General features: G+C 35.6%; 12 protein-coding genes across 29 annotated transcripts in view; 6 read left to right on the plus strand and 6 right to left on the minus strand.

Annotated features, from left to right (window-relative positions):
• LOC110784427 (mannose/glucose-specific lectin-like) overlaps window positions 1-2,373 on the plus strand; it is a 2,957-nt gene extending 584 nt beyond the window's left edge. The window contains exons 3-6 of one of the 2 annotated variants that reach the window (XM_056843753.1): window positions 17-283; window positions 1,220-1,420; window positions 1,521-1,787; window positions 2,193-2,373. In XM_056843753.1, coding sequence (XP_056699731.1) covers window positions 17-283; window positions 1,220-1,420; window positions 1,521-1,787; window positions 2,193-2,219 — 762 coding nt within the window. In that variant the 3' untranslated portion in view covers window positions 2,220-2,373. The remainder of the gene's footprint in view (window positions 1-16; window positions 284-1,219; window positions 1,421-1,520; window positions 1,788-2,192) is intronic. The other variant, XM_056843755.1, reaches the window with a different exon arrangement.
• Window positions 2,374-11,040: 8,667 nt separating this feature from the next.
• Window positions 11,041-12,222, plus strand: LOC110784442 (MLP-like protein 34). The gene is made up of 2 exons (XM_021988897.2): window positions 11,041-11,275; window positions 11,716-12,222. The coding sequence occupies exons 1-2, from the start codon at window positions 11,092-11,094 to the stop codon at window positions 11,982-11,984; spliced, it is 453 nt and encodes a 150-aa protein (XP_021844589.1). The 5' UTR covers window positions 11,041-11,091; the 3' UTR covers window positions 11,985-12,222.
• Window positions 12,223-19,475: 7,253 nt separating this feature from the next.
• On the plus strand, window positions 19,476-21,197 carry LOC110784443 (MLP-like protein 34). The gene is made up of 2 exons (XM_021988898.2): window positions 19,476-19,855; window positions 20,609-21,197. The coding sequence occupies exons 1-2, from the start codon at window positions 19,609-19,611 to the stop codon at window positions 20,875-20,877; spliced, it is 516 nt and encodes a 171-aa protein (XP_021844590.1). The 5' UTR covers window positions 19,476-19,608; the 3' UTR covers window positions 20,878-21,197.
• A 6,109-nt stretch (window positions 21,198-27,306) lies between these two features.
• Window positions 27,307-27,891, minus strand: LOC110780475 (uncharacterized). Its single transcript, XM_021984861.1, has one exon. The coding sequence runs from the start codon at window positions 27,889-27,891 to the stop codon at window positions 27,307-27,309; it is 585 nt and encodes a 194-aa protein (XP_021840553.1).
• Window positions 27,892-31,199: 3,308 nt separating this feature from the next.
• LOC110784445 (MLP-like protein 28) lies at window positions 31,200-32,655 on the plus strand. Its single transcript, XM_056843768.1, has 2 exons — window positions 31,200-31,423; window positions 32,007-32,655. Exons 1-2 carry the CDS (start codon window positions 31,240-31,242, stop codon window positions 32,282-32,284), a joined length of 462 nt encoding a protein of 153 aa, XP_056699746.1. The 5' UTR covers window positions 31,200-31,239; the 3' UTR covers window positions 32,285-32,655.
• Window positions 32,656-33,770: 1,115 nt separating this feature from the next.
• LOC110784485 (uncharacterized) lies at window positions 33,771-37,920 on the plus strand. Of its 2 annotated transcripts, none has more exons than XM_021988943.2 (7): window positions 33,771-33,997; window positions 35,375-35,524; window positions 35,656-35,868; window positions 36,122-36,243; window positions 36,453-36,616; window positions 37,348-37,502; window positions 37,590-37,920. In XM_021988943.2, exons 1-7 carry the CDS (start codon window positions 33,812-33,814, stop codon window positions 37,686-37,688), a joined length of 1,089 nt encoding a protein of 362 aa, XP_021844635.2. In that variant the 5' UTR covers window positions 33,771-33,811; the 3' UTR covers window positions 37,689-37,920. The 2 variants fall into 2 exon arrangements, with proteins under 2 accessions (XP_021844635.2, XP_021844636.1); XM_021988944.2 differs by lacking the exon at window positions 33,771-33,997 and adding an exon at window positions 34,689-34,882.
• Window positions 37,921-38,697: 777 nt separating this feature from the next.
• LOC110784486 (serine/threonine-protein kinase PBL34) lies at window positions 38,698-46,162 on the minus strand. Its single transcript, XM_021988945.2, has 6 exons — window positions 45,430-46,162; window positions 42,875-43,212; window positions 42,640-42,775; window positions 40,535-40,671; window positions 40,331-40,454; window positions 38,698-39,927 (listed from the first exon to the last, which is right to left on the minus strand). Exons 1-6 carry the CDS (start codon window positions 45,620-45,622, stop codon window positions 39,407-39,409), a joined length of 1,449 nt encoding a protein of 482 aa, XP_021844637.1. The 5' UTR covers window positions 45,623-46,162; the 3' UTR covers window positions 38,698-39,406.
• Window positions 46,163-50,254: 4,092 nt separating this feature from the next.
• Window positions 50,255-70,630, minus strand: LOC110784487 (uncharacterized). 16 transcript variants are annotated; one of them, XR_008933043.1, is made up of 13 exons: window positions 70,379-70,621; window positions 69,958-70,291; window positions 66,704-66,781; window positions 66,069-66,601; window positions 64,559-65,176; window positions 64,264-64,421; window positions 61,092-61,303; window positions 60,875-61,008; window positions 60,490-60,797; window positions 60,291-60,394; window positions 55,104-55,188; window positions 54,878-54,985; window positions 50,255-50,558 (listed from the first exon to the last, which is right to left on the minus strand). XR_008933043.1 is itself a non-coding variant. In XM_056843781.1 (12 exons), the coding sequence occupies exons 2-11, from the start codon at window positions 70,271-70,273 to the stop codon at window positions 55,118-55,120; spliced, it is 2,532 nt and encodes an 843-aa protein (XP_056699759.1). In that variant the 5' UTR covers window positions 70,274-70,291; window positions 70,379-70,621; the 3' UTR covers window positions 54,757-54,985; window positions 55,104-55,117. The 16 variants fall into 16 exon arrangements, 4 of the variants coding, with proteins under 4 accessions (XP_056699759.1, XP_056699757.1, XP_021844638.2 ...); XR_008933042.1 differs by having other exon boundaries at window positions 50,255-50,568; XR_008933033.1 differs by having other exon boundaries at window positions 55,078-55,188.
• Window positions 70,631-74,259: 3,629 nt separating this feature from the next.
• Window positions 74,260-76,313, minus strand: LOC110784489 (aldehyde oxidase GLOX-like). The gene has a single exon (XM_021988948.2). It carries the CDS (start codon window positions 76,117-76,119, stop codon window positions 74,383-74,385), a length of 1,737 nt encoding a protein of 578 aa, XP_021844640.1. The 5' UTR covers window positions 76,120-76,313; the 3' UTR covers window positions 74,260-74,382.
• Window positions 76,314-78,426: 2,113 nt separating this feature from the next.
• LOC110784490 (protein TWIN LOV 1) lies at window positions 78,427-83,436 on the minus strand. Its single transcript, XM_021988949.2, has 8 exons — window positions 83,084-83,436; window positions 82,223-82,871; window positions 81,379-81,586; window positions 81,220-81,284; window positions 80,528-80,607; window positions 80,363-80,418; window positions 80,211-80,274; window positions 78,427-79,033 (listed from the first exon to the last, which is right to left on the minus strand). The coding sequence occupies exons 2-8, from the start codon at window positions 82,785-82,787 to the stop codon at window positions 78,878-78,880; spliced, it is 1,194 nt and encodes a 397-aa protein (XP_021844641.1). The 5' UTR covers window positions 82,788-82,871; window positions 83,084-83,436; the 3' UTR covers window positions 78,427-78,877.
• A 1,783-nt stretch (window positions 83,437-85,219) lies between these two features.
• LOC110784491 (protein NRT1/ PTR FAMILY 4.6) lies at window positions 85,220-96,430 on the minus strand. The gene is made up of 5 exons (XM_021988950.2): window positions 96,231-96,430; window positions 96,001-96,133; window positions 95,677-95,849; window positions 86,380-86,823; window positions 85,220-86,284 (listed from the first exon to the last, which is right to left on the minus strand). Exons 1-5 carry the CDS (start codon window positions 96,231-96,233, stop codon window positions 85,283-85,285), a joined length of 1,755 nt encoding a protein of 584 aa, XP_021844642.2. The 5' UTR covers window positions 96,234-96,430; the 3' UTR covers window positions 85,220-85,282.
• Window positions 96,431-111,978: 15,548 nt separating this feature from the next.
• LOC110784497 (chalcone synthase 2) lies at window positions 111,979-114,000 on the plus strand. The gene is made up of 2 exons (XM_021988956.2): window positions 111,979-112,270; window positions 112,653-114,000. The coding sequence occupies exons 1-2, from the start codon at window positions 112,093-112,095 to the stop codon at window positions 113,648-113,650; spliced, it is 1,176 nt and encodes a 391-aa protein (XP_021844648.1). The 5' UTR covers window positions 111,979-112,092; the 3' UTR covers window positions 113,651-114,000.
• The last annotated feature ends 21,468 nt before the right edge of the window (window positions 114,001-135,468 follow it).

A 135,468-nucleotide genomic window follows, 5' to 3' on the forward strand; every position in this document is an offset into this window, starting at 1 on the left:
CAATGTACATATAAAGGTGGTACTCAAGGATGGTGAATACTTAACAAGGATTAGTGGAACCTTTGGTAACTCACCTAAATACCTCCCTGATAATGGTGTGTTGATTGCTACAATGACCATACACACCAATTTGAATCCAAATGGATATGGACCATTTGGAAAAGGTATAGATGTCGAAAATGTTGAGAAATATTCATCACCAACCACAACTGATGGCCCTATTGTTGGATTTCTTGGAAGGAATGGCATGTATCTTGAGTCTGCAGGAGTCATGATCCGAAAGGTAAGATAATTACCAAATAATACTCCCTTCGTCCCTTAATACTCGCATCGGTTTGACCGGTGCGGAGTTTAATACATTTGAATTGACTTATTAATTTAATAGTGTTATTTGATAGTGAGGTATTTTTTTTTTAATATTGTTAGTGGCAAATGTGTAAGAGGTCGGGAGTGGTGAGTGGAGGATGTGAATTTTTAAATAATTTTTTGTAAAGAATAGGGGTGTAGGTAGGGTAGTAGGTAAGTGTAAGAAATAATATAATATTGTTAAAAATTTCCATTTATAGAAGCGGTGCAAGTATTAAGGGACGACCCGAAAAAAAAAGCGGTGCGAGTATTAAGGGACGGAGGGAGTACTCAACTTTAATCAAGGTTTAATATGCTAATGTTTTTTCTGTATGCCAAATAAAGGAATTCCCACCAAAGAATGCAATGTGAGGCCATGTAAGGATGTACTCCATATGTTCCATAATGTTCCTCATGTTTACTATTCATAAGGTTAAAGTTTAAAAACTTTGATCGTAATTAATAGTATGATTAACTGATTAAGAGTATAAATGTTAATTTGTGGGATGTCATTGGTTTCGTTTCAATATAAATTTCTAAATACCAATTTTTTATAATATTTACTAATACGAAATTAAAATTATTAACGGTCAAAGTAATGCATTGGAGACCGCGGATAATGGAAAAGTGAGGAAAATTATGGAACGGAGGGAATATGAATGAACAAGTTATTATAGTTATTATACATATACAAAAATTAACTTGAATTTTGACATGTGAAATTGAAAAAACATGAAAAGTAATCTGACATGACCAGTAGTATAAAATCTGAAGTAATTTATACGTATATACGTAGTAACATTTTATTACGGAGTAGTATACATCTTAAATGTGTCGTACTAATCATCACATATTATTTTGTCTTTTTTCGTAGCAGCAAGTGATTGAAATCTACGGGCCTTATGGTTCTCAGCTATCAGAAAACTACCGCATGCAACTTCAAGATGGAGAACGTTTCAAAGAAGTTATAGTAAGGTATGGGTCCATAGTGGACTCACTCGGACTCGTGGTAGCTAAGCGAGATGGGACTACCACCACTTACCAATTTGGTGGTCCCGGCTTCTATGAAGGCAAGGTTAGACGACTAACGTGTATATATATGTTTAAAATATCATTGTTTTTCGTCAACATTTAATTATTTCCTCGTTCTTATTTCTTACAATGTACATATAAAGGTGGTACTCAAGGATGGTGAATACTTAACAAGGATTAGTGGAACCTTTGGTAACTCACCTAAATACCTCCCTGATAATGGTGTGTTGATTGCTACAATGACCATACACACCAATTTGAATCCAAATGGATATGGACCATTTGGAAAAGGTATAGATGTCGAAAATGTTGAGAAATATTCATCACCAACCACAACTGATGGCCCTATTGTTGGATTTCTCGGAAGGAATGGCATGTATCTTGAGTCTACAGGAGTCATGATCCGAAAGGTAAGACAATTACCAAATACTCCCTCCGTCCCATAATATAGTGCCCGTTTGACCAAAATCACGGTTATTAAGGTAAAGTATAACATTGATAATAAAAACAATAATTATTTGTTCTTTCAAGATAAAGTACATGTTAGTTGGCTTTTATGGAGAGAGAAATTAGAGATTAAAGGTGTGTACATAATAAATAGGCCTAAAAAAGACAAAAATCAAGCACATGGGTTGAATAAAAGTCAAAAAATACAATTTTCAAAGTAAAAATTAATGGTTTAAAATAGAAATAGGCACATCATTTAGGGACACCATTTTAGGAAAACAGGCACTATATTATGGGACGGAGGGAGTAATACTTAAACTTTATCCAGATTTAATATGCTAATGTTTTTTTTTGTATGCCAAATACAGGAATTCCCACCAAAGAAAGCAACGTGAGGCCATATACGGATGTATGAATGAACAAGTTATTATGTGTATTCTCCAATAAGCCATATTAGTTTATATATAAACTACGAGTGAGTGTGGCCTCTCAAGAGTGATTGTAATCATAAACTTGAATGAATATTCTATTCCACGTTACTTTTCCTAATTTCCGTTATGTATGGGCCTATCTATCTATACTAATATATTAAAAGGCGTTTATAAGAACGTATATGTGCCATGTAGATCCCTCCTTATTACGCCACATCACCACTACTAAGTATCATGACATGTAGTTGATAACCAAAAAGCATATAGCAAGGATTGAACACTAGACCTCTTGAATTAAAAGTTACCATTTTTACCATCTTAGCTAGCCACAATGATGTTATAGCTTTCTATTTAAATAACAAATACAACCTTTTTAAAATGAACAATAATGAATTAACGGAAAAAACAAACAAAAGGGAATTAATTACTTAACTTATAAATGTACAATTCTTCTCTTCTTAACTTAAGCTTAAAAAACAAAAAACTTAGGGTAATGGAGTGTAATTATGAGTGTGGAAGAGGGAAACATTGACAAGAGTATAATAATCAACTAATCATGAAGAAGAGAACTCGACTTTGTTTTGATTTTCGGATGTGGGAAGGAAGTTTGTTGATCGACCACTGATCTTGCATGGAAATCAGATAATAGCACCACATACGCACATATTTAAAATAAGTTAATCCCACTAAAGTAAAACCCGGAGCAACGCCCGGGCCACAAACTAGTTATAATATTAAGTCTCGTTTTCCCTTTCCACTCCTCATTGAAATTATTTTTTACAGCTTTGATTTTAATCATATTATACCAAGTGATCGAGCTCAATCTTTTAAATTATGTTGAAAAGTACATTAAAACTAATTCAAAATTTAGCTCATAGTAACTAGCTAGATTAGGAGTCGTGAAATTTAGCTCAATGCAACAATTGGTTTTTTTGCATCGGTGACTTTACAAGGAAAAAGCTAGGTTAATTACAATAACAATTATAATTATTTACGCAAATCATATCGCACATGAATTAATTCATTGCATCAAATATGTTAGTAATATTATATACATGTAATTATTGAGATAATATCATAATAGGAAGGATATATATCCTTTATATTATTAGTGATTATGTAAATATACTTAACATATTAGTGGTAGATGTTATTTTATGAGAAACTCCTTGAATAGTGTATTTCCATTGATCAAATATATATGGATTACAATATGAGTCCTAATAGAATTAGAAACACTAATATGACTAGAAGTCTAATATACATCAAATATCATAAGAGATTAAATCCTATTATATTTCTATCTCTATCACACCCCGCAGTCTTAGTGGGATGAGGTTGTATGCTAAGAATGGATCTGAAATCAAAAAATAATTGTCGAGAAAGGCCTTTAGTGAAAATGTCTGCAAACTTCTATCACGAAGGAACATGCAACACCCGTACCTGACCCAATGCCACTTTCTCGCGAACAAAATGGATGTCCATCTCCACATGTTTGATGCGCTGGTGTTGGACGAGGTTTGACATTATCACAATAACCAATGGTGGTCTGGCGTAGAGGGCGATGTAACTCGAGAAGAAGGTTATGTAGCCAATACGCCTCTGCAACGACGTTTGCGACGCCTCAATACTCTGCATCTGGACTTGATCTAGAAAGAGTATAGTAGGCTGACGCTTAGAAGACCAAGAAATAAGATTGTCAACTAAGAAACAACAATATCCTGAAGTTGAATGGCGAAGCGCAAAGTAAATGTAGGATATAAGTGTAATCCGTGATTAATGGTGCCCCGAATATAACGTAGGATGCGCTTTAATGCATACAAATGAGGCTCCCGTGGATCATGCATAAAAAAACACACATGTTGCACCGCATAGGCAATGCCAGGGCGAGTAAATGTAAGGTATTGTACAGAACATGCCAGACTGCGGTACTGAGTTGGGTCCACCACAGGAGGACCAGAATCTGCACTAAGCTTTGCATTAGTGTCAACATGAGTGGCAGCAGACTTACAAGTCATCATGCCTAAACGTTCCAAAATTTTCTGTGCATACTTTTGCAGAGAGAGAAGCATATAAGGAGTACAAGAGATAGAAATTTCAAAAAGTGATTCCGATGCCCCAAATCAGACATCGGGAATTCTATTTTCATATGGGAGATCAATCGATCACGCAAAGCATCAGATGATGTGCACAAAATAATATCATCAACATAAAGTAATACATAAACCATATCATCACTATTCTTAAAGTAAACAAAGATGTGTCACTCTTTGCAATGAAAAAACCCATATATAATAAGTGACAAACCTTTGGTACCATGCACGGTGAGCCTGTTTTAGGCCATACAGTGCCTTACGGAGAAAGCATACATAATTGGGAGCTCGTCTGTCAACAAATCATGGAGGTTGACCTATAAATAGTCTCCTGAATATCACCATGTAAAAAATAATTGTTCACGTCAAGTTGATGAATAGACTATTTTTAGGCATAGCTAAACCCAGAACAATGCGCATGGTAGTTGGCTTGACAACTGGGCTGGCAATTTTCATCATAATCAACACCTTATACCTGTAACCTGCCATCACAAACGAGCCTAACTTTGTGCCTTAAAAGGTCACCTTTTTCATTTTCTTTATGATAATAAATCCACGTGCAATTTACAGTATTCACTCTCGTTGGTTTAGGCACCAACTACCATGTCCCAGTATTAACTAAAGCACCATATTTATCTTGCATCGCCGCATTCCAATTATGGTTCGTCAAGGCTTGTTTATGATTTTTTAGAATAGGTGAGCGATGTAAGATTGGTCCAAGTGGTTGTATAGTGAGACTATACTTATGATTTGGTTTTAAATTGCCATGTTGACTCTTAGTGATGCAGGTGATGGTAGGGTTGGTCTGGTGGGCTGGATGGGGCGTACGCAGCGAAGGGGAGACAAGGTGTAACAGAGCTGGGCCGAACAAGGGGTATGGTGGTCCACTGGGTGATGGACAAGGGAGGGGGTGCATTAGTCCAGACGGAATTGGCCGGACAAGGGGAAGGGAGGCGCGCTGGGCCGCTGGAAAATGAGATGACATCATCTGGGCCTGGGCAGGGGAGGGAGTTTGGTTGGGCGTGTGAGTTTGGGAAAGGGGGACAACATTGTGGGCTCCTGTTTGCCGCGGGTTGGGCGTGGAGGATTGCTCAAGCCCACGACTGAAACGCGAAGGAGGCTACTCAGTGAACCTTGGAGGGTTCAAAACTGGGCTGGCCCTTTGTGGCCCAGTAGTGCTGTTTTGGACATGGTGCAACCAAATAGGGGAGAGAAGTGGGCTGGGCTCTATGGATTCAAGGAAGGAATAGTCTGAATCTTTAAATTGGCCCAAGTTTCTGAATGGAAGGTATTTTCATCAAATGTGACATGCATGCCGAGAAATTAATATTTTCATGGAAGAAATATCTAATCATTTATAACCCCTAAGGTTGGTTTGGTACCCTAAAAATACACATGGTGTGGACTACAGAGCTAGCTTATATGATGTTGTAGCAGAAATATTAGAAAAACATAGACACCAAAAATTTCTAATATGCTCATAAGAGGGGATTCTGCAAAACAAGACTTCTGCAAGGGAAGTGTTAGCGAGTGTCTTTGTGGGAAGAATATTAATTAAATATGTGGCCTTTTCTAGGGAGTCTACCCAATAGGAAGGGGGGAATGGAAGCATGAAAAAGGAGAGTGCGGGACATGTTATTTAAAGTTTTAATCATGTGTTATGCTTTACAATTCTGTGAAGAGGTGTGAGGACACGAAAATCTAAAAACCATACCATTTTGGACACTAAACAATTTAAACAGGTATTGACAAGTTCCCTCCGTGGTCACGGTTAAAGGATTTAACAAGTCATTCAAATTGAGTAAGGACATATTGGCGGAAATTCAGAAAAGACTGAAACGCTTGTGATTTGTATTGAAGGAGGTATCGTCCACACAAAATGGGTAAAATTAGACCTGATCAAGATGAGCCCGGCCCGCCCGAATTTTTTGCGGATTTGGGCAGAATTTTCCGGCCCGGTTTCCGGGCCCGGCCCCGGCCCGAAATTTTTATTTTTTTGGGCGGGTTTGGGAAACACAAAAATACACTTTTTAGTTATAAATTTGGCCCGGCCCGAAAATGGCCCGAAAATCCCGGTAGGCCCGGCACGAAAATAACGGGCTTGGGCACAAAAATTTGGCCCGAATCTTGGCCCGGCCCGGCCCGACATAGCGGGCTGATTTTTTACGCTCAAGCCCGGCCCGCCATTTGATCACCTCTAGGTAAAATCATCTAAAAGTACTAAATAATATATATGACCTTATTACAACGAATAGGAGAAGTCCATAAGTCAACATTAATTATATCAAAGGCAAATGATGTAGTGCTTATGGAATTATGAAACGGAAAACGAGAATGTTTTCCTAATTGAGAAGAATTGCAAAAATTAGAATCATGACCCTTACAAGAAATAATATGTTTATTCCTAAAAAAGCTTAAAATATGCAGTCTTGGATGTCCAAGTCTATGATGCCAGGTGGTTGGTGACGTGGCTATGAGTGCGGTTGCAAGACATGTGGATGGAGTGTTGGTGGTGATAGGTTATAGGTCCCCCGAAGTATTATATCTCGTGATTATATTCCCCGTACGAATATCCCTCAATTCATAGAAAAACCATTAGGGTCAAATTCAATTGATACTTTATTATCAGTGGTGAATTTACGTACGAAAATTAAAATTTTAATTATTTGAGGTGCAAGAAGGACATCACGAAGATTTAAGGGTGGTTTGGGGTGGGGTAGAATTGTATGACCATAACCTGTAACCGGAATGCGATGACCAATACCAACTAAAATATGATTATTAATGCTTAAATTAAAAAGGGGCATGAGCGTACCTCAATAATTGGTCATATGAGATGAAGCACCGGAATTCATGTACCATGCTTGGTCTTATGGGAGAGACATAGTTGCAAAGGAGCTAGCCAATTCCGTTTGGGACATGGGCTCGGAAAAATATGTTTAGTGCGGTGGCGGAGGGCCCAGCTGCTGGGCGTAGTACACTGGGTGCGAAGTTGGGTAAGGATTGTGGCCTGCTGTTGTGGCCTATAGGTTGGCTGGGCCGTCTGAATTGGGCCATAAGTTTGTTGCAGTGATTGGCCATTATGTTGAGGATAAGGCAATGGGGTTGATGCCCATTGTTGCTGAACAGGACATGCATGTGGATGTGGATTGGCCCAACTCTACTCATGCAAATTCTGGGTAGCGGAAGAGTTCGGTGATGGGCATGTGTTGTTGTTGTGCCCCCTCTCGCGCCCTCTACCTCTCCCTCTGTCGCGGCCACGACCCCTCCCACATCCACCCCTGCCGCCACCGCCTGGGTTGCAAGAAGGTTGGGCTGGGCCGCCGCCAGCTGTGGTGGTTGAGCCAAAAAAATGGTGTTTGAACCACTAGTGTCATGGGAACGACTTTCTTCTTCACCAAGTAGGCGATTCGAGCATTCTCAAAGGTAGGGAGAGGATCTGTTTGTTGGATCAACTGAAAATAGCAATGAACCGTAAATCCCTCAGAAAACAGAATATCAATGGATTCGATTGAGAAAACATAACACATCCAATAAATACCTCAGAAATTTCAGCACACTATTGAGCCGTAAATCCCTTCGAAAATTCAGCACCTCTTGCGAGTTTCCACCACTGTGACTCGTTGAATTATGATAAGAAGAAGAAGAGAATCGAAAATTCAGATAAAGAAGAAGAATTAAGAAGACACAAAACAGAAGGAAGTATAAAATTAAAGACAAACCTTGATGAATATCAATGGCAAAGAGTTAACGGTTTTGAATTTGAAGAGAAGATACGACGCGGTTGTGTTTGGTGTTTTAGCTAATTAGGGTTAGAGAGAGATAGAGCTAGTGCGTAAAAGACGTGTTAACAGTTTTTAGTTTTAGCGTTATAGCAAAAAAAAATTATTTAGAGGCGGTAAAGTTTAATTTTCACCAATTTTTGAAGCGCGCAGGTCTGAATGTCGTTTATTGTAAACACGTGCAAGGAACATGTTTTCTCGACACCAAAATGCGTAGCCAAATATTTCGACGACCAAAGACGTCGTCAATAAGGCGTCGCCAAATTTCTCGGCGCCAAAAGTCGTCTTGAAAACATGGAAATATTTTTGCCCCCCCAACGCCACTTCCTTGGCGTCGAGGCACAAGCGTCTTCAAAGAGGCCATTTTGTAGTAGTGTAACATCTATTTCTAACACACAATCCCTTTCACAAATCCGTTTATGGAAATGATTTATGAATTTAAGAACTGCTTTATGATTTACAACCATGTTTATGATAAAATTCTTGATTGGATTGTGGGATGCCTTTTGATTTCAATAATGATTTTATGAAAGTATGAATGATTTCAATGAGCTTTGCGAAGCATGATTTATGAATGTGAAATGTTATTATGTCAACACATAAATAATAAACGAAACATGATAATGAAAAGTGAAAGACAATGTTCTGGCAGTATTTGATCTATTTTGTTTTGATTCTGATTCTGATTATGGTCGTGCACGTACCCTCGGACCCCGCTACCCCATGATGGGTAACGTCTATTTCTGTCTTATTTTGATGGTGCAACTGGTGGGAGACGTCCTACATTCTGTTCATACTTGCCAGTAACCATGAATGAATGTTTTAATAATATAATGGAAAACTATTATGTTATTTTTATTTGTTTATCTTGAATTGCAAAGGATTTTGTGAAATGATTTGCAAAAAGGTTTTTACGATATTCTACTCTCCTTCTATTTGCAAATAAAATGAATTGAAATGAATTTACATTGTTAGGGTAGTTGTTACTGAGCCTCGGCTCATGATGTTGCTTTTGGTTTTAGGTACTGAAGAAGGACAACGAGATGGATTAGTGCGAGGACGAATCAATTACAGCAAGGTTACTTAGTTTAATAAGTGAGCTTCACTAGTTAATTATTGTACTAAAACTCTAGCTTTAACTCGTTTCAACTCAATCTTTAAACGTAAATATCTCCAAATGCGTATGTTACATGAATATATTTTGAAGTACCTATTGAAAAGAAATTAGAAGATTCTCGAATAGTGTCAAGATTCCAAAAGGGACTAGGGAGTACTTATTATTTATTATTTATTATTTATCATTTATTATTTATTATTTACTATTCATTCAGTTCAATTCAGCTATATTAATCTTAGAAAAACAGGACAATAATCTTAGAGTCCGGATCCTCTAGAGTTTTAATAAAACTCTACAAGATAAGTTGTGTCTACACCACACATTTTAAAATCAATGGCTCATATTAGTGGGAAGGAAAAATCAGGGGGTGGATATTGAAGAAAAAAAATAGGGGGAATTTGGAAAGATAATATATGAGCCATTGATTTTTCATTCAATGGTTGATATTGCTCAAACTCTACCTTGTAGAGTTATTTTAGAAATCCAGAGGATCCAAAACTATAATCTTAACACATAAATGTATCAAAAAAAATTTGAGTTAAATTGGTAGAAATTATATGTGTGGTGCAACATGATTGCCAATTTGGCACTTGAAGAATCTCTTTTTAGAAAAATGTTTGGTGTTTCCAATACGCGTGGCGCAATGTGATTGAAGTATCTTAAAAAACAATGATATGTTTGCCACGATTTTTCTAAACAAAGATAAAAATATATGTATTTGAACCTTGAAGAATATATGATCATACTACATAAAGAAAGGTTCTTATATTTTTATTTTTGGACATAGGCGATAAAGAAAGGTTCTTTCCTCCACAACTTGCCAATAAATATCACTTGATCTTGGAAGAATTTCTGCTAAAAATAATAATGCGTTGCCTTTTTCTATAAATGATGTTCATAAAGAGATACTTCCTTCTTTTTTAAAAAAATAAAATAAAATTTCACAATTAAATATTTATGTTTTACAATGCACTACTGTGACCACTCATATTTTTTTATTATATTTAAGGAAAAATATAAACGGCCGACATTTAAAAAATAAATAAATATATATATCGAGATGAATCTAACGAGATTTCACGTAATTATATTTTTTATGCCTAAATCACAAAATATGGTTACAACTAAAAAGAGAATATGTGAATAGTGTAATGCTTTCCCTCTCTTCTTCTAGGGTTTGTGTTTTCTTGACCGTTCGGGACGAAAATAGTCTAATTTCCTCCGGCTCTTCTTCTTGTTTTTCATTTTTTTTCTTCATGTTCTGTCTTTTTTTTATGTTTGTTTCTTTTCCGTTGGTTTGTTTGTTTTCCATTGGTATGTTAACAATTTATCTTTGGTTTATTTACCAAGGTTCTTGATTCTCATCTATGGATGAGAATTTTATTTTTGAGGGTTTCAATAACTGGGAAAGTGATCTATATTCACATGGATTTAAGGTGTATCATCATCTCATTGATCGGAACAATTCGAGCGTAGATTACAAATGGCTCTATTTGAAAAGATGCGAAAATATCGAAAATCACTGCTCGCAACAAGTTAGAAGCGGTGCAGTACGAGCTATCCTGTAGGAGATTCAGAATTGTAACTGTTGCGATTGTAACTGTATTTTCTCTAAATATGTGGTACGCAAATCTATTTTATCATTGTATACATTTTATGGCTTATTATTAATAATAGTGTACTTCCCCGTCAAAAAAAATCTATGGAATAAATTAAATTTAAAAGAAAAATGGAGAAAGTATTAACTTTAGCTCGCATGCTCGTCTATAAAGAGCCCGCGCGGCCCCTATTCATTGTAACTCTAACACAGTAACACTATTCTATAACTTTAAAGGGAAAAAAACATGGCTCAATTGCAGAAGTTGGAGGTGCAAGTGGAGCTCAATTGTTGTGCAGACAAGCTCTTTGGAATGCTAATGGCAAAACAGCCAGACATCCACAACCTCTCCAGCCAGGTTCACACTTGTAAGGTCCTACAGGATAATTGCATCACTGTTGGTAGCTCAAGGAAATGGGACTTCGTCATGGGTACGTAATTAATATTCATTGTTTTTATTATGTAATACTACCTCATTTTCATTAAGTTCTTTACACTTACTATTTGCACGGATTTCAATGCAATATTTAACCGTTAATATATCCAATTCCGCATGACTAAAAAGATATTAAAAAATCGATAATTAGAAAATACATTTTGAGACGAATCTAACAATTTCTCACATAATAATATTTTGATACACATATATAATAGTGAGATTTTATTTTCAAAGTTTTTGACTTTTTGACCCATTTTTCCAAAGCGTAAAAAACTTAATGATAATGAAGGCAGTACGTGATTAATAATTTAAGAATGTCATTATTTTCGATTTAATCTATCGATCTTCACTTTCGTATATACATGTCAGTAATTTTCTATGTACAACCGGTTAATTAAATTAACCTTGATTGGCGACCTAATATGCGTGCAGATGGGAAGTCACAATTCTTGATAGAGAGAATTGAGGAAATTGATGAGAAGAACAGGAAGGTGAATCGCAAAGTGATTGAAGGGGAGTTAATGAAGCATTACAAAACTCTGTACAACACAATTGAGATCATTGAAACGGGGGATGCAACTTGTAAGGTTGTATTTTCTCTTGAATATGAAAAGATCAATGAAGATGCACCTGAACCTCACAACGTTCTTCAATTTTCAGCTGGTTTCTTCAAGGAAATTGCGTGTCACTTCACCAACTAATGTGCGTTCTAAGTATGAATTAACCACTAAAGATGTGTACTACCTTCATCCGGATTTACTCGTCACATTATTAGTTTACTATTTATGTGAGTATTACTACTTACGGATGATATATATATGGTAGTAAATATCACGTAGGGGGTCTAAGCACACTTTGTAAAACCCCATATAAATAAATGGTTTCTTTATGTACTACTGCCACCGTTTTATAATGATATTTACGTTTTCTGTTTTGGTATGTTTCATAATCTTTATCAAATTGTGTTTTATACTATTTTTGTATATGAAAGTTATGTTACTCCGTATTATGCTGTAAGGAGATACGTAGCAATTGTTATCAAGTAACTCTACAAAAAAGGACGGAGAAAGAATACAAACTCTCTTACAAAGAAGAATTTTTCCAGACCTAAGATACAAGTATTGAATCATCAATACCAAGTGTAGTCAGTGGCAGATCCAGGATTTGAGATATGGGGGTACGAATAAAAATTCTTATAATCTATCAACGGGAAAAAAAAAAATCGGGTCCAATTCCGCTATAAAAATGATCCCAAAAAAGGGTTCGGTATTAAAAAAAGGGGTCAAAATTACATTCATTGTAATATTTTAGTCTAAATAATTAAAATCTAAACCCACCGCTCACTTCATTTATATTATCAACGATTTACTAGTCTTTCAGTATATTCGATAAACAATAGAACAATTAGAAAAATAAAGGGAGTAGTGAATTGTGTATATAAAAACCATTAATGAAATTGAAATCATATTAAATTTCAATAGAATTGAAAATATTATTCTACACTATGTATTATATATGTATATGACATCTAACATTGTGTTTACAAATTTCATTTTTTAAAAATATATAACCCATGCAACTAGTTTTAGCAAGATACAAAAGTGAAATTCACAAAAAAATGATATATGTATGTAATTGAAATTAAACGAGTGAAAAAGAAACTCTCAAATGATATAGCTAAAATCATTAAAGAGATGAAAAAAGGGAAGACTAAAATCAATAAATAGTTAAACGGTGGAAAAACTATTAAGTGCTAAACAATGAGAAAGTAAAAAACATTATGGAGCTAAATAAATGGGGTAAAAAAATTGTGAAAAATAAGGGTGACAAGGACTCAAACCTTGCATCTCTTTCCTCCAACATAATGAAACTAAACACTCAACCAATTGAGACAAACTAATTTATATGATACATAATAGGGAATTTTATTTAACTATATACAAAAAACCTATTACTATTATATATTTTTTCGCGGATCTAGGGAATGGGGGGCAACGGTACCCCTTGTAACCCTAAATCCGCCACCGAGTGTAGTGTGGAATAAGCTCATAACAAGGAGATCGAACAATCCCCTATCTCTATCACTAACTTAATTAATTTACAAGGGAATAATATTTGTGCTATTCATCCAATCAAATCAACTTTAATGCATTGGGATGTTCCCTGTTAATTGCTCTATCCCGCATCCACTTGTTGTCCCAAATAAATAACCCTCGAATTGAACTAGCCAAGCATATATACTCATAGCATAACCTTTTGCACGACAAGCAAAAGAATTTTTAATTAGCAAGTTTTCCGATACCATATTCCCATGCATGCATAATTTTCACAACATGATAGACAATAATGAGGAGTTTAGTATGACATGTGACTAGCTATATGAATGATAGGGTCGGATTAGAGTGAATTTTTTAAACAAATCATGCAACTCCAAGGGTCGTTGCTAGGGGCATGGGTATTGATAACATCATTGTCCGAATACTAACTTTAGACAAAAGAATAAAAATGAATTTTAATTCAATACGCATTTTTATCAGCTAGTCGATCTCCGATCAGATTATCTAACACTTGCCTAGCTAACTGTGAAACCATATTCATATATACTTAGTATGTCAAGCTCGTAGCTAAATTAGTTATGGTTATGTACGAGGTGGGTGGGGTCATATGTGAGTTGTTACCCAATAATTTACTAATTTTCAAACAATCTTTTACAAGAATTTATAGTTAAACTTCTATTAATTATGTTTTCCTTTACCTTGAAACAAACTAAAGAGTAATCCTTTTTAAAGAGTACTATAGTGTGTACTACTTGTAAATTGTAATATACGAAGTATAAAGCTAATAATTCAGAAAACGTCTCTAAATGTTACATCAAAAATTTCTTTGAATTCGTACGGTAGACTATGGTAATTAGGGATGTCAGTGGGGGGTTTTGCGGGAGACTCGCCCCACATCCGCCCCAAGTAGGCGGGGATGGAGGTAGGTTTGGCGGGTGATGGGGCGGGGATGGGTATAAAAATCGTACCCGCCATGGGTGATGGGGCGGGTGTGGATTTTGTGTTGAGCCCGCCCCGCCCCATCCCATCCCCACTCGCCCTGCCTCATCCCCACTCGCCCCGCTTCATACCCGCCATGAGTGATGGGGTGAGTTTGGATTTATTCATCTTTAGGTGATAATATAAATTTAGGTGAGATTTTTATGTTTTTTGTTTGGATTTTTTTTGTTATGACGAGTATTTTTTTCGATTATATAGGTTACTTTAGTCATTAGGTATTTTTTTTCTATAGTTAACTTTGATTACTCCGTATATATGGAAAATGTTTGCTAAATAAGAAAAATTAGGCGGGTATTAGCGCGGGTATGAAGCGGGGATAAGACGGGGATGGATACCCAGTTAGGTGGCGGGACGGGGATAGATTTTAGCTTACACCCGTTGGGGCAGGGATGGGGATGAATTTTGTACCCGCCATGGGTGATGGGGCGGGGATGGAAATGAAAATTTTAGGTGGGGATGGGGATGGGGATGGAGGGACCTACTGGTAATAAGACTCATAAACATAATTACCAACAGAATATTTAGAAATTAAATATATGTGTGGCTCTATATGATTGGAGAATCTAGCTTTAAAAAATATGTTCCGTTTTCCACAAATTTTCCCTAAAGTTATATGCTCATGAACTTTGAAGAATTTATGATAAAACTATTACTATTTAAAGAAAGGTTCGTTCTTCCACAATTCACCAATAAAGAAAAACTACTACTATTTAAAGAAAGGTTCTTTCTTCCACAATTCACAAATAAAGAAATAAAGATAGAATTGATTTTTTTGTTCTACTACGAGGAGATTCCACCGCCTCTGATAAGTGGACTAATCTGTTTTCGTGAGTATTTTAATGGGCAACATCTCTTTTAGCTGAGGTTTTTTTCATACCCAATGGTAGAACCCGAGACCTTGGTTAAGGAGCAAGAGACCCTTAACCACTCGTGCCACCAAGGGGTATCGGACCGACCCAGACCGGACCGAAGACCGAAATTTAATAATTCAAGACCCGAAGACCGGACCGATTAAGTTCGGACCGGACCGGAAAAATCGGTCCAAAACCCGGACCGGACAGGTTTGGACCGGTTGTAGACCTATTTCTATATATTTTTTATTTTTTCTAAAAATTATTGTGAAAAAGAAAAAATATGTTTAAAAACCCAATTGTTTAAGACCTTTTTTGGAAGCTAAAATAAAATATATCACAATATAGTAATATTTACATCAAATTAAAGGAAATAATTAGATTTTTAAATAGTTTATATTATATTTTATTAAAGAAAAATTGGTCCGATCCAAAATCGGGTTTTTGACCGGACCGGACCGAAGACCGAAAATCGATATTTCTCGACCCAAAGACCGGACCGATTTCCTTCGGTCCCGTCCGGTCCGGTCCGGTCAGGGTCGGTCCTGTCCAGCCTATCATTTTGGTTCGGACCAATTTTTGCACACCCCTAGCGCCAATTCCAGTTGGTTATAAAGATAGAATTGATAGATTTTGGAAGAATTTATGCTAAAATAATGTGTTTTTTTTTTTCCCATAAATGTTCACTAAAGAGCTAGTGATAGGTAAAGCGTTTTTTTAACTTCAGACCACAAGTGTGGATGATAATTCTCATTACCATTTTAATCAACCACCAATTGTGGTTTATCTCTTCACATTAATTTACAAATGAATGTTAACATAAAGCCTAAAAAACTAGTAAGGGACCATGTGGGGGATGTGGTGATGACATGAGGGAGGGCTAGGGAGGGATCACAAACAGCATTACAAGCAGAGGCACGGGCTGCATTATTTGGCCTGCAGTACGCCTTCGATGCGGGGTATAGGAAAGTGGAAGTCGAAACAGATTGCAGCAATTTGGTGGAGCTCCTCAATGGCAGAAAGAAGGAAAGATCAGTAACTCAAATGGTGGTTAAGGATATTCTTGAGTTAGCTAATTTATTTGAAGCTTGTTCGTTTAATTTTGCAAAGAGACAATGTAATAAGGTGGCACACGCCATGGCTAAGGCATCCCTTCTATTTGAGGACGTCTTGGTGTGGTTGGATGAATGCCCCCCGACCTTGTTCAACTTGTCCTTGCGGACAAAGAATTAACTTGAATGAAAATCAATTATTTCCCGTCAAAAAAAAAAAACTAAATTTTTACTCCGTGTGTGACTTTTTATTTTCTATTGACTATTTTGGGAAAAAAATAATAATTAAATAACGAGAAGAACCATGAATAAACATGATGTTATAAGTCTCATAAGCATCAACTACAGAAATGCCTTGCATGCCTGGATATATCTAATTTGGTGTTTATTAATTTAAATCACTTAGTTCCACTAGAAAATAAATTATACAAATTGTAAGATGGTATAATTGAAAAATTATTACCCATGATAAACGATATAGTATGTTTGTGTAGTAGACGAATTTGATGGATGCTTTTCACTTTATAATATACATGTATTTTATCAAATATTGAGTTCAAGAAAATTTTAAAATTTTAAAAGTTTAACTATTTAATGTAGTAATTGGAGCATCACCCTGACCACACACTAGTATTAAATAAATAGAGTGTGAAATACGTAGTATATGACAGTTAGATAAAAAATGATACGTAGATATCATGAACAGTAAAAATGAACAGACCGACTGTTAAGTCCTCTTTCACAACAATGCTAAAATACCAACAAGGAAAAGTTGACTACTAATTATTGAGAGTCGACCAGTTAAAGTCTTAATCAACTTTTGAGCCAACATTGTGTGATTAAATTAGTCTAATAATAAGTCAAAAAAGTGAGGTTTCCTTCGAATGACATCTAAACTATCAAACGTTGTATTTTAGCTAGAGCCGTCCATTCTCAATCCGAACTGTTGAAGTCGTTGGATTAATTAATCCGATCATTAAGAATCCGAATTGTTAATATCCCGTGAGCTGAAAACCTAAACCCGGTCTGATCCAATAATATTCAACCCGAACGGTATCGAAAATGTTAACCCGATTAAAATCCGAATCCGATAACAAATTTATTATTTCGTATAACCTAAACTAAACTTACTTAAACCAAGCCCGAATCAAACAAACCCTAACTTAGCCTTAATTACGACTAAGTCGACACCTCATTCTTATAGATTTATGACTTATCAATGCTTGTGTAGTCATAAGTCATTGATATGACTCATATGTTGGGGTTTGTATGTATGTGGAGATGGGGTGCAAGGGAAACTAACAAGAGAAGGCATAACGGAGATCACGTAATGAAGAATTTGGGGAAGCAATGTAAGGAGCCGTTCCAAAGCACACGGATGCGGAGTCCCTAGCTGCCCTCACTACAAAAAAAAGCTCATATAGCAACGGACCAAATCCGTCTCTAAATTGGTCAAATCCGTCGCTATGTGTGATTAGGGACGGATTTAGGGACGGAATACTTCCGTTATTAAAAACTTTGTCGCTAATTCAATTTAGGGACCGATTCCATAAAATCCGTATCTAACGGATTCAAAAATTCGTCTCTAAATTTAGGGACGGATTCAAAAATCCGTCTCTAAAATTAGCAAGTAAAAATAATTGCTACCTATGGTTAGATGTTCGGTTCAACTCGGTCCCATTACCGATTCGAAATCTCGCTTAGGTCAACCCGGTCCAGCTTTGCAAGGGGAAGGGATAAGGGGAATCGAACTTGTGACCTCAAAGTCACGAGGAGAAACTCTAACCAACTACACCAAATACAACTTGTATACTTCTATGTGTGAAATTGATAATAAATTAAAAGAAGTATTAGAAACGGATCTAGAAAATCCGTCTCTAAACTAGGGACGGATTTAACATTCCGTCTCTAAATTAGGGACGAATTTAAAATTCTGTCTCTAATTTAGAGAAATTGCTAAAACACATTAGGGAGGGATTTTAAAATTCCGTCTCTAATTTAGATCTAACTTTCTACGAAGAATCTATGAGAAATTGCTAGTGGACTTTACGTTTTGGAATTGCTAAAACACATTAGAGACGGATTTTGGAATCCGTCCCTAAGTTAGAGATGGATATCAAAATCCGTCCCTAAGTTAGAGACGGATTTGAAATCCGTCCCTAACTTAGAGACGGATTTGAAATCCGTCCCTAACTTAGAGATGGATTTATAAATCCCTCGATAAAAGTATCGACGGATTTCCAATATCCGTCCCTAAATAAATTTAGAGATGCATGTTGAATATTCCGTCTCTAAATTAGAAACGGATATAAATCCGTCGCTATATATCCGTTGCTATACGAGATTTTTTTTGTAGTGCCTTACCCTGGCAGTTTCAAGTTAATTTGGGAGTTTCGCGGGTGCAAACTGCAAAGGCACCCGCGAAATTCCTGTTTTTTTTGTTCCTAGCGTTTTTGCACCCGCAAAACTCCTGTTTTTTTTGTTCCTAGCGTGTATTGAGATACGAAGCATGTTTCTATCCGATTAATTCTTCACCCGAAGTTGATCCAAATTGAACTAAGTTGAACCGAATCCAATGCAAGCATACCTTCAACCTTAACCACTAAGAAGTATAGATTTATGATTTATCAGATGCTTGTTTAGTGAGTCATGTGAATCATAAACATTAACGAAAGAAGATTCAGAAAATATGCGTGACGCGATATGGTTGGAGAATCATTTACAAAAAATGTTCTGCATGTTTTCCACGATCATTCCCTATAAGAGAAGATATATATATATGTTCTTGGATTTTCAAGAATACTATATGATAGTACTCCTCCGTCCCTTAATACTCGCACCGTTTTTCTTTTCAGGTCGTTCCTTAGTACTTGCACCGCTTCTATAAATGGAAATCTTTACCAATATTATATTATTTCTCACACTTACCTACTACCCCACCTACACCCCTACTCCCTCCAAAAAATCATTTAAAAATCCATACCCCCCACTCACCACTACCCAACCCTTTCGCATTTCCCACTAACTATATTAAAAAAATATCTCATTATCAACTAACAACCATTAAATTAACAAGTCAATTCAAATGTCTTAAACTACGCACCGGTCAAACCGGTGCGAGTATTAAGGGACGGATGGTGTATTATTTAAAGAAAGGTTCGTCGTTGTTCCACAACTCACCAAAACAAAGATCTTGGAAGAATTTATGCTATGCATTGTTCTTCTTTCGAAATGTTCAATAAAAAATGAAATAGATTTGATCTCGAATAATAATGCTCGTCTATATAAAGACCTGAGTCTAATGCAATTACCATAATAAACCATCTTTGTTTTTATAAGAAAGAAAGAAGGTAAGAAACAAAAAAAATGGCTCAATGTCAAAAGGTGGCTCAATGTCCAAAGGTGGCTCAATGTCCGAAGGTGGCTAAATGTCAAAAGACCAAAAAGATAGAGGGGCAAGTTGAGCTCCAGTGTTGCGCTAACAAGCTCTTTGGAATGTTGATGGCGAAAGAACCCAACTTTCACCACTTCTCCAACAAGGTTTGCAATATTCAGATCCACCAAGATAATTGCATCACTGTTGGTAGTTCAAGGAGATGGGATTGCATCATCGGTAACTATCAATATTTTTACTTCTATATATATTATTCATTTTTTTGATCGGTTTTAATGAATTATACATAAACTAAAACATAATCACGAGAGATCTTGTTAGTTTTATCTCGATTTATATTTTTAAAATTTTAATTTTTTCAAAAGTTTTAGAGATACTAATGAGCAAATATATGTGTTTAACATAAAAGTCAAAACATTGCAACTAAAAAAAGAACGGGAAAAATATGTAATTATAAGACCGTCACTACCATCTAGTAACCTATCTATCCTTCCTTTATGACCGCTAACAATTTTTTATGTAAAATCGTTTGTACCTTGTATAAGTTACAATCAGTAAAAATAAAAAAAAATGTATAAAGTATAACCGATTGTACGACATGCTGATTCTAATGATTGTTTGTTTATCAATACTCTCTACTTTCTCTAGCTAGTACCCGTTCTTAGGAACATGAGTACATGACTGTCGTCTATACGACTATACGTACATTAGTAAATATTCTTAATTAGCCTCTTAAGTTAAATGAAAAGGAGATAACTATACGTACTCCTCGTTGAACAATATCTTGATATATAGTAACAAGTCATGTATAAAAACTCTAATGCTCCTTTCGTTCTAAATTACTACGTAGTAACATAAATGTTACAACTGATTTAGGACAGATGAAGTATATATATACTAAGATATATATATATATACGTAAAGAGAAATTGTTTCAATTACATTTCTGATGATTAATATATACACATGCAGATGGAAAGTCACAATTCCTAATCGAGAGAATTGAGGCAATTGATGAGAAGAACAAGAAAATACGTCGCAAAGTGATTGAAGGAGAGATAATGAAGCATTACAAGAGTCTGGAAAACAAAATAGAGGTAATTCAAAAGAGGAATGGAACTTGCAAGGTTGTATACAGTCTTGAATATGAGAAGATGAATGAATGTGCACCTGAACCTCACAACCTGCTTCACTTTGCACTTCATCTCTTCAAGGAAGTTGCGTGTCGCCTCTCAAACTAATTAATACTTAAGTTAATCACTCTACTTAACTCTAATACTAATTAAGTTAAATTATATGATTGATATAGTTAATTATGTATATGTATGCGATGTACGTTCCTCGGTCTTATAGGATCATTGGCGTATGTTATGGTCGGCCTAGTGTGCACTATGTATCACTTAAAATGTACTACTTTTATCTGGATTTAGTTGTCGCATAATTTGTTCACTACTTATGTGGCTGTTAATTACTACTTATGGATAATGGTGGTATGTATTATGTAGGGGTCTAATTAAGCTTTGTAAAACCCCAGATAAATAAATGGCTGCTTTTTATACTACTAGTACTAGTATATTGTTTTGAAAATATCATAGGCATTCTGTTATGGTAAGTAAGGAGATAGAGATAAATAGATAATAGTGCTATGTCGAGTGGAGTTGGTGGAACAAGCTAGCTAATCAAGCCCATATCGTGCATACCCACTGGCCCATTACTCGTAGAATTACCATTCGGGTTAGCCATCAAAAAATTGTTTCCAGATCCTATACGGGTTAGCCATCAAAGGTTATTCTTGCACTTCAGAATCATAATACAACATCAATGCCTAATTACACAACCAAGATACAAAATAAAAAATTAACCAACCAAATAAGTATGTATTTATATTTTATCTACATATTTCATCATGTGGCGGTTTCTAATAGAATTATGAAAAAACTTAATCATATTAATGTTAATGTTGAAGTATGTATACAAGTCTAAGGATATTACAAAGTCAGCAATTTCTAAAATAAGATGGAGTGCACTATAATAATATCTATACAAAGAAAGAAAATTGTGGCACGTACTATCTTTTAAGACTACAATTAAGAAGATAATATATCATTGATATATTATCCTTAATACGCCCTCGTAAAATGGACGGACGAAGTGAAAGTCTGGTCTTGAAAATTCGAGTATCTGATGATCGTTTGAATGAATGTTTAGATATATGAGTCGGTCGAGTAGTGCATAATGATGCTGATGATGAACCTGTAAAATGACGCTGATGATGAACCTGCAAATTATTACTTATTTATTTGTTTCATTTGGAAGTATATAGAAATAAAATGGAGAAATTGGATTGGTGATTAGTTATCACGATTGTTGAACTGTAAATCACTGGTGCCCAAAAACAAACATTAAAAGCAACATATTTTGGGTTGGAGAACCCGAATTACAAAGCATATGAGATGACGAGGACAAAAAAAATAGGGGTTGGAGAAAAGATGCATGGTCGTCATGGTACGTGGTTTTAAAAGATATCAAGTGATTGATTAACACTATTTCTTTTTACGCGAATGAGCCACATGGATAATACTTCCTCTGTATTTATTTAAGGGATACGTTTGTCTTTTTCGGCTGTATTTATTTAAGAGATACACTTGTCATTTTTAGTAACTTATCAACTCCACTATCTAATTAAATAATATATCTACACCTTACCCTCACCCCCCACTCCCTAAAATGACATGTCCCCACTTATTTTTCTTATTAAAATATCTACTCAACCCCACTTGTTTTATTACTTTAGGATTTTTTGTCAGAAAGGACCTTTTAAATTCAAAAAATTGTGATAAAGAACCTTTTAAAAAAAAGTTGTAAGATAAGACCTAAAATCGATTTTTTGTTGTAAATTGGGACCTTCATCCATTTTCCGGTGATTGACCCAGTTTTCCGGCGTTGACTAGCGCGTGCGAGTCACGTGCGTAATAATAATAATAAAAATAATAAAAAAAAAATCCCTTTCAGATTCCCCTCCAATTCCACCCCCTTAACTACCTGATTAACCCTAAAAAAAACCTGCTCTCTCTCCTCGTTGCTCTGTTCACTTCATCTTCTTCAACAAGCTTCATCAATTCGTGAACGATTGCTTACAAAAAATCGTTGTTTGTCCCTTTTAATTCGTTGCTATTCGAACAATGTGAGGGCAAAAGCCCCAATTTATTTGCTTCAATTCAAACAATTTGATTATTATGGGTGTTAGGGTTTATCCAAAAAATTATTTTGCACGCTATATCAAGATTGGAATGTAACCCACTTTATACTTAAACAAAGAGCGAAAACTTAGATATACAGTACTCCAACTCAATGTAAGAAGTTCAGGGGCGGCAATCCCCTTTAAAAATCAATCAAGGAGGTGGTATATGTACTTGGGAGCTAAATCATCAAGGTATGTGGCTTCATAATTGACAAAGCCCAAAGCCAATACCCACGAATCCACGATAGATCTTTCACCACATAAAGAGAACACGAGTCATCATCTACGGAGAGGTATTCCAGATTGGGTGTATTGAAACAATCAAATGCTCCTTTTCAGATTGCTCTGTATTTACCAGTCGCAAACTCAAGCTCCTTTTCAGGGTTATCACAGAAACACTGGATAACAAGACAAGACAAGAGCCGATTCATAATTGAGCCAAGTTTTTTTTAAAGGTTAATTTGGCAGGTAAGGGGGAATGGGAGGGAATCTAACAAAAAAAAAATATTAGGCACGTGACCCGCACGCGTGGATCAACGCCGGAAAAATTGAGTCAATCACCGGAAGATGGGTGAAGGTCTCAATTCACAACAAAAATTCGATTTTAGGTCCTACTCCCTCCGTATTTATTTAAGAGATACACTTGGTCGGGCACGGTTATTAAGAAAAAGAATTGAATGAAATAAAGTAATAAAACAAGTGGAGTTGGGTAGATATTTTAATAAGTAAAACAAGTGGGGACCATGTCATTTTAGGGGATGCGGGGTGGGGATGGGGTATAGATAAATTATTTAATTTTATTTTATTTTTTTTGATAATTTGGGCTTTGGTTTTATTAACGGGCTTAATCCGAAAATTATAATTGCCAAGAGGCAGTACACATTTAATCAAAACAGATTACAGCCATGCCAAAAATTCATCATGCCTGGTAAGGCCTTGCTTTGCCATCGTATCAGCAACCATGTTCGATGCTCTCCCCTTGTGAGTTATCTTGACTTTTAGGCTTCCCTTACAGATGTTTCTTATGTAGTTTAGTTGAAAGTTCAGGTTCCACGGACCTCCCATATTCTCATTACACCATGTCACCGCGTTTGCCGAGTCGGATTCAATGATTATATGAGCATGCCGCATCTGTGAACTTGCTTGTGTTATCGAGATTGCTCTATAGATCGCAAGAACCTCAGCACTGTTGATCTCCATATAAGGGATGGGTGAGGAGAAGAGGCAAATAAAATTCCCTGTATGATTGCGGAGGACACCACCTATTGCTGATCGTGCCATATTCATTACCATGGAGGCGTCAACATTCCATTTTAGGCAATCTGTCTCCGGGGCGATCCATTCACACGACATGATGGGGGATGGCATTTTGGTGATACGGGTCGGCTTTCCATCCCATTGTAAACATGCAGGGTTTCTTTGGACATCAGTAGGTGAATAGGGGAAGGGGTCATTCCAGCCATTGATCCACCAACCTAACCGCAGAAGGACCATGTCGTGTAGGTGGGCGATGGAGCTTGCCACGTTGCTGAAGATACGAGCATTTCTCTCCTTCCATATAGTCCAAGTAATAATGAAAAAGGTAGCAGTCCATATCTTTTTGATGAAGTGATTTTTGCTAGGGGCCAACCATTGCTCATATGCATCTCTAAACCGAAGAGGGAGGGACCATTTGACGCTCCATGTATCTAGAAATAGGGACCATAGTTGGCTGGAAAATTTGCAATGCAACAGTAGGTGATCGTGGTTTTCAGGGGCATTGTAGCATAGAACACAAATGTTTTCCGAGGCTGGAATTACCCCCATTTTGACTAGTTTACTCTTGGTGTTAACTCTCCCTAAAAGAGCAGTCCATACGAAGATTTCGATCCGGTGGGGTACAAGTCCTTTCCATACACCTTTGATTGCGTCACAATGAATATTTGGGGTTGCTTTTGCAAGCTCCGGAGAAAAGGATTTTGATGAGAAACGACCCCTTTTATCGTGGACCCAAGTGAGAGAGTCGTTGCGGGAGAGTGAAAGGCATGCACGTTGAAGGAGTTGGAGAAGCTCCATCTTAGCCTCAGTATCTCTCGAGCGCAAGGCACGTGTCCAAGAGAATACCCAGACCCACTTGATCCCATCCCATATTGCATGAGACGCCACTGTTGCATTCGGTGCAGTAGCAAGAAGAAAGAGCCTAGGGAAACATGTTTTTAGAGGTGAACCTCCAATCCATAGATCGTGCCAGAATAGGGTATTATTGCCATTGCCAATGCTTTTTCGGACGCTGTTCATTAAGAGGTGATTAGCAGTAGGATGACGAAGAATAGAGGAGCATAAGTTCTTCCATGGTCCCCCCGTTCTAGGTATTGTGAGATCCTTTATTGTCAGGTGTTGAGGATAGTTGTATTTCTCCTGTATCAAGAGCCTCCACAGTGATGATGGGTTATTGAAATATTTCCATACCCATTTGAATAGTAGAGACAGGTTACGGTGGAGGATATTGCCCGTATTTAGGCCACCCATGCTCTTGGGTAGTTCCACTATTTTCCATGCTACCAGGGGTATTGATTTTTTGTCTGAATTGCCATTCCACAGGAAACTTCGTTGCAGCGAGACCATAGATTCGATGACTGCTTTTGGGATCGGAAAGATAGACATGTAATGGATAGGCAGGCTCGCAAGGGTGGATTTGATCAAAGTAAGCCGTCCCCCAATTGACAGGAGCTTACCCTTCCATGACTCGAGCCTTTGCTGCATAAATAATCGGCTTCCAACTTTTGATACGGGAAGTGTCCCCTCCAATCGGGAGACCTAGGTAAGTGAAGGGGAGAGTTCCAACCTCACATAACATGGCTTTTGCAGCCTCTTGTAGCCATGAGTCTCGGACATTTATACCGATTAGGGAGCTTTTGTGGAAATTCACTTGGAGCCCCGATGCGAGCTGGAAAACAATGAGGGCTTTTTTGATGTTTTGGAGGTATTTGATATCTGGAGGGCAAAAAATTAGGGTATCATCAGCATACTATAGATGTGTGAGTTGTGTTCCTCCTGGCCGAATTTCTACTCCTTCCCAATGACCGTCCGCGGTAGCCTTTTGAATCAGTAGGTTTAGACTTTCTACCACTAGAACGAACAAAAAGGGGGATAGGGGGTCCCCCTGTCGCAGGCCTCTCTGGAGGTTAAAAGGAGGTGATGGAGAACCATTGATGAGTATAGATGAGGCAGCCGACATAACACATGATTCGATCCATGCCAGCCATAAGGGGGGGAAATTCATCTTCTCGAGGGTCCATTGTAAAAAATTCCAGGAAAAACTATCGAACGCCTTGTGGAAATCAATTTTCAAGAGAGTGGATGGAGTCTTTTTTCGCTTGCACGAATCAATTAGTTCACCAGCAATGAGGGCACCGTCGAGGATGCGGCAGCCTTCAATAAAAGAGGACTGCAAAGGGCCAACGATGTCGTTCATAACTACCTGGAGGCGGGCAGTTAACAGTTTCGCAATGATCTTGTAGAGACACCCGATCATGCTGATTGGACGGTAGTCCTTGAAGCCTTCTGGGAATTCAATTTTTGGTATTAGAGTGATGTAGGCCATATTGCATCCATGAGGGATTTGGTCCGTGGCCCAGAACTCGTTCACTATGCCATAAATATCCTCTTTGATGATACTCCACGAATTTTTTATGAATTTGAAATTAAAGCCATCCGGTCCAGGCGCCTTATCTGGGTTACAAGACGCCATGGCTGCATCAATTTCCTCCGTGGAGAAGGGGGCTATTAGCCCGTCCGCCTGAGCAGGGGACAGACGTCTGAAAACAAGGCCTTCTAGGGTGGGACGGTTATCAAAGTCTTCTTTGAAAATGTTCTTGAAGAAATTAGAGGCCTCTTTTTTAATACAATTAGGATCATCAATATAGACGCCATTAACCTTAACCGATGATATTGTGTTTCTTCTTTTCCTGTTTGTGGCCATGATGTGAAAGAATTTTGTGTTTCGGTCACCCTCTTTGAGCCGCTGTATTCTGGAGTTTTGGGCCCAATAGATTTCTCTGCGTTTTGCCCATTCCCACAGCTCTGCTTGGGCCTCATTCTTTCTTTGGAGTTCATCGCTGTTCAGGCCTCGCTCATTGGCAATACCGTCAAAATGGTGTATCAGGGATTCGAATTTTTTGATGTTCTAGTCAATATTTCCGAACTCGCTAGAATTCCATTGGAGGAGGGCTTTTTTAACTGCTTTTAATTTAACCTCGACCGCTAGATCTTTGGCTTGTGTCCAGGTTTTTTTGATGAGTTTTAGGCAATTCGGGTCGGAGAGCCAACAGTTCTGAAATCGGAAAGGTTTGGGGCCCCAGTTACGGTTATTGGAGTGCAGGAGTAGAGGGCAGTGATCCGAAAGTCCACGGTGGAGGAGTGTTGTTTTCAGACCCGGGAAGAAGGAGAGTCATTCGGGGCTCACAAAGACTCTATCCAGTTTGCTTTTGGAGTTTCCCCGGAACCAAGTGTATCTGTTGTTTGATTGAATCTCGATCACCTGTAATTCATGAATGAAAGATTGGAACTCTGCCATTCCAGTTTGAGATGCAGTAAGGCTTCCGCGGTCAGTGAGAGTGAGGACTTCATTAAAATCCCCTATGAGAATATAAGGTGAGGCTTGATTCTTCAAGTATTCGGCCAAGTCACACCAGACTTCTGCCCTTCCTTCTATCGAACAAGGGTTATAAATGTTGATAATGGAGCATTTGTGATTCCCTGTGAGGAGCGTACCATGAATTGCAATCCAGTTTCTGGTGCTTGTGTTGGCAGACATTGTGAAGAAAGTTTTGGACCAGAGGGAGATAAGGCCACCAGAAAGGCCCACTGATGGGCTAGCGATCCAATCAATATCTTTGTTCTTCCAAAAGGATTGGATAATTTTATCCGAGAAAGACTCGAGTTTTGTTTCTTGAATGGCGATGAAGATGGGTTCATGGGCATTGATAAGCTTCCTGAGGGCACTTCTTTTGATTCTAGCACCCAGGCCTCTCATATTCCACGATAGACAAATCATCAAAAAATAGGGGTAGTGATTCATAGAGGTTGAGCATTACCTCTGGCTGGCGATCCAATTGGCCCATTGGCCAACGAGAATGTTGTCAATTCTTTTTTTCAGTTCGTCAAGTGGCCCATTGAAAGTGAGGCCCAGGGATTGGGCTAGTTCAATGATGTTGTCTGCATTCATGTTATTGGGCTCACTACTCGGGGTATGGCTTCTTTGGCGGTGAGCAGCCTTAGCCTTTCTCTTTTTCAGTTTCCGCAGCCTTTTTCTCTCATTGGCTTGCTTTATAGAGAATGGGATGCAGTCTTCAAAACCCGGTGGGTATAGCGGGCCAGAGTGGGAGGATGATGAGTTTGTGGACTTTGTTTGACGGGTCAAAGCCCCAAAACTATTGGATATTTCGATGGAGGGGGGGGGGGGGGGCTCAAAGGGTGCGGTTGTTATTGGGCTTTGGATTTGTAAGGGGGGAGGAATGTGGGTTGTCGGCTCGAGGTTTTCTGGTGTGGGAATTTGATGATTGATTTGGGGGGATGGGCTTCCAGCTTGGGACTTGGGGGAGTCAGAGAGGCAATCAATATTTTGAGAGTCCCGAGGGCATTCGTGATTCCTAGGTGGTGATCCAGAAAGGTTGGAAGGCGAACCGATGACACGCGTGGGTGAGTTGCACGCGCTATTGGGGATTTCATTACCGGAATTCTCCGTTTCTTTGGAGTTTATGGAAATTCCGGTGCCAAGGGTGGCTAGTGCTGGTTGCGACACTGAGGGGGGTTGCTCCCATATGAACAATCTTGACTTCTTTCCATCGACATCAACGCCCATCTTGCAGTTGATTTTGAAAAGACAGTCCGTCATGATAAGGATCTTGGTGCATTCGTATGAAATGTGGTTTATTGAGAGGACTTTCCCAAAGACACAACCTATTTTTAGGAAGTTCTCGTAGGACCATGCTGCGAGAGGAACACCGTATATCGAGATCCAGGTTTCTCTCCATATCGCACTGCACTCGTCATTGATATTTCTCAGTTCTATGAACCATTTAGAGAGCCATTGGCTCTCTCTCATTGCTGTTTTGTCCTCAATCGAGTCAAAGGTGATAAGGTGTAGAGGGCCACCCATTGGGACAATCTTTAGGAGGTTTACCCCTTCTGCAAGTATTTGGTCTAGGATATAGGATGACGAGGCTGATGATATTGCAACACCAATCAAACTTCTGTGGAGGAAGTCCACATTCTGGGGGCATTTATTAACTTTAAGTAGGCCTGCCTCTTCACTGTCAAGATCACCCACTTCCAGGGATCGTCTGGTTTCCTCTACTTCTTCACCGAGAACCCTGGAGCTCATGATCCTTTTTTTGCTCATTTCTGAGTTAATGAAGTCGGGTTGGGGTTCCATTTCCTGGAGAGTTATATACACCTGTGTGGGGGAGGTCTGTTGGGTTAGGATCGGGTTATGTGAGAGAATAGGGGTTGGGCGGGTTGGGGTTGATTTGGTATGGGGTTTGGCGGAGAGACTGGGGGGTGGGGAAGGGGTGGTAGCAGTGACGGCATCTTTGTAGGATCTGCAGTCACGGATTGATGCAATTGGCCTGTAGGTTTGTTGTGGGTGCTTTTGTGTGGTGTCATTCCGGCTGCGGGGTGGTATGGGTTTTGTGATTTTGGTGTCGAATTTAGCAGCTTCAACAAGGATCCTTTTCCGATGAATGAGGCGACCATTCTCTCTGGAAATTGCAAGATGGAGGGAGCGAGTGGAGTCAAAGTGGACGAAGGCGTATTGGAATCGTTGGTTTGCTCTGGCGTTTTTTGGGATGGTGGTTTGGAGGATGGTTCCATATTTGGTGAAGATGCGTTCTATCTCAACAATGTTAGTCTGGATAGGAAGAAATTTGATGAAGGTTGTTCTTGTGGCTATGTGTTGGAGGGGTGGTTGGCGGCGGTGTGTGGGCGGTGCTTTCTTGCGAGCAACCGTTTGCCATTCTTCATGGGCTCTCTCTCTCTCTCTCTCTCTAGACATGCTAGATAGATTATTTAATTAGATGGTGGGGTTGATAAGTTACTAAAAATGGCAAGTGTATCTCTTAAATAAATACGGCCGGAAAAGGCAAGTGTATCCCTTAAATAAATACAGAGGGAGTATTTCACAACTTTTTTTTTAAAAGGTCCTTTATCACAATTTTTTGATTTTAAAAGGTCCTTTCCGACAAAAAACCCATTACTTTATTTCATTCAATTCTTTTTCTTAATACCCGTGCCCGGCCAAGTGTATCTCTTAAATAAATACGGATGGAGTACAAATTACAAATAAAAGAGCAAAAATTCGTAAATTTAACTTATCGTATATATGCTCTCACTCTCTCAGTTTTAACCACTACACCCAGTGGCGTATCCAGGATTTTAAAACATGGTAGACACTTTTAAAAGAAATAAAAACTACAATTTTTTCTAAAAAAGATACAATGAAAATGACAATTTGCGGAGTACTAATTACAATGTTTACATAAATTTTACCAATTTCACCGTTTACCGTTATTTTATAAAGTCTAAAATTTTAAAGATTATACAAGAAAAATGTATATGGAGTACTCCGTGTTATATAATCAAATAACAACAAAACTTAAAAAATTTACGAAGTAGAAATTAAAAATCAAAGAAAAAAAAGAAAAAAAAAATTGAAATTTTAAATACTTGGCAACCTAATACAAACTTTATATACTTACAAAGAAACATAAAGACAGGATGTTGGAGTGGTTAGGGAGGAAATCTAGTTATATTACTGTCCCCTTTGGTCATGGGATTAAAACCTACGTTTAACAAATTTGTGTTTTTTTTTCTTTTTTAAAATACTCAGCCTATTAAAATGATTTTTCAATTAAAAAGTTGGGTAGACATTTAATGTCTACCCAACTTACACAGTAGATCCGCCCATGACTACACCAAGATATCTATCAATGGCAGTGATTGACTAATACACGAGTTTTATAACATTGATATTTTTTTTCAGGGAATTATTGTCTTGATAATGTATTTATGCAAATTACGGAAAAAAAATATATGGCTAATTAAATTAGGTAAATATAATTACAGATATGTACATAGTAATTATGGAGATAATAGACATAATAAAAAGATTATCCTAGTCCGTACAAATTAAAATAAAGTAAAGAATTAATAGTGGGAATAATTAATCTATTACTGCGTCCATTGCAAGCAATAACTTTGATACTCCATAGTAATGAGTGGAGAACAAAAAGTAGCATATCGTCAAATATTATTCTACACAATCCATGCCCATCTATATATTATCCATTATAATTAGAAGCATAGTCATCAAAAGCAAATAAAAATGGCACAATTAAGAAAATTGGAGGGACAAGTAGAGGTGAATTGCTCAGCAGAAAAGTTATTTAAGATGAACATGGCTAAACAACCCAACATTCCCAACATATGTTTTAACATGTGTAGGGTTGAAGCTCATCAAGGCGATTGGGAAAGGGTTGGTAGCACCAGAAGATGGGACTATAACATTGGTATTTTTTCAATTTTTATTATGTTTACTCATTGAATATTTAATATATTTACAACATACTCCCTCTCTGTTTCATAATGTTCTTCACTTTTCCATTATGCGCGGTTTTCAGTGCACTACTTAGACCATTAATAGTTTTAATTTCGCATTAGAAAAAATTATTAAAAAAATGATATTTAGAAAATTTATATTAAAACGAATCCAATGATATCCACAAGATAATATTTTTACTCTTAATTATATTATTAATTACGGTCAAAGTTTTTATGAGGAACATTATGAAACAGATGGAGTATGTTCCAACGGTGGCAGATCTTCTCTATGCCCTGACCCAATACGGTAAATTTCATAGTGTGCTTTTAATTCCTTCCCTTAAAATTAGAGTGTAATTATGTTTATCTCTTATTGTATTGTTTAGTTATTTGTTGGTCTATCCCCTTAGTTAAACCGTTTAAGATGGACCACTCCACACCAAAATACCACTATATAAAAATGAAAGACCATATGCCAACACTTAATTTGAACTTATGTCGTACGAATTGAATTAATTTGAAATCTAATTATGATTGATTGCAACTGAACAGATGGAAAGTCACAATATCTGATAGAGAGGATTGAAATAAATGATGAGAAGAACAAGATTATACATCGTAGAGCGATCGATGGAGATATAATGAAAAATCAATACAAAACATTTGCAAGCACATTGTGTGTAATCCCAAAGGGAAATTCATGTTGTGTGGTGAAAATTAGTCTAGAGTATGAGAAGATGAATGAAGATGCACCAGAACCTCATCAATTGCTGCAATTTGGACTTGTTATATTCAAGGATCTCGCTTCTCACCTATCGAATGTTAATTGAATTAACTATGTCTTGACGACTTAGCCTAATGATTAAGACTGGGAGCTTGGTTAGAATTATACAATAGATCAAGATTTAAATCTCCCTTAATTTTATATTTGCCCTTATAGCTCATTCGGCAAAAGAAAAGCATATTAAGGACAACAAATTAAAGCCACCATTATATTGTCCTAGTTATGTGAGCTTTTTACTCAATAATTAAGTTTATATACATGTACTCTCCATTTTTTTTAAAATAGAAACTTATATACAACGACATTATGTGTAACACCAAGGTTATATTCTTACCAAATAGTTACTCGTTGTAATCAAATAGTTATGTATTTTAATTAAATAGTTAAAATAATTTTTTAGAAGAAATTAAATAGTTACCCTTTGTCATCTTACTACTATATACGAAGTATTTATTTTTGACATCAATTGTATTACGCGTATGTCGGTGTCATATAAGATCTACAGCCCCTGTGTTTCTACTACGTAATTGATAGTCATATATACATTCCATTTGATCAAAGGAACTTTTATTTTTACCATTAAGACCTAATTTGTTATCATGGTCTTACTATCTAATTAATTGTAAGATTACAATTTAAATCATAGTTACATGATTGTTACTTGTGTGGAAAACTTATTTTCTCAAAAAAAAATACCGAATTTATTTTTAGTTGTAAAATAAACTAGCTTGGGGAAGTATTTCTTATTTATCTTGAAATTATTTTACCTGAACTTAACTTAAAAAACGGAGTATAGGGAATAAACTTTTTACTTTTCGGAAATAAGTGAAAACAAGGTGAATAAACTAAGAAATTATCTAATACTTAAAATAGAAAATATTGTCTATATACTTCGAATTCTCTTCATTACTTTTGCTAATGATTTGTAGTTTGATGCCAACGTGTTTATGATGATGTCAACGGAATTTGATATTTGTGCAACCATAAAAAATGGAATCTATTATGTTAAGTAATTGTCATTTGAGATGTAAGATGGTTGTTGTCCTTGTGGTCAATGTTTGTGTCAAATCCACCTGTCTTAGATTCAAGACAATTTAAATTAATCTCACTAATTGCATGTCATATTGTTGTAAATTTTTAAAGGGAGGCTCAAGTCCACATACCCTTGTGGCATGACTAATTTTTACGTACTTAAATTTCACTCAATTTAACTTATTTTATCGTGTCTTGTCATTATTTTTTCAAGAAAAATGCGGTCTCGAGCAAGCCCCACATCCCATAGGCCACAGGCACAGCCTAAGACTGTGTGTGCTTGTTGTGCCGTGTTTTATTCTTGCTGGACCAGGACAAGCCTCGGACCCATACCAAAATGTCATCTTTATTGCCAAGTGTCACCTTATAAGTTAATCCACATTGGATACAAGTCATAAACTTGACACAACGTATTAGAATTATAACACGTAACGCGACTTACCAAATTGTAGCAAAGAGTATATGTGTAACCTCAATCCATTCATTCATAATTCATAATAATAAAAAGTGGTTTGAAATTAGGATCAATTTCCAACAAAAAATGTCGTCTTCATCCATCATCAAATCCCCCCTTCATTCTCTCTCCTTCTCCCCTCTTCTTCATTCCAAAAACTCCATTTTTAACAAACATAATCTTCCTTTAAATCAACCCATGTCGTTGGCTAAACGAGGTTTCTCCGTAAGTAACGCCTCACCAAATGGGTCGAACGTTTCTTCTTCTATTCAGGTACTCTATCTTTCGTATCTAACTATAATATGGTCCAAAGACAGTGTTAAAAGTTAATATGGTACATCAATTAGAAAATGAAAGAAAGATGATTGAATAGTATTTTGGAAAATCTGTCGTTCTGATGTGTGGTTCTTCACCAATAAAAGAATATCAAACTGATCGATTTTTTTTTTTTATAAATTCTCAAACCCACTATTTTTAGTGGTACGTGAGAGGGCCGTAAATTCATGGGGCGCACCGCACAGCAGTGTATGTGTTAAGATCTGACCCATAAAACATCATGTGTGAGAGTCCCACATTGATTTGATTAAGAGAAGAGAGTTAATCACTTAATAAGGCCAACATATGAATTTTAGGTAGAACCTCCTTTAGACTTGTTAACTGTTAATTTTACTTTTTTCACTTTATTTAGAGAAAGAAAAATTAACATTATGCAAATAAGGAGATTGAAGATTCATAACCAAGATTGATTAAAAATTAATGGGGAGTATCTTATTTTGGTTAGGAATATCTAATTCTAATGTCCTGATTTACATATTTCTACACGTCAACACAAGAATAAATAATAATTAACGATGTTTAGCATTTCGCCTTGGCAAGTTGGCATGGATAATGTCACCTGATTAGCCAGCTCAGCATTGTGTCACCTTACCTTAAAACAGGAACAAGTACTAATGCACAAAAATAAATACTTCTAGCCTACCGTTACCCTTTGAAGACCTCTACTGATCTACTCCAAGTCTCCAACTATCTTCCCCAAATCAAATTTTTACACTTCTTTCTCGGTTGCATGTAATAACTATATCTTCCACCAAACGGGCCAAACCCCATCATCACCTTCGTCTTCCCTTGCTTTTTTCCATGAAGAATCAGATACTGAAGGTACTTAATCTCGGATTAATATTTCCGGTTTTAAAATTTTTGTACTTTATTTCTTGCTAGATTATAATTAAATTTAATTTCACAAAGTTATACTCCAATTTATTTTGGTCAGAAATATAGAATTCTTATAATTTCTGGAGTCTTTGCATAAATTTGTGAGTCTGCTAAACCAAAACGCTGTCTTCCCCAGCGTTTTCACAATTACGTGTTCGAAACAAATCATCTCTTCCAATTAGCTAGTACTCCGTAGTAGTCACCAAACACCCAATTTAGATGTTTAATTTGGTCTATCCACTAATATTGGGTCGAACGGCTCATTGTGGGGGCAAAACGCTCTTAGTCAAACACTCCCATTTGGGTTTTCTGTTACTGTTATAGTTTTGTTTTCAGGTTATTGCAGCAATTAATTAGATTTTTGTTGTTGTGTTGTATGTGTATGTATTTATTCAAGGTTTTAACTGAGGTACTTTGGGTTCTTGTATATATGTATAGGGATCAGAATCATTTTTCAGAAATGTGTTGCAAAATATGGAGACTGTCTACTTGAATAGGAACCCGACTGCGAAACGGGTCTTGGATCTTGTTCATTCAGCTGGAAATGATAGAATTTGTTATGATCATTTCGCCTTTCGGACTTTTGGGGTATGCCATATTTAACACTTCAATTGTAGCAATAGGGAAAAGCTTCATGTTCTTCATAATTTCAATATTATAGAACTAATTACTATAAGTTCAATTGCCTATTGAGTTGATTAAGGACCTTCCAATTACAGGTAAATAATCACGGCATTGATTCAATGGCCGCAATGTTTCTTGATTTTGGATACATCCAGAAGGATGAGCTGAGGTTCCCTGCAAAGAAATTGAAAGCGTATTGGTTCTCGCCTCCTGCTGTGTCCTTTGAAGAAGGCAGTGGGGTTAATGGACCTTTACCCAGAGTGTTTATTTCCGAGCTTCTTGTAGACCAGATGACTTCAGAAGCTCAGGTATAATCTCTACTCTCTAGGCTTGGTGTGTGTTTGTGTATGTGAAGCTCATGTTTAGAATGAAAAACATCCATACTGTATTGTATGATAAAGTTAGTTTCTGTTTAGGTGTATAGATTTTCTTTATATTTCTAATTCGTTATTTATCTAATCTCAACAAAATTTCTTGTTCAGAAATTATGATTTTATTTTCCTCAGCTAAAGATGTCCTATTTGAGACTTTATTCTTAAGGTTTGTCATTTGCAATCACAGGAAATAATCAGAAAGTACACTGGAATGTCAGGAAATGGGAGCAAATATGCAGCTCTTGCTAGTGCACAGGGGGCATTGACATGGGAGAAACCCTTGCATTCTGAATTTCAACAATTAGCTAGGTAAAATTTAAGTGGGTATCTTCTTGAGTTCAAACTTCAATGGATACATACATGGATGAGTTTATACCCGATTTATCACTGCGTGCCAATGCTGAGTGTATAACTGTTATAATGTCATTCTAGAATGTCCGTATTAACTTCAAGTCGTTTATTTCTTGAAGCACATTCTGTAATTCGAAAATCATGTGGTGTGGTTTTGAAAAATGCAGAGAAAGTGAATATGCTGCATGGACACTAGTTAATGGATATGCCTTGAATCATGTCACTATTTCTACCCACCAACTGAACTCTCACTTGAAAAACATCAACCGACTGAATCAGTTCATTGAGGACAATGGATTCAAGCTGAATTCAGATGGAGGGATTTTAAAAGGTTAGTTTTTTCTTAGTTTACTCAAAACCCTGCTGTATTCACATTAATATGAGTTATGATAAATTCATTGTGTGGTCATACAACCTAGTTTTTCACTCCTTAACCAAGAAAGAGAAATTTAAAATTGCATTGAGTGTTTAATACTTAATAGCTTGTGATGCCGTTGTATCAATGATCTTTTTATGTTTCATTGTCAATTATTTGCTAGAGGGTTGATCGAATGTCAACTGAAAGAACGCATAAATCTTTAAGTGTCCTCTAAGGACCGTTGTGCATTCTTGAGTGTACGATATGGCCTCAAATTGCATAATGTGCTGTAATAAAAGAAGAAATAAAAGATACGGACTATTACAGAGCACTAATTAGGAAATTACCTCTTTCAGGCTGCACACTCTCCATCTTGTAAATATTGGGGGTTTGTCCTTCAAAGAGTCTCATTTCAGTTAGAACACAACGAAGTTGATAATGATAGGCCACTCGAAAATCTACTAACATTTAAAAGATGATGAACTATGTCACCTAAAACTCTAAAAGTGGTTGCATGTGGTGCTGCATCTTATTCAAGCTGAGAGTCAGCTATGTCGTTTCTCTGTTTTTCTGCATATTTTGATTGCATGTGGTGCTGCATCTAATTCAAGCAAACAAAATTCCATTTAACTCATGGCAAAGAATCTGAGATGCATTTAGTTTCAACAATCTAATTGTGAGAAATAACATTGTTCCTGCAACAGTTAGTCCCGATGGTTTCCTGCTGCAAAGTTCGACTGTAGCAGATTCAGTACCATTCGAATTCTCTGATGGTATGACAAAATCTGTTCCATGTTCATACATAGAGTTTGCTGAAAGGCTCGTGCTTCCTCAGTACAAAGATTTACCTGATGAAGAGGTATTGATTGTGGTACATTCAAAGTGATGCAGGACATATTACAGTTTGTTTATTTATCTTGCTTAACCCCTGATTGAAATTTTATAGGTAAAGGAGTTCCATCGACGTGAGGGGTTTGAAGTAGGGAATGCTGATAAGATATTCGAGAGCACATCCATGGAACAACTAACGCGTAGAGCTACTTAAAAGTATGACTTAAGGGCACATTTGGGGAACAGGAACATAATCCTTAGCTGAGAAAGGTAGAATTTGTGTTAAGTAGACCTTTCTCATGTAATTAATTACCTTGAGTAAGTTAAAACATCCCATACATTTCTTTCTGGTGGTTGAATCCATCCAACTTATTTACTATGGAATTACAAACAGATTTAGCAGGACTTTGGCACTTTGCAATGCAATCTTAAATTTCTTCCATGAATCAAGCTTTTTAGACCAATCCTGGGGCTATTCTTTGGTACTTTTTGCCATATGTAATGGTATTCTGGAATTTTGCGGACGGGAGGAAGGCAGTCTCTTAGGCTCCGTTTGGTAGGGCGTAAAACGTTTTCATGGAAAACGATTTTTCTCTTTTCAATCATTTTACGTTGTTTGGTTGGGTAAGGGATGGAAAATAATTTTCCATGACTCCCTCAAAGTTGGAAAACCCTTTTTCCATTTGAAAGGGAGGGAAACCACTTTTCCTTCTTTCCTCCTTACCTCCCTCTCCTTTCTTCCCCTCAATCTTCACCATCTTCTCCAATTTTCCTTTAAGTTACCAAACAAAGGAAAAATAGTTTGGAATTGTGTTTTCCCTTGAAAAATCATTTTACAATGAAAACGTTTTACGCCCTACCAAACGGAGTCTTATACAGCACGGCTGAAACCGCCACAACACAAACCAACACGATACGGAGTACAACACAAAATCAATTCAAACACAGCTCATTTTGATCTAATTCGTATACTAACACGAAAACAAACAAGCACACAAGAAAAAATGTCTACTCAAATTACAAAACCACGTTGGGAGTTGGGAGTGAGCCATGGAAGTTCCACCAATGAGATTTTCCAAAACCAAAGCTTAAAGATTAAGGAATAAGAAGAAAATTTTATCTGAAACTTATGGTTTTTCAAGCATGAATGACTGAGACAATATGATTAAACAACAACGTATTTAAATGGCAAATTTCAGATGTAGGATGTAGTAGAATGAATATGATCAATGATGTACTGTGTTACTCATCAGCTTAATTTTCTTTCACAACATTTAATTCTTACAAAGGGGATATCCCTGGACAGTTACAGAACACTATGTAGTACCAAATGTAGCAAACACTATCTATTCTGCAAACCAATATTACCGGCTGACTAGCAATATTTCATCAATGACATGACAGTAAGCAAACTGGTTTTTTAAATCTCAGATCAGCCGGTAGCATCGGAGTTTGATCTGAGCCCCCAAACACAAGTTTGACCTAATTCATTCCTTCATTCTTTCTACACCAACCATAATCTATACACCAGTTTCAAAATGCAGCTTCAATAGGTGAAACTTCATGTTTTCGTATTTCCAAGCTTGACTAATGTAAAGTAACATTATGTGGTATGACATGAAATTTGTAGCTCACAAAGCTTCACCTCTTCTTACATTTAACTCCTTTACAGAGAGCCCTGACTGAAAGATAATAGTTTGCACAATTCATACATTGTCTTCTGTTTCTGTTACCTCTTTTCTTTTCTTTTCTTTTTCTTTTTCTTTTTTTCCTCCCCTATCCTTTTTCATTTTTTATCAAGGAGCAAAGGGCCTTGATGTAAAGATCATATACTTGTATTAGCTGATGATTGCACAAAAAAGATCAGAAACTGTGGGAGAAAAGAATGATGAAACAACTCGTAGAGCAAGAAATAGACAGACCAACCCAAGGCTAAGATTTCCCAGTTGGTTTGGGTGATGGATGATTCTGATGATGGTACGGTGAAGCATGCGAACCATGTGGGATGGAGAGGCTCCTTAGGCCTGGTTGCTGCTGCCCATTCCTTTGGTGAGGGCCAATGGGTTGACCATTTCGAGCATTTGGGCTGGCCCTAACCCGGTCTGCTTGCATGGTTTGGAAATAGTAGGACGAACTAGCCATGTCTTTCAGGCTAGGTAAAGGCTTCAGGGCTTCTACAACTTCACTCATTAAAGGGCGGGCTTTTGGATCCCGGCTAAGGCAATGAGCAGCCAACTGCACAGCCTTCTGAGCTCCTTTAATGGAGAAGTGACCTTCTAACCGAGGGTCTATCAGACGATAAAACCTTCTTCGGTCTCCAAGATGTGGTCTTGCCCATTCAACAAGGTTATGTTCCCCATTCGGTCGGTTTTTATCCATGGATCTCCTACCCGTGATCATTTCCAGCAGAACTACTCCAAAGCTGTAAACATCGCTTCTTGAAGTCAGATGGCCTGAGACAAAAAAATAGAAATCAGGTCAGAACGAAAGGAAACACGCGAGAGCAGAACAGTATAAACCAGTTTTCCACATTCACGGAAGAAAAAGAGAACAAAAGGAACAACGCGAGAGCAGAACAGTAAAAACCAGTTTCCGCATTCAAGATAAAAGCACAAATTGACGTAAAAGTGAAAACTATCCTTCTGCGTGAAACTGAAACTTTATCTTTCATGAAAAATGACCATGTTCCAGTCACAACAGTAAAATATCCATGATGTGGAAAATTAATATGAAGCATAGGATCCAGATTAGAAGATGCCAGAAAGTCCGATGAAGATGCAAATCAACAAGAGTAAAACTGTACCATAAGAAGAAACTTCGCGAATGTTAAAGTAACACCCAGCATTCAAAACTCACCTGTCATCACATACTCCGGGGCTGCATAACCATATGTTCCCATCACGCGGGTAGATACATGAGTTTTACCTTCCTCGGGACCATCTTTGGCGAGTCCAAAATCTGACAGCTTTGCATTGTATTCCTGAAACAACATGTTATTAGAGCTGACATAGAAGCTTGGCATTGTAAATACCGCAAAAATGTTTGATTCTAACAACATACCGCATCTAATAAGATATTTGAGGTCTTGAAATCACGATATATCACGGGCTTTTCAGCTTCTTCATGGAGAAAAGCAAGACCCTTGGCTGCACCAAGAGCAATTTTCATCCTAATGGACCATGGGAGAGGTAAAGATCCTACAACAAAATTATCTCCGAGTCAGCAACAATCAAAAGAAGCAATGTTGTGCACAAGAATTTGCTATTACTAAAAGGAATCAAGGGACTGGCATTCCCGTGTAGAAAGTGGAGCGCACACTCCTGGCAAAAAGAGAGGTAAGAATAAGCCACATAAAAACTAAAGAAACAGTTTATTGCCCTTTACTATAACATTTCAAAATTCCATCCCGAGCAAAGTTTGGAACTTTTCAAAATATGGTTGAAATTGCAACAGAAGCGTACATACAAAGGTTATAAAAGAGGAAAAGAATGCAATCAATGGTGTTAAACCTTTTTTCCACCACTAAAGTGTATTGAACATGTCGGGGCAAAAACAGCAATTGGACGTTATAAAAAGAAGGCTAATAATTGAAAAACGCATCTCAGCAGGAACAGAGTACTCTCGTATAAACACCCTGAGAGTATTGCTTGAACAAAAAACACCATTATTACTACAATTAATCTGTAGTGCCACACCATCTATATCAACACATAACTACATAAGCACTTTGTCAATTAACATGCAATTTCCATGTCTCAAACAATGCCTTGACTCTATGAACAGGCCCCTATACATTTTATTTCAACCACAAGCCATGCTTCAAATTTAAAATTGCCACCCCAGTTCACCAACACCTACGAAAATGAATAAAATAGAATGCTCTTGGTTCTTAGGTATTATAACTCCGACAAAGTTTCACGAACTTATGTATATGGTTTTAATTTAAACAAATCTCATCAAAGAAATTTCAGTTTTGACTATCGTGTTACCCACTCGGTTTCTTCTTTCCTCCCCCTTTTGCAAATTAATAGAATCACTCCAATAATCACATTTCCTAAGCAAATGGGAGGAAGGACATCTGTTATCATTTAGGGAGAAGATCGGCAATACCCTAAAGTTTTTATAGAGGACTCAGTATATACCTGATTTTGTCATCACATACGTTGCATCTTCCTTACAAATGCTATTGCCTCTTTTATTGATTCCTCAAAACCAATTCACCCTCAAGACAGATTGGGCACAATATTACAGGAAAATACGACAATCCCTTCCGCTTCCCCCCAACAAAAAAAAATTGAAATATAAGGTCTTGAACCCACGGGAATAACAACTAATAACTTTACTATATACCTAATAAAGAACTCGATTAGCTCAAATCAGTTGTAAGCGTAGGGCCTAAACTTAACAAGCATCAGCAGTCCGGAATCCATTTATCCATGTATTGGTTGCAGAATATAATACAATTCAAAAGATCCCTTCCCTTGACAGCATCAAGTAGAGAGAGACAATAGAATGACAAGAATGTAGAAAATTAATACTTGGTTGGCTTCTATCAACTGTTCAATTTAAGAAAACATCCTTATTTAAGGAAGTGGGTTTAAAGCAGCATCAAAATTAGACTTAAACGGATTAACTTCATCCACAAAGGGAACCCCTCATTGACATAGGATAATTCAAGCAAGGTAGTTAATTAGGCATGGCCAATAGGCGTTGCAGTGTTTTCCAATATGCACAGCATGTGATACCTATGAGGCTATGACTTGTCTAGGCAATTCGGTCCACATTTTTCTCCAGCCCAAATAGTGCCAAATCCATCAACTATAAACTACTGGCAGCAAACAGAAGTAGTCTTAACAAGAGTATTTGATGATTATGAATTTAAGACCCCCTGCTGCTATACTCAAACTACTCATCATCAAAAACAGTGTACCTAATACCAGGAAAGTTGCTGAAACATATGCACATAAACAGAAGGTTAACAAAAGAATTCCCAGGCAATCCAAGTAAAATTAGAAGATAGTTCATGTCTCAATCACATACTTCAATTATCCCATGTAATTGCTGCTTTCAGACTAATAAGTGCACTTTTTGTATAGCATTCCATAAATATGCAGACACCTACTCAAGAAGAATATGACTATGCATGCATAAAAGCAGTTACATACTTCTAAACAGATGATTCTCCAAGCTTCCTCTGGGCATAAATTCATAAACTAGAAGCCTTTGATCGTCTTCAATACAGTAGCCGATAAGTTTGACCAAATTTTGATGAATAAGATCGCCCAAATAATTCACCTCAGCCTGCCAGGTATAAGATCACATGCAAAAATAAGGGAAAACACAGCTCAAGATACTAAATCTAACGAAATATGGAAAAAAAGAAAAGTCAACATAACAAACCAGCCATTCTTTGTGACCCTGAAGTCCATCATGATTGAGTGTCTTTACTGCAACAGTAAGACCTGTACCAGGTTTCACTGGAGCGGTACCGTTTTCTTCAATCCAACCCTTAAACACACACCCGAAACCCCCTTCACCAAGTAGACTATCAGGTCTGAAGTTTCTAGTTGCAAACTTCAAGTCATTAAATGTGAATTTACGAAGCCGAGAGGACAATTTGAGTTCTTCTTCTAGTTTGGATGTTGAGGTGCTGCTTTCAGCATTACTTGTTGTAGTTGATGGGACAACTGCAGCAACCGGTTGATCTCTGCTTGCATCAGTTGGTGATTTGCTTTCATCTGACACACATTCAGTACAACATCTTTAAATGTTTTTCTCATTTACTTGGACAAAGAGTAAATGAAAATTTAATTTACCAGAAAAGGGAGAATTACACTATACCCTAGTCATAAAAGATTTAATGGTAAAAGTAATGCGCTAATCATGCTGTATTTTATATCAAAAGTAAATCAGATAAAGAGCCCTGAAGCATGAGCCTGAATTGACACTACAAACAGAACATTCTCCTAGAAAAGGGCTAGCCAGTCCTCTATCTCAGAAAGATAGAATCCCTACGCTCCTTAATCCCTCCCAGAAACCTGATATCTGGTCCACAAAATGTGCTAATTGACTAAGTGGGGAAGTTGATATCTCCTGATAATGCAAAATAGGACACTCCACAAAATCCTAGTACGGTCACAGATCAAGAACAGCAATCTGGATTCACCCCTAATATGGCAAAACATATGGGGGAAATCTCATAAGATAACCCGGCAGGTTTCAGAAAATGAAAAATAAAATGTCAGTTATATGACGTCTCTTATTTTGTCACTACCAATCAATCATAACTTAGATATACAACATCTTATATGTTCTATAAAGATATGAGAAACTTGTCAAAAAGTGTATTGGCAAACTAAGTGGATGGAGGGACTAAAGTGCAACAGCCAAGAAGCTACAAACTTGTTTTCTACTGTAACAAATTCTCTCACGTGTAAGGACCATTCGCCAAAAAAGCTAAGCTACATCAAAATTGTATTCACGTGTTTAGAAAGTACATAGGAGGAACCTGCAGTAGATTCCATAAACACACACACAAGTTTAGCATTCACAGTGGCTACTGGAGTTTATCATTACAGCATATAACTTGCTAACAGAGAATAGGGGAGAAAGACGTTTTGACAGCTTAAGGCTGTTTCAGTAGGGATCATGGGAACCAAACCAAGCAGAAAAAATTTGCAACCAAAAGAATTGAAACTGAGCCCCACATATCAACATTAGGTCAAGAATCACATTTTTTTCATGTAGGAGATAACCAGAGGCATGAAATATCCAGCAGCTCAAAGTGAGAATTCGAATGAACACCAGCACTAGTAAGTACTATTTTGAAGGATCTAAAATTCTCAGTCAATGTTTTGAAATTAGATTCTGCATTAGCAACTACTTTTTCAATGTACAGGGGAAGCATATCCACAGCCTCAACATAGTTTTCCTAGTATGTTGCTAGGGTACTGGATAGCAAACTCTCTGATCATATTAACTACAACAAGCCACAGAAATGCTACACAAAAATATCATTTGGAAGGCAATACACTTCAAATAATGAATCTACGCTTCAAAAAAATTGTTTCTAAGGCATTTATATAACAAAAGTTCTCTTTTGGAAAAACCTAATTTATAAGAGGCATACTAACAGAGTCACAGCTTTCATAAAATCGTTGAATTCAAAAGCTCGTCCTTCTCTGCCTAATAAATGGGTTATCTCCTACTCTTTGGATCTTCAAAAAGACAGAGAATCTAATTTTCTCTTCCAACTAATAATCAATACAACAATAACCTTCACAGAACAACGCTACTTGCATCAATGGCAATGCACGTTGTAGACATGATACAGTATCTCTTAAATGGATGGAACTACTAAACAAGCTCTAGACACAAGCTACTATGTCAATGTGAGATCCACAAGTTGATTGCAAATAACAATCTCTACAAAATATTTCCCTTTATGGGTATAATCCACTAACTTCACGCGGAGTACTTGGTATTCAACTACCAACGCTCTTAAGGAACCAACCACAGTATACATATCATGAATAAAGAAATTAAGCACTCAGCAGCTCACACCCATAATTACTACATTTTAAACCTTTAATCAAGCTATCAACCTAAGCTCAACCTAAAAGCAAGCTAACACATTTGACTAAATAACAAAAACTCCAAGAAACCGAGGACTCGAATGACCGTCTCTTCTGCGAAATCTCCATACTCATGAAAGTCTTTCAAGCAAATTTCAAAATTGAAACAGTTCCCTTTTCCCCAACCAAACATTCAACAGCATTTAATGCTTGCTCTACAACTAAAATCATAATTAAACATGCAACAATTTCCTGACCTACCTATAATCAAGCTACAGTAACAACTTAAATAACAAAATGCTTCAATTGGGCACAAGCAAACAGGATAAAGTATCCCAGAAATTATACGAAGTACAAATTTAGCAAAAATTGGGAAGTTACCATAGTTAGTACTTGTTCCACTGACAGAAGAATCAACTTTGGATCTTGAAGTAATGCAGCTACCAATGAACCTTAGCTTAATCCAACATCCAGTATCTTCACCAGAATCATCTTCATCTTTCTTCTTTTTTCCCCCTTTCGATTTTTCAACATCCCAAGTCTCTACTTTAGCTACATCACTACCAAATCCCATGACACCCAAAAAAACCCTAACTTTCCAAATTCATCAAAATCCCTAAAACCCCTTTTCCACCCACCACCCAGAAAAAAAGCTCAAATTACAAAGTACCCAATAACTTTATGCCCAAAAAATCCACACCCTTTTGATTTTTACCACAGAAAACCAAAATCTGATGAATTAACACAACCCCCAGATGAAATTTTTACAAGAAAATGGGTTGAAGAGGTAAAAGAAAAAGGGTATAAATGATTCAGATCAGAAGATAAGTCCTTGAAATGAAACAAAAGGTAAAAGAAATTGTGGGAATTTTTACTCTTTCTCTCACTTGAAAGGACAACACCCAGAAAAATGGCTGTACAACAACAAATCTCAGAAATTGTGAGAGTTCATAGGAAAAGGGGGTGACTAATTCAAATCAAACAAAACCCCAGAAAAATAATGTAATTAATAATTAAAAATAAAGATTGATTAAAAATGCGCAAAGAAAGAAAAAAACATACTCTGAATTATCAGTTCTTTCTCTCTCTCTACCAATCCTTTTCTCTCACTTCTTTATTTTAATGGTATCGAAGACTACAAAAGCAAAATCAAGTTGCCCGGAGAATACGGGCAGGTGGGAGGTTAGGCTGCCCTAAACTGCCCGTTAGACATCTACCCGTACTACTGTGTGACTGTGTTCACAACAATCACATTTGTGTTCAATGTGCACTTGCAAAAATGTTAACTAACCTAAAGATTGTGAATTATATCCTCATAATACTATATTTACGAATGCCGAATGTTTTGGAGTCTTTTTTAATCTTAAAGTAATAATTATTCTTTGTAATAATAAAATATGCGGGTAGTTTTCGAAAGAAAAAAAAAAAAAAAAGAGTTCTTCAACAAGGAAAGTGTGAGTATAAATTATAAGTTTAAAATAAATCACAACGGATTAAAGTAGTTGTCCTTGCGTTCTCCAACTCAAATCTTAGCGAACTTCCCAAATGAGAAGTTTATAAGGAAATATTAGTTTGTCCAATTATATAATAAGTGTGGTGAGGAAATCCATTCTATAAATTTTTATTGTTCAGAATAATACCCCGTAATAGTTTTTTTTTATACTCCGTATATATTTATGTTCGTCTTACAAGGAATGTGCAAACGTACTACACAAAGGTAGGTAGGAAATTGGGTAAAGCTTGTAAAAAATTTTGTATTTTTCTCGACAATTAAAACAAATAGAATTTCACTAACCAAGTAAGTAGGGATACATCTTGTCTTCATGCACTCACCACAACGCAATAATAAAGTCACTACTACGAGCCTTACCCGACCATCAAGCCCAAAACCATCATCAACCTATGGTTTTTCTCGCTCCCTCGTCTTCCGTACAACCATGTCCACTTTCATAGTCATTAAGGCTTCGAATATGGGACTTAGGTGGTTAAACTATATATTGATCCGCAATCTTGCAAAAATCCCCCAAAATCGAAAAATGTCAATTAGCTCCAACTTCTTCACTCTAATGTTTATGGGATAATGGAAGAGTTTTATGTACTCTCTCACCTGAATAAATTATTTTTTGTCTCTCTTTAAACAGCGTACGGTGAAGGGAGGTATATACTGAATGTGAATCTTTGTGAACCTCAAACGCACACGGTAAACGTCAAAAACACTTTTGCTAGAGTTACACTACAAGACATTGTACTATTAACGACGGAAAATCCCGTCGCTAAAGGCCAATAATTGTTGATTAACGACGGGATTTTCCGTCGTGAACCCGTCATAAAAGGGGGCCGTCGTTAGTGAAAAATCCCGTCGTTAACCCGTCGTAAAAAACATTTACGACGGTTGTTCCCGTCTTTGTTGGGTTGTTATCCCCGTCGCAAAAGCCCTTTTACGACTGAATTTTTACCCGTCGTTATTAGGTTGTCATAAAAGATACAAATTAATACCTTTTAGGAAAATTTAGCAAAAATGTAACTAAACAAAATTAAAGTTTATTGTCACCTCTGCTATGACTATGTTAGATTTTGGGGTGAGAAAATTTTCTCCAATGCATAAATTAGTATAGAATTAAATGTTTAGGGAGTATATGAAATTATGTATTCTTTATTGCATACCTCTTAATGTTGATAACATAAGGTACTTTTAAAGCCAAATCCCTAGCATGATAGTCTAGGCATCATGTAGTGGAGAAATTCCGAATTTATCTCCGAGATAAATAGAAACAAGTAAATCAAGGGGTATAATAGTAAATAACATTTTAAAAAACAAGATGACTGTATATTTTAAGATTATAGTTGTATCTTTTTATAATATGACTATCAATTAAGCTTACTTGACTATATATTAACTTTGTTTGACTGTATATTTATGTAAAAAAAAAGTTAGGAGAGGGATGGAAATCTCATATCTATTTAGAAAACAAGATTTCTGTATATTTCAAGATTATAGTTGTATACTTTTATAATATGACTATCAATTAAGTTTACTTGACTGTATATTAACTTTATTTGACTGTATATTTATGTAAAAAAAAAAGTTATGGGGAGGGATAAAAATCTCAGATCGGTAAGAGATGGAAAGAGCGACAGCGGAGAAAAGCAATCGGAGCCACCGCTATGACGATGAGGAAGACGACAACAAGCACCGTCGATGTAGGAAAGAGAAACTTCGCGACGACGAACACCATCACCACCATAAATCAATGGAGTACGTACTTTGTGGATGAGCAGGGGGGGAGCAAGATGTCGTGATTTAGGAGAGATGACGGAGGTTGCGAAGGGGGAGGAGGGGGAAGATGGTCGTGAAAACTGAAGAGATGACGAAGGTTGTGAAGGGGGAGGAGGACGAAGATGGTCGTGAAGAGCTGCCGAAGGTTGCGAAGAGGGAGGAGGACAGGAGGTCAGGAGGAGGGAGCTCGTATTATTTACATAAAATGCAGGCCACTTGATTTACGAATGCGTTTATCTCGGAGATAAACTCGGAAAAGCTCCATGTAGTGTACCATCAAAATGCTTCTAGTTTCCATAGGCATTGTTCGTGTTAGTCTGTTAGATTCTCGTGAAGAATACCTTTCAATCATCGTTAATATGAATTGTTAGCGTGCTGAATAATGTGTTATGAGAGTCCTGACTAGTTCATATACATTGCGGCTTGTTATTTCTAACTTCTTGGATAAGTATCAGGCCGGACAACATAAGTTATTGCATGTAGGTTGAATGTTTCAGTGTTTTTAGATACACTGTGTGCAACATTTGTGGCCTAGAGACAGCTTGGTTGCTAGTTATATTGTCGTTTGTGTTTTAAAACAAAATTATTTACGTTTTTTTTTTTTTGAATGGTTCATCAACCATTTTCTTTTTTGTGTAGGAAGAGTTTCAAAGAACAAATGATGAGTTCGATTTCATAACTTAAATACTAGATCCCGTTTTGTTCTTCATTTTCTTCATGAAATATTTATCTAATTTATTTAAACCATCTTAATTTGCCAAAAAAGGTTGATAAAAAATACAGTAGGCGAAAAAGTTGGTCCACTAGATGTGGGAAAATGTAGGCAATAATGGGGTGACGTGTCAAGCTTGGGTAGGCATTACGCCAGTTGGGCGTCATATTGTTCGGCCACACCACCGGCGCTGTGCATGCTTTTCTTAACCAAAACAATACCTTCTAAATTATACCATCAATCTTATAACCTATAGTTTAATCATGTATTATTATAACATAGTATTACAGATTACCTTCATTTTTAAATGTCGTTTTAAACTTTTAACACAAGCACAATAATTTAGAGGAAGAAAACTGATCCTATAACAAAAAACATATTTTTCCAATATTTTATACTTCAGCTGCGTTGTATTCACCCAAATTTAACTTATTTTGCTTAAACTCAACTTATGCAAAACATGTTTTAATTATAAGTTATACTTCCTCCATTTTTTTATTATTGCACCATTTTCCTTTTTCGGAAGTTGCATATTAATTGCACCATTTTCTTTTTTTAGTAAGTTTACCCCATGAAATGACATTTCTATCCTTATATGTGTGGTACATGGGTATTTTTGTCAATCTCTCACCTTTTACCTCATTTCTTAATTCTTGTGCCCAATGTAGATGGTGCGATAATAAAAAAAAATGGAGGAAGTACTTCGTATTTGGACATCCTTTATTTTTATTAAACTTATCTAATCTAAATTTAACTGAAATTGTATTTTCGCACGATAAACCGAAAATGCCTCGTTATGTTTTGTGAAAGGCTTAGCGGCTATTTTTTTTTTTTTGGTACAAATGAGCCACAAGAACGGGGATGAGAATCGATCCAAAAATCATCTGAAACCGAGATAGAAGCTCTAACCAACTGAGCTATCCATCACTCTCAAAGACATAGCGACTATGGCTGCCGTGTTAGTCGTTTTTGTTGAAAGTGGGCAGGTCATTTTCTGGGAATGCAGTCGAGGATGCGATGGTAATTAATGTAAAAATGACAAGTCTACTATTTTATGCATTTTTCTGTATTTTAGTCGTTATTGTAATTTAATAGGACTGCTCGAATGTACTTACTGTTGCTTCAGGATACACGATACTTATTACGACTAAGTATTTATGTGCGGCTCATGAATCATGTGATGCAAACCTTCTTCAATTTTTGCAATCAGTAGCCTATTTAATACGAAGTATATATATTTTTTTAAAAGGAAAATTAATTTATTACTCATGACAAAGAGTCATACGACATCTACAAGATAAATATAGATCTGACAAATACATGACAAATTAAATCAAATAAAAATTTCCTTCATCAAAACTACGGCCGTTGAATGAATCTTGCACTGTAGAACGTCTCTCGTGTATAACGCTTGAACATGAAGCCTGTTCAGAAAGAGGGTCTAATGATTTGTTGTAGCCACGAGGATGATTTCCTCTTGATTCATCTGAATATACTCGAAAAATTGAATTTGTGGTGAACCTGCATAAAACTTTACCAACGAATCAATTCTACATAAATCCACTGAACACCAAACCAAACATACTAATACTAACTCCACCATAGGGAGACTAACAAATAAGGTCAAACTCCGCCCATATGGTGAAAATTTATTGAACTTAGGAGACAATATCTGAATTAAATGAAGGAAAATGGTCGGAAATAGTCTAATTTCCGAAGAAATTAAACTATTTCCGGCCTACGACGACCAAGAAAATAAACCCTAGAAAATGAGAGAGAGAGGATGGGAGAGCGGCGAAGTTGGGACTTAATTTGGATAATATACGGAGTATATATAAATATAAATATAAATATAATACAGAGTATATATTACTATATGTCGTACTTATACTGCCTCCGTCCCTTAATACTCGCCCCGATTTGACCGGCACAGAGTTTTAGCCAATTTAATTGTTTTTTTAATATATAAGGTGGTAGTTGATAGTGTGTTATTTTTTTAATATAGTTAGTGGGGAAAATGTCAAATTTTTTTGAGTTGTGAGTAAGATGTTGAATTTCTTAATATTTTCTTAGACAATAGGAATATAAGTGGATCCTTGATGAAGTAAGAGAAATGATATAATATTAGTAAAAGTGTGTCATTTATAGAAATGAGACGAGTATTAAGGGACAACTTTATAAGGAAAGTGAGACGAGTATTAAGGGACGGAAAGAGTATATAATAATATACTATCTCCATTTCAAAATGATCTTTACCCTTTCCGTTTTAGTTTGTTTCATAATGTTCTTTACACTTTGTTTTATTTTATTTTTGGACATGAAAATTTACTATCTTACATTTCTTATCCCACAATATTTAAAAATGTTCACTCACTTTCTCTCACTTTATTCATTTTTTCTTACACTCACTTATCTTTTTACACATTTCTATTATTTTATCTATATTTTATTATATTCAACCAACTTTTCTGCTTTTGTCTTAATATTTGTGCAAATACTAACCGTAAAGAGATAAAGATCTTTATGAAACGGAGGTAGTATGTTTTATCTCTATTCTTTCAACTTATTCTTAGGGCTTATTATACGAGACCGAAAAAACAAAAAAACACTCACAAAAAACATTCAAACCAGACAAGAACATAAATTAGAAAAATCAGACCAGATCAAGTGAAGAGAACAAGCTCTCAATCACACAAAGGGCATCGCTTTGTTTTCAAAATGAAATTATTAAATAATAAAGATTAAATGTTTTTATTCCACCAAACCTCTGTTATGCTTCTATTGTAATGGTTCTAAGTTCTAACTCCTAATGGATGTAGGAAATATTGACGAAGAACAACAATCGAGAACATAACATGTACTGTATAAAAAGATTATTATTGATTTTGAGGAAAATCTATTAATATAACCTTATGCTTTATTGATGACCTTATATGTTACTCCAAAAATATATTATATTATAATATGCCCAAAAATAGCTAGGTTCAAATAAATAATTTAGCTAATAACAATAATAAAAAAATATTAATAATAATAAATACCCCGTACGTAGTAATAAATAAATAAACCTTCATTTTCTTAGAACTTTATAAACAAGGGTGCACATGTTTACTCATATGCACCTCAACTCGCCGACTAGGTAGCAAGATCTCGCGTTGGACCATTCGGAATGAGGACATATTCAACACATATCCAACAACACAACTTAAATAGTCATCGGTCTCTATTACGCGGATTATAAGCCAACATTTTAGGTGGCGTCAAAATACTACTCCGTACTACGTAATTTTCTCTTTACACAAATTCTTAAAAATGACCGTATGATAATTTCGCATGATACATTAACTATCTCCTATAGTCCTATAATATGAGTAACATACTATATTACTATTGATCCTTCATAGTTTGACAGTTAACTAGTTAAGTGTAAGGTCTGGTAGGAGACCAAATGTTTCCTTTTACCCCTTCTTAATAATTATTTTTATTAATAAAGAGCAATTAGAATAATGTGAATATTTGAGGTTGGATGCAAGTACAATTATAATTTTTTTAAGGCCTTAAGTAAGATGGAAGTATTAATTACGATTCTCCATCACTCTAATCATTTCCCCTTAACTGCATGAAATCAATCAAACAATCAACTATATAAGGGACACATTTGAGAAAGCACATAATACTACGTTATTGCCATGAGTGGTTTTTAATACTTCAATCTAATTTATTTTTGTAGTGGATGATTTGAGGTTTAAGATTAACAACAACTTTTGTGTAAGACGTACCGAAAAGATCACTTAAATTATTTAACTAATTAGTTCCATTATTTAACTAATTATTTCTAGTACTTAACAAATTAATTTCATTGCTTACTAATTGGTTTCAGTGCTTAACTAATTGGTTCTATTGATTAACTTATATAACCCCAAGGTGGTCTTTTGTGTAAGACCGCCTTATATAAAAGTTTGTATAAGACTAAATCTGACCGATTTTCATGTGTTGCGATAGAATTAGGAACACTAAATCTATCGTAGTACACAAACTCTTAATTACACCCGGTGTACAATAAATATTGTAAGGCGAGCGAGAAGTTACAAAAAATGCTTAAAAATCACTTCGTATGTTGTAAATGTTATTTATTTTTATGCGATAACTTTTTCTTTTTAATAAAAGTTATGCCTTCAAATTACTCATAATGTGTAAAAGTAAGCATGTAACCCTTTAAAAAATTATCCATAAAAAGTTACTTCATAATATAAAAAAGTTAATCAAAATATGTTAAAAGTTACCAAAACAACGTAAAAGTTATCACGATGTACAATAAATTTATTGTACACGACCTATCGACTGTAGTATGATTTCTACTTTCTAAATATAAATTGCACTGTAATTACAATTCCTTAGAAAATGGACGTAACAACATAATCTAAATCATTAAGTATATGTTATGAATACATCAGACCATATGCATCATTGACTCTTGGTTAAGTGTAAAGTAATTTTTCTCTCATACTTCCCCTTCTTTCACCTCATACTCCACTAATTTGACAAGGGACCAGGTTTTTGACTTGGTTCAAGCACCATCCTTATAGAACATATTACATGCATCCGGGTGCACGGTGCATCCGGGTGCACGGTGCACCCTCTTACATTTTCTCTTTCCATGTGACGAAAAAATGTGATGGGAACCACCAATGAGTATAAAAATACCCTTAGATGCACGGTGCACCTAATAATTTTCACCACCCTTACATGACATATGCAAGCAATCAACATTGTAAAGATTTTGCCCAGTCGACCTTCACTTGGCAGGAGCCTGAAGTCAAGGATGCTTGTGCACTCAATAGTTCGAGCCACCAAGGCCCCATATAAGCCAAAGACTTCAAACTTTTATAGCTTTGTTGGTATGTACTAAGAACTAATAAAGCTTGATGTATTTATTACTTATTAGATCTGTTATGTTTACCTTATTTCTACTTAATTTAAGTGAAATAAGTTCAACTAAGTTCAGATAGGATATCCCTCAAAAAAAAGTTCAGATAGGATAAATTCAGGAAAAATAGAAGTTCCCGTACAATTTATAACCAAAATAGAATAAAGGACGATACTTCAAACTTCTATACAAACATGGTAAATTGCCAAACTGGCTAAGGCAAGTTCCTGAAAAAGTGAGGTGAAGTAAGTACCTCAGTTCTATAATTGCTTTCCCGATTCCCTATCATTATTACAAACCAGAAGAATTTTATTCTGGGCATCTTGGAATTTTATTACCTTATAATGTTGGATAAGGTCCCTACAGAATAGAAGAGGCAATCGAATATTCCTTTTAACTTTGGGAATCCCTACCCAGAAAACAAAACAATACGGAGTAGAACATACACTTAATTCCATTTCAGTGACCAGCAAAAATATTTTGGGAAAACTATCCAATTATACACTTTCTTATAATAAATCACCTCACACTAATATAATGTCTTTTTTTTTGTAAGTTCCTAAACAATATCTTGCCAATAACAGAGGGTAAATCAAATCGTTGGCGATTAGGAGGGTAAATCAAATCGTTGGCGATTAGGTGCTGGGATACGCTTTCACGTATAATGGACTGGGTTTAACGGCCCGATATGCCAGTATCGAGTACTTAGTGACAACTGACAAGAGAAGATTGGAAAGTACAGTGAGGTAGACTGCCATGCAAAGCACCTGGATTATCTCAGAAAACTCGCAATTCCTGTAACATCTAGTTCGTATATTTTACGATTCAACTCAAAACTCAATGATATTTTACACAAATACATCTACATAAAGCAGCAAAATCTATATAGCAGAGGTATTAACAAATGCCATACCTCCATCATGCTGATGATAGATATAACAGTGCCTCAGAAACAAACCTCGAGACATAAATACAGCCTCTAATTCTGGAGGTAGAAATACGAGCACCTCGAATTTATATCCTACATTAATGCAAAAAAAAAAGGTGGTGATGTACAACGGGAGGGAAACACCCCTCTTAATTTTGGGTTTCTTCATCAAGGAGAGAACATACAAATACAAAGAATGTGAATGACCAACCGCCGGTAGCTAGCTTAGATGATTCCAGTAGCAATGCTAGAAGTTGCATTGATCTTCAGCGCATTCTCAGGGATATAAGTTAGACCTGTTGCATGGTGCAAATTTGAACATTAGAATGTATTCATCTTCAACAACTTTTCCTTCTACTCACATACATACAAAAACAACCATAAACAATTCAATCGATACAACAATTAAATAGAATGTTTTCAATCTGAATAAGAGGTCCACAATCTCATGTTACTATAAAAGACTGTAACCTGCAAGTACTAAATGTGTATTACAGATATTTTACACTGAAAACTGAAGTGAAACACTGATGTAATACAGATCAGAAAACAATATGATGCAGATTGACAAGGTCCAGCTTTCTAGAAAAGGACTTTTGTTATAAAAAAAACTGGAATTTCTTCAAAAGAATGCAGGATTGACTAAATTGTCCAGTTACTAGTCCAAAGGATATTAGTAACATATTACAAGACTTTAGGCAAGTAGTGAATCAGTGTACTTATGTCCAATGTAATAAGGTAAGTAGAGCAGTAGTTGGTGAAGCCCATGGGCTTGCTGTGGACAACCCGGGCGTAGGGGTGTGTGGAGCTGCCAAAAAAAAAAAAAAAACTGACCTCCTATCCACCCAAAGATCAAACAAAGTTGCAATAAGGAAGATTATTACATATTTAGCTCTATTTCATCACAAAGTGAGGAACTTTCATCTTTGTTAAAATTAAATTCCATTTCCATTCCAATCAGTAAGAAAAAGAGGGACTGGGATTTGAGCAAATTTGAAATCTAGTTCCATTGTTCATAATAAGAGATCCTACAATTAAACTATGATAAAAAAAAATTAAGGAAAAGGATAAGAGAGCATTTAAGCATAAAGCTTGACTTGACCTCTCTAACATGGAAGTCGTACTTTCATTTCTAGAAAGCTTAAATGACTATGCACCTGGCCCTCAAATCTATTTTTCTAGATTTTTTACGAACAAAACTGTTCATTAATTAACCAATGAAAATAGAAAGATAGAAAGCCATTCTTTCAGTATCATAGTATTTAAAAAGTTAACCCATACAGTTTTTCAACTGCGTTGGATTTCCGAACAAGAGTAGAGGAGCAATGTCACCAAGAGCCAACAGGTGAACTACAGTCTCTTCCCACCAAAATCAACCCTGAGGCGAGACTTCCAAAATTCATTAGACAAACCTTAACACGCTTCCACAATACTCTGCCTTACCTTTTAGTCTTCAACACCACAAACTTCTGAATGAAGAACAAAGTTTTCGCGATGACATGGCCTTCAAATAAGACATCAAAGAGCCAACTCTCGAATTCCAGATACTATAAAGCAAGGGAGGAAAGAATTCTAATTATAGAAGCAACACCCATAAACATGAGAAAGAGCCTTCTAAAAATTCTTAACTCTAGGACAGGCAGCGTAAGTTCTATTCAGACAGGACGCAAAGGGAAAGACATCAAGGTGAAAGAAAGTGGAATGTGGGATAGCTGCAGAAGGATTCACAAGAGTATATTCAATATAATCAGCACGCCCAAACCTTACAAAATATCTTGGCAGAGCGATGAGCTCTTCTATCCTCCCATTATACTGGGGGGGGAAGGGGGTAACAGGATAAGACAGCTTGAAGATTTATAGAGACAAACTTTATCAAAACTAGGTTAAACTTGAGTAGAATTAAGCCATCAAGCCCAACTGCCCAACACAACTTGAGCTTGACTAGAATTTTTGACGAGTTCGACTTGAGTTGAGTTCGCATAAGTAGATTGAAAAAACTTGATTTAGGGTGCGTTCTATTCACCTGATTTCAATTTTTTTCCCGAACTTATCTTACCTAAACTTATCGAACTTATTTTAGTTATAAATTGTACTTGGGTAATCCTTATTTTTTCTGAACTTATCTTATCTAAACTTATCTGAACTTAACCGAACTTATTTTTCCTGAAATAAGTGGATTTAAGGTGAACAGAACCTTACATCTATAGTAAGATAACTAAGTAAAAACAACACATCAAATATACAAGTACTGTTAACATTATCAGAACTAGATAATCAATTTGAATCATAGTGTTTTTATAAAATTTCTAAATGTTATTTAATATTGACAGAAGAATTGTGAGACAAATTACATAAGAAAGGGAAAGTTTCTACGGAAACCCATTTTCCTATCCAGACAACACCAAAAAATTACCCCCTCCAACAGATTGTCAACAAAAGAGAGTTATGAGAATTGTGCGTAAGCAACATCATTCCTACTTGCTGAGGAGCACTTTGTTGGTTTGCATCCCAAGTACTAGCCACACGAGAAGTTTCCATTGACTAAAAGTATTGAGGTTGAAGTTTGGTACGCAAGTCTTTCGCATCGGCAAAGTGACTGAGAAGTAGTCAACGTTATTGGAACCATGTGAAGTCTCCTAGTTTACTAGGAATATTATGAAAGTATATTTTTTGAGAAGTTTAGGAAAAAAACGAAGAAATATTTACTTATTCCACAAGTATATTATTTCCTAGTTACATTAGAAGTGTCAAGGTAATTTACATATCTTAGTAGAATTAGATCATGTAGGCCTTTAAATACAAGATAATAAGGGGTATTTTTATGAAGTTGTGATAGGCAAGCTATGCAGACTATGTAGTTGTAGGAAGGCCAACACATGGTAGCTGTTATTTGAAGTATTATTAATTTAAGAAGAGGTGGATTAATATAACCACAGTAATGAAATCCTTGTGAGTTGTTCTTATTGATTTTGCATTGTAATTCCTATTTTCTAAGTAATACACTTGAGCCAAATCGAACAACAACAAAAACCAAGCCTTAGTCCCAAAAGATTGGGGTCGGCTAACATTACCCGTCATTAAGAAAAAAGGTTATGTTAAAGAGAGTTAACGTGCAAAAAAGGGAAAGTGAAGATGAGGTTAACAGGGAACAAGAAACAAGATAGTTGGTTTAAGGAAGAGGCGCAAATATGTTTTGAAAAAAAAAGAAAATAATAAAGAAAAAAAAGAAAAAGAGAGTGATTTGCAAAGAAAATAGAAAACAAGAAAAAAAAGAGAGGAGAAGGAGGTCATGTTGAGTGTCGGCATATATTATCTCCCTCCGCTCTGCCCGATCCAAAGCTGTATTTTCCTCAATCTCCAATAAACTCATATCACTCTCAATCACCCTCTTCCACTTTTACTTTGGTCTTCCCCTACCCCTCACAATTCCATCCGTTTGCAACTCTTCATTCTTCAATCCTTTTTAAACGGCGCATCATTTGACCTGCGTCTTACATGGCCAAACTACTTAAGCCAAATCGAACAACCATAGTAATTCTCAGAAAGACACTATTTTTCTAAGGTCTATGAGCCTTCCCGTTCTCCCACCCCTTGAAATGATCCACAAATATTGCAGAACACCTAACCATAAGAAGTCCTATAATAACCTTCCCCCGCTTTCTTCACCATGTTGAGGAATCCGAACATGGATGTACACACAATGAAAACAAAAAAGAAAAGTGACTCAATTTATATTATCTTTCCAAAGACAAATATCATCAGAACATCACCCCACCATCTTCAGATACAATCACGGGATCTCAAACATCACCTATAGTTGTGACCAAAGGAATATTAAGCAAGTAAAAGGCGCGTCTAATAGTTAAACAAACTTGGTTAAAAGAGGGCATCAAAACCTGCAGAGAGCCAATAGTAAATGCTTGTCAATGCCTAAACCCCTCCTAGATGAATACAGAGTACAAAATTTAACACATGTTCTTCAGAAGCCTTGATTAGGGTCAAGAACATTTTAAGAAAATATCTATCAGGAAAAAGATGGTTCTCAAAACCATGTCTCTACCATAACTGCCGTCTCCACTATTCTGCTATGAACGGCAATCAGAAGAGTGAAATAACATCCTAACTAACAATGAGGCGTAGGTTCTTGGATGAAAGTTTTTATTTTGTAGGCTACAAAATGGCACTGGCCCTTTTGGTCTATCTAACATAACTCTCAAAAGACTGACCTTCACTAACCACAAACGTGAAAAGATAATACTAGTCATCATTCATCCAACCGCTACTTTGTGGCTTTCTTCTGAGGAAGAATTATATTCCTTCATTCCTATAGGAGATGTCACAATTTGCATGAGAACAGGCTGAGCAAGCCTTAGCAATGTGAGATCAAATGTTAAAACTCCATTATTAATAAAGTTCTCCTCATCCAAACACCATCAATCCCATACCTCGCTATTTACCCTTACTAATGCTTCACCTTTCCCCGTCTTTTCCTTAAGGCATGGAATGGTCGCCAATGGAAATAAAAGTTGGGCAAAAGTAGTTAGCTAAAGCATAAATGGTGATTTGACCGGATTATATAAGACAAAAGTAGTCAAGGATAAGACTGGACAACAAAATGTTTATCAGACTAGCAAAACACATTTTTTTATCAAAAAAAGTAAAAGAAAAGAAAAGAAAAAGAAAGAGGAAACCTTCAATTCATTAAAAGAAAAAAAATATTCATCTGTCATCCTCTGGTCCCCTTGGATACATGACAGGGTCATTCACAAAAATTTAAGCTTTGAAATACACATCTAAAAACATATGGATTGATTGAACAAAGTAAAATTTCAGGATCATTCAAGAACTCGACGATACTCTGCATGCTTAAAGAAGTATCAACTATCAAGGCTTCTCCCACCCCCCCCCCCCCCCCCCCCCTGTTCTTATTTTCTGCCTAACTCGATGTCTAAAATTAAACTTTATAGAAAAAACCTTCTTGTTTGCAAAATAATGTCGTTAGAACACATGATGCTCATCCAAGTTTAAAATAAGCTATATGAAACATAAAACCTACTCTTTAAGCCCCCAAGAGAAAAGAAAAAAGTACCACCATGTGTGTGTGTGTGATGTGTTAAGTGGTAAGAGCGAGAGAAGCCCAGTCATATACGTGCAATATTGTAATATTGGATCATAGCTCTCTCAACAGTTCACGCAGCGAGAAATAATACAAAGTACATGTTTAAACAAAATCCAAATGAACCAAAGATATAAGGTTCATAAAATGAAGGGAAGTTAGGAAACACTACATAACAGCAACTTGCAATCTGGTAGGTATTATAAAACTTGCAATGTGCCCCAAGACAACTTCTAATCATAGAGATGGCTTCATTTTTATTTTTATTAATATATCGATTACCTGTCTCCTTAACATAAATCTGCAAAGTATCAAGCGTAATTATGCCATCTGTCAGTGGCAGCAGCTCAAGCTTGATCTTGGCAGTAGATTGAGAAGGAACACATCTGTAAAGACAACAATGCACCAAGGTCAAACCAAACTCTTACATTACAAGTGAAAAGGCTAATTGGAAAGAACCAAAAGGCAGTATGGTATGTACCCTAATGGAACCCTACTATGCAACCACAAGTGAGTACAGCTCGAAGCAGTTGTTGGAATGACATCAGCAACTGAAATACCCTGCTGATCAGAAGAAAGAGACTGTGCGCCACTTGGTGATTTATCCTCTGTAGAACGAGTTACTGTGCCTAATCTTTGTGTTGTAGCAAAACCCCTAAATGGGCTCATTGGTGATGATGGTGTAGAATTTAGTGACAGCACTGAAGGAGCAGGAGTCACTGATGCTGGAGCAAGTATGATCAATGTAAGATCTTCAGACGTAAGGTTTGATGCCTGAAGAGTCAACGCCTGAAATTTTTTAAATCATCAGACAACACATTTCAAAAAATAACAAAAGCTCTTCATAGGTGGTGTTGGCAAGAGACCTGAACCGGCAGCTGTGAGACTTTTCCAGTACAATCCAGAGTTTGTTTTGATGTTTCAGATGCAACTGATATCATAAAGTCCCTTGAAATGCGTGGTCGCCAATCAGTGGGCTTCTTGAAAAAAAGTCTCGATTCTACGGAAAATACAAAAGTCAACTAAAGAACAGTCAAGACAATTAATCAAAATGGACAAGTTAAGAAAAGTACTAGGGATTACCAGAGTAGTTACAACGACATGATATCAATATGGCATACTTATGAGGGGTAGATATATTCTTTGTTTCTTCAACAGCTACGGGAGGCAGCCGAAAACTTGCTGGTTTGCTACCAGCTCGTGAATGCAACTTAGTAAGTTTATCATCAGGTATCTTCGACTTCTTTAAGGCTGAAATTGCTGGCTTGAGAATAAACGAGTGCTCTTCACCTCTCCTGCAACGAGATGGTTTCCATGAAATTGCGAACAAATTGGCATAGCCATATAGGATTTCAAAGAACTGTATTTTCATTAATTCCATGAAGGTAATAAAAAAAATACGTGATACTAATTGAAGCAACAATCAAGTTAAGGTTATTCACCAGACATAAGACTAAAAGCATCTTACCATAGTTTTATAGCCACAGTACACAGCATAGCCACAAAAATAAGAAGTCTACGATTTCCCAGTACAACTGATGGGTGAAGAGGAGGTACAAAGCCTAAGTTGAGAAAGTTTAACTAGGGCCATGGACTATCACATAGATACTTTGCAAACTAATAGCTAAGCTAGCTGAAATAAGCTGGACAAAGTCTTTATCATACAAATTTTTCCTTGCACGTCATAATTTTGAAACAAAACAATTTCCTCTCGCCAATGGAAAAGGAATAATGAATCTCAATACAAATGATCATCTTAAATAAAACCGCTATATCTTGTTATGTCTCTTATCAGCTGTTAACAAGTATTTCTTCACGGAAGAAAGATCAGAGTTAAAAAAAATAAAATGATTCCTGCAATTGGAAGTGTTTGGCCAAATTGAATTTTTAATCATATCACAAAAAGCAGAATAGAACTAATAAAAAAATTTGTTTTATTGCAGTAGCGCATTTAGGACTGGTAGAAGGACAATTACTCTGCAAAAGAGGCAGTAGAACCTAAATACAAACTTAAAATCACTCAAAAAATGTTCAACAAGGCAAAATGCAACTACAACTCATGACACAACCCTCGCACATCCACATATCATGAATTCATGACCAGTATCACCAAAATAACAGGTAAAACTACAACCAATTAATTTTTTTTTCATTGAAATCCAACTGCGCATCGTTCATACAATGGAAAATTTACAGGAAAATAAGAAATCTAAAAAAAAATGAACTGCTCCCACCCAAGAGATCTGTTAATAAACAGATGAACAGATAACTCGCGAAAGAAGTGACGGCAAATTCTCAATGTCCCCCAAAAAGAACATTGGGTCCTTCATGAATGTTTTAAAGGGGCCAGATGAGTAGATGACATCCATTACTTCCCAATGGCGGAGGAAAACACATCTATTTCTACAAGCAGATGTACTCATTAGTTGTTTAAATCTCAAAGCTCAGCTTTCCCAGTTAGTTGTTTAAATCCTTTATCGTCAGAAAGATGCAACTCCTAATATATCTTCCATGCGTCAACAAGGGAATAAAAACACCTTCAATTTCCTCAGTCTGTAGTATTGTTCTAAATTCGAAGGTGAACCCTTAACATAAATAGTCAACAAATAGGAGAGACAAAGTGTACAGTGAGAGGAACATGATCAAGCTACTAATAGCTTGAGAAAAAGATACTGCTGATACGAACACAAAACAAACTTCCTATGGTCCCTGCTTTGGTGACAATGGTAAAGTTTACAAGTCAAATTTTCTGTGCCACAAAAGAAATACACCTCTAGAAATCAATTCCATTTCCAGAAGAGTCAAGGGTTTATTAAACTTTAGCTTTTAGATGATGATGGATTAAGCTAAAAATCAAAAGGAATTTTCTTCGCGTACCTCTAAGGTTTTACAGAATACACGAGGTACCCTTGGTTTTGAGTAACGCAACAAGTACCTCTAAAGTTGAATATAAAAAAAAAAATTAAAAAAAAAAAAAAAAACATTCCACAAATCCGCCAAGTAACCCTTCCCCACCCAATTTATCTCTTTCTCATCACTGCTCTCTTCACTTTCTATTTAACAATGTCCAAAATTTCTGCAATTCAACCAAAATAATTGAAAACAAAAACAATCTGGAAAGCGGAGGAAGCCTCAGTCTGATAAATAACACAGGGGATGGTTGCAAGGTCCAAAATCAACAAAGTAGATCTGCCGAAATTTGACCTCAGCCAACATACTAAGTTACTAAGTACTACAATACAGAGAAATAAACTGAGTGAATCCATTGACCATGAATTAGCTTGATTTAGCAAGCGCTTGTTACCAGAATGCGAGATCACAGTAGAGAGACTTACAACCGTAGGGAGGATAGCAGTGGTGAGGGAGGAGGGATAGAGTACCAGGGTTGGAGGATAAGGGATAAAGGAGAGAGAGTGTGGAAGGATGAGGATGGCCGAAAAAGAGTGCAATTGAGACAGTGGCAAGAGCGTGGAATAGAGGAGAGAGTGTGCAGGGATAATGGAGCTTAACTTTTCTCTGTAATCTTTATCAAACTCTGTTTAACATCCATTAATTTTCCCCATTCGTATATTATGCCAAATCTTAGGAGTACAAGGTGAAAAACACAGAGGTACCTCACACATTCTTTAAAACCTCAAGGGTACATGGTAAAAATACCCAAAATCAAACTATATGTGCTTCTCGGTTATGAAGTAATAGGCAGTCATTACATACTGAGTCAAGGGTCAATAGAAAACAACCTATCAGTTGTCGCAGGGATAAAGACACTGTATACACTACCTCCCACCTCCATTTTACCATGCCCAGAGTGGAGCCTATTTGAAGGCATGACATTAAGGAAGGCGGAAACTAAAGTCCTTTGAATCTGAGGAATATGTATAACCTTCTTGCAGACAGAAAAAGAAAAGAAAGCAGACCAAGGTACATCCGAGCAACCATTCTAGACATTAGAAGGGGTACATTATAATGAACCCACCGCTAAGGCCTACCCACACGAGTGGGAGAACATCTTTCAAAGGAGTGAAGTTTTTACGTAATCCATACACACAGGAGAGACTAGCCACACAACTTCTCTTCAAAGGACAATGTTCTACACTTCTACCTATTGTCACATACTATAAAACTTCAATACATTTCCTAATACCCCAACCCACCACCCCTCAAAGAAAAAGGAATAAACTGACTAATTAAGAGACAGTGTGATTCCGTTCACCATACAACCAAAATTTAACAAGCTTCAAAGGATAAAAACAACCTCAGAGCCAAATTTGGCAGAGTTTGGCCGGTTCCAGCTTCAACACATGCAATTGGAACAGACAAAGGCCGGTCTGCCTCCTTTGATGCCTCTTCTAAAATAACAGTTATAGCATCTATGTATACAACAATATCTGGAACATGCGCTGGACATATATTCTGCAAAAATAAAAGTAGAATTTTCAAACCATTGTAGCACAGTTCAAAACCAAACCTGTAATAACTAATAACACTATGAGTAAGCCCCTTAAATATACACATATATGACAAAAGCATGACTGCTAATTAAAACTTACCTTTATCTGAACACAAAGCATGTCATCCGTATTGCAGTTTGCAGCAAATGAGTGAATGTCAACAGGTTGAATAATTTCAAGCTGCTTCCTCCACCTTCTTCCTGGTATGTAAATTCCCTCCAGTCCACAGCAAACAGAGAATCTTTCAGGCTCTAATGTAACTCCACGAAAGGACAGCAAACCCTGGCTTCCACTTCTCGGGCTCTTCAGGGATTTTTGTGACCCAAAACGATTCCAGTCTTCTAAATCCAAATTTGGCTTCGAAGAAGCAGAAGAAACTGATGACGGTGATGCAGAAGGTGCAGTATTTTGTGGTAGTGACGACATAGAATAACTTCTAAAGTGACCAAAAGAAAAAAGCTGTGAACCACTCGAACCTGAAAAGCTTGTTTTATGGGATGAATTGAGTAAGGGTGGGGATAAAGGTCGGTTTACAGGAAGCTGAGAGTTGTCCAAAGGAAGCAACCATTTCAACAGTTCCCCACATGTGCTATGTTCTTCCTTGACAGGTAAATCACTTTCTAAAGCCGTAGTTCTGTCATTATGTTTCTCAAACTGAAGAATCTCTAGTATAGGATCTCTCAAAGAATCAACACCAACATTCACTTGTAAAAGAACCTGCATCCTTCCAAACAAGAATGGGGATAAGACAAAATAAGTGAGATAAGAATAAGAATGCATGACATTAATTTCAGATCAAAAGAAGAAAAACGTATACAGTTGCAAGTTTAAATCCAAATAAACATAGCAGCAAACAATGTACACACGAAACATGAAGAGGAGGATAGTTATACAGGAAATAAAAATCAAGTGCATAGAAACCATTGAAAAATAGTCAACCTTTAGTGTAAGAACTATATAGAATAAAACAAGTCTTAGTTGTGCAGCTTCGAATCTGTATAGGAAAAAGAGTGTGAATTGACTAACTCTATAGAAAACGCACGAAAATCTAAATAAAGGTACAAGACTACCCATTTTCCAAACAGAAAAGTTAAATATCCAACAAGAGCTTCCTGTTGCAGCCTGAAAAGCCCCGATAAAAGGACTCATACAACCTCAGTTACAATCATAATAGTACTCTTTGATAGTCTAGCAACGGTAGGAAATATAATATCCTTAAACTCCAATTGGAGCCTTGAAAATAGTTTTATCACATGCACTATATTAAAAATAAGAAACATTTAAATAAAAAAACTGGAAGATAATGAGATGATGAGTATTGCCCATACATGAAATCAAAAAATGAATTCATTTTCTCAATATGTTTTACATTTGTACTGTCAAGAAATTATCTGCATTTATACCGCATCAGTAACAAATTAACATACCCCGATAAATTAAACAGCCAGCCATCAACGACATGCTACCTCACTGTGAGGCCTAGACCATCAAACGAATAGGGAATGCAAGTTACATAAGGTAATGGAACAACATCTTTTCTATGCATCAATACTTTTAAAATTAGGAAGCATAGTGACATGCAGAGGCCATAAGATTTTTTGAAACATACCACTATGTCTCCATTAGCAAGAGAATAACACTTAACAGAATTTCTCGCCACACCACCAGAAGCCCGAGCATCAAACCTTCCACTATCAATAACTGCACTTATTGAGGTTCTTGAGCCAGCAGCTTTATTGTTCTCCATACTATCAGCGTCATCTTCCGTCTCAGGTGCTTCTGATGTGCTTCTGTCTGACCATAGAAGCTCTCCTGCCTCAGAAATTCGCACAAAAAAATGGGAGTCCTTAAACCTCTGCAGCAACGTTTGCACTTGTCTTCTATGATTCTCCATTCTAAGGTAAGACTCACTCGCAGATACGTCTACTTGATGCTTATTTACATTTTTTGCATCTAGATTATCATCAAACCCAGCTGGCTGAGCTCCAGAAGGTGATTCTAGTTCTGCAACATTTCCATTTTGGTCCTTAGAACCTTGTGTGTAACCATTTTTATTCATCACAGCAGCAACTTTGAATGGGGTTATGATTTCAGTGTCTTGTTTGGATGCAGATAAACATGCTAAGATATGAACCTGTTCCCCTGCATTGTCAGGTATTGGCTCATACTCAGCTTACAGAATGTGCAAACAATATGAATGCAAATTAGAATGGTAGAAAACAAGAAATAAAAAGAGGATGGTACCAGGAAAAACAAAAGAACGGTCAAGAGAGTGGAACGACTGAATATCTGGAGCACCAGCCCAATCGTCAGGAAGTTTCTCTGCAGATGCATACCAAGTATCAGAAAAGACATGAACATTATATAATCTACAACTAGACAAAATTACTAAAATGAGGTATAAAGCAGCCAGATAAAACCTTTTGACTTAGCTCAATTAAAAAGATAGCAAAACTATCAGTTCATCAAGCATGGTAACAAACAGCATGTCAAAGAATGAGTTGCATTGGCACTTTTCTTATAAAGTAAAAGTTTATGAACGTATAAGTATTTGGTGAAGAAGACAAATGAACTCGTGATCGATAGGATCTCAAACATGGGCATGATAAAGTTCAGCGATGTCAATAAACAATAAATTAAAAACTCAAAAGTGGAACTAGTTTCGGTCAAAACGACAAAGCCATAGCCTTACTCCCAAAGAGATAGGTTGGTTGTATGCACGGAAAGCATATCTCATGTGGTCATCCACAAAGAGCCTCTTCCTCCATTTGCTTCTATCTAATGCTATATCATCTTGCAAGCCTACTCTCTCCATGTCCTTTATAACTCCTCCGTCCACCAACGCATCTTTGGCCTTCCTCGATTGTGTTTGAGATCTCCATAGTCCATCACCCTAACAAACACTAAGTTAGATAGACCTTGTTACTTTGTCCTTTTTCCTGTTTCAAGGGTAGATCCTTGGTGTAGTCCCATTGTAATAGGAATATCCTCTATGGCCTACTGGAAACTGTCATTTCATTTCAAATGATGGAATTGGCACAAATAAACTGTTCGGAAACTAAAATAATTTGGATTTGGATTTGGCCCAATTCCAAACACTTAAAGAAACAAGCCCAGTTTCAGAATTTGAAATCCAAAGTGAATAGCTTGCATTTGAAATCCACCGTGAATGCTCATCTTCTTCAAAGTATCCTCTCCTCCCTTCTCTCTCCTCATCCACCATTGTTGACCTTAGCATTCTCATCTCAGAACTCGATAGACTCTCTCCTCCTCTCAACCTCCTTCAATTTGATTGTTGCCTCCACCGCCGACTGAAGTTTTTGGATATTAGATCAACATTACTCTCTTCCCAAGGAAAATACAATGAGTTAAATGTTTTCCCCAAATTCAAAGAGTTAGGATTTGGTTTTCCCCAAATTCAAAGAGTTAGGGTTTGATTTTTCTCCAAATTCGAAAAGTTAGTGCTTAGATTTCCCCCAAATTCGATGCTGGTTTTGATTTTTTGTAGTCAGTTGTAGATTAATTAAATAATTCCATGAATTAACACATTTTTTATTTTGAAGTGCATGTTGTTAGATTTTACAAAGTATTGAACACCTTCAATTTTGTTAAAATGCCAATAACACTCGATCTTGCATTTTGTAGTACAAAGTATATTGTAGTACAAAGTATATTGTAGTATATCTTTAATAATGAAATTACAGAATTGAAATTTCACTTTCTTCCCAAACATTATAGTGTAATTGAAATTCTAGAATTGAAATTTAATAATGTTTTCCAAACACTTGATTTGAAATTCAAATTCAGAATTTCAATTTCCATATTTCAATTTCCAGATTTCAATTCATGTATTTCAAATGAAATCCAAGTTTCCAAACAATACCTTAACGTTCTTTAAAATGTCGATACATATTCTTGAGTCGGCCAATGTACTTACATAGTATTCCCTTCTTCGCCATTGCCCACCATACCACTTCTCTCCGTATAACCACCTTTTATAGATCAATAAAGACCATGTATAAGTCCTTGCTTGCCCTATAATGTTTCATTGTTTTCCTTATAAGGTCGATGGTTGTCCAGGCATAAACCCACTCATACTTTGAGATGCAAATTTCCACATCTATGTTCAATTACTCTCTCCCACGATTTCATGGGATGACTAATAAGCTTTATCCATGGATACTTTAGTCTTGTGCATCTCCTTTTTGTTCATATAAATACCTAAATAGGCATCAACTCCAATCATCTGATATCTTGTTTGTCCTCCAAATCTTATTAAAAAGATTTGTAAACCACTCCATACCAACCTTGCGTACGCCTCTCTAGATCTCAATAGGAACACCATATGGCCTAACATCTTTCCTCAGTTGCATCTTCTTCAGTGCCTTGATTGCCTTCTTTACCACTCTACCTCCACGTATAATCCATGTTCATCCAAAATAAAGATGTCTCCTGTATCACCCACTTGACCTCCATTAAACATATCATCAAAGTATTCCCTTTATTTATCTTTAATCTTGTTATATTGAACAATAATTCTTTGGTTTTAATCCTTCACACACCTCACCATGCAAAGGCTCTTTGTCGTATATAGATTTCCATGTTAACCGTTCTGCGAGTCTATGTTCCAGTCAAATAAATAAAATGCTCTAAGCGATCAAATACACCAAAGCTTGACAACAAAAACAATGTCCAGAATGTGCTAGAAACTCTCAACCTTCACCAAGAAATGTACCTAAAGTAATTATGTACAGCGTGCATAGGACAGAAAGATGTTGCATTGAACACCAAAAAGGCCTTTACAGGGAAATTATCCAGCATTGTATTCTGATTGGCTAAATTACACATGTCATGAGGTCGTTAAGTAGTTTCCAACAACTGGAGAGTACTTCCAAACCTTAGTCAATGCTTTCCTCCTTTTCCAATGTAGAGGTCAACAATTCCATAGAGACAACATCTATGATAACAAAACCAAAACTCCATAAACCTCACTCTTCCAAACCCTAAACAGAAGTTTTATTTCCAATTTTTTCCATGTAGCAGAGCTAGCTCTCAAACAATTTCACAATTCGATTCCCAGACTACAAAATGCCTTTGTATTTTGTAATAACAAAAGGAGTTATTTTTCTAATCCTTCCCCTTGCGAACAACTAGCCCTCAACACAATAACCTACATAATGTCTAATTAATAACAAATGAGTTTTGATTCCTAGCTTTACCTCAATTAGCTCTCTGCACAATACGCACTTCGATCCCCAAACTAAATAATGCCTTTGTAATAACAAAAGGAGTGATTTTCAGTTGACCCTTGAAACAATTTACTACCAAAAATTACAAACTCTACCTCAATTGTAACCAATAACATTAAATCAAACCCAAACTGTACAGCACCAATTATTAACACACTCAAAACAATGATCACCGGCTGCATATAAATTCAATTACTGAAATTCAACAATTCAAGCTGGAAATGAAAGGAGGAAGAAGAATTAACATACCATGAGGAATGGTGATCCACCCTTCATCCTCGGCAACGTCTACATGCTTATCAGCAAGCGGAGCGAAATCCTTAATACTTGCGGAACTCATAATACCATTCTCACCAGTTAAACTATCACGATTACTTGCAGTGGAATGATCCACTAAATGCGACTTATCTTCCGCAATCAATCCCTCCAGTGTCGTCACACTCTGCGACGGAGTTTTCTTCAACCACGGCGAAACCGGTGGAAGTTGATCGGCGTTTGCTGGTGTTGTTGCTGGCGTTGCTGCTGCTGCGGCGGCGTTAGGGCTTTGCCGCAGCAAAAAGTTCATCGTCCCACTTTCACTATCCTAAGATCAAATTTGAACCAAATCAAAATCAAATTGAATCATCGCCATTTTCGTAACATTGAAGATTGATTTGAAATTCAAGCTTACCTCGATCCAATTTCTCTGAATTCTGGTGATTTCAGGGATTTGATTGTGATTAGAAAGGGGAATTTGGTAAGAAATTGATGGATTTGTTGACAGTGTAGAGGTCTGATTAGGGCTTGATTCAATTACATTGATCGCGAAGAGAGATAGAGGGAGAGAGAGAAGGTGAAGGGCAAAGTGCCGCGAGATCTATCTTATGCCGTTGGATTCAATCAGACGTTGGATTCAATCAGACGGATCCTGGTTGTTGGGTATGATTCAAGGAAGTTTGTAAATCTCGTAGTTTGCTTTTAATCATTGGAAGGATGTTTGAATGCATAACGTAGACACCACATTTGGGTTCCCGAGTCCGATACCGAAACCGTCAATAGATTTGGGCGATTGATTTCTGTATGAAAGCGATCGATTGCAAAAGATATGATTCAATTCAATTCAATTGAATTCCGAACTTAAGTTCAAAAGTCAAGTACAAAATCCAATTAAAACACATTGTAATTCCAAAATTCCAATTTCGATTCCTAATTCAAACCTCTACAAATTCAATCCCCAAGTTCGATTTTCAATCCTAACTTTCAATTCAAATATACAATCCCAGGGTCCAATCCTGATATCGGACCCCTAATTCAAGTTCATACACATTTCCAAGCCTAATTTACAAAATTCGATGTCACAATCGAACTCCTGGGCACATGTTCACTCATAATCAAAATCGAACAAACCTGAGCCCCAATTTCGAAACCCGGGAAAAAAGAAATCATGAGCCCCTTTTTCGTACCCTAAACATACTTCCCTAAAAATATCACTTTCAAGTCGCAAATATTGTCCCTTGCCTTGCCAGCCAAGCAAAGACACGCAACATCAAACAACCAATGAAAAATATGCTTCACAACCAAGCCTAAACCGGCTTGTCTTGTGTCGGGAAGCATGTAGCACATGCGCTCGGCGCAGGGGGTGTGACTGGCGCACCTCTTGAGCATCAAACCGCCTCGTAAACTCTATAAATACCCCCAGTTTTCAAGAGAAAAAGGGCAAGAAATGGTTCCAAACACAGCAGCAAAGCTTTGCCATTTTCTAGTTAAATTCTAAGCGCAAAAAACACTTCAATCCAATCTTTAATTCAATCTTCAAAAAAACTTCAAATTCAATCATCAAAGCACTTCAAAAAATAAGTTTCGAGGTTTTGGTGTCCTAAACAATTTGGGAGTCCATGCTTGGAGATTAATCAACACCTAAATCTAGGTAAATTTTCGAGGACTCTTCCAAATCTACACTTCTACCTTTCTTTGAATTTCAATTCTTTACTTATTTTGTTAATTTCCGAGGATGTTCATATGAGTTCATAACTCACATGAACAAGGAAAATATGCAATCTTAAGAGTGATCTTTCAACTTCAAGCTTCGATTTTTCAAAACGATTTTAAAAAATATGATTAGTAAATGGGATTTTACTCTTAAAAAATCTCTTTACACCAATCTTCATATAATTTTCCAAAATACAATTTTTCCAATATTCAAGAATGTTTGAAGATGTGCAAACCCATCTTCAAACTAGAACTACTCATGAACTTCAAGTTTCATGTTCAACTTTCAAAATCAATGTTCAAGGATGTTTAAGTGGGAGGAACCTCTCTTTAAACTATAACTTTTCAATATTTGGAGCATATCAAAGTGAGGATTTTTGTTGCTTGAATCTTCCTTTTTTTTAAAAAAACATTAAGCCTCCTAATTTTAAGTTCTAATTTCAAGTTCTACATACAAGTTCAATTTACAATTTTAAGTAGGAAATTTGGTATTTACTACCTTTAAAATACACCCCTTTTGTATTTACTACACAGGCCCGGCCCTGGGGGTTGAATTGAGGGGCAGCCGCCCAGGGCCCCCGAGGACAAAGGGCCCCAAAATATAAAACTGTGTTATACGTTAAATAGATTATAAACACAAATGTTAATCATAGAATGCTAGTGGCTAGTTGGTTGAATCCTATTAAATGTCTCCCAAACAACAGGGGTACGAAACCCAATAGCTGAAATTTTGTTAACATTTTTTGGACGTTTTGATTTTCTCTGTTTATTTTGATATTAATCATCTTCTTCTTTAAATGGACTTATTTTTATGGGTTCTATAAATAAAATATTTATGTGCAAATTTTATAAAACATTGTGTCATTAAGAAATACGTAGTACGTGCAAATTTTTAAACATTGTGTTATTAAGAAATACGTAAAATATGGCATTGTATATTCATATGTGTTGTTAAATATGGTTCAAATATTTAAAGGAGATATAAATATACTCGAAATGCCATATGTAATATGTACATACGGTGGATATTTTAAGACCTCGCACCATATATAAGGGCCCCCTTGAGACCCCCTTATCGTGATTCGCCCTGGGCCCCTAAAATGTCAGGACCGGCCCTGTTACTACCTTATGAAATTTTTATTTTAAATTACTACCTTAAACTTCCAGATTTTTTTTATTTACTACCACTTTACAGTTTTCTCATTTTAAAATTAAGATATCTCTTTCTTTTCTTAATCGATTAAAGTAATTCGAAGTTCATTATTTTCCTTTTTCTATAGGGATTTCATTGAGAACGTCATTTCAAAAAAATTCGTTTGATAATTCATAAATATTTTAAAATTTTAAAAATAATATTTAATTTGTTTAAACTTTTACGAAATGTTAAAAAGTAAGATCCATATGGAATCCTTACATATAAATGAGAAGAATGAGTTTTGAATCACTTAAAATGATTAAGAAACGAAAGAGATATCTCGATTTTAAAATGAGAAAACTGTAAAATGGAAGTGAATACAAAAAAAAATGGAACTTTAAGGTAGTAATTTAAAATAAAATTTTCATAAGGTAGTAAATACAAAAGTGGTGTATTTTTAAGATAGTAAATACCAAAAAATCCTTTTAAGTACAAAACCGATGATACTTTTTAGTGAGCAACGTAACCTCACTTTGAAGTTAGATTCATACAAATTTTATAAGCATTCAAGGGAAAATATGACATGCTTGAACATTATTTTTCCCTTTGAATTTCAAGTCTCTAAACGTGCACTTTTCAATTCTTCATGCAATTTCGATTATTTATGCTTTAACTTACTTATTTAATCTCTTTTCCCACCTTTATAATTTATTCATTTTATTAAACCTAGTCCTAGGTGGTGTATATTTTTCTTTATGGTTGTATTCATTTTTTGTTGTTCATCACCCTCATAGTAAGGGCAGTTGTCCCTACGAGACTTGTGAAAACGTAACTCTTAAATAAAGTCGGATATAAAAATCACTAAGCGGATGGTGGCTTAGTACGTGGTCAAGGAAAAAGCTACATAATAAGGCTTTACGGGACGCTCCACCTCGGGTGTGATTCTTAATAGTTGCGTATTTGTTGCTTGCTTTACTTCTTTTTGCATTTTAGTAGTAATATGCTCATTATTATCACCAAAAAATCAAAATTTATAATATTCACTCTATTTTATTACTCCGTAATAATTGATTTTTTTTGAATTTTGAATTTTTATCCCCTTTAATGACAATTTTATGGCTCCACCATTGACTCATAAATGGATGGCGTGGCGCAAATAGTGGAGTTATGACACATATATAAAATTTCTTAAGAACGTTTTTTAACCTATCAGTATAAATAATATTGCACCTTCACTCTTTCAGCATACAAATTAGGTGCATATATAATCAATTCTTCACTGATTGTATTAATTGGACTAAAGTAACTAACGGTTGCTTTTTAGTTACTAGGCTTATGCTATACAACAAGAGGTGGGTAATCTCCATAGTGATAAACAGAAAAACATATGAAAAATGTACGTAGTACTAAAACTAATTACTGTACTACCCACAAATTTCTTCAAAGTTTAAACTAAACCCACAAATTTTCATTTATCCAAAATCAATCACTTTTACAAATAACAAATCAGCTAACTAACAAATAAAACTATAACTAAAACTATAACTAAAACTATAACTATGACTAAACAGTTAAGAAAGTAGGTCACTTTTAAGCTGGACCCACACACCATGACTAGGAACACCAACATGAACAACAAACAGCAAGTAAAACCCAGGTGGGGCCACATTTACATTCTCTGGTACCTTTACTGTCACCTTATACGCAAACGTCGATAGCTGCTCCACCCGCTCCTCCCCTAAAACCACCAACCGCTGGTTCATCCCGAACGAATGCGTCGTAAACGGCGGTAACAGCATCGTCACTTTAACATTACCCATCGTCTCCCTTTTATACAGCCCCAATACATACGTCACAGACACCATTTGACCGTACGTTACTACCATGCTCTCTGTTTCAACGGCTAAGATCGAAGGTCGGAGAACGGCGTATTGCTGGTCGAGGTACGGTGGCGAGTACGCCTCTAAGCTTAACTCCGTCGGGAATTTCACTCCAGGGGTAAAATTGTAGTTCACATGTGGGTTTGACCCGCCTACGATGACCCGCCCATCGGAAACCAGGACTGCTGAGGAGTGATACATGCGAGGGGTTTTTGTCGGGTTTAAAACGATAAACCGCTGGTTTGGATCCGGATCACCGGTTCTGTACAAGACCGGGTTTAAAGCCGGGTTATCTGCATTCTCCCACCCTGCGGTCCCATTTCCGGCGCCGTTGATGATGAGTATGTCACCAGTCGGTAACATTACCATGTCCGGCATGACACGTGGCATTGGGAGCTTTTCCATGATCCATTGCGGGTTAGGATCAGTGATTACCATACGCCCGCATGAGCGCGATGCTGCCACGTAGATGCTTTTGTTGGCGAAATCGAACGAGTCAGGAAACGCGCCACCGCAGATCAAGATTTCAAGATCGGGCGAAGTGGAGTTTCCGTCGATGGGGAGGAGAACAGAGGAGCCTGTTGAAGGGTAGTTTCGTCTTTCTGGCGAAGGCATGACGGGGAACTTCTTGATGACTCTATTAGTGACATAATCAAACTCGATGGACTTGTTGTTGGCGAAGATGAAGAGGTGGCCGTTGGGGAGGAGGTGCAAGAAAGGGTAGAGGTTGTTTTCTTTGTTACGACCGTCCCACGTGTCGTACAGGAATTGGAGGGGGAATTTCCCGGAGAATTGACCCGGAGGTTTCGGGAAGAACTCGTAGTTGTGGGACCCACGTCCGCCGACGATGATGACACGGCCGTCGGGGAGGAGGGCATTGGAGGCGTACCATCTTCTCGAGGAGAGAGAAACAGGGAGCTGATTCCAGTCACACGTGAGGTCATCACGTGCGTTGCAAGGGGTGAACGTGCGGATGACGCGCTCTCCTAAGGCGTATCCCCCTGTCTGGATGAGTTTTCCGGTAGGATCCACTGACCCGGAGGAGCACCAAGTGTCGGACACGACAGTGAGAGGGCGGAAAGTGTTGGACGCGACATCGTAGAGTATGGAGTGAGCCGTGCAATCGAGACCATCTTCAGAGGAGGAGACGCATCTCCCGACCGGAAGAGAGAGATTAGAGGGACCAAAATCAGTACGATCAAAAATGACAATGTGATCATCATGCAAAAGCTGCATATGCATTGCAGAAATCCCAACACTTTTATGGAGTACACTCCACTGACCCATTGGAATTCCGACGCCGGGAAAAGACACCTCACCGGAAAAGAAGACGTCGGGAAGCATAGGCATGATGACTGGGGAGGAGAGAGAAAGAGGGAAAATGAGGAAAGAGAAAATCAAGAAGACGAAGTTCTTGATTTCCGCCATTGTTGGTTGTGGTTTTTGTTGTTGTTTTTTATTGGTAAATGGGTTTATAAAGATGGGGAGGTTTAAGGCAAATGGTTTTAAGGCAGGTAATTAATGTATTTTCAAAGAAATTAAGGGGAATAAAACACGGGATTCTGGTTAAGAGGATTGGAATTTGAAGGTTGTAAGATCCGTGAATTGCTTGATTTGAACTGGCGCTCTTTTAGTAGTATTACTACGACTGCATGCTCATAGTCATTACTAATTAGCAACGCCTTACGCCTACTTAATTATTAATTACTGCTCTTAATCTTACGGTTATATTATCATACGGAGTACTTTGTATGGTTTCGTTAGGTGTTAATACAGAGTATTACTAATCGTATTTAATGATTTGAAACAGAGTAATACTCCCTCCGTCCCGGAATACTCGACCCGGTTTGACCGGCACAGAGTTTAAGGGACTTGAATTGACTTATTTAATTTAATAGGTAGTAGTTGATAGTGGGGTATTATTTTAATGCAGTTAGTTGGAGGTGGGTTAAGAGGTGGGGTTGAGGGAGAGTAGGGATTGAATTTTTAATTATTTTTTGTATGGAGTAAGGGGTAGGTGGGTTAATAGGGGTGGAGTGAGAAATAATATAATATTGTTAGAATATTTCCATTTTTAGAAACGGATCAAGTATTAAGGGACGGCCCGATAAGGAAAACAGGTCAAGTATTCCGGGATGGAGGGAGTACTTTTTCAAAATTTACAATACTCCGTAGATACGAGGTACAATGTATATACGAAGTATTCCGTATGTTTTAGACACTTTAGAATTTAGGTACTCCGTAAACTTGTTTAATTGTGGTGGCCAAAATATTTTACTCCAGATACTTTTTGAGTTAAGCGTAATCTAATGAGCGAAAGTGATAAAAGTAGTTAATTGCAACAATTATACATTTTTACTCCAATTGTGCATGTTTGTCATCCTATGACATGTCACGGAAATAGGAAATTAAAGATTTTCATCACAATATTACAAGATTACAAAAAAAAGGTAAGAAATATTAGTATCCTAATTTGCAATATATTAATTCATTTTTGTTTTTTTAGAAATGTATGCATACCAAATTAACTAATTAATTGGCTTGAAATAAAAATTTGCTTCCTTATTTTTTAATTCTCTACCTTATTTCATCCATTCATAATAATAATATTGATTTAGTGGTAAAATTTATCTAATGAGTCATCACTTATATGACACCGTCAACTATGTGCCACATAAGATTGAGACACATTTTAATTATCGTAATTTGCAAACTTTATCATCACTTTTTAGCGAGATTATGATAATCTTATTGCAGAATTAACTTTAGTTATTGTTGATTATAATCAAGTGAACATGGTTGTTATAATCAGATTTTTATTGAGATATGAGAATAATATTAATGTGACATTATGCTATTAAGATGGAGTATGTAGTGGAAGTTTAGTGAAGTACTCCGTGTTAGATTGTGGTAATATTGCATAGATTTTGATGCGATAGACTTAAGCTTGAAGTATAGATTTGTTAGATGTTAAGACTGAGGGCTTGTACTCGACATGGTTAACTCGAACACATTTGCTTTGGCCCATCCATAACGTGAATGTGCAATCCAATGCAGTGGGGCTGGAATTGGAGGAATTCATGGGCAAAACAAGCAAAGTTATGGACATAAGTAGTAATTTCAGAGTGAGAGTGAAGAGTCTGACAAACAGGTAGAGGCAATAGCAGCTACACTTTGGTTGTTGGAATTTTAAAGACAATGGTTTCTATTCGATCTACCACTATTAACTTATAAATTCACACCTACCATAGAAGTTACCCCCTATCAAATCGCATGGGGTGTAGCTTTGTTATTTATGTCTAACATTGCCGTTTCATATATCGTGCATTTACTGTGTAATTAAGCTTAGCAATACGCGCGTTAATTGCGCTCCTACACCGTCTACCCGAGCGCATGTTGCATACATGCACCCTTTGGTGTTTATGAGGCCGCTAGGGTGGCTTCATTATTGCACCTATGTGTAACTATCACTGTATTTGGCTGCTCGAATGAAACCACCCTGGTGCGCTGACGGTCGTTTTTATCTTTAAAAAGGTCTTACCTGTATTAGATGTACAATAAATTTAATATACATTGGGAAAAGTTTTTAACATGTTTTGAATAACTTAACTTTTAAAAGGTTAACTCAACTTTTACTCTGATGTACAATATTTATTGTAAACTACAGTTAAATAGTACGGAGTAATTCGTAAGAATTTGTGTTTACTTTTAGGAGGGGAGTTGCATACCACAGTATACACTATGTAAAATTTTGTATTTATCACAACCTCACATAATGTAAGTCTAAATACAGAGATTTAGGAGTACCAATCACTACTAAGCTCCAAACATATTAATGAAGTCTTGGCCTTTGATAGGTCACATACATAAAGAACAAAACGAGATGGAGGGAATATTTACCTAGAATAAATGTTCGGTATATAGACAACCGGAAGTCAATAGTACAAGGTAAAAACCTACTCCGTATTTGAATAATTTAACATGAAATTCTTATATTACATAGTATTGCACATTTTGGGCAGGATAAAATCAGAAACTACATACTGAAAATCTGTCTTCTGAATTCTGACATCTGCCGGAAGCTTCACTCCTGCAACACGATGGTGTGTCGATGGAGATCATTAAAACTCAACCAAGATATGTTACAATATTCAGTGGTAAAACTTTCCCAAGGAAAATTGCAGAATCATCGCCTGGAGGAGCAAGGACCCATTGTTGCACTCCTTACAGCAACTTTAACTGCAGCTATAACACCAAGCTGCCTCAATTCCGGGTTCAGTGTAGCTTGTTCATCTTCATTTATACGATCTTCTTCCTTTTGAACTTCGACAAAATATGCTACCTGCAGCAAACCACACAACTTGAGACAATTTACAAACAAGTGTTTTGGATCACTACAGAGCAAAATAGAATATTCAGCAAATGAATAATCTGCCTCTCTACAAAATATTGTGGCATTCATATCAGCATATTGTAAAATTGGACGAACAACAGTAAAATGCCTTCCATAGAAGGTTTCTTAACTACGGCTCCGTTCTATTCAACTTATTTTGACTGAACTTAACTGAACTTATTTTATCTGAAATAAACTTATTTGTGTGTGAAAATGTCTGGAAAAAGCTTATTTTTTCTGAACTTATATTATCTGAACTTAACTGAACTTATTTTGTCTGAAATAAGACAAAATAAGTCGAACAGAACAGAGCCGTACCATCCTTTACAAAGTGAATGGACAAGATACGGAACGACTTTTGAAGCACAGTGATATACGGAGTACTAAACAGACATAAGATGGACGGGTAACAACCTTTAGCAATGCACTTGTCCTTGAAAGTTGAAACTCAAGGACATGTCAATTATTATACATGAGTCTGTAGGCCAAGGGTTCTTTAAAACCAAGTGGGTGGTAAGATGCCCCCAAAGGTCAAGGATTCAATTCCACAATTGAAACAGAACACACTAAAACCAAGCTGTTCTGCAAGCAATTGATCAAGCTATGAAAGAGCACAAAACTGCTCCCCAGAAGTCAAATTAGCACTAATTAAGGGTTTTTTGTTGGTCGGGTAATCTGCATTCTAAGACTTGGATCAAGATATATGAATCAGCCTAACTTCTTAAAAAACAGTTTGTATCTAACTTCAGAGACAGCTACTCGGATGTTCAACATAGCTTGAACTGTGAAGTGTTCATGGACCACTTCTTTAAACTAGGCCAACCTAACAAATACAAGTAAACCAACAGCCAGACAAAACAAACTTCTCAAAAGCAAATACATGGTAGCAAAACTCGGCTTAAAACTTCCCATATACCATTACAATTAACTCATTAAATTCAAAAGGAATAGCAGTGGTCCAGCATTCCATTACTGATTGGAAGAGAAACTCCATGCTTCTACATGCAGCTCAAGTGAAAGCAACAAACCAACAACAGTATACCTTTCATCACATTAGAAAATTAAAAAGATGGATCGACTTGATTACCTCACAAAAGGAAAGATAACCTGAAACTATAAATATTACCTTTCCAGAAGCATTTCGTATTGGTGATATATGAAGCAGATTCCAGAATGAAGTCATGTCTTTTCTGAAAAATCAACCAGACAACAAGATACTTTATCTTAAGTCTCAGAATTCAAGAAATACTACTGTACTATACTAACCAAGGTACTTACCTATAATCTAGGATTCGTACTTTGCATGGTTTACCATTTTGAATACACTCAGTTATCTGCACAGAATAAAAGGGTGATATCAATACTAATACAGTAGGACACCACACTCCAAATAAATAGGGTTATAAACCTATCAGTGAAGAATCTGGTCATAAGAAGACATACCTGCAACAGGGTGGATGAATCTGTATCGGAGCCACTTAAGAATCTATGCTTGCGACCCAACACTTCATGTCCATCATAGCCTACAGAAAAAGCACCAGGTTAATTCACTTTCTAATTGAGCTGACAAACATCTTACTCACTCAATAGTTTGATTTTAGATAAACAAGGAGAATAGGAGACTACTGAGTGGACAAATGTTATCTTATTTAATCTTCTTTAAAAGGAAACAACTGCAAAGCCAAAAAGAACAAATAAACTGAAGACAGAAACAACTCAAATGAAATTTTTATTCTTCTGGATGAGATTGTTACTTGACCAGTTATTAATGATAGAAGAAATTCAAATTAATCATTCTCTTCATCATTTATATTTAGAAGTTTCCTGCTATTTTAACTATCATCTTCCACAAATAGGCTAGCTAATGCAGTATTTTCCACCGATTTCATCTCATCTTAGTAGTCTGTTGTTCAAAGGAAGACCATTTGAACTCACTACTATACATGAACAAAAGAAAAGCAGAAAGGGCAGATTGGCCTAGAGTCTGCATTTGTGGTTCAAATGAAAGGCATAGCAGGAAGAGAGAACTCTGCATACTGTCATTGAATCCAATAATAGACTAGATATGAATATGACAACCAAAATAAAAATTATGACATTAGAAAGCTTGAGAGAGATAGGCAGCCACGACCCACCAGTTAGTTTCAAGAACGCTTCACTTGCATAAACAATAGGCATGCTGGGTAAAAATGGATCAATTCTGAAAACCATTAAAAAGTTTAATCAGAAACTAAAAGCATATTCAAAACACTGAAACATAAAGAGCGGTTAAAAAAACATTCTTAACAACTCACAGTACAAAGCTTTGATTGATTCTACCAAGAGATGTTAGTAAGGCAGGATTAGGAAGGCTTTTCCCCTCCACACAGCATCTCCTCTCAGAAACAGATTTGCCCCGTAATGCACTGTACTGAGTTAGCACAGACAAAATATTGTTAATAGAAGTGGAAGCGGTTTGCTTATCAAGCTCACTTGCTTCACAAAATTCCTCAACCTCTACTCCTGTCAAGTACAACATAACACCTTAGAAAACTTAAATGAGCAAAATTCTATTTTCCACAGGCACACAGCAGAACATTTTTTTATGCAGACTAAAATAGAAAATCAAGATCGGATGAAATCCAAATTGAACTGCAAAGAAAGTTAATAACATGCTCAGCTCAATAAGCTACAATAAGCTAAGGATTTAGTTTTCGGGGTAGACACGATTGAAGCAATCTCAAACAGTACGGTAAGCATTGTGTTCTAGTTGTCCACCATGTAGTATTGACAGAAACCCAAAATAGCTACAGGCATTGGCATTTCCATATCCCAGAACATAGTACATATCAGAATATAGAAATGCTTCAAAATATTGGGGAGTTGATAGACATTAATTAGCCATGGAAAAAGCTAAATGAACTGAAACATGATACCAATGACATATTCATCCTATAATCACACACAAATCAAACCGATGAAATGAGTACAAGTTGATTCCCACAGCCGAAACCTCTAAAATGTGGTTAACCATCTTACTGATGAATATGTTCAGAATGCAAGAACCAGTTTGAACTATAAGCAGGATCACAGATACAACCAAATAAACAAATTAACAGCAGTAAGAATATCTTTAGTTGCAATATGTCAAACTCATACCTATATCTGAGTCAAAAATTGAATCAAATGTCGTGCTATGACACAGTTTGGAAACAGAATCCACGCGCACTTCTCTCCTACACGATCTGAGCAAAAATTCACGCGACTTAACCCCATCTTCACATAAGCAAAAATCATTCCTTGAACGCAATGGATTCCTCAAAATAGGAACTTGAACAGCAACAAAATGAATTGCCCTTCCATCCTCCCCACTAAAAACCGGTCTCATACAAAACAACATCCAAAAGGGTGTCCCATCTTTACGATAATTCAACAAACTAACTTGAATTGCTCGTTCTTCTCGAACCGCCTCTCGAATCTCCATTACTGTTCTCCTACAAGTCTCTTGCCCCTGAAACATCCTCCCATTCCTCCCAACTACCTCATCTCTAGAATACCCAAACATCTGTAAGAAACCCCGGCTTGCAAACACAATTGGGTGGCCCGAAATACAAGGATCAGTTATAGTAAAATTACCGGGCAATTCATCTAAAGCTTCATAAACCCAATTCGAGTAACGACCATTAACAGATTGTTTAACTAGTTGTTCCAATTGTGATTCCATAATCCTCTCCCTTCTTTTCTTACAATGATGCAACAATCCAATCCCATCAGGCAACTTAACCAACCAATATCTTACAACCTAATTCTGTTAAACAGTACAACATAAAAACAATGTTAAAACCTTAACCTATCTACATGAAACAACAATTTTACTTCGGGAAACAAAAAGTACCACAAAATAAACAAATATATAATCCAGAAAACAAAAATGGCATGACATTCTGCAAATTGGGTATAATTAAAACACAAATAATACGAAATTTATGATTATTAAACACAAAGATTGAAAGGGTTTACCTTAATTTTAAATTAATTAAAACCCTTTTAGGGATTACGTTTGTTTATGGTGTGAAGTTATAGTGAAGAATTTGGACCCATGGTAGCTGGAGTTGGAAATATCTGATGAAGTTTGTGGATTAGAACAATTAATAATGAAAGACAAATACCCATCAATCAATTGCTGTTTCTGGTTCATAAAAATCAAAACGTTTTTTTATGATTAAGAGAGAGAAAGTAGATGAAGATTTTCGTTTGCTTGTGAAATCAAAATTGAAATAGAAATATACTCCGTATGGTGAAATTAATTGAAAATAATAATTACGGAGTATAAAGTTTTTATGTGATTCACCTGGGTGGGGGGATTGTGGACCTAAGTTTAAGTTTGAAGTTGGTGATGCAAGACGTGGAAGTGGGACTCGCATGGTGTTTATGTGGATTAGGCTGATGCAGATCTGAGTAGACTATTTCCATTTAGGTAAAAGGATAAAATGGATTCAGAAAAGTTTCTAAGTTTAATTTATACTTAGCCTTAATTTAATTTATTGATTGTTCCGTCTACTAGACATGATTGATAATTCAAAAGATTTTTTAAGAGATTTTTTTGCTCATTTTAGAAATTTAGAAAATTAGGAATTCAATAGAGTGGATTACTTAATTGGCACGAAAATATTAATGGTTTATAAAATAAAACAATATGTATTCACATGCATTAATAAGAATTTGAAAGTTTAGGGAGTATGAATTTGTGATGCATAAAATTGGATGTGAAGAGTGTTTAAGCGAAGATTTGATGATTTTTTTTCATGAATAACGAAATTCTTACTATTTCCCACATTTGAAATACTAAAGGTGGTTGTGGGTCGTGTCAGATCATGTCTCATGCCAAACTCACGTGTCTTTCACTTGAATATACTCACACCACGACATGCCACTAGTTTCGTGTAGTGCCAAAAAACTTCAAAAGTGTGGCCCAGGCACATCCCAAGTCCACAACTCCACATGCCCTCACGTCTTTCATGTCGTGCTTACATGACTAAAAGTTAACACTAAATGCACTCAAATTAACGTGCTATGTTACCTCGGGTCGTGCGTTGACGTGCTTTCTAAAAAAATATATGGTACAACACGATCAGCAACCAAATCAGAAAAAGCAGACCAAATCAAAAAATTAAACTAAACCAAACAAGACAATGCTAAAAACACTTACAAAAAATATTCAAATCAAACTAGAATAGAGTGGAAAACTAGAAAGATCAGATCAGATCAGATCAGGTAAAGAAAATACTTCCTTTAGTAGTAGAGTATCGATAACAATCTAATATTGGAGAGAAGTCCAACTCCAAGTTAAATTTGCAAGTAGAGGGTTGGGCCGTTGGGTCACTATTCTGTCCAACCAAGAGTCTAGATGAAGAGGTGAAGCACTGTGGTCCATATAAAAAATGTGCACAACTGGCCCGTTGTAAATTTGGATCGTTTCATTCACAAAACCTCAAGTATCCTTTTATTTGTTGATAATTAGCTTCTTTAGCAATCAGTCATGTTCATGCATATGATCTTTCAATGGGGGAAATCGGAAATGGGTCTTCATCGTTGGCAATTAGTAATGCAGTTGGAGTCATTTAGGAGAGTTTCACAGGTCGACAATGGGGATAGAAGCATACTATAAGTCTACAATGTAGACTCTACATGTTCGTTGGATCATCAAACGGTTTTTGTGTGGATACCATGTATCCCTTGGGATAAATACTTGATGATAATATGATATATTTTAGCAAGTAATTAGTATAATTTTAGTCAGATTAAAGTAACGGACTAATGGTTGCATTATACTAATCTTGTTTCACCTAATGGATCGATCAAAATAATGCACAAATTAACGCAGTATCACTAGTACTACCTTGTTTCACAATATCTGCATCGTATTTCTGTTTGGAAATTTCACGTAATTGCATCATTTCCCTTTTTAGTACTCCATAACTTTTTTCGGTGAAGTGTTGTGATTACCTATTTTCCCCCTTTTATAAGCCGGTTTTCTTTTTATACTTTCTCTTTCTACTAATCTTATGGGCAAAATTGTCCAAATTCTACCATTTACCCACTTTATTGGTTATTATGCGAAAAGAAACGATGTAAGATTTGTGAAACGGGGTAGTATGTATTAAGAAACTTTAGTTCGTTGATTCTTCCCTTAAAAAAGAAAAAAAAAAAGTTTCAAAATCACCTTATTGATCCAGTTGATCTGTATTTATACCTACATGCCCAAAACAGGTAATTTAAGAAATTAACAGCACCCAAAACACATAACAACCAGTAAAACCTCTCAAGATGATAACGGTTCAAATTCTTCCCTGACAACCAAGCCTTGCTGTGATCATCATGTCCTCTTCTAGTAGCCGCATTAACAATCGAAACAATAACCGAGCTTAAGTAATATCCAATAGCTAAAGACGCCCATGAGAGGGAAGTTGCAAGAGACCTCATACTTGATGGAGCTTCTGTGAAAAAGAACTCTAACATCCCTGCTAAGCAGAACAGATCTGCTGAACCAAGTAACGCATACTGAATAGCAATCCAGAAGAAAGTTACTGGTAATGGTGAAGTGGAATCAACCATCCCTTGATGAATTGCGACTTGTTTTCTTTTGACTTCAACTAAGGCTGCCACGGCCATGGCTACAACCGAAAGGACTAATCCGGCACCTATCCTTTGGAGGTGGGAAACTCCGGTCTCTCTTTTGGTGATGTTACGCGCAAAGGGGATGATGATGTGATCATAGATTGGAGCAAGGACCATGATAATGACGATTGGAAAGACGGGAAGTGAGGCCGGGGGGACTTTTAAGGAGCCGAGGTTGGTGTCCATTGATGCGGCTTGTTCAACCGAGAAGGTGGAGAGTTGGGCTAGACAACAGTTGAGGAGTATTGTACTTGCAAATATTGGGAAGATTTTTAGGACTATTTTTACTTCTTCTACCTCTTTTATGGTGCATTGTAGGGATGGAGATATTGGGTTAGAGTTCACTGCATTGTTCAAGGGTTTAAAGCTACCTGTTAAAGTTTCCAAAGGAATCTGAATTCTCTCTTGTCCCTTTATTGGTTCGTCCTCCCCTTCCTCCTTTGGTGTTTGTATCGAATAACTTTGTGGGCTCGCCGCCATGTTTGCCACCGCGTTGCTGGTGTTTTTGCTCGTGCAGCTGTTTACTGCAGCAGCTAGTAACACCTGCATTTAGAAAAATAACAAGTTTTAAATTTGTATTGAGTTCAGATAAGTTCAGATAAATATTAGTATGTCATAGTCATACTCCCGTGGCATACCTTTGATATGGTAGTTAAAGGGCTTCCAGAAGGGATCCTGTTACGGTAAAAGGGCGAGCCCCCAAGGAAGACAGGAACTGATAACAATATAGATATGGTGGAGATTAAGAACCCCCATTTCCATCCCTTGTTGTCCTCGACCCACACCACGAACGTTGTAGCAATGAGGCCACCAGCTGATAAACAGAACACAAAGTAGTTGAAGAAAGTTGATCTCTTTATCCTTCCTTCTTGAGTGCTCTCATCAAATTGTTCCGCGCCATGAGTTGGTAATGACCCTTTTATCCCTCCAACACCGGCGGCCACAAGGTAGAGTCCTATGTAGAGCATTGCAGCTTCGGCGGTGTTAGGTTCCCGGCATGTTGTTGTATTGTGGTCCGTTGGGTTGCATTGTGGTGGTTGTAGGGAGGGCTTGTAAGCTTGGACGGTTAACACAATTAATCCCTGTGTCAAAATGTCAATATTAGAATTAGTTAGTTACTTTCATGATTATACCATACGTTCGTCATAATTACTACGAGTACTCTGTAATTTTTTACAGCAAAGGAAGATTAAATAACGTAAATAAAGAACACAGAGATTTAACGTGGTTAAGTAACAATGTGTTAGCTACGTGCACAGGCAGAGGGAACGAAAGTTTTATTGATGTTGAGGAGTTCAAATTACAGAATACAACTGTGTTATGACCTATAAAGTTTATATATTACTTTCTAGACAGATGAGAAAAAGCCCAGAAAATAAGTTCAAGACATATAACATTGCAGAATATCAGATACCGTAAAGTAAGGGGTGTTGTCCCCGAACCCCTAAACCAGAGGCGTCGCCCTGGACCCTGACTCGCTGACTGGGCAACGAGATCCCGGAGCTGGGGCGTTGCAGTAAGAGGCTTGACCGATTTAAGACATTGTTCTAACAATGAGTGTAGTACTCAATATAGACATGATTCGATATCAATTCATGGATATCACACTCATGAATTTAACCAACTACTCCGTAATCTAGAAGTATATCTTTTTCTTTTTTGGTGCAAATAAGGCACACGGGCAATATAAATTACAAATGGGGGCGGGGGACTCGAGCCTGAGACTAATTGCTCATACACCCCAGTCTTAACCACTAGGCCAAGATATCATTGGTTCCGTAATCTAGTATATCTGATACGCCGGTAGACGGTAGTTGATGTATACGTGTTGAATGTTTACGATTTTGCCAATGAGAGGTGAAAGAATTTCAAGAATCAGGACCATCTCCCTTGACAAAAAGAAACAAAAATGCATACATCCATTGTCGTACTAACAACAAATATAGTATGTGAAACTAATTGCTCATTGGTCCGTATTAACCCTATAAATTAGGAAACTAGTGGGCCATTTGGCCCAGTTATCATGTATAAGGGACATTGATGTTTATATTAGTTTCGTAGAATACAGTACCATTTAATGTCAATTTCTGGGCTAAAACACAAAATCTGTTGGGTCACTTCCTTCATGTGGGTTTCTTTTGTCTTCAATCTTAGAAAACAGAAGAAGGTTAATGTGGTTTAGAATTTGTATTTTCTCCAAAAGGATGTTTCAGGTTATTTGCCTAGGTTTCTTTTCCTAATTTTTTAAAAAAATGTATACTACGTATTACGCACCTCTATACGTAAGAACATAAAAGAGCAAAGAGAGTAATACTCCCTCCGTACCAGATTAGTTGTTACACTTGCCTTTGCACACAGTTTTAGGTGATAAGTAGTTGTTTGATTATCAATTGTTATTTTATTGAAAAAGTAGATGTGATAGGAGTTAGTCGAGTATTTTTTTTTTTGATAAGGAAAGAAAACTAGGCGGACTATCTAGCTCACCCTCTCGGGTGACCCACCCTTTCGGATGAAATACAATGACTCCGGGATAAAGAAATGAAATCGAAAAGAACAACGAAACTACACTCTAACCTCAAACTACCTAGCCCCAGTTCCGAGATAACTCGGTGAATAGACTACAATGGTGAATGATTAGCCGAGCGATAAAGGATACACCTTTCGACTTCACAGACAACCCGAAGACCAAAGAACACCGCCTAAACTGAACTACCCTGAAAAAAATAAAAAACAATAAAAAAAACTCCCTATAAAAACATATATCTCCCTAGAAATGCAAGAAAGCTCCCTAGTAAACTATACTGCAACAATGCATATACACAAATATACAAAGGAATTGAAATGGACTTTGGACTATCATTGCCGAAACTCATGAAATTGATGAAGACGTTGCAACTGAAATTGGAGGCAACTCTCACTGAAATTTTGATGAAGAGATGCTCCTCCATCACCCCACAATCGATGGCGGGGTTAATGAATTATAGAACATCCAAATCTAGCCGACTGAGGCATTTAAAGGGCTGGGCATTCTCAATATAAACACAACGCGGAGTTAAATTGATTGTGATGGTAGTCTAGATCTTAGACCAAACCTACCGAAATTCGAAATGACAAAATTTCGGGCAAGGGAATGGATCTAAAGAACCAGAAAAAATTATAAAAAGAGGGCTAGTTCCATCATTAATATTCTTAAAGAAAGGTAATTTCTTTACTAGTTGGATGAATTGAGTAAAGAAGTACCTTAATTCAAGAAGAGGTTGGCTGAATTTTTCACTTTCTGGATCTATTTTTTCATGGGTGGCTGAATGAAAAACGGCTTTGAGTTTTTTCCTATTATTTGGGGCTAGGGTTTCTAGAGAGAAGGAGGAGCCCTTCTCTCTAGAAACTTTCTATGTATTACATAGTACTATAGTAGTATTACTTCGGCATAAGGCAATGGGGTATTTTTTAATTGAATGGGAGAGAGTGTGAGGGGAAAAAATTATGAGAAGAGAGACACAATATAATAATTGTGGGGTCATTCCTAATTTAGAAGTGTAACAACTAATCTGGGACGGACGAAAAAGGAAAGTGTAACAACTAATCTGGGACAGAGGGAGTATAATTTTTTTTAATTCTTTTTGAAACTAGTAATAGAAAATTATGCATTGACCATACAAGTAATTATAACATCTGGAGTATGTAAACTATAGAAACCAATTAATTTCACATAAATGTTTTGATTTCTACTACCTCCGTTTCAGAAAGTTCTTTGTAGTTACCATTTGCACGAACTCCAATGCAATATTTAACTACTAATATATCCAATTTCGTTTGTAAGAAAATTATAAAAAGTTGATATTCTCAAAATACATATCGAGACCAATCTAACAAGATCTTACATGTAACGTTTTGATGTACATAATGGTGAGAATTTACGGTCAAAGTTTCTATAATTTGGACACATATTCCAAAGCGTAAAGAACTTTTAGAAATGGAGATAGTAAATGTTATAAAGAGATTGGTTTATTTTAACTAGTTTATGCAAAGAAAATTTAGTACTCCGTGTAAGATATATTCATGGTTATCTTAAAAAAATCATGCAAACATGACAATGCTCATCTATTCTTTTTGTTTAAAAAATTCAAAATAATTTACTAGGTTTATTCTTGACGATGAAACTTAGGTTGGCCCTTTCCGATTGTAATTTTTTTTTTAAGAACGAAAAAACAAAATCCAAGAAAACATAAAACCTGGTGTAGGTGCAACGTACTTACGTACATGTTCAATCACTATGGTAGGTCACTCAAACAACAAATAAGACAAAAGAAACCAAATGTACAAATCCAACCAAAACAAAAAGATGATATTGTTGCTTTTTCAGCAAAACTGGGAAAATGGTAAATGCATGGGTTTTAACTTTATCTTTAAGTACTACGTCATTCCAATCACCCTTAATTATAATTTGGAGTTTTGGTACTCATACAATCCATATCGTTCATAAAACTCACTACCCTGCATGGAGGAATTATTTTTTGCATATCTGATATGTGTTTGCTAATGCATATCATAGCAAAAGACAACAGTAAGAAAAAGACAAAAAATAATGTATTTTTTTAAAACAAAAATGGTACTTTTTTTACTGTTGAGCTTAAGCGAAGCTTTTGTTTACACGCTAAAATGGTACTTTTTTTTTACAAAATGGTACTTTTTTTACAGAATGGTACTTCTTTTTTTGTCTTTTACAAAATGAGTATTTGTCTTTTAGCTGATATCTGATATCCGAAAAAACAACCCCACCCTGCATGTGGTGACATTCACGACTCAGTATTGAATCATCTTTTGTATTACTGGTAATGCTAACTAAAGTGATTAATTATTCTTCCTTCTAAAAAATAAATGAAGTACTCTGTAGTTGAATTCGATAACCATTTCCTATGTATTACGTAGTAGTTGTAATTGTCAAGTTGAGATAAGTTATTTACGTTTAAATCCAATAATCTATGGCTAATAAGTCTTTTTTGATGCGAAGAGGGGCTAGCCCCGTACAAGAAATAAACTAACTAAATAAAACGAGGTGTAGTAACACCACAACACACAATATCCTTATGATTAATTGAAAAGTTAAATTTTCAAGTCAATATATTTAGATTATTTAACTTGACTCATAAAAGCATTGTTAATTACAAATGGGTACGCGAAGGAAAATTCAAATTGTGAGTTATTGGAAGTGGTTGTGGTTTGACTAGTGTATCCTGTATCCTACGTTGTACACACTACAAGAATTTGTATCTTTAATGACAACCTAATTACGACGCGTCAAAAATTCCGTCGCAAAAGCCTTTTGCGACGGGGCTTTACAACCAAACAATGACGGGAATAACCGTCGCAAATGTCTTTTACGACGGGTTTACGACGGATTTACGACGGGATTTTCTATTAATGACGACCCCCTTTTATGACGGGTTCGTGACAGGAAATCCCGTCGTTAATCAACGATTATTGGCCTTTCGCGACGGGATTTCCCGTCGTTAATAGTACAATTTCTTGCAGTGACAAGTGATCATCTCTTCCTTTGGTCAACTCTAAATTGCAAGAAAAGTTATTTATTTGTTTTAATAATGTTAAAAATTAAACTAATTTCTTGCCAGCAAGAAAAAGATGTCAAGCCATATGAGTACAACTGTACACTTTAGTTAAGAACTAAAAAAACATTTTTCTATATAATCAACCATATCTTTATCCTGTTTGCAAGGAGTAATGTTTATTGTAAGGCCAGCCTTAACCATTAAGATAATCCTAATTATTAGGAATTAATTACGTTTTGGTGGACTTTTATTCCCATTAATTAACTTTCAAGCTTAATTGAAATCAAGTATCCTATGCATGTAAAACAAATTAGGGAGTATTAATTTCCACCAGTCGATCCTTGCTTAGCGGTTTTCTTGACACTTTATTTAGGTAACAAGATATACACCTCGTCCACTAATTCTTAAAGGAGTTGGTCCATTACTAAATTTATTGTGGATTATACAATAAAATGTATCACACTAATACTACTGTGGACCGGTCCATACAAGAATAATCCCACTCCGTCTGGTTGAAGAGAGGGGGGGGGGGGTTTGGAATATAGGATGGAGTTCAAAATAAGAACATCTTCTAGCCATTTAGAATAGGGTAAAACAAGTGCATTAACATTATCATTATGCAAAGATAGAAAAGTTTATTTAGATAATATCATTACTAAAAAAATTAAAACGAGACATCTAAATGAGATGGAGCAATGCAAAGCACACAATGGTCGGTAAAGATTCTTAATTGTATTTGTGAAAGAATCATATACTCTTTCAATTAACAAATCACACTTGTTAGATATTTAATTCATGGGAAGAAAGTTAATTCTTGTAAAAGATCATCTTACAATTAGAAAATGTAATACCACATGCTATTTCACTCATTTTCTATCTAACTAGTAGACTATTAAGCATGATTTCACAGTTAAGTAAATATCAAAAGGTCTGATAAGAGATGAGTTAAATACTCAATCATTACCGAATATTGTTATTTATGTATTACTTTTATTGGTATAAATTATTAACAAAGTCTGAATTGCATTAAACTTAAAAGAATTGGAATGGGATTTAAATATAGATTAGTTTATCTTGATAAGAAAGTGTACCAAATAAGCAAAAACCAGGCATTAGTTATTTATTACTTTGTGAACACAAAACCAAAACTTGTGGGCGCATTGAATTTATTAGCACGAAACCGCCGCTTCTCTCTTTAGTATTTAGCTTTAGAGTCAACTTGTTAAAGTTTTAAAGAAAACAGTACCTTAAAAGAGAGAATTATTATACTTTTCAATAATAAAAAAAGGAAATTATTATTGGAGGAAAAAAGAAAGAAAAGAAAAATAAGCAACAAGTATTGAAGGATAATTAATCAAGTTGCAAGAGGCAAAAGCAAAAGAGGAAGTAACTAATGGCGTGGGAGTCCAAAGAACCCAAATAAATGCAAATACTCCGTACAAACACTTAAATACGTATGGTGTATATAAACTATTATTCCGTATAAAGCGGTGTGAAAATGATCAAAAGTTACATCGGAATAAATAAAAGTTACTCCGTCATATTCTACGTTTCTATGTTGCTTCTATGTAAAAAGTTTAACCTTTCTAAACCACTTAACTTAAAAATGTAACCATATTTACTATTTAAAACATTTAGCTACTCCGTATCAAACATTAGTTTTAAAATATAAATAAATAAATGAATTAAACTAAGCTATAAGTTAACTTAACAGGAGTACAAGTTAAAAATTATTGTAATATAGACCAATAGTTTATGGAGTATTGTATATTCACATACAAAATGTTTTTGAAATTCAAAAGAAATGGATTATAATCATACATTAATCAATTTAGACAAACATATGACACACCAGACAATATTGCGCTCCTGCATTTGTTTGGTTGTCTCCCCCAAGTTTTAATTGAAAGAGTAATTAATACGAATAATGAAAGAAAATATGTTATCTTAAATGTCATAATAATGATTAATAAGAGTAAAAAAATGCGCGGTGTGCAATATCTGTAATCTGTATCCAGATGAGAGTCCCACGTTTTTAAGGCCATGAGTTCAGTGCAGTTAGTTAAATCCATTGGGATGCGTGGCGATTTATAACACTCCTATCACAACTGACAACTCTTTCTCTCTCTAAAACTTCATTGTATGTACTGCACTTATCAAATCCGTCCAAATTTTTATCAACACATTTTATGACTACCTCACATTTGTCCACAAAACCTCACCCATTCATCACTGATATACAGATATAACTTCCTCCGCCCCTAAATATTTCTGGAAAGTCAATACTAGCATTATCTGCCCATATTAATATTTTCAAAAGTCAATTCTACCATTATCGTTGTGGAAAAGGGTAAGGCTAAACGGATAACGTACTATCTTTCTTAGGTAAGAAGGTTCCGTTGAAGAGTACGTGTGTGCGTTCATTGAAATCTTGGCCTAAATTCATAGGTTATATGTAGAGCTGACAGTCTCTGACACAAAACAGATAAAACTCGAATACAAAGTAAAACATAAAGTCAACACGACACGATAAGCACAAAATTAACCCAAACACGACTTATTCATATTATTTGGTCATATTGTGTAATTATTTAACTTTTTACATATAGAGTAGTTTTGATTAATTTTATGAACACAAAATCGACACGAGACTAAAAATGAATACTGATAATATGTTTGCCAACTCTAGATCACACTTCTAAATCCAGTTGTAAGCTCTTTCTTTCATTTATACTGCGTAACACCCTTACAATACATTCACACCAAAAATAATATTCCGTATATAGTAGAAAATAAAGTAATTTTAGCAACAAAAGTTATTCACAATATCCCTTTAGATTTGAAGCTACATCATTTACAACTCTTTTTTTGTTTTGGCGTGTAGACAATATCAAATTGGTTATTATTACTAACAAACAAAATTAGGTTGTGTTTGTGAAAGGAATCACCCATCATTATACGACAATATAGATGAAGTAAAATGACATTAGCGATATGGGTTCTTCCTTTTCTTTCGGGTTATTACTATTTTCATTTTATAATATTTTGAAACCGTATCTTGTAATACTACTTTTTAAAATCATCTATTGTCCATATTAGTAACAAATCTAAGTTGCTAGTCGCTCTTACAATCTGGGAGCGATTACGTTTCCTATTTTTTAATGGATTATATAACTATTCCTAATGTGTCACTATTAACATGTTTTCAATGAGAGAAGTAATTTGGTTATTATTGATGTTTTGCGGCATTAACCTTTTAGAGTAACTCTACTGACGAGCTACAAGATGTTGTGGCTAAGTTTAAACTACAAATTATTACATTGGTGGGTTACAATACTTTGTAGCTCCCTCGAATATTTAATTTAAATAATTTTTTTATTTGAGCTATATTTTTTTGAGTCACGTAGGTTTTAACAGCTGTTTATGTCATTGTTGTACCAATGGTGGACTACCTGCTCACATGTTCATTTTTTTTGTGAGCATGTCCTTTTTGTAACAATTGGACTTGCTCTTATGCCGTAAAAAAATCGATCAGTTGCTTATGAAAAAGGTAAAATTGACAAATAAAACAAGGTTAAACCCATGAATTTAATACACATGTCTTTTGTAGCCCATTCTAACCTTAAGTTTTGGTTAGACTAGTTAGATTTATAGCTTCAATAATCAGTATTAATTTTTATTCGAATACTATTTGGTCCGATGAATAAAAACATGCCAAACTGTCGTTATTAAGATTTTGTTTTATTATTAGTGTCCAGTTAACACCCATGACACTATATAGGTCAAACCACTAATTATAACTAAACCTATCATCACATATTTTTTTTTTTTTTAAAAAAAACTAATATTCCTATTACATATATATTTTGATTAAAATCATTTCAAGAGATTGAAATGCAGTTGCCTATCATTTTGCTCGTCTAATGTCTTTTAGAGTCTATGACAAACTTAACCCTTGTGAAGTCTCCTCGTATGTACTAATGGGCAAATTATCGATATAAGACACTGAAACTTTTTTTAAAAAAAAAAGGAGAAAAAGAGAATTTTCTCCTTTGATATGTGAAAATACGAAATTAGCAACAAATTACAACATACGTAGTACTTTATGAAATTAGAAAATTCAAAATTAGAAAGAATCAACAAACAATTTGTTTCACCCATGCAAATATTCGATTGAGAGGCCGTTTTAATTCTAAAGAAAATTCAAATTGGGGATATCGAATCAAATCACAGAATAATAAAAACTTTAACAAAAATAAGAGGCAAGTTGAATAATTTTGTAGTCTAAATTCGTTGGGATGAATAATAATAATTATAATAAAATAAAACAATTTGAAATTAAATAAGATTAATGAAATAAAAACTTACCAAAAATTCAATGGCAGCACTAGTAAGATAGACTTGATAAGTAGTGAAAAAGGCATCCGAAAGAAAACCACCCACCAAAGCAAGTAGGAAAGCCGTGCCCATGAAATTGGATACATACATCACTAAATTGCTTGCATTTGCCAAGAAAGCCATGTTCTCCATCACTTCCACCACTGTCGTCGGTCGATAGAGAATACGCGCAGAATATTATTAATATAATACTCAAAATGTATAAGATTATCATGAAACAGACTAAAACGAAAAAAGTTAAACATAATTTGAAACGGATATAGTAATACTCAAGTTAGATTATAGAATACCGACCAAGAACAAAGGAGGCGGATAAAAACCCGCCGTGGCGGCCACGGCGAGCTGGCTGGCCTTTCCAATCGACGTAGCCTTCCCATTTCTCGCCGCCGTCATCGCCGCTTTGTTGTACGAGCTGCTTTTCTATTTCCTGCAAGAAGGAGATCATGATTGATGATATCGCAAAAGGGGAAGACATAAAGAATTAAAAGATAGAGCTAAGTGTGAAAAGTAATGAGAAAACTAACCATTTTTTGAGGGGTGTATTTAAATTGTGGGTTTATATTGTCCTATTTTTGGAGGAAAAGGGGTGGAAGAAATAGAAGGAGATGGGGTTTAAGAGTTGTGATTTTTATGGGTCAAAGGGAGAGATGAAGGGGAGGATTATTGGTAGAGAAAGATGATGGTGGGAGATTTATAAAAAGGGGATTGGAGAGAAGGACTTGGGGAGGGGGGAAGGGGGTGTTGTGATGGGACACTTTTAAAAAGGTCCAAGTGTGGCATTTTTGTTATTTTGGTGAGGATCAAATTAATTATATATATTTATATCCATTATAAGATGAGGGAGTTTACTTGGCGTACGATAGACCTGTTAAAAGCTAATCTAATTTGGATTTACTTGACTTAAATCAATTTAAAACATATAAAAGGACACATAGTAAACGTATTTTTAACCAGCAAATAGTGTTAAAAAAGCGACAAGAGCAAGATCAGATTCCCGCTAAAACCAACGTAAATGTGTTATTAACTCAAAAACCAATCATATATAGTAGAGAATTGAACATGGTCGTTAAAATCGCGATTCAAATCTTATGATTCTACGATTCATATATGGTCTTATGATTTGATTATTCTACACGATTTTACACTTTTTTCTTGACTAGCGAAATCCTCATAAATATGAATCTTGTTGAGAAAGTTATTACTAGAAAAATATTGTGAATTATTGTTTATTTAGCTAGTAAAAAACTATATTTCAATTATTGAGCTTTCACCTATAATATATAAGCAATTTTAATGAAATTTGAGAATAAAATTTTGATTATGCTTGTTCGTAGAACTTTTTATGATTCGATTTTAAGACTTTCTTCCGGTTCATAGTAGAATCACGATTTGATAACCTTGGAACCAAATCCAACTAGTAAATGGAGATCTTTTAAGACAATAGAAAGTTAGTGTTATAAAATGTAACACTTCAAACCCATAACATAATTATTAGCCAGTATCAAGTCCAAAACATTTTACTATCTATATACTTGTATATGTTGTCATATTAAAAAATATGTACTCCCTTCGTTCCAGATTAGTTGTTACACTTTCCTTTTTCGTTCGTTCTATATTAGTTATTACACTTTTAAATTAGGAATGACCCCATAATTACTATATTGTCTCTCTTTTCACAATTTTTTTTTGCCCCCATGCCCTCTCATTCAAAATACTTCACTAACTCCTATCACATCTACTTTTTCAATAAAATAATAATTGATAACCAAACAACCACTTATCACCTAAAATTTTGTACAAAGGTAAGTGTAATAACTAATGTAGAACAGAGGGAGTACTATAGATGAGACTAAGAGATACGACTGTACTTCGTACCACTTAACACAGTAACACTTACGTACTTTTACTTCTAGAATGAGTTTAACTAAACACATGCCAACCTATTCGAACGTTCAAGACAATTAGAAATATCATTTTCTGTAACAACCTTTATTATTATTGAAGTATATATTTTGGTATAACAAACACCAAGTGCACATGACGTTCAACATAATTTAAGACTTCAATTATACATAGCATAAAAAATTACGGAAATGAGATATCATAAAGTTTCTCCTCCTTCAATTTTGTTTGTTTGTCGTGGACTCCCCTCTCGATGACTCGATCAGTTTAGTTCCTTTTTTTTTCTTTTTTTTACAAGCAGGGTTTAGATCAGTTTAGCTTATTAAATCTAAAAGTGAGTTCTATTTATTTGATTGCCTATTTAAACTTAACTGTTATCAAAACTTATTTTAGTTATAAAAATTACTTGATCAATCCTTATTTTTCATAGACTTATCTTATACAAACTTATTTTTCCTGAAATAAGTGAAATAAGGTAAATAGAACAGACCAAAACGCTATTAAAAGGTCTTGCGCGCACAAGAGATAACTTTTACCCATTTTTTTGTAACTTTAATTTAGTTTTGATTAACTTTTATATTAGTAAAAAAAAAGTTGATGGATAAACATGTTAAAGGGTTAAATGATTTTATGCATTATTAGTGATTTTGAAGAAATAAGTTTTATTAAAATGAAAAAATTTATCACTAAAAAAAGATAACTTTTACATATATAACCTTAAGCATTTTGAATTAACTTTTACTCCGATGTACAATATTTATTGTACAACCCTTGTAAATATGAATTTGTGAAACCTTATATGATATGTGTTTCCATAAAATAATTACAATAAGCAAACGACTACATTGAAAAAGTAAATAAAAAATATAATTTAGATTTCTTAAACTTCTCCTGAATTGACTTATATAATAGTGATTCACTCTCTTTAATCCTTTCTAATTCAACTCGTTAAACCAAAAAAATGGTTTTAAAAATCTTCTTGTTCCAACTTCTTAAAAGAATTCCATTTTTCCTATTAATCGGATATAATTTTACATTTAGAGGGTATCTTCCAAATTAGCGGTGGATTACCGCCATATAACTAGAAAATTGTGTCAGGTGTTTGTTTCTAATTACTCTAGATTTTTTAGTTTTAGATTAAATTTTTTAATGACTAATTTCTTCTCTGCCTAGTGCCTAGCTATTGTGGCGAATTGGCTATTATTGCTAATTTTCTATCGTGTTAGGAAATCTATTACATCATACTTAAATATACACTAGTAATAATACTTCCTCCGTCTTTTAATACTCGCAACGTTTGGACTTTTGCCACTATTCATATAATCTACTTTGACTATTCGTAGTGTTTTTAATATAAGATAAAACATAGTCATGTGGGATCTTGTTAGATTCGTTTCAATGTGTATTTTCAAAATATCAACTTTTTATAATTTTTGCATAAAGAGAATTTAAGATATAAATGATCAAAGTTGTGCATTGGCATGCGTGAAACTAACAAACGTTGCGAGTATTAAAAGACGGAGGAAGTATATGTCATTTTCTGGTGCAATTTTTCCTCCAAAATATTTTTTACTTTTTATTTTTAAAAAAAATTATATTAATTTTTTTTAGGAAAATAAGATAAAAATGAAATAAAAAAACAATTTAAGTACCATAAATATAACTTCATAATATATTGTTGGAGGAAAGATGAATCAATATTTTTTTTTTTGTAATTTGATTTTATTTCTGTTAAATTATAACTTTTTAATTTGATAACAAATTTAAATAATATTGATGAATGAACTTCTAATGTTAGTCTACTGTTAATAATAATACATTGTGAGCACATATGTTAATTAAAATAATAATACTCCGTACATGGTAAGTAGACTAACATTAGAAGTCCATTTTCAAATTGTATTCAATTCAAACTCTCTGAAACTCAGTTATGATCGGGTCTCGTTTGAGTTATCTACTTCCGAAAATAGTTCTCGGCGTCACTCATCTTTTATGACAAAAAATTGTTTTGGTACGGTCATTCTTGTTTGGTTAACTTTGATAAATCGATCTACATACAAGTATACAAATATTATCCTTGACTTTGTATTGTAATATGAAAATTTAGTTCATTTAAATATTTATTTTAATCACTTTAAATTTGTACTTTTGTATATATCCTTTATATTTTCACGGTTACCCAATATCAAAAGTTTTCTTATTTAGTTACAATAAAAATAAAAATATTTTATTAATAATCGTATATTACACGGGTCCTAAGCTAGTAATTTGATAACGTTTACCTGATCCGTAATAAACTAATAACATACTACTCCCGACCCATACCCATACCACTAAATAACGGGTATGAGCAGAAATTTCAGGCTAAAAGTTTGGGCATGGGCGCATGGCCAAATTTTGCTATAGAAGGGGCTATGAAGATACTTTAGGAGTTTAGGCCCGCTTTACAATGCCTGGTCTGGCCCGCTTTACAATGTCTGTTCTGGCCCGCTTTTATCCCAAATAACGTGCTCACATGCCCAATTATAGCAGCCTACTCATCTACTGCGTAGAATCTTAGGTTAGTATTTTTTTTTCTTTTGGCGCGACCACTTTGACAAGTGATATACGAAGTGGATTTTCTACGGGGATAAAAATATCATTAATAATTAGTCATATAACATTTATAATGACAAAATAGATATATGTACTATAAATTTAGGTAAAATACATAACTTTTACAATCACAACAATTTCTATTGTGTATTATAAATACATCCCATATTCCACCACTTCAAGGTTGACGCAAGCGGTGATTTTGATATTTTCACAACTTTCCAATTAGCCATTCGTAACGTGTGAACCAATAGTTCGGACCGACACGTTGATGACAAACCCCAAACTTGTACATATAGATGACAAATGTTACTTTACTCAATACACAAATTTTTATTAAGGCTCCATTCTATTGGACTTATTTTGACTGAACTTATATTATCTGAACTTAACTGAACTTATCTGAATTTATCTGAACTTAATTGAACTTATTTTATCTGAAATAAACTTATTTTGTCTGAAATAAACTTATTTGTGTGTGAAAATATCTGAAAAAACTTATTTTTGTTGAACTTATATTATCTGAACTTAACTGAACTTATCTGAACTTAACTGAACTTATCTGAACTTAACTAAACTTATTTGAACTTAACTAAACTTATCTGAACTTATTTTGTCTGAAATAAGTCAAAATAAGTCGAATAGAACATAGCCTTAAGGTAGTGTCCATCGAAGTAAAAGTTAACTTAAAATGCTTAAAAGTTACCCGATATAATGTAAAAGACATCCATTTCTATTTTTTCTCATAATATATAAGTTAATCAAATATGTTAAAAGTTACTCCCTCCGTCTCTTTTTGTTCTTATGTTTTTCTTTTTGGGTATTTCAAAATGTTCTTTACATTTCCTTTTATATTATCACATAAATGACTTACTCCCTCCGTTTCTTTTTGTTTGTTACGTATTCCTTTTAGGGTGTTTCACAATGTTTGTTACGTGGAGAATCTTTCCTTTTATAAACTTATTATACTACTCCCTCCGTCTCTTTTTGTTTTTACGTTTGATATTTTTCACACGATTTAACGACTATTTAATGTGCATTGAGATTCCTCTACTTTTTTTATTTAAACAAGAAAAATTACGCTTATTTATAATGTTTTCACTTTTATCAAAAATCTGACATTGGGAAAATGAGAAATATTTAATGTCCAATGGATTTAATTGGTTAAAATAATATTTGGGCACAAATTTTGATAGAATATTAATGCATTATGTGACAATATAAAAGGAAATGTAAAGAACAAAAAGAGACGGAGGGAGTATCATTTTTTGTGCCATCTTTTAATTAATTGGTCCAATTTTTTCAACTCATTAAATATCTTTGCAATTTCCCAAGTATGTTAAGTTAGCAATCTTTGTGCTTTTTCATTATTGGTTCATTTTGATTAAAAAAAACAATTTTATTGGTTGTTGTAATGATTAGTGGATTAAGGTTTTACTTGGGTTTATATTTTTAACAAAAAAAGAAAAAGAATCTTTATTATACGTTAATAAACGTGCAAACGTCCAAACGTAACAAACAAAAAGAAACGGAGGAGTATTATTCTATCAAAATTTGTGTCCAATTATTATTTTAACCAATTAAATTAGGTCATTTAATCTTTCACACTTTTTCATTGGGATATTAAATTTTTCTCATTTCTCAATATCAGAATTTTGATAAAAGTGAAAATATTATAAATATACGTAATTTATTTTGTTTAAATAAAAAAATTGAGGAATCTCGATGCAAATTAATTAATCGTTAAAACGCATGAAAAATACCAAACGTAAAGAACAAAAAGAGACGGAGGGAGTACAAAATATACTCTAAATTTATTGTACACCTGGTGCTTACAAAATCTTTGGGGCGATGATAAAGGTCGCAAGTTGCGACAACATTTAGTTGTCGCAATCTTGCGTGTTGGAATTTAACTGGTACATATAGGCGCCACGTAGGTTTGCGTCATCAGAATATTTTTACTATCAGTGCAATATTTTTACTATGAAAATATGCAAATAAGGTAATCGATGTAAAGAAGGAAACAAATTAGAATATTAAGATTTTCGTACCTTTTTTTGAAATATGTATAATAGATTATACTCCCTCCGTTTCAAAATGTTTGTTACGTTTTGATTTTGGCACGTTTATTAACGTATAATTTTTTTTTTTTAATTTTAAATGTTCTAGATTCCATCATAAATCTGATTCCATCTTTCCAAATTCTGACATTTATTACTTTCTTTGAATATAGTGCAAATCTGCTTTCATCTTTCATTAAAAAAAAATACCTCAATCCACTAATCATTGAAACAACCAATAAGATTGTTTTATTATCAAAATGAACCAATAATTAAAAATCACATGGATTGCTAACTTGTCATAATTTGACTTTTGGTTGCATGAGATTTATTGAGTTGAAAAGTTGGACCAATTAGAAATAAAAGTTGGCTCAAAAAATAATAATAGTAACAAGTTTATAAATAGAAAGATTCTTTATGTAACAAACATTTTGAAACACTATTAAAGGAATACGTAACAAACATTTTGAAACACTATTAAAGAAATACGTAACAAACATTTTGAAACGGAGGGAGTATAAGTTAAATATTTTAGTTTTCAATTTAAATCATGACACATAAACATGACATGTCATCATTGTGACACGGCTTAAAGACCTTTATCATTTTCGAAATCTTTGTACTCAATGTTATTTCTTAAACTAGTTTAGGACCCGTGCCACGCACGGTAATCCAAAATAATGTAGAAGGTACACTTAAAAATAAAATTAGTAACACTTAATTTTTACATACCATTAAACATTTTAAAATATCTAAAGTGGAAGAAGTGGAAGAAATTATTTATTTATTAAATAGATCATTAAAAAGTAAATAGAGGATATTATTTTGAAATAAGTGAACATGAATTCACTACAAAAAAGTGTACCATTAACGACGGAAAATCCCGTCACTAAAGGCCAATAATCGTTGATTAATGACGGGATTTTCTGTCACGAACCCGTCATAAAGGGGGTCGTCGTTTGAGTATAACTTGACAATTTTGGTGCTCGGACAAGTAAGTAGTCAATTCATCAGCATAATGATTCCACAAAGGGCAACTAATAACACTTTTTCTGAAATTCCCCATGAACATATTAATAATACATTATTCAAAATCTTTATTAGAAAAATATTTATTTAACTTACTGAAGATCCTCTAATTGAATAGTGAGTTGCTTTGTTAAAGTTTCATTCCTCATATAATTCATCACTACGTATTACTCAAAGATACTCAATCACTCTGTTGCGTGAAAATACAATGTTATGTTAGCAAACTATCTATATACTATAAATCATATCTTATGTTTTGAAAAAAGGGATTTTATCATACCCACTAAACAGTTGTTATCTAGGTTGTTTGAGATAATTGTATCAAAAGGCACCAAATCAAAACCATACTTAGGAATAGTTGCCGCCGATAAGACATTAACACGGGTTAAAAACCCAAATTTTATTTTATATGGGTGACCAGTGGACTTGTATTCACCACGTACTACTCTTACCAACACCAAAGTTTGATGTATTATATAGTTTACTCTCATTGAGTAGAGGATGGAATGTTCTCAACAAAGATTTCTTGATTGTCGCTTGTATTTTATCACCCTAACATGAAATGAGAAATTGCATAACCATAATTAAATAATTAGTATAGTGAAGACGATAATAAAGTTGTCCATATAATTGAAATAAGATAAAAGTGATTACCTCCGTGCGCATCTAACAACACCATGTCAATAGAGTAAACATCAGCCGGATTTTTGAAGGACCACATTGTCCATAAACGAACAACTCTAACTTGTAGTGTCAAATTTTCCGTAGTAGGATTTATGTCCTTAACCATCACAATATTTTGTGCCATTATTGATTGTTGTGGTTGAAAGCTATAGTAATTTTAAGAATAATATGACCAGTGAACTCGTGGTTTTTTAATGGTACATCTTCATTATTTTTATACTGCATAGAATATTCTCAAATATTTTGTTTAATAATCTAAAAATGTCAAATGTTTTCTTATAGGTGTTGATTTGAAGAATGTAGCTGAAAGTGATATACGTGTCATATTTATAGGATTAATTTGCCAAAGATCTCCTTATATTTTTTATGTATATAATTTTTGTAATATATAATTTCCATAACGTGCATTGTATTTCCTTCCTACATATATCGTTTTTCCTTTTCCTGCTGAAATCTTGCTTAATATATTCTCCAAAGATTGCTGAAATCGCTGAAATTATGACCAAGTTTATGTAAGCTCGTAATTTCAGCGATTTTAGCAATCTAAATTGACCATTTTAAGGAAAGTACGACCTTGATTTAATATATTCTCCAAAGATTGCTATTATAGCTGAAATTATGACTAGAAATTAAAGTAAAATATTATCAAGTGTACTTATATTAAGGAATGTATTCCCCTCAAAAAAAAAAAAAAAAATATTAAGGAATGTATTTATGTAAGGTCATAATTTCAGCAATTTCAGCAATGTAAATTGACCATTTTAAGGAAAGTACGACCTTGTTTTAATATGTTCTCCAAAGATTGCTATTATTGCTTAATTTATAACCAGAAATCAAGGTCAAACATTATTAATTGTACTTATTTTTTATTCTATTATATATACGACTTTACTTTAATATATTCTCCTAACGGTAATTTAGAAAACCGTTTTATTTATATATATATGTTATGTCTTTAATATTCTCTAGAAAACTGTTTTATTTTTTTGGTAATATATTAGAAATTTAAGGAAAAAAAATAGTAATAGATTATTACTGAAATTATGACAAGAAACTAAGGTAAAATATTATTAAGTGTAGTTATTTTTCATTCTTTTATATATATGACTTTGTAAATTTATCAAACACAGTACACATTATACAATCAAACTATAATGATATATGTAGGAATAAAATATTATACTAAAAGTTTGAAAATTCCATTTATTTAGATAATGATATATGATAAATTTACCAAATCTTTTATTCCATTTACAATAATTTACCAAAGACTTATAGATTTGGTAAATTTATCGAGTATTTTATTATAGATTTGGTATATTTAATAATAATATATTTACTCAATATTTGATAATATATTTACTTATTTTTAATTCTTTTATATATACGACTTTCCTTTAATTTAAGATATTCTCCAAACGGTAATTAAGGAAACCGTTTTATTTTTGTATATACGTTATGTATTTAATATTCTCTAGGAAACCGTTATATTTTTTTAGTAATAGATTAGTAATTTAAGGGAAAAAGAAATAAATTTTTTTGGCGGGAAAAAATCACACCTGGAATTGACACGTGTCATTCCTGGTGTCTCTTTTAGTATATAGTAATAGATAAAAATTAAAGGTAATAATTGATACTTGTAAATGAATAATTAGCACTTCACGGCAACGCATAATTGAGAGTATTCTTATCCGTATCTGTCTTTATCGAAATCCTAGATTGCCATAACAAGGCGCATCTTAACTACCTAATCTGAATTTGTCCTTGTCCTTGTCCTTGTCGTAGTCATTGGTGTCTGAAACCATGAATTCTTCGATCTGTTGTATAGACATCGCACTATTGCTCTTTTGGGAGGGGCATCAAATCGTTGGGCATACCAAATTTGTCGGCAACCCTTTCAATAATCCTGCTCAAATTGGAGCATGATGCAACTTTAATTTGCAAATCTAAGATTTCTATTTTTTCTTTATAGTCTTAGGGAAATCTAGCTTAGTTGCTGATTTGGTGAGTTAAGACATTAAATTAGTGAAAGTGATGATCCCTAATTTAAATAACAATTAAATCTTTGAGTAGATTAGACCAACACATCGCTGAGAAGGGTATAATCTAAATATTTTTCCTATTTGGGTTTGTTGTAAAACCATACACTAATTTAAATGGACATATTATTTAAATAACGGACTTATGTGGCGTTTGGTTTGCTGATTTTTGGTATGAGATATGGGGTTGAAATGGGCAAAATCCGTATTTTGTATTTGGTTTAGAAAATGAAATTACGTACCTCAAATCCACAAGGTATAAGGTTTAGAAACCCAAGCACAAGGGGGTAGTATGACTCATACCAAACCTGTAGGTATCAAATAAAAGAAATGAACAAAGTACTTATTTACTTTCCCGTATAACGTACCAAACATACGGTATTATGAATCAAGTTCCAACCCCATACCTAATACTACCATGGTTTCATTCTTAATTTTAAACTCATATGCTACGCCAAGTAAGTGGCAGATCTTTGTTGTGGCCCACCCCGGCCGAAAAATTTTATAGTGTATTTTTAGTTACGGCCCCCACTAAAATTTGTGTATAATTGTATAATTACATAGTATATTATTGCTTAACATTTTTCTACCGGCCCCCCTCGTAAAACCGTTCAAGGTCCGCCAGCCAACCAAACACCCCCTTATATATTTGTCTAATTTCTACATACGGTGATACGGAATGGAGAGGATTAAACATGACCTGGCCTGAGCATATTTTGGGATGAGTTTGGGACTCTAGGCATCAATTCAAGGCTTGTTTTGGCATGGCAAAAGGTCACTACGACCACTTTTCAACCCCACGCATAGGTGTAAAGCAACTTTTGTTTACAATTCAAGGCTAAGGCCCGTCTTAGTCCATGATCACCTCTACGGAGTACGGACTAATACTTATTTCTAGTTATTATTTTTTCATTAGAGAAAATTTACGTACAAATGAAAAAAAGAAATAACAATTTGCTCCAAGAGATAAGAAATCTAATATTACAGGATATGGAGTACAATTTTCATAAATTATTTACTAAAAAAAAAAAAACACACACACAGAGAAACATAATCACAAATTTGTTTTGGTCTGGCACATGTTATGCCTGTTTTAAATTGATTCCCAGTAATTGAGAATAACTGAATCTTGTTGACAATTCTACTTTAATTATGAGCACGTAATTCCTAGATTAAAATAAAACATTCATCCGTTATTCACCCGATCCAACCGTTTCATCCGCGGATGACGGATGGGTGGATGCGGATTATGGGTTACGTGGGTGACGAATGGATACGGGTGGAGCGGATTGATAAACGGGTGGATGCGGGTGAAGCCCCACCCGATAAGAATCTGATCCATTTATATCCCCACTCAATAGGGCTCTTTTCTACCGGTGATACGTATATACTTCGTATGTTATAACTTGATATGCAGTATCATGGGTTTAATAATTAGTTCAATTCATGTGAAAACGGATATAATCTCTTTGATTTGATACTTACAACTATGGTATGAGTCTAACCAACCTCCCCTTAGTGTATTTAAACCCCATATTTTATAGGTTTGAATTATGACTTTATGATTTTGAAATTTAAAATTTTGTCAATCGGCATCTATTTTTGATGAAAAACCCATAAATTAATGTAAAATTAACAAATTTACTGTGATAGCTCCGATCCTGAAAGTTATTTGTTGAGTTCATATAATATCTCTGATTCACTGCGCGACGGGGGTTTCTTTCCAACCTTCCCTCACAAAGTTCTTTGCGTTCCCTTTTCTCTAAAATCTCAATTGGTGGCATGGGACTGTGGGAGTATCATCAGTGGCGGAACCAGCTAGAAATTATACATAGAGGTTTTAACATGTAATTTTTACAACATTGAAAAACAAAAATAAAATAAAAACTAAGTATAAAATTGAGGGAGCTAAGAATCGAATCTTGTACCTCCTTGCACCTCCAATTTTGAAGGAAAATAATCACTTGAGCCATACTAAACATGTGTTTTTATAGTGCATATTTAATATTTGAACATATTATGGGGGGCCATGGCCCCCGCCAACCCCCCTAATTCCGCCCCTGAGTATCACGGAATGAAGTCAATGAACTAATCAAGAACACAATCAAAGTTGGGACCACGTACCCGGTACCCTTTAGACCAAAGAAAAATCATGAATTAGAGTACTCTAAAGTCTAAACTCTAAAGTCTATGGAGTGCTTAATTTAGACGGATTTGGTGGTGCGTGGCATATCTAGGAGCTCCCTAAAATACAAAGAATGGTAAGCTATGAATATAAGTATATTATCCGAATATATGAACCCAAAAATTAACCAAGTACTCCGTAACTTTTGGAATCACTTTGTTGATATGTTTGATACATGTGTGATGTGTATGGTTCAAAACCGTAAAAGGCACTACTTGAAACCTCGACGAAATGGCATGCATCTAGAGGTGTCAAATCGGGTCATCGGTTCTGTTTCGTTTCGGGTTCATCGGTTCGGGTTGAAATCGGTTTATTTTGTTATCGGTTCGGTTCGGGTCGGGTTGAAAAATTAACGGTTCGGTTCGGGTTCGGGTTATGTGTTACGGGTTCATATCGGGTCGGGTTCATATCGGGTCGGGTTCATAACAGGTCGGGTTCGTATCGGGTCGGGTTCATATCGGGTCGGTTCATACCTGGTCGGGTCATAAACGGGTTAAGTCGGGTTCATATCGGTTCAGGTTCATATCGGGTCGGGTTCATAACGGGTCGGGTTCATATCAGGTCGGGTTCATACCGGGTCGGGTCAGATCGGGTCGGTTTGTAGTCGGGTCGGGTCAATTCAGTTCGGTTTGTTAACGGGTTTAGCCGGATTGTAATCGGGTCGGAATCATATCGGGTCGGGTTCATATCGGGTCGGGTTCATGTTTAGTCAGATCAATTCGGATACAAATTACAAACAATGTCGAGTTATTACTAAAATCACAACTAATGTTATTTCTTTTTTGACGAACAACTAATGTAGTAATGTTCACTATCCAATTAATTTCATAAACTTAATTAAGAAAAGTCTGTCAATGTCTTTTATTATGTCATGTAATATTTACCAATCAAATGATTCAAATGGAATCAAAATCATCTATGCCCTCCCCCACCATGCTAGAGTATTACGAAATATGTATTGATGAACTAAATACTAATAATGTAGTAATTAATAATCGATAATGATGAATTAATACGTAATGAATTTGTAAAGTTTGTAAATACAAGTTTGTCATATATTCATATTGGTTTAAACAACAACGAGACTAACATGTTTATTAACGAAACGAGGCAAACAAGTTCAATTGGTAATGAATTAAGTCGATTCAATTAAAATAGCATAGTTTTTCGATTAGTTCTTAGGTTACAAGCTTATAAGCTTATAAGGTATTGAATTAGATCAATTTAGTTTAATGATCCATTAGACGATTAGTCAGTTGAATACGAGTCAATAAAAGAGTGCACATTCAATTCTATAAGCCTATAACTATACAATAATATAGCTATATTGGAAATACATCTAATAAAGAACATGTTTAGTTACTTAGTCGGTTGATAAACAACAGTTCGAATACTCGGTTGAACAACGCACATTGAATTATATCTTTTGTTTATAAATGTTTAAGAAGTACAATTGCTTACGAATTATATCATTTGATATCTTAGCATTTCGGCTCTGTATGGTTTGACGGAAAATATTTCAATAAAAACTTATTTTTGAGGCGGGTTATGAACGGTTTGAATTAAACGGGGTGTAAACGGGTTACGGGTTGTAAACGGTTCGGGTTGTAAACGGTCCGGGTTGAAACAGTTCGGGTTGTAACCGGTTCGGGTTGAAACAGTTCGGGTTGTGAACGGGTTTTCCCCGGGTTGAAACGGTTCGGGTTGAAATAAATCGGGTCATTAACGGTTTTCGGGTCAATTCGGTTCGGGTAGAAACGGTTTCGGGTTGACGCATGCCGGTTTGTTATCGGGTATCGGGTCTTAATCGGTTTAATATTTTCGAGACGGTTCGGGTTCGGGTTGAATGTTATCGGTTCGGTTAGTTTTCGGGTTCCAACTAACGGATTATTAACGGTTCGGGTTCTTAACGAATCAGATTAACCCAGCGGGTTCAACGGTTCGGGTTGAGATTTGACAGCCCTACATGCATCTAATTTGCTACACTGCTCGTCGAGAATCTGTTTTGTTCAAACTTCTTTTTGACTTGGTTTAGTTTATTCTTCCCAAAGGGGTTAACTTGGTTTTTGTTTTACTTATCCAAAAAAAAATATCACAAGGGAGGAGAGGGAGTTAAGGAGGAAAAGTTGTTTCCCTTTCTTTCAAATAGAACTATTTTTCACCCTTCAGAGTGATGATGGAAAATTATTTTCTACCTCCTGCACAAGTAAACATCTGATAATGGGAAAATCATTTTTCAATAAAACATTTTACACCAAACGATACACTCTCGAATGTGTATTACAAGGATAAGATACTAATAAAAATATTGTGTTACTCCCTTCGTATAGAAATAATTGGTGCACTTTGACCGGCACAAATTTTAATAAAGATGAGTTGGTATTATTAAAATAAGAGGTAAATGATGTACATTGAAAATAAACAATTGTAATAAAAGATAGCGGGAAAAAAAGACACGGGGTTGTAAGAAGGATATAATAAAACAAAGAGGAAAATTTTCCTAAATAAAAAGTACATCAACTATTAAATACGGTCAATCAAGGAAAGTACAACAATCATTTTTATACGCAGGGAGTACCTTTTAGGGTAATTGTATTGACCATTAGCGTGAAAGCCTTGGAATGCTTACAAAGTTTCCATGTATGGTTGATCTAAACTTTGCGTTCTTGACGATGTTTAAAGAACAACAAACGATGCACAAAATTAATGACCCAATTCCAAAATATTGAATAACTACGTAGTATATATTTGACCCAATTTCAAATCGAATATCCAAATTTACTCACACATAATTTGACACTTATCTATGGAACTATATCATGACTTGGGATTTCGTTATATGATCATATTCGACGTTACTGGTGTTCAGGTTGTATGATCCTTGTCAAATTAGCTAATTTTTGGGATTTAGTACGTTTAGGTCAATCAATTCGGTTATTTGGAGGTACAATTCAAATTTGCAATGTTATTTCATTTTAATCGAGTCTTGAATCGGATAATTTGACATATACGGATCAATTTCACCACATATGAGGGTGGTGTAAGACTAACCCATGTACCATGTCAGAATGGATCATGTCATGGCGTCATGCTAATGGGTTGTCTGACTAATATTAAAATTGGTTAATTTTAAAAACAAGTGTGCCTATGTGCGGACACGACTCGTCGTGCTCGTTTCAAGTTTCTAAGGACTAAGGCCCATGGCCCTTTGGCGCTCCTAGTGCGACTTGTACATGCGCGTTTGTGCTATGTGTGACTCGGACAACCCTCATACCTTCCCGGCCTGATCCATGTCCACCTCTCCTCTTAATACACTAAGTTGTTTGACGCCAGACAACAATATAAATTACCACTTTATTTTGACTAGATCAAGATTATGGGAGCACAAACCCACACTGATGGATTTAAAGACCAAAGGCCGGACTAGTCAAACAAAATGGGAGATTATTTGAAGTAAATATCACTTTATAGAATTGTAGAATTATGGACTAAAACGATCCTAGTATAGAATTGTAGAATTATCAAATATCACTAGTCAATCTCATTATGGACTAAAACTGAATCCTAGTAGTTGGTAGCACTCAATTGTAGAATTTTTAATTAAAAAAACACCCTCGTTATTGAAAATACACCATAATCAACTTGATTATTCAACCTTCCAAAAAAAATGAAATTAAATTTTAGCCCACCTTTGTTATTATTCAAACAAATATATATTTAGCCACCCATTTATGAAAATATCTTGTAGAAAATGACCTTATATAAACTTACAATCCTTCCACCTTCACTTCAAACAAGCTCTCATCTTTCAACTCATTTGTAGTAAAAGAAGATTATTTGAGTGTCTTGTATTTTCTTAGAGCAAAACTCGAGTTCAATTAAAGAATTGATAATGGCATCCGTTCAAGAAATCCGTAACGCCCAACGAGCCCACGGACCAGCAACGATCCTAGCTATCGGAACCGCCAATCCCCAGAATGAAATGATCCAAGCGGAGTATCCTGATTTCTACTTCCGTGTTACCGATACTGAGCATATGACTGGTCTCAAGAAGAAGTTCGAGCGCATGTGTATGTCTACTCCTTATATTTCTCTTATACTTCCTTTATTTCTGGCTACTTCTAAAAATTAAAGAAAAAATTACCTGAAATTAATTATTTTAAAAAATAATAATCAAAACTAACTAAAACAAGGTAATTTTTCTTGGCAAGTGGGTCACGTGATCCATTGGCTAGTTGACATATTATGGTATCAAATGGGTCAGGTTGTATCAAGTTCAAAAATACTATACAGCTCGTTTTTTAAAATTCGATTATTAAATACCCAAATACAATCCGTGTTATATGAATTGAATCCATTGGACTGAATTACTTTGTTCTTTTGATAACTGATTTATGTTATTATATGATCAATTTCTACTTGGGTTATTTATCGTAAATATGATGGTTACAGGTGAAAAGTCAATGATTAAGAAGCGATACATGCACGTAACTGAAGAGCTATTGAAACAGAACCCTCACATGTGTGACTACAATGCTTCATCCTTAGACACCCGCCAAGACATCCTCGCAACGGAAGTCCCAAAACTCGGGAAAGAGGCGGCCATAAAGGCCATCAAAGAGTGGGGACAACCTCGGTCCAAAATCACCCACGTCATTTTCTGCACAACCTCAGGTGTAGACATGCCTGGTGCAGACTACCAGCTTACTAAACTCCTCGGCCTCCGACCCTCAGTAAAACGCTTCATGCTTTACCAGCAGGGTTGCTACGCCGGCGGTACAGTCCTCCGCCTCGCCAAGGACATCGCCGAGAACAACCGTGGTTCCCGTGTGTTGGTGGTTTGTTCTGAGATTACTGTCATTTGTTTCCGTGGGCCTACTGAGACACATTTGGACTCTATGATTGGACAAGCCCTGTTTGGTGATGGAGCCGGGTCTGTCATTGTCGGTGCGGACCCTATTGAGTCCGTTGAGCGACCCATTTTCCAGCTTGTTTCGGCTGCTCAGACCATACTCCCTGACTCTGAGGGTGCTATCGATGGACACTTGAGAGAAGTCGGGTTAGCCTTCCATTTGTTAAAAGATGTACCTGGTTTGATCTCGAAGAATATTGAAAAATCCCTCGTTGAGGCTTTTAAACCGATTGGGATTGATGATTGGAACTCCCTTTTCTGGGTGGCTCACCCTGGTGGTCCAGCAATCTTAGACCAAGTTGAGGCTAAACTCGAGCTCAATCAGGATAAATTGGGTATAACTAGGCATGTTCTAAGTGAGTTTGGTAACATGTCTAGTGCTTGTGTTTTGTTTATATTGGATGAAATGAGGAAGAGGTCGTTGAAAGAAGGTAAGACCACTACCGGATACGGGCTAGATTGGGGTGTCTTGTTCGGGTTTGGACCCGGTCTTACAGTGGAAACTGTTGTGCTTCACAGTGTTCCTCTCACGGATTAATTAACCAGCGCGTGGGGTTCATGTTCATGTCCATGTTCATGTTCATGTTCAAGTACGAGCGTCTGATCGGAGTAATGAAGTCATTTTCACACTTTTTCTTTGAATTATTTTGGGTGTTTTGGCCCTTAATTGTACAACCAACAATGAATAATCGCGACATTTCGCTAGCGTTTTGTATAAAGTAATCAAGTACTATATATTGTACCAATATGATGTGTTTGCTGCGTTTTATGATAACGTATTAATGTATTATGAGCTTACGAATCCAATTTTCCCTCAAAAAAAAAAAAAAGCTTACGAATCCAATTTAATTACAATAATGTATAAGAAAATTGTCTGAGCTGGTTCTAGATTGGTGTCTTCTTATTTTTAATTGATGCAATGATATAGACGAGATTCGATAACACGATATTATTTTTAATTTGAATTTTCAAACGATTTTAGAAGTCATTAGACTTTATCAAATCTAGAATAGTCAGAAACTATCTTGGACTCAACTCTAGTCAGTTTTCGTCCAAATATATTTTTATTAGTCAATCCTATCTTTAGTCCAATAACATTGGAAGATGCTACATTTTCAAGAAAGGAAAGGCTAGACATAGGGACCGGGGGCCATTCCATATTTCCATACTAGATACCTAATCTTTGACTTCCCTTAATTATAATTAACGTCATCTTAGAAATTCGTCTACCAAATTGAAGCTTTTCTTTAGCAAAAACATCTAAAGCTCTATTCGGATCAAGTTGTCACCTTCTTGTTCAAGAGATTTAAAATAAACTAGTACGAAGTACTTGGAATTTTATTCAATAATTAAGTAGAAAATAGTACGTAACTCACCGAGTTATTATGAGAATCAACTCTAAAAGACCGGAAACCAATTTTGTCCATTGAGACTTGAGAGTATGACTAATACGAAGTATCAAGTATGAAGTATACGTTAAAGTTGACTTACTTTTATTATGATTAGTAATACCAAATTGAAGCCTTTCTTTAGGTAAAAATTTTATCTCTTTGAATCAAGTTGTCACCTTTTTTACTCAAGGGACTTAAAAGTATTCTACGTGTAATTTATCATTTACTAATTAGAAACGGTAATTTACTTTACAAAAATACACAAAACGATAAGTCGATAATGAGAAACAACACTAAAATAAGAAATCAGGGCCGACTTTAACCTTTAAAAGTAAAAGAAGAAAACACACATTAACAAAGTAAATCATATTAATTTAATGGAAGACTTTTCAATGGCTACCAAAAATTGGTAGTCATTATAATTGTTTGGGTCTGAACCTTTAAATTAATAAGACTAATCTTGGTCGTTTATTTGTTTGACTATTAAAATAAAATCGAAATAAATTTCAGTTATTCCCAAACATCATATAAATAAAGCTTGATAACAAATGCATGATGATTTAATGGAAGAAAATTCTCTTACTGCGAATTTCCAAGTCCCAAATTTCATTTGATGAGCCTTTCATCCTAAAGGCCATGAATTTTTTTTATCTACAATTTAATGTTTATTCATGTTATTATCAATATATGAAAATAAATAAATAAGTGAACTCCATAATTGATTGACACAGTTCCCGGAGTAAAATATATTTGCAGCAATATATAGAAATACTCCTTAATTATATCTGTAATCGTAAGACCGTAACATCCGTGAATGTCTTGTGAGAATTGCGGGCATTAATGTCCTGGTGGAATTGCAGAAATGAGAAGTATATCTGTACATAGTAAGGGAAAGGAAAACCAGGTTTATGAAGCCGTTACTGTTGGATTACAGAATGATCAACACACACAAGTGCAGCCTCACCATACACAAGCTAGTCTTGCCCACACAGGATTACAGCTCTTGTAACTGAATTACTGACATCAGCTTGGTTGTTAGAAATGCTGCAATATGATTGGTTGATGTACTGCTGCACTGTGATTGGTTGTTAGGATTCTGCTGCCTTCTGATTGGCTATGACAGCAAGGCATTGTTGTCTTATATAAGTAGATTATTCCTTTCTAAGTTTAATCAATAATTCTGTTGTAATGAGCGTACACTCTAAGCAATACTCTCAATAATATTCTCTCTATCTTAGCAAGCTTTGTTTATGGCTGCTAAGAACTAAATCTCTGCAATCTTCTCTTCTGCTGTGCTTCTGCTGTTTTTAACATGGTATCAGAGCAGTGATACAAAGCTGCATTTCGAGTTCTTATTTCTACAATCAGTCCTGTTGATTCTGGTATGATTTGTTTCTGCAAATTCTTTGATTCGAAGCTGTGATAATCAATTTTTCTGCAATTTACTGAAAATTCTGGAAATCTGTTTAGTTAGATTCCTAAATCTAGTGTTGGTTCTGTGATATATTGTCAGTAATAGTCATTCTCAGTTGATATTCCTGTATTCTTTTCATCAATCTCAGTATCTGAACCTGTTTTTTAGACTCTCTTTCAATTGAAAATGGGAGATCACAGTAATTCTACACCTAATCAGGATATTACTAGTCCTTTCTACCTTCATCCTACTGATAACACAGCTAATCAATTGGTTTCTATCAAGTTTAAAGGAGATGGATATGGTGACTGGAAAAGAAGCATGATGATATCCATCTCTTCTAAGAACAAATTAGGTTTCATTAATGGAACTTTGACAAAACCTGATGTTGATCATCCAACATACCATGCATGGATGAGATGTAATGATATGATGATTTCATGGCTGCTATTCAACCTAGATTCTACTATTGCAAAGAGTGTCTTATATTTTCAAACAGCTAGAGAGATTTGGTTGGACTTGGAAGATAGGTTTGGCTTTATTTCAGGACCTCAGTTGTTTTCTCTGGAGCAACAAGTGTCAGAAATGAAACAAGGTGGACAGAATATCTCAGAGTTCTTTACTGAGATAAAATCTCTGTGGGATAAGATCAGTGCTGCAAATCCTTTGCCTACATGTACTTGTAATCTTTGTACATGCAATCTGACACAAAAGATCTTCAAGATGCAACAAGATCAGAGACTTATGCAATTCTTGATGAAACTTGGAGAACATCTAGCTATTGTTAGGGGTAATCTGCTGATGCAGCAACCTCTACCTACAATCTCACATGCATACAGAATGCTAGCACAAGAAGAGAGGCAAAGGGAGATAAGTACTCCAGTGCCATCTCATGATTCTCATGCATTTGCTGTTGATAGAAGGAGATACAATGATTATCACAGAGGTGGATACAGAGGTCAACAATCTTCTAATACAGGAAGAAGTGCTTATGGAAATTTTGGAGGAAATAAGTCTGCAAATTTCAGAAGGCCAGTGGCAAGCTATTTCTGTGATCATTGTAAAGTCAATGGACACAGTACAGAAAGATGTTTCAAACTACATGGGTTTCCACCTGGTTTTACAGGATTCAAAACTGATAAAAGAGCAGCTGCAGCAGCATATTCAGATGAAGGGTATGGAGATGATATGACAGAGTATCAACAACAATTTTACACTCCAGAAAAGAAACCACAACAAAGCCAACCTGGATTTCTGACTGCTGAACAATGTACTCAGTTGTTGAACCTGCTAAATAAGCAACAACAACAGCCAGACAAGGTGACACCAGATACTGAGTTTGAAGAAGGAGATACATCAGGCCATGCATTCATGGCAGGTAATAATACTTATTGTTTTCTTACTTGTTCTAATTCCAGCTGGCTATTGGACAGTGGTGCATCAGATCATATGTGCTCAAACCTAAGTATGTTTGATCAATATGAATCTGTTAATGAAAATGATGAGTATATCACTATACCTGATGGAAGAAAGGTGTCAGTATATCACAAAGGAACTATGACAATAGACAAGAACATACAACTGAAGGGTGTTCTACATGTTCCAGATTTTCAATACAACCTATTGTCTGTGAATAAGTTATGTTCAGATATGCAATGCACTGTCTCATTTACTGCTGATAAATGTTTCATTCAGGGCCATTCAATGAAAGGGCCACAGGTTCTTGGTAAAATGAAGTGTGGATTGTACAGTGTAAATACAAATGAAGACAATGGAGTTCAATCAGCCACAAGTTGTCTCTCAGCTTCAACTACAACCAATAATGCAGATGCTCAGGTTTGGCACTTGAGATTAGGACATATGCCTTTCTTAAAAATGAAACATGTGATTGATAGCTTAGGAAATGTTTCCAATCATGATGTTATCTGTCAGATATGTCCAGCTGCTAAGCAATCTAGGAATTCTTTTCCAATTAGTAGTATCAAAACATCAAGAATGTTTCAGATGGTACACTTGGATACCTGGGGACCCTATAAGCACAAAACACACAATGGATGTACTATGTTTCTTACTATAGTTGATGATTTTACCAGAACAACTTGGACACATTTGTTAAAATCTAAAACTGATGCTGTTCCTATTCTTGATTCTTTTCTGAAAATGGTAGAGACACAATTCAGTTCAAAAGTTTTGTGTGTCAGGTCAGATAATGCATTAGAATTGTGTGAAGGAGAAATGAGAAAGATTTTAATAGACAAAGGCATAGTGCATCAAACCAGTTGCAGTGGAACACCACAACAGAATGGGGTTGTGGAAAGAAAACACAGACATTTGCTAGAAACAGCTAGGGCTTTGCATTTTCAATCAAAGTTGCCTATCAGATATTGGGGAGAATGTGTCTTGTGTGCTACTTATCTTATTAACAGAATGCCATTAAAAAGTATTGGGAATCTCACTCCTTATGAAAAGTTACATGGTCACAAACCCTCATACACACATCTGAGATCTTTTGGGTGCTTGTGCTATGTTTCCACTACTAAGGTGGACAGAAGCAAGTTTGATGCAAGGGCAAAGCCATGTGTGTTTATTGGTTACTCACCTACACAGAAAGGGTACAAAGTGTTGGATACTGAGTCAAACAAAATCAGCATCTCCAGACATGTTACCTTTCATGAAACACATTTTCCTTTCCATTTGTCTACTGAAACAACTTCTGCAGTTTCAGACTTTCCTCCATACATTTTCTTACCTGTACACACACCCCTACAACCTAATCTAGATATTTCTATCTCCACAGTTCAACAAACACCATTATCTTCATCCACTATACAGTCCACTATCTCTCCATCTTCTTCTACCACTTCCTCTCTTTCTCCATCTCTCTCTCCTTCACCTTCTGTTTCTAACATTTCTCCTGTCTCTTCTGATCTCTCATCTCCTTCTACTCTTTCTTCTTCTATTCCTCTCACAAATCACCCTGATAACACACCTATCAGAAAATCCACAAGAACATCCAAACCACCCTCATACTTAGATAACTACCATTGCTTTACTTCCACACACTGGTGCAATCCTGTTTCTTATACCTGTGTGCCACAAAGTCATCATGCCTTGATTACCAAGTTAGAAAGTCTGACTGAACCAAAGAACTACAAAGAAGCTACTTTGAGCCCAGAATGGATACAGGCCATGGAGAAAGAAATTGAAGCTTTGTTAGCAAATCATACATGGGAAGTTGTGACCTTACCTACTGGTAAGAAACCTATAGGGTGCAAATGGGTGTTCAAGGTTAAACTTAAGGCTGATGGGAGTCTGGAAAGATGTAAAGCAAGACTTGTTGCACAGGGTTACACACAGAAATATGGCATAGATTATGATGAGACTTTTTCTCCTGTAGTGAAAATGGCAACAGTCAGATGTATTATTGCAGTGGCAGCTAACATGAACTGGGATATCTACCAACTTGATGTAAACAATGCTTTTATTCATGGGGATCTCCATGAAGAAGTTTACATGAGAATGCCAGAAGGGATTCCCAATCCAGAGAACAAAGTGTGTAAACTTACCAAGTCACTATATGGGCTCAAACAGGCAAGTAGACAATGGTTTGCTAAGTTACACAGTGAACTGCAGAAACAAGGATTCATCCAATCAAAGAATGACTACTCACTGTTTATCAAGAAGCATGAGGGGTATATTACTTTGGCTGCAGTATATGTGGATGATATCTTGCTTACAGGTAATCATTTACCAACCATTACAGCTTTGAAGAAACACTTGAATGATGTTTTCAGCATCAAGGATCTTGGCATTCTGAGTTATTTCTTGGGAATAGAAGTTGGGTACATGTCTGATGGTGTAATTTTGACTCAAAAGAAGTTCACTAAGTCCTTGCTAGCTGACAGTGGTTTTGATGTCAAGAAACCAGCTTTGACTCCTCTCCCTATCAACACCAAATTGTTAATTGATGAGGGACAACCATACACCAATCCAGAACTGTACAGATGCCTTGTGGGGAAGTTGAACTTTCTCACACACACAAGACCTGATCTTTCATTTGCAGTACAGTTACTGAGCCAGTTTATGCACATGCCTAGACTACCACATGTTGCAGCTCTAGTTCATGTGCTTAGATATGTCTCACACACTGAGGGTCAAGGTATATTACTCAAAGCTTCCACCTCTCTTACCTTACAGGCCTTCTCTGACAGTGATTGGGCTTCATGTCCCAACACAAGAAGGTCCATCACTGGTTATGTTTTACTCCTGGGTGGTTCCCCTGTCTCATGGAAGTCAAAGAAACAAGGGACAGTCTCTAAAAGCTCTTCAGAAGCTGAATATAGAGCAATGGCAGCTGCTGCTTCAGAAGTGACTTGGTTGGTCAGACTTTTGGAAGAGTTTGGGATTACTAATCTTAAACCAGTGACATTGCATTGTGATAACCAGTCAGCCATATACATAGGCAAGAATCCAGTTTTCCATGAAAGAACAAAACACATAGAAATAGACTGTCATTTTACCAGAGAAAAGGTCATGGAGGGTCTGCTTCAATTAACTTATTTACCAACTCATTCTCAAATTGCAGATGTCTTTACTAAAGCTTTGCCTTCACCTCAATTCACTGAGCTTCTTTCCAAGCTAGGCCTCTCTCCTAGTACCCCTAGCTTGAGGGGGGGTGTTGGATTACAGAATGATCAACACACACAAGTGCAGCCTCACCATACACAAGCTAGTCTTGCCCACACAGGATTACAGCTCTTGTAACTGAATTACTGACATCAGCTTGGTTGTTAGCAATGCTGCAATATGATTGGTTGATGTACTGCTGCACTGTGATTGGTTGTTAGGATTCTGCTGCCTTCTGATTGGCTATGACAGCAAGGCATTGTTGTCTTATATAAGTAGATTATTTCCTTTCTAAGTTTAATCAATAATTCTGTTGTAATGAGCGTACACTCTAAGCAATACTCTCAATAATATTCTCTCTATCTTAGCAAGCTTTGTTTATGGCTGCTAAGAACTAAATCTCTGCAATCTTCTCTTCTGCTGTGCTTCTGCTGTTTTTAACAGTTACTTTTTCACTCTGTTAGAAAATCATTTTTATTTTAATTAGTCCACCAAACGAGTGTGCGGATTTATTATTAGAAATGTATGGTCCATATTAAAATATTACAATATCTACCACATTTTTGTAGCCATTGAAAAATTATTCTAATTTAATAGTAATTACATATTCAATCATCCAACTTTTTATAGACGGTTTTTTTTTTTTAATGATGAAAAAATATATATAATATTTTTATTTATTTTTGAAATATAAAATACCTATAATCATCGATCAAGTAATGCATTTACAACAAACTTTTCTATCTTTTTGATAAAACTTGTATGTTTTAGATAAGTTTTGTTAACTTAATTTTAAAAGTAAAGGAAAGACTAGTGAAACTAATTGTAATTGTTACAAAAAAAAAGTATCACATTTAAAATAAAAAAAATCGAACTTATAAATGTAAGTAGCTAGTCATCTTGATCATGTCCACATAGTCAAACGTTAATCATTTACAAATTACAATACTTATGTGTGCATGCTGATTTCTGAAAGTTCATTCTACCATTTTCTATGATTGTCGGGTAAAAGGTTAGCATTCCCATTTTATAATTTCTCCGTACCAAATTAATCATCCACTAATTGGGAGATCCTTAATTAATTTCCTTAATTTGTGTCATCCTTAGGGGTTAGGAGTTTAATTAATTAGTTCAGAAAGATAACATAGTTAATATCCCACAAGTACGTCAGATCCATAGTGATGCCACGAAATATAATCTACGTAAAGAATAAGTACTTAAGTGTAGTTTGATTTGATCATGTTTTTCACGTGGGCTTAATTATAAACTCATCAAAGGCTTTCTTAATTAAGTAATTTAATTACTTAAAATAGGGTGCCCAAAGTTATTTGGTAGGTGTTTTTCACATGGATTTGGACTTGCACTCTAGATAATAAAAAGGGAAAAACCTCGCAACAGACTCTCACCGATCGAAAACTTGAGTATCATGATACGAAAGTGTATCCTATATGTTCTGTAATTGTGTATTATACCAAGTACAATGTAGCATTTAATCTCGTCATTATATTGAAAAAGTCGTCTAATATGAAGAATAATTGATTTTTTTTTCGTAAAATAATAATAATTGTAAAACACGTGCACAATCTTTAAACTATTGCACCCAAAAAAACGATTTTGTGAGCTTTCGATAAAGGGACAACTAGTTGATGGACCAGACCAGGCTCCAAATCGATCATTACTTTAATCGTTGTCACTTAAATTTACACAACAACATATATTGTAAAGCATTTTTGCATTTTGGAGTTAATTAATTAAGGTCTTTGTTATTTGGATGGAACACTACAAGAGGGGGGGTGAATTGTAATATGGAACTTGCTAGCCAATTTTTGTGGAATTATAAAGAACATAAGCAAGTAGAGAAACAATGCAAGAGAGATTTTACGAGGAAACTTTCCAGGGCCCAACTGGAAAGAAAACCTCGACCCACTAGGGATTTCAACTCAAACTCTTTTCACTATAGGGCAACAACTCAGTTACAATCCTATAAGAAACTTGGCCTTTACTTGAGTTCCTCTACGAACTCAAGTTCCCAATAGTTGTTCCCTCAAACAACTACGCTCTCACTGACTTCCCTAGAAGTCTCTCTTGACTCTTAGACTTCACTCAAAGCCTCTCTGCTTCTCTCTCATAGACTTCACTCAAAGCCTACCCAAATACATATCAGGAACTCACTCACGTTCCTGCCCCATACACATCAGGAACTCACTCAAGTTCCAGCCCAAAACTTGATACAAGAATTCACTCAAACCCTTGACCAATTCCCCAAGAGTTCACTCAACCCTTGACCAACTCTCAAAATATTGATGATTGATAATTGATTAGTATCCCTCTAGAATGTAGCACGTGAAAAACCAATGGGGAACATGTCACTCGTAGGAACTTGGAACTCGTAGGAACTGACTCAAAAATGTGGAATGAAAAACATATTCTTCTATAACATTATTCCACAGCCAACCCTTATGGAATGACACAAGTCAGACACTTTGGAATGAAGATATAAGCCTCTATTTATAGCGTGTACAAGACTTAACCATAATCCCACTAATTCCTCCACTAACTGTAAGTTTCCTAACTTCTAGGCACTTACCCATGATCAGTTAGTTGGGGAGAAACTTGGGGAGAAAGCAGTCAAAGTCTTGGGCACAACTTATACCACGTTTACAGTAAAACAGTTAGAGTAAAAATAGGAAATAAAAAGAAAATAAATACTTGGAGAAAAAGCAACGTTTTATCAAAACATAATCCAGGAGATATTTTTCCAAAACTCACTTTTTATTTATTTTCTTATGCAAAAATATTTTACTGAAAACCTTTTCATAAACGTGAAATAAATACATGAGATTTCGTTCGTGCAGGAACTTGCATTACAAGTTCCAACACTCACAAACTCATTATACGTATTTTAAATTTTGACTCTTTATTTTCCAAAAGCAGGTAAGATAAAAATAAATAAAAGATGAAATTAAAATCAGAATCCTAATTAAAGTTGATTTAATTTAAAACTTATCTTTTATTTAAAACTAAATCTTATCCTAAAATAACTAGTGCATATTATCTAAAACTCTTAACCAAGTAGAGATTTATTAAGAAACAAAACTCTAAATAAATCCCTACAGATTACGATAATAATATGCAACATATTCACTGACTCTTAGATGCTTTTGACTCTAAGTTCCACGAGTTCCTTTTGACACCTTGTTCCATTACCTTTTACGCTACTACATACTTACATGAATCCTAGAAAATAAACTCTTATTTCCTGTCTTCATGTTCCATGCTGCTCCGCATGTTGGTTGTTCCACCTCTGAAACTTCTCGAACCATGTTCCCATCAGGAACTTATTTATGCCTGCTTGATCAGTTTCTCTGATTGTCCAAGTCTACATGCTTTGGCCTTCTCTTGTTCCTGCTCTGGAACTCCTGGTTTTCTTAGCATAGAAACTTAAACATTTATTAGTTAAGTTTGTCTGTCATCATCAAAACCCTGTGGGTCAACAGTCTTTGTTTCCTTCATGCCGAAGGTTCCTAAGTTATGGGCTTATAAAGGTACGGAAAGAACTCATCATACTCCCTTTTCTTTTCATTTCATTTAAGAAAAAAATAATAACTTGAAATGTGTCAAGAATATCTCAAAAGTCTGTCTCTTATCATTGATGAATCAGGAATATATATAGTACAAGATAGTGATTAGAATCCTAATCTAATACTAAGTAATATTAACAATAGCAACGTACTACTAGTCTTCTACTGCTCCTGGTATTCTTATTCTTGTCAGACTACTATCCTATGCATACTAGGATATTTGTATTATTGCTAATCTGCTAACTTTATATCGTAACATCCCCCCTCAAGGTGGAGCATGAAGATTTCGAATGCCCATCTTGTCAAGAAAAAATTCAAATTGTGCCTTCCCTAGCGCTTTTGTAAATATATCTGCTAATTGCACTTTCGTTGACACGTATGAGGGGTTAATAATTCCTTCCTTGATTGCATCTCTAATAAAATGACAATCTGCTTCAATATGTTTTGTCCTTTCATGAAATACTGGATTTTGTGCAATATGGAGGGCGGACTGACTATCACAAAACACATTCATACCCTTCTTGTGCTCCACTCCTAAATCGTTAAGCAGTTGCTTTAACCATTTTAATTCACATGTTAGCGCGGCTATTGATCGATATTCTGCTTCTGCGGACGAACGCGAGACTGTATGTTGCTTCTTGGTCTTCCAAGATACTGGTGAGAGGCCAAGTAGTACAAACCACCCAGTCAAAGATCGACGAGTCAACGGGCAACTTGCCCAGTCTGAGTCACACCATCCTTGTAGTTGTAGTGCACTATCAGAACGTAAAAGAATGCCTTGACCAGGACACTTTTTCAAGTATCGTACTACCCTCAACGCGGCTTCCCAATGCTCCTCCTTTGGTGCTTGCATGAATTGAGATAAAATGTGTACTGAATATGCCAGGTCTGGCCTAGTCACAGCCAAATATATAAGTCGGCCAACCAAACGTCTATATTTTTCTCCATCTGTAAGATCCTTTCCCTGTGCGAGTGCTAGTTTGTGATTTTGCTCCATAGGAAAGTCTGCAGGTTTTGCTCCTAATAGACCTGTTTCTGAAATAATATCTAGTGCATACTTCCTTTGACATACATAAAAGCCGCTCTTGCTACGGGCAACTTCCAAACCTAGAAAGTATTTCAGATGCCCCAAATCCTTCATTTTAAAACACTGACTCAAGTACCCTTTAAAACTATTCAACGCAAAAATATTGTTTCCTGCAATTATCATATCATCTACATAGACAAGCACACTTAACTGCAAGTCACCCTTCGAGAGAGTGAATAGTGAATAATCTGAAAGTGACTGTTTGAAACCATACTTTTTCAGGGCAGTAGACAATTTTTCAAACCAACATCGGGGAGCCTGTTTTAATCCATATAAGGACTTTTTCATCCTACAGACCTTGTCAGTATTATCTTTGTGAAAACCAGGTGGAATTTTCATATATAATTCTTCCTCTAGGTCACCATGTAGAAAAGCATTGTGTACATCCATCTGATGCACTTCCCAATTTTTTACTGCTGCAACTGCTAAGAAAGTACGTACTGTCGACATTTTAGCAACTGGAGCAAAAGTTTCATTATAATCTGTACCTTCTACCTGATGGTTGCCCAAGCAGACTAGTCTGGCTTTATTGCGGATCAGATTTCCGTCCTCATCTCTTTTCTCTGTATACACCCACTTGCTTCCAAGTGCTTTCTTTCCCGGTGGTAGTGTTTCTAGCACCCATGTCCCTTGCCCTTCCAGGGCGCTTATTTCAGCACGCATAGCTTCTCTCCAATCCTCGTGTTTCATGGCTTCTTTAAATGATTTCGGTGCTTTGGAATCTGTGATTGCTGCAATAAAATTTCTATGTTTTGCAGAAAAACGCTCATAATCAACAAAATATGTTATAGGATAGGGAGTACCTGAGGAGGACGATGTCGAGGATGAACTTGCTAATGGACTTTTATTTTTCCGTATTGTGTGTATATGAAAATCTTTCAACTTGACTGATGGGAACTTTTGTCTAAACCTACCAATTGATAACACTCCTCCTCTGTATGGCCAGCTTTATTACAGTGATTACAAAACCTGTTATTATCATCAGACCGAGTTTTGCCACGCAAATCAACTTTGAATGCCATCACATTCTGCCGTCCCTCCTGTGGTCCGCCATCACGAGTACGCAGGTCCTCCGTATTTGTCACAGACAAGTATGCTTCGTCCACACTAGGCAGGGGTGTTTGTGCTAAAAGTTGTGCCCTTATGGCCTGGTATGGTGTATCTAGCCCAATTAGAAAGTGATGGAGATGGTCTTCTTCACGTATCTCAGCTACCTGTCCAGCCACATTGCACTTACATAAGCCGCACGAGCACTTCGGAACACGTGCGTACAGTACCAATTCTTTCAATAGCATTGACAACCTGCCGTAATAATCTGAAACACTCTCATTCGTACTCTGCTTGCAGTCTCCAATTTTTGTTTTTATTTTACACACGCGAGTCCCGCTGATAACACAGAACCGTGTCTGGAGATGCAGCCACAAAGCCCTCGCATCATCAAAATCTCCAACAGTCGATCGTAGAGATTCTTCTATGGTGTGTGTAATCCACGAGACAAGCATCGAATGTACCGCAATCCAATCGGCAAGCCTATCTGGATCAGTTGGTTCTGTAATTCTGCCATCAACAAACCCAAATTTCCTCTTCGAGATTAAAGCCCTGCGAACAGATTTCGACCATTCTTCGTAGTTCTTTGAACCTCTTAATTTTATCGGAGTAATAATGTTGCCCGGAGCATCGCTAGACCCTAAATAATAGTCCTTGTCAAGGTCTGCTACCTTCTGTGGTGGTTGTTCTTCATCATCTTTCGCCATTATGAATAACGATATTATGCGAAAAAGAAAAAAAATTTGATACTTAGGTCGTATAACCTAGGCTCATGATACCATGTCAAGAATATCTCAAAAGTCTGTCTCTTATCATTGATGAATCAGGAATATATATAGTACAAGATAGTGATTAGAATCCTAATCTAATACTAAGTAATATTAACAATAGCAACGTACTACTAGTCTTCTACTGCTCCTGGTATTCTTATTCTTGTCAGACTACTATCCTATGCATACTAGGATATTTGTATTATTGCTAATCTGCTAACTTTATATCGTAACAAAATGAAAGATGCTTTTGATGGTACGGTGTTGGATATGGCTTGAATATATCTCTTGTTCTAAGTGACCCAACGATCTGATTTAAATCCACTGTCGAAACTTACAGTATTATATTGTGTTGGCGTATGTTTTTTACATATGCTTGGACCAATTTCGTTTCTATTTACTTATAAACTCCTAGGTGCATCACTAATCTAGCCAAATTATATTCATAAATCATAACCGATCCTATAACCGTGGATACAAAGTTTTTAGTGAACTGTATACATAATTCTTTATTATTATTATTTTCGTTATTTATATTTCTTTCAACAATTACATAAAACACTAGTACCCTTACACCCTTCATTTCTTTTACTTTCAATTCATTAAAAGCGATAATTAATCAATTGTTTGGCTCGCTCATAAGAGCAAATGAATAAAATCCGACTAAGATTGGTGGCCCTAACTTGCTAGCTCGATCGATATATATTTTCACTACGGGCATACAGGCCGGCCCTAGGGGGTAGGTGAGTGGTGCGACCGTCTAGGGTCCAAGGCGGAAAGGGGCCAAAAATAATTGTCTATCCAGTAATTTAGTACTATTAATAAACAACGCATTAAATACATATGTTATTTCCTTGGCTCATTGGTAGAAAGTAACTTCTAAAGTTTTGATATCTACTAGAGGTCTGGGGTTCAACTCCCCTTACTAACTCTTTTCTTTTCTTTTTAAACTTTGTCAATATTTTTATTTTTAAATGTTTATTTGATGGACTATGGGTTTATAGGTTTTAAAATAGATAAGCATTTTAATGAAGACAAAATTAACTGATATTTTTATATGCTCAAAATGAACCTTTATTTTTAAAAAATATCTCTTTACGCATATTAATTATTTTGTAATGAAGTGAATATTTATTTTATTGAAATATTTTAAGAAATCGACTAGAGTCGGATTTTGAAATTCTAGGATCCTGGAAAGGAGATATAGTAAGTTTTTATTGATTTGAATTCAACAATATACTGGATTTCACAAAAAAAACAAAAAAAAAAAAAATTTATTTCATTTAAAGACGTATTATTTTGAAAGGGGCCCAAATCCCTTATTTCGCCTAGGGCCCTCAAAATATTAGGAACGGGCCTGCGGGCATACAATTTATTTCTATAGGAAATAATTTTATTTTAATATTTTATTATTTATTAAAACAGTTAGTTTGTTAGACAGTTAGAGATTCTGTTGTGAATGTGAACAGAATGTGCTGTCATTAGCTTTGTATATAAGCACTCTGCCTCCCTTCTTTTTCGTTCTCTGTATGAGAGTTTAATGGAATAAAATTCTTCCCTCTCTAAACTTCATCAAATCAGTTTAGGTTTCTTCATGGTATCAGAGCCACAATCTCTGATTTGAGATTGAGGTTATCTCATTTTGAGATCGTTTTAATCACTTTTCTTGTGATTAATTTCTGAGTATTTTGATGCGAAATTTCTTGCAAGCTGCGATTGCGATTGCGAAATTTCTTGCGTAACTCAGGAGTTCTTGCGTTTTGATTAAGTTCATCTACTGATTGCAATGGCGACTGAAGATACTGAGAGCAATAATTCGCAACACAACTTACACAATGGAGGTAATGGTAATAGTTTTGATCCATTTTTCATTGCTAATTCGGATAATCCTACATCTTCATTAGTTGCTGTTGTGTTTACTGGTGTAAACTTTGTTAGATGGAGTAGAAATGTAAGGCGAGCTTTGATTGCTAAAAACAAAGAAGGTTTCATTAATGGAGAGATCACAAAACCTGCAGTTAATCATAAAGATTATCTAAAATGGAAACGAGCTGATTTTATGGTTATAAGCTGGATCTTGAGTTCAATGAACCATGATTTGGCTGATGATTTTGGTTACATTGATAATGCTGCTGAACTGTGGAAAGAATTGACTGAAAGATTTGGTCAGTCTAATGGTCCTTTGATTTATCAATTGAAGAAAGAAATTGAGAATCTCACACAACAGAATATGACTATTGTCACATACTATGGAAAGCTGAAGAAATTGTGGGATGAAATGCAGAATCTGAGAGCATTTCCTACTTGCACATGTGGTGCAATGATTCACTGTAGTTGTCATTTTCTGAAGAAGATAGCTGAATTTGAAGAAGAGGATAAAATGATGAAGTTCTTGCTAGGATTGAATGGAGGTTTTGATGGCACTGTGACAAATGTGTTATCTATGGATCCTCTGCCTAGTATTAACAAAGTGTTTTCCATAACACAACAAATAGAGAAGCAGAAAGAATTGAGTAGTGTTACTACTGATTTTAATGCTATGACTAGCAGTGCTATGGCCACACAGGCTTACAAGGGTGGACAAACTCAGAAGCATGTTGTTGGTTCTGGTAGGAAAGATTGGAAAGAATTGAAAAAGGAAAAGATGAATCGAATTTGCAGTCATTGCAAAGGCAAAGGACATACAGCTGATCAATGTTTTAAGATCATTGGTTATCCAGACTGGTATAACACTATTAAGGCTTCAAAGGGAAGTAGTTCTACTGGTGGTAGGCTTGCAGCAAATGTAACATATTCTGATGATATGGGAGATGAACCTTTGGGCAATGCAGGTGCTGATGGTGGAGTCTTGAATAATGACATGCTTAATGCTATCTGTCAAGAAGTTATGAAAGTCATGAATAGCAAACAATCTCAGAATACTGATGCAACTGGAGCTAGTTGTTCATATGCCAATTATGCAGGTATTCTCTCTCACTCATTCAATTGTGGTGTTAGTAAATTACATGGTGAATGCTTGTGGATTGTTGATTCTGGTGCATGTGATCACATGACTTATGATGAAACCATTTTAACCAACATGAGGACTCTTTTTAATCCAATCAAAGTTGGACTACCTGATGGTTCTCAATTGACTGTTGATACTATTGGTGATACTGTCTTGAGCTCTAAATTAGTCCTACAGAATGTCCTATTGGTTAGAGGTTTCAAACATAATCTGTTGTCTATTGGTAGAATAATTGAACATTCTGATATAAAAGTTATATTCACTAGCACTGGATACACTTTCCAGGACCCTGCTAGTGATGAATTGATAGGTGCTGGAAAAAGGACAAATGGTTTATATTACTTTGTTACATCTTCAAACAACAAGTTGTCAAGTGCTGCAGTCAACAAAGGTATATTTCATCAGCAACCAAGCTGTAATACTGTAGGAAGTATTTCTGATGTAAATAAGATTGACGAGAATAAAGGTGTATTGCCAAGAAAGACTGCTACTGGTATCTCTCAGGCTAAAGAGTTGGATAGAAATAAACTACACATGCTTCATGCTAGATTAGGACATCCATCCCTGTCAAAGATGAAGTGTGTGAATTCTGAATTTTGTAAGGGATTTTCTGAATATAATTGCTTTGTGTGTTACAAAGCCAAGCAACATAAATTGCCTTTTCCTATTAGTACTAGTCAAGCTGATGCATGTTTTGATCTGATTCATGTGGATTTATGGGGTCCATATAGAATCAAAAACATAGATGGAGCTTCTTTATTTCTTACTATTCTTGATGATCACAGTAGGGCAACATGGACATATCTCCTCCACAATAAACTTCAAGTTGAGAAAGTTGTTTCTGGTTTTCTGTCCATGGTTGAAACCCAATTCAATACACAGGTCAAAAGAATCAGGTCTGATAATGGGACTGAAATTGTAAAAGAATCTTGTAGGAATCTGTTTGCTAGCAAAGGGATATTTCATGAAAGAAGTATCCCCTATGTTCCTCAACAAAATGGAAGAGTTGAGAGAAAACATAGGAGTCTCCTGGAAATAGCTAGATCTTTGAGGTTCCATGCAGGGCTTCCTAAGAAGTTTTGGGGAGAGTGTGTTCTTACTGCTACTCACTTGATCAACAAAATTCCTTCTAAGATTTTGGGATTGAAAACTCCTTTTGAAGTTTTATTTGATAAACCACCCAAATATGACACTTTAAGGGTGTTTGGTTGCCTATGTTTTGCTTACAATAGTCACATTCAGAGGGATAAATTTGACTCAAGAGCCAAAAGGTGTTTGTTTATAGGTTATCCCTCTGGTTTCAAAGGTTTCAAACTCTATGATCTTGACACTCATCATGTCTTTATTTCTAGAGATGTGGTGTTCTTTGAAACAATTTTTCCATATGACATGACACCTGATTTTGTTCCACCTATTATTACTTCTTTGGTTGATTTTGGTACTTCACATTCATGTTCCAACTTCCAAAACTATACCAGTGAATATGATAATTCTTTACAACCTCCAAATTCTCCTATTTTTTCTCATTCTTCTCTTACCCCTTCTAATCACTCTATACATTCTGATTCTCCTACTTTATCTCATTCAAACTCCTCTCCAAATCTTTCTTTGCTTTCTGATGATCCTCATTCATCTCCTAATTCTCTAAATACTACTGTACACCCTCCTAGACAGTCTACTAGGCTAATAAAGCCTTCTTCAGTGCTTACTGATTTTGTGGGAGGTTATGTTCCACACAGAAATACTTTGATTCAGCCTAATAACAGTGAGTCTTTATCTTTTTCTGCTGATTGCATTCAATCTGAAAGTGACACTTCAGTTGTACCTGATTTTGATTGGCTGCTAAGTTTGGCTTTACAAGACTTTGATATTTGGGATTCTCTTGCTTTTTCTGTATGTTCCACTTCATCTGATCCACAACATTATAATCAAGCCAAAGATGATGAGAATTGGATTTTGGCTATGAATAAGGAAATACAGGCCCTTGAAAGCAACAATACTTGGGATCTTACTTTGTTACCCAAGGACAAGAAAGCTATTGGTTCAAAGTGGGTTTATAGGACAAAACTGAATCCAGATTATACAATAGACAAACACAAAGCAAGGCTGGTAGCCATTGGATATCAACAAGTTGAGGGGAGGGATTTCACTCAAACATTTTCACCTGTTGCTAAACTAGCTACAGTTAGAATTGTCATAGCACTTGCAGCTATGAAAGGCTGGATTCTTTGTCAACTTGATGTTAACAATGCATTCCTTCATGGCTTTCTTGATGAGGAGGTATACATGAAACCTCCTGCTGGTTACACTAAAGCCAAGCCAGGTGAGGTATGTAGACTCAGGAAGTCCATTTATGGACTCAAACAGGCCTCTAGACAGTGGAATAAAGAGTTGAGTAAGTTTCTGAAAACTCTTAATTTTCAGCAATCTACACAGGATTATTCTCTCTTTACCAGAACTCTTAATGGTGAATTTTTGATCCTGCTTGTCTATGTTGATGATATTCTTCTTACTGGCACTTCATCTACTCAGATTGAAGAAGTTAAAATTGCTCTTGATCAAGCTTTTACCATTAAGGATCTTGGTCATTTGGCTTATTTTTTGGGTATTGAAGTCCACAGAAATGAAAAAGGTATATTTCTATCTCAGAAGAAATATATTCAGGATATTCTCACTGATACTGGAATGGAAAATTGTGAACCAGTATCAGCACCACTCTCATGTGGACTCAAATTATCCACTGATGTGGGTGATCTCCTTGATAAACCTGATGTTTACAGAAGATTGGTTGGTAGATTACTCTACTTGGGTATCACCAGACCTGATTTGTCTTATTCTGTTCAGCATCTCAGTCAATTTGTTCATACTCCTAGAGTTCCACACTTGCGTGCTGCATTACATGTTCTCAAGTATCTCAAAGGTACTTTAACTGAGGGTATTTGGTATTCTGCTAGTCCTGATCTTACCCTGTCAGCCTATAGTGATGCTGACTGGAGTTCTTGTCAGTTTAGTAGTAGGTCCCTTAGTGCATATGCAGTGTTTCTTGGACCCAATCTGATCTCATGGAAGAACAAGAAGCAGAGAAGTGTTAGTAAATCTTCTGCTGAAGCAGAATACAGGAGCATGTCTGCTGCTGCAAGTGAGCTTGTTTGGATTCATGGCCTCCTCGAAGATCTTCAAGTCACTATCCCTTTGCCCATCTCTTTACACTGTGATAATACTTCTGCTGAGCACTTGGCCAAAAATCCTATGTTCCATGATAAAACCAAGCATTTGAAACGTGATATGCACTATGTCAGAGAACAAGTTGAAGATGGTTTTATTCAAACTTCTCATGTCTCAAGTTCTCATCAAATTGCTGATATTCTTACCAAGCCTTTAGCATCTACTGCTCACAGGCATCTTTCTGCCAAGCTAGGACTTATTTATAGGGTCCAGCTTGAAGGGGGAGTATAGGAAATAATTTTATTTTAATATTTTATTATTTATTAAAACAGTTAGTTTGTTAGACAGTTAGAGATTCTGTTGTGAATGTGAACAGAATGTGCTGTCATTAGCTTTGTATATAAGCACTCTGCCTCCCTTCTTTTTCGTTCTCTGTATGAGAGTTTAATGGAATAAAATTCTTCCCTCTCTAAACTTCATCAAATCAGTTTAGGTTTCTTCAATTTCTTTGCTATATTCGTCATTTTAGCTAATAATCTTTTTAAAGACTTCATTTTGGATGCTTTAAAAACTTAAAACTCAAGACTTTTGCGTCACCAAACCATATTTGCTAACTTTGGTAGTCAAAGAAGAAACCAAAACGAACAATTTTGTCATAAAGGTTGTAAGTGCGGCTGCTTTTGTTGTCATCCAAGAGCTAACGGCTTCGCATTGGCCCAAGTGTAAAGACTATAAACACTAAAGTGCTTCCCCTTTTTAGTTTGGTTTCTTAATCATATCTCTACTTTGGTTATCTTAATAAAGAAAAAAAGATGTTTTTTACTAACAAAATTTTGCATAACTACTTCCACCATCCTATAATACCATGTTTTTTCATTCTGGATGTCCTAAAAGGTTGTGACTACTTTTACAATTTTTTATTTTAATCAATTGTTTTTTCCCCACCATATCCTTATCAAATAAATTAAATACCACAATTTCCTACTTTACTAACAAAGTATTGTAAGATTATTAATGTTTGTACCATGAAAAAAATAGTATGGTCTTATAATTAAGGTTTGTACTATGAAAGTACGGTCTCATAATTTATTTTCTTTAGTGTTTTTGTTTAAAATAAAATAAATTGTATACTTTACTACTCCGTATTAAAGTACAACATCACTAATACTTCGTAGTTAATCATGTTATTTTCTAAATTCTTTAATTTCCATGACAAATGTCAAACGAGCACTATGTTATGGTCGGGACCGAGGAAGTATGATCTTTCGTATTTATAAACTAAACACAAAATATTAAAGTAAATTATTTGTGATCGGTGATCTGTAACTTGGTGATCCGACCAAATAACGGGAAACCAACGAGTTAAAACAAGGGTGAGAATGAGAAATTATGACTTATTACACTACCCCGGCCCGTAGTTATTACTCCCTCGGTCATTTAATGTTTTCCCCATTCCATATTTTTGGGTCGACTTTTAAAAAAATTGACATGAACTTTTGATAACCAATAGAAAATAATAAAACCATTTGGGGTTTTGTTAGATTCAATTCAATGTATATTTTTAGAATCAATTTTTTTTTTAGAAATTTTACACGTGTAAAATATTTACATTTTAAATCACATCTCTTAGGATGTGAAAAGTCAAATAGAGCAAACAAAAAGGGAAGTAGGGAGTACAATGATTGTTAATTGATTTTCTTTCAACCTCTTTAGTTTCTTTTCAAATTTCGTTTACAAATCTTAGTTGTAATTACTTCATGCGTCCAATATTATTGCACTATTTATCTTTTAAATAAGTTTTATGAATATTGTATCATATCCATTATAGGAAATCAAATAGTTGCTTTCGCACCAAAAATATATTCTTACATCTTAACCCTTCTTGATTTATTTAATACTTCCTTTGTTTTATTTATTTATTATTGAACCATTTGATGTTTCACGTTTTCCACTGCAAAACAATTATGTCATAAAAATGTGAAACAATAAAAATATAAAAAGTAGCATACAAATAAATCATGTCAAAGTCTGTATCATTTTTTTTTTGGTTCTACTACGAGGAGTTCCCACCGCCTTCGGCGAGGTAATCTCCCGTGGGAGTTTGCATGGGTACCTCGATGGGCAGCATCCCTCCCAGTTGAGATTTTTTCCATTCCCAAGGCTCGAACCCGAGACCTTGGTTAAGGAGCAAGAGGCCCTTAACCACTCATGCCAACCTCAATTGGTGTCAAAGTCTGTATCATTATTGTGCATGTCTAAGTCTAACAA

The sequence above is a fragment of the Spinacia oleracea genome, chromosome 1 (assembly GCF_020520425.1).
Source record: "Spinacia oleracea cultivar Varoflay chromosome 1, BTI_SOV_V1, whole genome shotgun sequence".
Lineage (NCBI taxonomy): Eukaryota > Viridiplantae > Streptophyta > Magnoliopsida > Caryophyllales > Amaranthaceae > Spinacia > Spinacia oleracea.

Coding starts and splice junctions, on each gene's coding strand:
- LOC110784442 (XM_021988897.2), top strand. CDS start 11,092: ATGGCTCAATTGCAGAAGTTGGAGGTGCAAGTGGAGCTCAATTGTTGT. Junction 11,276..11,715: donor GAAATGGGACTTCGTCATGG/GTACGTAATTAA, acceptor ATATGCGTGCAG/ATGGGAAGTCACAATTCTTG.
- LOC110784443 (XM_021988898.2), top strand. CDS start 19,609: ATGGCTCAATGTCAAAAGGTGGCTCAATGTCCAAAGGTGGCTCAATGT. Junction 19,856..20,608: donor GAGATGGGATTGCATCATCG/GTAACTATCAAT, acceptor ATACACATGCAG/ATGGAAAGTCACAATTCCTA.
- LOC110780475 (XM_021984861.1), bottom strand. CDS start 27,891: ATGAGAGGCCTGGGTGCTAGAATCAAAAGAAGTGCCCTCAGGAAGCTT.
- LOC110784445 (XM_056843768.1), top strand. CDS start 31,240: ATGGCACAATTAAGAAAATTGGAGGGACAAGTAGAGGTGAATTGCTCA. Junction 31,424..32,006: donor AAGATGGGACTATAACATTG/GTATTTTTTCAA, acceptor GCAACTGAACAG/ATGGAAAGTCACAATATCTG.
- LOC110784485 (XM_021988943.2), top strand. CDS start 33,812: ATGTCGTCTTCATCCATCATCAAATCCCCCCTTCATTCTCTCTCCTTC. Junction 36,244..36,452: donor GAATTTCAACAATTAGCTAG/GTAAAATTTAAG, acceptor TGAAAAATGCAG/AGAAAGTGAATATGCTGCAT. Junction 36,617..37,347: donor AGATGGAGGGATTTTAAAAG/GTTAGTTTTTTC, acceptor TTCCTGCAACAG/TTAGTCCCGATGGTTTCCTG.
- LOC110784486 (XM_021988945.2), bottom strand. CDS start 45,622: ATGGGATTTGGTAGTGATGTAGCTAAAGTAGAGACTTGGGATGTTGAA. Junction 43,213..45,429: donor TGGAACAAGTACTAACTATG/GTAACTTCCCAA, acceptor AATGTGTGTCAG/ATGAAAGCAAATCACCAACT. Junction 39,928..40,330: donor CCCGGAGTATGTGATGACAG/GTGAGTTTTGAA, acceptor TTTTTGTCTCAG/GCCATCTGACTTCAAGAAGC.
- LOC110784487 (XM_021988946.2), bottom strand. CDS start 70,273: ATGAACTTTTTGCTGCGGCAAAGCCCTAACGCCGCCGCAGCAGCAGCA. Junction 65,177..66,068: donor TTGCTAATGGAGACATAGTG/GTATGTTTCAAA, acceptor GGAAGGATGCAG/GTTCTTTTACAAGTGAATGT. Junction 64,422..64,558: donor TGCTTTGTGTTCAGATAAAG/GTAAGTTTTAAT, acceptor TTATTTTTGCAG/AATATATGTCCAGCGCATGT.
- LOC110784489 (XM_021988948.2), bottom strand. CDS start 76,119: ATGGCGGAAATCAAGAACTTCGTCTTCTTGATTTTCTCTTTCCTCATT.
- LOC110784490 (XM_021988949.2), bottom strand. CDS start 82,787: ATGGAATCACAATTGGAACAACTAGTTAAACAATCTGTTAATGGTCGT. Junction 80,608..81,219: donor AGCGTTCTTGAAACTAACTG/GTGGGTCGTGGC, acceptor CTTTTTCTGTAG/GCTATGATGGACATGAAGTG. Junction 80,419..80,527: donor ATTCATCCACCCTGTTGCAG/GTATGTCTTCTT, acceptor TATTCTGTGCAG/ATAACTGAGTGTATTCAAAA.
- LOC110784491 (XM_021988950.2), bottom strand. Junction 95,850..96,000: donor ATCCGCCTCCTTTGTTCTTG/GTCGGTATTCTA, acceptor GACCGACGACAG/TGGTGGAAGTGATGGAGAAC. Junction 86,824..95,676: donor GTGCTGCCATTGAATTTTTG/GTAAGTTTTTAT, acceptor ATTTTGACACAG/GGATTAATTGTGTTAACCGT.
- LOC110784497 (XM_021988956.2), top strand. CDS start 112,093: ATGGCATCCGTTCAAGAAATCCGTAACGCCCAACGAGCCCACGGACCA. Junction 112,271..112,652: donor GAAGAAGTTCGAGCGCATGT/GTATGTCTACTC, acceptor TGATGGTTACAG/GTGAAAAGTCAATGATTAAG.